The sequence below is a fragment of the Tachypleus tridentatus genome, chromosome 3 (assembly GCF_004210375.1).
Source record: "Tachypleus tridentatus isolate NWPU-2018 chromosome 3, ASM421037v1, whole genome shotgun sequence".
Lineage (NCBI taxonomy): Eukaryota > Metazoa > Arthropoda > Merostomata > Xiphosura > Limulidae > Tachypleus > Tachypleus tridentatus.
This window is the reverse complement of record NC_134827.1, coordinates 42,724,619-42,846,514: the sequence shown is the minus strand read 5'-3', so window position 1 is coordinate 42,846,514 and position 121,896 is coordinate 42,724,619. Positions and strand designations below refer to the sequence as shown.

General features: G+C 33.6%; 3 protein-coding genes across 11 annotated transcripts; 2 read left to right on the top strand and 1 right to left on the bottom strand.

Moving 5' to 3' along the window:
• Window positions 1–211: 211 nt before the first annotated feature.
• On the bottom strand, window positions 212–2,830 carry Rint1 (RAD50 interactor 1). The gene is given in 3 exon segments (XM_076493904.1): window positions 212–703; window positions 705–1,251; window positions 1,253–2,830. Coding segments are annotated over 3 exon segments (2,256 nt in total). The 5' UTR covers window positions 2,680–2,830; the 3' UTR covers window positions 212–421.
• A 415-nt stretch (window positions 2,831–3,245) lies between these two features.
• On the top strand, window positions 3,246–61,035 carry Stam (signal transducing adaptor molecule). Of its 4 annotated transcripts, none has more exons than XM_076493906.1 (14): window positions 3,246–3,418; window positions 18,003–18,163; window positions 26,275–26,370; window positions 33,619–33,701; window positions 39,428–39,494; window positions 40,619–40,697; window positions 45,174–45,375; window positions 46,599–46,696; window positions 49,264–49,355; window positions 50,524–50,611; window positions 53,292–53,494; window positions 54,695–54,812; window positions 54,966–55,098; window positions 59,791–61,035. In XM_076493906.1, exons 1-14 carry the CDS (start codon window positions 3,376–3,378, stop codon window positions 59,942–59,944), a joined length of 1,617 nt encoding a protein of 538 aa, XP_076350021.1. In that variant the 5' UTR covers window positions 3,246–3,375; the 3' UTR covers window positions 59,945–61,035. The 4 variants fall into 4 exon arrangements, with proteins under 4 accessions (XP_076350021.1, XP_076350020.1, XP_076350023.1 ...); XM_076493905.1 differs by having other exon boundaries at window positions 39,428–39,500; XM_076493908.1 differs by lacking the exon at window positions 18,003–18,163 and having other exon boundaries at window positions 3,248–3,418.
• Window positions 61,036–79,431: 18,396 nt separating this feature from the next.
• Hmgcl (hydroxymethylglutaryl-CoA lyase) lies at window positions 79,432–115,839 on the top strand. Of its 6 annotated transcripts, none has more exons than XR_013026154.1 (10): window positions 79,432–79,589; window positions 92,320–92,391; window positions 99,638–99,745; window positions 100,178–100,273; window positions 102,914–102,972; window positions 104,540–104,629; window positions 109,753–109,816; window positions 112,808–113,024; window positions 114,430–114,555; window positions 115,634–115,839. XR_013026154.1 is itself a non-coding variant. In XM_076493898.1 (10 exons), exons 1-10 carry the CDS (start codon window positions 79,500–79,502, stop codon window positions 115,733–115,735), a joined length of 996 nt encoding a protein of 331 aa, XP_076350013.1. In that variant the 5' UTR covers window positions 79,433–79,499; the 3' UTR covers window positions 115,736–115,839. The 6 variants fall into 6 exon arrangements, 5 of the variants coding, with proteins under 5 accessions (XP_076350016.1, XP_076350015.1, XP_076350013.1 ...); XM_076493898.1 differs by having other exon boundaries at window positions 79,433–79,589; window positions 112,808–112,996; XM_076493899.1 differs by lacking the exon at window positions 79,432–79,589 and adding an exon at window positions 87,927–88,177 and having other exon boundaries at window positions 112,808–112,996.
• Window positions 115,840–121,896: the final 6,057 nt, after the last annotated feature.

The following is a 121,896-nucleotide window of genomic DNA, read 5'->3' as shown; positions in this document are numbered from 1 at the left end:
CATTTAATTCTAATACCAATATCAAATTAATAAGTTCAGTTATGTTTGATTTATTATTGAGTTATTTAACTTCAGAATCAAAACCACTGTTTAGTCTTCACATAGGGAACCCAAGCACTGGCAATTGTCTTACTGATTTTAACATGAACATTTTGATGACTTTACTGTGACAGTTTAAGCCTAAAAGCTAATGTCTGAGAGACTTCCCTGAAATCTGCTGAAAAACTGAAATCCTAAATTGAACATTAAACTACTTAAAACAAAAGAACCTATTCTATACTCAGATTTCTTTTGAGATAAACTGTATGTAGAAAATCCAAAATTGTATTTTCTTGTGCTTTAAAAACAAACACTTGGTTTGAAGTTTATAAAATTAAATACTTCTATGTATTTCAAGCTACATAAAGTTTTGCACAATGTTTTAGGCATTAGCAAGGTCTGATCTAAGAAGAAGAATTTTTAAGGCTTGGTTAAGTGATAACGAAAAGATTCCTTGTTCTTCCAAGGCAGCTGTGACATCAACCAGTTCACTTTGTATCGGGTTAAGTGTGTCCAATAACAAGAGAGCTGAAGCACGTGGTAAGGTGAGAAGTTTGCAGGCTTCTTTCACTTCCTTGAAGTAATTTTCTGGTTTCTGAGTAAATCGTCCAAATATTGGAAAGAGGTTTCTAGTCATGTCCCACTTGAGCTGTTCACCACCCCCCTTCACTAAAATAATTTTGAAGAATAACTTCTTCATAGAGGTAAATATTAAGTCCCTTACAAACTCTCTGCCACACAGTTTTAAACAGTGGTTGTGCTAAGCTTTCTTGGAGCACTTGAATATGAGACTTCAATACACTTAACATAGAATAAGCTGTTGGAGACACAGAATACTCTGCCCCATGGGGAAGCAATGGCATTGAGAACCATTTGTCTTTCCTATAAGGCCTACTTTTTGCTTTGACATCCAATAACACCCATTCTATAACCTTTGTTACAAGGTCTTCTTGCATTTGTTGTAAGAGCAGTACAATATAATCAAAGACGGAGTAATGGAGAAATCTCTCATACTGTGTGTCCTCTGAATTCCAATTCATTTTTTTTCCTGGAGGTTCTGAGAAAGATGAATCTTTGAGAGCACTACTCCATTTACCCTGATGCTCTTCTTGGACCTTGTGATATAACAGTTGTATGAAAAAAGGAAGGTTACTCCATTCCTTAAGAACTACAATTAAGTAGTGAACAGTATTTAGGATTGGGCAAAAAACTGGAATCCAATGGATCCTGAGCTTGAGAACGTAGCTGTAATAATCGCATTCTGAAGTCATCAAGTAACTCAAGTTGAAGATCTAGAAACTGAAGTTGGTTATGTATATCTCTCAAGTTTTGATAACGTTCTGTCATCGCTGAAAGCAATGTCATAAAGGCTTCAGCACATTCTGGTGTCTTCATTTCGTCTAGTTCAATGTCCTGAACACAAACTTGCCAAGCTGTGTGAGAATTTAATAATTCATCTACTTTAGTCGTAGCATAATGTCGTTCTAAATTAATCCATCGATTAAAACATTTCTCACTCAACAAAACTGAGAGTATACTTGGATAACTTTGTGGATATCCCCTACTTAGGATTTCTTTTTCAAACAATAACACCTCATCAATTGTGTGTGTGAACAAAAGATCATCAAAGAGTAATTCTGAGATATCATCTTCAAGTTTCTTGGCAGCTAACTCCACCAAGGCACGCATAACTTCCATTTTAGCTTGTATGGACTGAAAACCAGACTTATTCAGAATTGCTTGAACAAAGTGGTCCATAAATTTTCCATGGTCATGTATCCATGATAACACTTGTGTAAGATACCACTCTGGTTTATCTAAACGATTGGTTTGTCGATTACTCATAAAATGAAATGCAAACCTCTTTCACAAAGGTTGTATCATCAACTCTAGAGGTAATATCAGTGATACAGAGATTTTATTGACCCTCTTTTCATTAGTTTGTCTGAGAATCTCTTCTGGTAATTGTATTTGGATTAATGATAAAAACAATGATTCAAATCGTTGAAGTGTTTCTACAGATGGAGCCGTGAAAGTGGAGGTTGAAGAAATTGGCCACTGGAGAACTTGCAAAGTCTTTTCAAATTCTTTTCCAAATCTTTCTCTAAGGAGATTATACCAGTGAATAATGGTTTCTTGCACAAAATCCAGTAAAGTTTTACAAGATGAAGTTTGAAGTTGGCACCAAATATTTATTAACCAGGAAAGATGAGGTACAGCTTGTTTGTCTTCTCCCTGCTCAACTGCTTCTTGTACTTGTTCATTCTTTCCCTCTATCTGAGAAATCCACAGTAAATAATTTTCAGCAGCTGTCAATTCTTGAAATTCTAAAATGTAAACTTTGAAAGACTCTTGAAGATCAGAAACTTTGTGTAGATGTCTGGTAGCTTCATGTTTGATGTTTTGAAAAGATGTAATTACATTTCTGCTCCTTTCTACTGCTTTATATCCTTCTTCAAGTCTTTTGAGAAATACAGAACTTCCAATACTGCTGACATCACTAGGTTTTACATAAAGTTTGTTTTCAAGTTCTCTTTGATTAGCTAATAACTCTTTATGTAGATTCCTGGCCTTAGCTATGGATGATACATCTTTACCAAATTCTTCATTGAGCCATTCTACAACCTTCTGCGATGCCATTCTACTTGTAAGATATAACTTGATGCTCGATTTTTCGTTATTTTCCTCTTGGTTAATGTCGATCTAGACCTGTCTGTAACCTCATTTCAAAACTGAAGTTGAAAGGCAGTGACTTACACTGACCACAGTACTTCTAACTACGATTATCGGTATACTATTATCGTCTTTCAGTACACATACCATGTACTACCATTACTAAGTAGTATTACTGATATTAAGACTGCAAACATGTTTTTAACATTAGCTTGAATATTTTAATTATGAGACACACGTATGGTAAAAATGTCGACACAAGTAGATATAATTGATAATTCTTGTAATTATAACAATAAATCCATGTAAGCTACTTAAAATATGCTTCCTAAATCACAACAAAATATTCAAATTACAAACTACCCCTTTTTCTTTCGCTTTTAGTGCTCAAGCAGCAGAACTTTAGACTACCGACATGTTATGGTAAGGATTCTATTAACCTTGATTATAGTGTTGACACGTGACAAGATTTGAGCAGAACGAGATTATTAAACAAACTGAGCAGCTAAGAGGGCGCATGTACAAATCGGATATTACCTAACTATAGGGCAAAATCTTGGTTTCCGCTTGTAAAATTCTGTGGTCAATGCTAGAAAGAAGATCTTGATAAAATTATTTTTAATAAAATAAAACTTAGTTTTGTGAAAGTAATTCATAATCATAATGCCTTTTTTAAGCAGTAAAACTCCGTTTGATTCAGATGTTGGTAAGTTTGTTAATTATGTATCAGAATATACTGATATTATGTTTAAATTTCGTTTGTATAGTAATAATACTGATACGTGCGAACTACGTAGTAGTACTAATTACTTTATTAGTAGGAGGTTCGACGATTATTAAATAAAGAAAATAAAAATATTAATACCTAATTGGATTACAGTCACAAATTAGTAGATTTACACTGCAAGTTCAATTATGTGGTTATTCAATTACAAACAATTAAATTTTAGCTTCAAATCATTAATTATTGTTGTAAATGCAAATTAGTAAAATTTAAGTATAAATTTAACGTGTTTGATTAATATTCGAAGTTTGAACTTATCAGTTTTTAGCAGCTGTAGCATAATTGTTATAATGCTGATTTCATGTGGTTTATAAATATATAAAGGAATCTTATTCAGTGAATAAAGGTAATATAGTTATGATAAGCCCAGTTTGTTTTGCTCTTTTATTTCAAATTATGTTGGTCATCTATCTCATGTAAATAATGATATTAAGCATGAATACCAAAATATGAAAATCCATAAAGTAACAGAATGTCTATCTATTTATTCTTGTTCTACAGCTTATATTATGAAATAAGTTTCTGAGTAGTTGTTAAAAGTAATTTAAAATAGGTCTGTAAATGACTTGTTGAAGCAGCACTGAAGCTAGGCCATACATATCTGATGTATAGCAGTGAACACAGCTAGACTTGTATTTTCAATTGCATTTTAAGGATAACACTTTATAATAATGAGTAATAAAAATTATTTTGGTGAAGTATTCAGTAAAATATTTTATGAAAGTTATGTTACATAATAGATATAAGAGGGACATGTTGATGCTTCTTTTACGTTTTTATTCACTAAGTGTTAAATGAACAACTACAACCAACCCATATCATTTTAATATTTGTTAAGCCTTCAGTTAAATTTCTTTAAATTTGTTGCATCTGTTATAGCTCAAGACAACCCATTCCAGAGACTATAGTCTTGTTAAGAAAATAGAACTGTTTTATGCTCCCTAATCCTTCCATTTTCATCGCTAAGTATAAAAAAAAAGATATATTGAAACTATTAATTCCATTAAGAATCATTAACTTCTGAGGATGCAGATTCTTTTTACCTTCTTTCAAGAGATAATAGTTTCAGAAACTGCTATGTGACACTAATACCGTAATAGCACCCATATGTATTTTATAAAGTTCCTTGAACATTAATCAACTTTCTAGCACACATCTATTGTTCAAAGGCCAACAAATATATTAGCAAGTGGCTCACATATCTAATTCTTAAATTCATTAAAACATATGGAGAAATGTTGTCCAGAAACTTTTTCATTTCTTAAACTTTCATATTTTTCTTTAGCAAGCTCAGAAGTCATGTGGTTAGGCTAATGTATGGAACTAGCCTCCACATCAAACACTTATTTCAGTATAAAGATGAAACACCTACACTTCTATGTTCATTGCTCTAAGTACACATATAGTGACTGCAAGGTTACAGAGGTTGAAACAAAATGGCAGTTGAAAACTAGTCTGTGAATATTTTAGAGCATCAACTAGAACTGGCTATCTGTTACTTAAGCCAGGTCTTTTATCCATGTGTTAAAACCACAGGGCACAATATTTCATGTAACAATTTCTCTGCCATTGTTATAAGAATTTCAGACTTTGAACTCAAAGACTGTCTTTTTCTTATTGACTTACAAAACTCTTTAACATCTAAATTTATTCTTAAATTTATATGTTTAAAACTAAGCTGTTTCTTAAGAATAGTTATAATTATTTCATGCAATTTGTAATTCTAACATTCATAATAAAAATGGCTGGTATGGGTAGATAAAGGTGAATCTGACGATGACCGAAGAAGGTCGAAACGTTGTTCGCTTTTCTACACAGAGCTTTCTCTACCCATACCAGCCATTTTTAAATATATATTTTTCTCTACAAGTGAGTTTTCTCATCATCACAGATTAATATATTCTTTAATCTGGTTTTATTTCTCTTTTGTTTAATGAATATCTGATTAAGTTAATGATTGATCATTCAGTGCATTAGTTAATAAATACCTTTGTATTACTATTTTTAGACTATGCCGAAGATGGAATAAGTGTATCCGAGATGTTTGAACCTTTTAAATAAAATTGTTTTTAATTTTGTCAACTGCCTTCATCTTTGTTATTCGACTTCATTAGAAAAATAAACATTAGAATTTAGTAATACAGACATCCCATAATAAGTCATCAGAAATGACCCATTCTTTATCATTCCTCAAAGGTTCTACTCCATCTATAACATTTTACATACCTTTAAAGAAATTTCAAAGGTCCTATTCACATTCTAACATTTTACTTACCTTTAAAGAAATCTTTACTGTCAATAATATCAACATTTTCAGCCAGTATTTTTTTTGTTTAAACTTTTTGATTTTCTAATCATAATATTCTGTTTTACAAATCTCTTGATTTGATGTAATCCTCCAAGACTTCTATTAGAGAAATCAGTTAAAGCTTCTTAAAGTTAGGCTGCTTTTCTCAACCTCGAGGTGGATTCCTGTACGTGGTGAGGAGATATTCCAGAGAAGGTTCTGTACTTTAAGTTTACTTCCTCTGGGTTCTGAACATCTACTGACATGTTTGTCATGCATGGCGATCTGTGAAAGGGAGGTAGAGCATCCTGGTGGTTGAGAGGTCCAACCCTAACGCACCACTTTGGTTTTGAATTCCTGTAGACAGGTGGCTCACCCAGGGTTAATCGACTGTTCCACTTGGGCTAGGGTTAACTAAGTACCAGTGTGAGATGTTCGCATTAGGTGATGTGGGTATTGTGTCTGATGCTGGTGTTTGGGCAAAGTTTGGGCACAGCTGGTGTTGCTGTGGTGTCCTTGTTTGGCATGCAGTAGGTCCCTTCATAGGACTCTGTGTTGGGTGAAAACAGTGGGCACTGAAATGTATTGTGGTGGTAATCCATTGATGGATTTATCTGTGAGAAATTGATTGTTCTATAGGTCAACCACTTTATTTTGAAGCTGCCCCACTTTCTCACAAACAATCCAACCTGTTTGTTTTGACAAAGATTTTGATAGCCTTTTTCCATCACTGTGTATTTCTATACCTAATATTGTTTTTAGATGTGATTTCTCAGGTGTTTGATGTCTCATCCCTTTTCCTTTGTTTCATGATAGTTCATCTCTAATATAGTTTTCCCACCTTCCTCAAATATTAGGGTTCATATTGATAATTTTGCTTCCCAATTGGTTGATGGTGCAAGTGTGGAATGAGCTGTGGAATACCAGCATGTGGACTGTCCATTTTTAGCCCCTCAGTTTTTGAGGTCTATTTTGCCACCTTGTAGGGCACTCCCTGATATTCCAGGGCATTTAACACTTATGCCCTTTCTGTGGTATTGTCTACTGTAAACATCCTTTCATAGTTCTAAATTGAAATCTTGAAGATTGTTTGAGGAACAGTCTCTCTTGGCTGTTTTGTCACTTGCTTCATTAAGGTCTACTGGGTCAAGATGATGCAGCTTTGTCACAGGTTTGTTTTCCTCCCTCTACTTATCTTAAGAATGTATGTGTAATTTTTTTTTATTAGGCATCACATTTTCTACCATATCTTAGACACCTTTGGAAATACTCTGCCACTTTTTTTCTCAGGTAACTCATTTGTTGCAACTGAAATCAAGACAAGCCTTATTCATGTTTGCTGTCCTTATCTTTCTCAGCTTCTGCCTGTTGCCTCTTAGAATGATTCAGTATCTCATTGTTTTATTCAACCTATGTTGTCACAACATCAACAGTACCAGTGACTACCTAAATGATTGAGGTCTTTTGTGTGCTCAATTGGGTGACTTTGTTTGCCTTTGGCAGTATTTTGTTACAGATCAGTGGATTATTCAGGTTCTCTCAGAAGGACTTATCCTACAATTTCTTTTCTTTTCATCTTTGTCACAGATACCCATTTCCTTTCTTCTGTTTTGGATCCTATCACTAACCAGCATCTGTCAAGAGGTGGCTCAAGACCTGTTGACATAATTTGTCCTCAACCCTGTGAATCATATTTCTCCTGGTTTTTATTCCAGGCTGTTTGTTGTTCCCAACCTTGGTCTTCTTCCTCTTTATATGATCTTTAGTATGGAGATTGGAATTGTATTGACGTAGTTTCATTTTTGGCTCATTCCATCTGCCATTCCTCTATGAAGATTTATCTGTGTAAATGGAATATTTTTTTTCCCCATTGGTCTTTGGGCCAGGAGTTTTCTGCTGATTTGCCCACTATTTCTTGTATTGTGGTGAAATTTCTTACTAGGCTTTTTGATCAGAGATTCTCTGTCTCCATGACTTTATCACACATCTATTATTATTCTTGACACCGTACATTCTTACTTCTCCACTTCAGATCTCTCCCTTTTAATCCTTTCATTGTGGATACATCATCCTCTGCAGTGGGTTGCTCTTCTGGAGTGAGATGTTAGTATGGTTCTTCATTTCCTCAGCTTGAACCACTTTCTATGTACTCCTTGTTCCACATTTTCTTTAAGACTTATATTAGCCTGTGGGCATCAGCAGTCTGATTTATTTGCCATGATGTTTAATGCACCTTTTCCCGTCCTACATAAATTCTCGGTTATCCAGATTATTCTTTAGACACTAAAACCTTGACTGCTTGGGAGAGCAATTCTTCCTTTTTGTTGATTTAACTTCTGTTTCCAATCTTTATCCTTGGTCTGGTCTGGGTAGACTTCTATATTCTGTATTTGCCCTTTGTTGTTATATTACCTGCCCACTCTTGTCTACTTATCCCTCGGTAATCATTTTTTGTTTGTGATCTTTTTCCTTCTTTGTCAGTTGGGTTTGGCCTTTGATTTGATTGGTTTATTCCTCTTTTGTCATTTTCCCAAACTGTTCCAGATTTTTTCTAGTTAAATTAATCATCTAATCTTTTCTCTGGCTTCTTATTGCCTACCTTTGGAGGAAGTTCTTCAGTTGGGGATGTGGACCACACCTAATTCATTTGTCTCTCCTTATTTGCATAGAATCATTGTTTCTTAATGTTTGGGATATTGTCTTCTACCAGTTTCCACTCTTCAGAATTCTCTGCAACTATGAGTGTGGGTAATTTCTTTTTTTACATTTTCAGTGGCCTTATTTCCCTTTTAATTATAATTTTTATTGCTTGGACTACCTAACAAGGTATTCTTCAGCTTTTAAAAACTGCAGTATTCAGCCATGTTGATGCACCTAATATGTTCAAAGGTCATGCAGTTCAAACAGTTGAGATCACTTAAGTGTTATCCTCATTATAAAATTGCTTTATAAATATGCTCGTCCCAGATGGTACCACCCTTGGACTATGTGGGTAAAGCAGATGGGGATAACTGCCCATATTTGACTTATCTTTTACTGAGTAAATTGATATAGTCTGCTTTTAATAAGAGGGTTTCATGGTCATCCATTGGACCTCTCTTAGGTGTTGACATTCCTCCAGACTCTCTTCACCCTCTTATAATAGAGTTTGAGAGTTCTTACCACTTTCCAAGTAATAGAGATGGTGGACTGTGGAGGCATCCTCCTGAATGGTTTAATGACAAAATATCTGTACCTGTAACACCTGTGTTGTGGGTCATGGTGGAAGTATTTGGGGTTGTTCTGTTTTTGTTCCTTTAGGTTTTCCATCAGTGTATTGTTATTCTGAAGACATTATTGTACCTTGGTTGGTTTCAGTCAGTTTCAATGTTGAGAGTTTGTTTGTTTTTTGTTTTTTGAATTTTGCACAAAGCTACTCGAGGGCTATCTGTGCTAGCAGTGTAAGACTAGAGGGAAGGCAGCTAGTCATCACCACCCACCGCCAACTTTTGGGCTACTCTTTTACCAACGAATAGTGGGATTGACAGTCACATTATAATGCCCCCACGGCTGGGAGGGCGAGCATGTTTGGCGGCGCGGCATAAACCAGCGACCCTCAGATTACAGTGCATATATTAGCGCTAGGCCACGCCGGGCCCGCAATGTTGAGAGAGTCTTTCTGTTGGGGAGACATCTTTTTCAATTCTGGATATCGGCCCTTCAGTGGCTCAGCAGTATGTCTGCGGACTTACAATGCTAAAAATCGGGTTTTGATACCTGTGGTGGGCAGAGCATAGATAGCCCATTGTGTAGCTTTGTGCTTAATTAAGAACAACAACAATCTGAATATAGGATTCCTGGGCTAATTTTCCGTTCTTAACATATGCCCTATTCTGGAGTCTGGTGGTTTTGAGATCCCCACTGCTTTTTTAATGTGATTGTCATCCTACCCTTACAAGTCCAGTATTTAGGTACTACTATACGTAATAACATTTGTAAGTGCTAGTTATGAGTGTTAGAACTTTTGAAATGTGTATTTTTTGTAACCATTTTTTTGACAGTTTTGCAGTTTCTCACTTTTTGTAGGATTTAAAAGTACTTATTACATTCAATACACAAAATTTTGCTAAGGCTTTTAATTACAATCATTATTGTTTGAATGAATTTTCTGTCAAACATATGAGATTTGTGTTACTTTAGAATATGATTGGTTAAGAGATAATTATATTGTTTAGTTGAGTTTGAAATGTAAAAATGATTGTGTTTAAAATGCTTTTGTAATTACCAAACTAAACCTAAATTACATTATGAAGCATGGTGCAAAGATATAAATGAATAATTATAGAGATTTTCAACACAAGTAAGCATCAAATGCAATGTCACTGAATCGGTGAAAAAAAATTAATTTGTTGGGTGAAAATTCGGGTTTATTTTGTTGGATGGAATAATGGAGGGAAACTATGCCTAAGCACATAGACTAATGTATTATATTTATACCTATATTTCTTGTAGTCACAGAAGTAGGAGGTAAAGGGTTAAAGGGTTGTTGCCCCTCAAATTTGGGTTCCAAAAGTTGAACAAAAATCACCCAAAATATTTGGGTAAAAGCTCTATACATATCTATAACTCTTCTATTTACAAATCAGTGATGAAAACCCACTTGAGATTTACATACTTGTACAACGAAACATAAACCAAATCAATACAAAGAACGACAGAGACAAAAAGATCTGCCACGAGAAAAACTAGAAAAACTAAGATGCAAACAACAGAAAAGACACCAACATGACAAACCATTGACTGACCTCATAATTAACAGATCAGACCGACAATATAACACAGACGAGATACATCTACTTAACAAAGGACTCAACTTCACAATAGCACCTAGGTACATTCCAACCATAGAAATTAAAACATGTTAAGAAGATCTAGCCAGGAGACTTGTGATACTTTCTACAGAAAACAACCAACAGAAGGAAGACAATTTTATTGACATCCAACAGCCAAACTTTCCAGGTAAAATTAAAAATTTATATTTTCCAGAAACACCTAAAAACAACAACATAAACAATTTTCTCACAAAACCATCAACATAATTTCACAAAACAGAAACCAAGAAACAATCTTACAAAAAGAGACATTAATTCCATTAAAAACCTAAAACAAGACAAAAACATAAAAATTCTAAAAGGAGATATAGGAAACGCTATAGTTATAATGAACACGAATGAATACATCCAAAAAATGAAGAACATCCTATCAGACACGAACAAATTTAAACCAATACACACACAACAAAGACACACAAAACACAACTGAACAAATTACTACTAAAAATGAAAAAAGCCAACATAGTTTCACAAACACTTTATTCCTACCTACGTAAAACCAACTCACGCACACCACAAACATACGGCATCCCCAAACCTCATAAAACAGATTGTCCATTACGACCAATAATGTCCACATATGAATCGTTTTATTACAATCTTGGTAAATACATAGCATGGGCATTCTTCAAATATGTAACATCAGCCAGCTTATTCATCAAAGACTCTTTTAATTTCAAGTCTAATCTAAATCAACTTAATCAAAAAACCTTAATGGCCAGTTTTGATGTTATATCCCTCTTTACAGAAGTTACAACCACTGAAGCCTGCGAGCTAGCCTTAGAACTCTATATCCAAGGCCCTAACCCAACTATAGCCATTCCCAGCAACCAATTAGCAACCCTCATAGAATTCACCACGATAAAGACAAACTTCATGTTCAACAACCACAACTATATTCAAACAAATGGCCTAAGCATGGGCAACCCAGTATCACCAGTTCTAGCCAATATTTTTATGACACAAGTTGAAACACAAGCAATTAACACAGCATTACATCCACCACCATACTGGTACAGATATATAGATGACATGGTTGCAGTATTCAGATCTACAGAACACATACTTAATTTTTTTCAATCACATTAACTCTATACATCTCAACATTAACTTTACATGTAAACAGGAAGAAAGCAATCAAATATTATTTCTTAACCTCAAAATTACAAGAACCCACACAATTCAAAACAGAAATCCACTGAAAAATCACCCATACTGGACTATACATTCCTTGGGACTCAGCACATGAAACAAAACAAAAACTCAACACACTAAGAAACCAAATAAACACAGCCATAAAACTATGCTCACCAGATAAAATTAACGATGAATTAGACAAAATAAAACAATACTTCATTAACATCAATAAGTTTCCTCCACAAACTGTAGAAAACATTATACGCACACACCTAGACAGAAAGCAAAATCAAATAACAAAAGTAAATATATCTCATGAATCAAAAAATCATGAAACCATATACTGCTGCATACCATATATTCCCAACATCAGCAGAAAAATAACCAACATTTGGAAAAAACTAGTAACAAAATATGACATTCCAGTTGATACCAAATTTATTCAAAAACCAGGCACAAAACTGAGGTCTATACTATGTAAAAACTACACTGACAAACACCACACCAACATTATTTATAAAATACAATGTGATAACTGCCACGACTTCTATGTTGGAGAAACAGGTAGAAAAATGGAAACCAGATTCAAAAAACATAAAAAGTCACTTTCACTCGTTTTCGAACACTGCAAGTCAAATAAACACAACATAATCATAGAAAACACTCAAATACTAAATAAAGAAACAAACATAAACAAATGCAAAATTAAAGAAGCCTTACTTATACAACAACTTAAACCCAAAATAAACCAATATAAAGGAACGCCTTTATACCTATATTAATATAATAAAATAAATAAAATTATATATTCAAACATCTAACACTGCCCTCTACATTCCGACACTCAGTTACACAACCCCTTCCAAACATGTGGTCAGCTTCCGGTTAGTTACCTCTTTCTTTTTTTGTGAACCTGATGATGATTGAAGAAGGTTGAAACGTTGTTTGCTCTTCTATGTAAAACATTTTCTCAACCCAAATGAGCCGTTTTTGCATATATATTTCTTCTATTTACAAATCAGTTATGCCTTTTCAGAAAATATATATCAACACGACATTTTAACCCTTTAATGACATGTGTTTCTGCATTGAAGTCATTGGAATCATTTTTCTCAAGAAACTTTAAACCTTGCAGTACATGATTTTACCTACTGCAGTGTAGACAGAGAAGAAGATATATGTCAATTTTATGATGGAAAATAACACTTAATGTTCTGAAATACAGTGTGTTACAACTGTTGTCAACAAAGTCTATTTGAACAGACTTCCCAAAATGATTCCAGCATGCCAAAAGTGGCTGGTATTCTGGCCATGATTTCCATGACATCATGTCCATGCCATTCAGTGGCTTAAGGCAACTGTATACATAATTATAGAATAACATGGGTCAAGGATGACTAAATAGCATCATAATAATAAATACTAAAAGTGCTTTCACAAACTAAATGAGTAAAGTTTAAATGGACTGTGTATCTTTGGAAGCCAAAAGGGTAGGGAGAAAATCTTCTTCTAGAACATTCTAGTACAAATTTTAACATTGGTCTTTTTTTTAAATAAAGTGATATTTTATACATTCTCCTAATATTCTTTATTAACTGTAGAACTAGAATTATAGTGATTGTTGTACAGTAAAACATTTTTACCTGAAAATACATTTTTTTCCATCTTCAAGTGCATTTGTAATTTTACTTTTAGTCACTGGTCCTGGAGCTAGAGCACCTGCACCTTACTGAGGTTGTTTCACTCTTCTAATTTGAATTGATGGAGACATCCTTGTATTTTCAGGCACAACTTGCTTGTACTCCTTCCATCAAAATCAAGCCCTTATACCTATGGTTATCATATGTTGTATTCTCATAACAAAATGAATGATACTTCTGAAAGATGCTTATCTTTCTTACACTACCCCAATGAAAGTTTCTCTTCTCTGCCCATCTAAGCTTTGTTTCTCTTCAGTGTTGAAAGATTTTAATTATACTTGTGCTTTAGATTATTCTATTTTTTTGTGTTTTTTAGCCCTGTTTTCATGAGTTTGGAGTTTTTTTGCTATTTTACAAAATAAAACTGTAATTTTGAAGTAATAGTTTTTCAGTGTAATTTAAGTAATATTTGGTGTTATACATATTCTACAAAAATTATTCTGAGACATTTCGGTGTTAATTCACATGAAACAGAAAATTTACACAAAGGTGGAGTTGTATAAGGTCTGAGCTTGTTAAAGTTAAGGTTAGATTGTGGTGAATTGGACTCAATTATTCCAGCACCTTTCTTTGTGCAGACAGCTAATCATGAGCCTTGGACTTGGATGGACATCATACCTCCGACATCATTTATGCAATTAGTACATCTAGTTAGTAGTGTCTTAACATTTCTCCATTTTTTGTTGAGGAGACAGTCATTCCACTGTTTACCTGATTCTTCCACCTTCACCAGAGATTTCTAATCAATTAAAAGAGGGTGCTACCATGCTTTATTCTCCATGTTTATCAGATCAGCATGTCTTACTTTTCCACTACTGTGGGAGAACTCATATTTCAGTTCTCAGAGGTTAGATCTTTTTTTTTCTGTTGGGAGTTCTAGGCCTGCTGGCACTGTTTGTCTTAACCTAAGTTAGGTTTCCCAGATTCAGCTATCCTGCACAACTGTTGTCTGAGGCATATCACTGGTCTCTTACTTAATTTTCAGAAGATCCTTAGTCATATATTGACTTAACTTTGAGGTTATTACCTTCTGCTCTCTCTTTGGTCATTTGGCAAGTTTGTTACTGGGAGCTTTTGGGGTAAGATGTTTTGCTTGAGGTAGTTTGATTGCCTTCTTTGGCTCTTAAAGGTCTCTGAGAAGCTTTTTTCAGACAGTTGACTTTTGCAGGTATTCTAGTTTCCATGGAATCCAGATTGGATATGGACAATCTCTTCTCTTTTGACACTGGTCTCTTGCCTTTCCCAGTTTTCTATTGGACACCTTTCATTTCCTGTTTCTGTGTATTACCAAAGAAGATGGAAGATTGATGAATTTTCATTTACCTTTCTCATTTCACTTATTTCCTCCATTCTCCTCAATTTATAGTGGAGTCATTTAGTGGACGAGTTTTTAGTGAGAAATAGGTACAGTGAGTCTCAAGCAGGTTGTAGCGGTGCAAAGAGACAGAAAAGAGAAAACCCCAGAAGGAGAGTTACCTGACGTTTTTATGGAAGTTGACTCCCCTTCCAAACAATAATAACCCTCCTACTCTCCACGTTCCTCACCACCTTTCACTTACGCCATCAGCTCTCCTCAGAACATATAAAGTGCAGTTACATTTTCATTTATTGTTTTTTATTGTGTTGAAAGTTTTTGTGGTTGACTTTATGCATGCAAGTATTATTATACAGGTATAAATAAGCAATATTTTTACTTAAAATGCTTCATAACGGGTAATTGTTGGAGGTCTGTAACGGATTAATTTAATTTACAATATTTCTTATGGGAAAAATTGATTCGGTTTTGAACAGCCTTCTGGAACGGTTAAGTTGAGAACGAGGTACCACTATACTTAACTTGGGTATCAAATAACAGTCAACATGCTGCAGTATATATTTGTTTAAGTGTAACTTCCAATGTTTGTAGTGTATAAATTGTCTACGAGTTTCTAGAAACGTTAATTTCTAACAGTTGTACTGACTGTTCACTGTGACATTTTGCACTTGATCTACAGCTGACAGTTTTATTGTCATTGATATTCTGATTGTGGATTCTTCACACTGTTATCTCTGTTTTGTGCTTGAGTGACAAGTTTTCCAATTTTGCACAGTATATCTTTTGTTTTACAGTCAGATAATTTTCGTCTAATCTTCTCTCAAAGAGCTTTCATACTTGCCAATCAACAGATGGCTAGTATTTTCATGCTTTTTTCTGCCACTTCACAAATCTTTACACTGTTTTATTCAAAACTGAGGGAGCTGGGTTTCTCACCACAACCAAAAACTTTATCTTGCATACATTACCTTGTCCATTTAGGGGTGTTTTTCAATTCCCATCTCACTTTGGCTCATTGTGTTTTCAGGTTAAGGAATCAATCATTTTTTTAATACAGTTGTCATCTTCTCCACCAGCATCTGTGGTTTTATCTCTTTTGAGGCATGTTGGCATCCTTGGAATTACTCTTTCATTTAGGATGGGCCTCTGTGTTCCTGTCACTGGTTGTTACAGGACCAATGGAACATTTATATGGGTGTGCTGGACTGTCAGGTGATCCTTTTGACATCCAGTTTGCTTGATTGTGGCTGGTAGTTGGACAATGACAACACAGCAGTTGATGTTGCTCTTCTGTCCCCAAATATATTTTTTCATGGATGTTTCTCTCCAGGGTTTGGGTGCTTGTATAGGAAATACAGACTTCATGAGCCTTTCAACAGATGAGGAGTTTTTCTCTACATTAATCTTTTAAGAACTTCAAGCTGTTTGATGAGCCATGTTGCAAGGAAACATGGTAAAGCCTCACTTTGATAGTTGCACTGTGATCTTCTACATTTCCTAGCAAGGGAACAATCATTTCAGGTTTCTCTGTTTAGAGATATCAAATCTCTTTTGGACTCACTGTCATCAGATTGTTCTTCTTGTTTGTATCTATTCAACTATCTTATTCCAACAGAATTCTTCACACAGTGTGGAGGCTTCTTCTATCAGTTTTATGTTTGAGCTGCTCTCATCTCAGGATATCTTACATTGGTGCTTTTGCCACACACTAGAATACTCTACTCCCATCTTTCTGGTCTCTTGCACCTCACCCTTTTAGCATATATGTTCTTAGCCAGGATTGGATGGGTCTTCATCCTTATATGTTCTCTCCAAAGTTCTTGTACGCATTTGTTCTTCATCCTGTTAAACTTTTTTTGATAGTGCCACAATGGCTGGATCATCCTTGGTTTCTACTACTTTAGTATCATCAGGAGTGCCAACCTATTCTACTTTCTGTATGGCTATATCTCTTACATCAGCAATGACCAAACACTTTTATTCAGTAGTCACCATTTTCTAACTTCATACCTAGCTTTTATGTGGTCTATTGCATGAATTCAGAGATTAATCTCTCAGGTGTGGTATCTTTATTAACACTGTCCATTTTGACATATTTTGTTGGACATTTATCAGACATGGCTTTAATTCTTCTCACCCTACTGTGTTTCTTAATTTCTGACTTTGTTATATGACAAAGGTTTGGTGCCTTTGCACATTTCTCTGTATAAGGCAACTCTCTCACCTGATTTTTTGATTTTCTGGGGGACATAAAGTTAAGGAGGTAAGTCACTATTGTCCTATACCAAACAGGTATTTCCAGTGTTATTTACCTCCTTTCACATTCTCTCACTCTTCCTTCCCATTAAATGGCCTGTTCTGGGTTTGCTAATTGGACCACATCAGAAAGTGAATAGAAAGTAATAATAGAGAGTTTATATACAAATCTCGTATGAGATGTACGTGAAGATAATCACAAGATTTAACCTGCTTTAGGTAATACAGTGGGTCACAAGATTTAACCTGCTTTAGGTAATACAGTGGGTCACAAGATTTAACCTGCTTTAGGTAATACAGTGGGTCACAAGATTTAACCTGCTTTAGGTAATACAGTGGGTCACAAGATTTAACCTGCTTTAGGTAATACAGTGGGTCACAAGATTTAACCTGCTTTAGGTAATACAGTGGGTCACAAGATTTAACCTGCTTTAGGTAATACAGTGGGTCACAAGATTTAACCTGCTTTAGGTAATACAGTGGGTCACAAGATTTAACCTGCTTTAGGTAATACAGTGGGTCACAAGATTTAACCTGCTTTAGGTGATACAGTGGGTCACAAGATTTAACCTGCTTTAGGTAATACAGTGGGTCACAAGATTTAATCTGCTTTAGGTAATACAGTGGGTCACAAGATTTAACCTACTTCAGGTAATACAGTGAGGTATAAAGGCTGGAGCAAGCAATGTAAAATTCATAACATAGTTCAGATGGGCAGAGAAGAGAAACTTTTATCGAAATAAAACTGTTGTGTGAAAGGAAGTAAGTATTATCAGAAATACATTTGAAGTATAGGAAAATGTAAACTTTTAGTACAACCCAGGATTTATGCTTGTAAATGTTTTTGAAATTCTGTCTTACTAAACATGGACTTGGGACTTGGTATTGCTTTAATAATTGTTTGAAATCAGCTGATCTCATCAGAAATCTTCTTCTGTAGAAAAAGTGACCAGTGAGATGAACACTTCTGAAGATTGGGGACTGATCATGGATATTTGTGACAAAGTTGGCAATACAGCAAGTGGACCAAAAGATTGTCTACTGTCCATTGTTAGAAGACTTAACAGCCCAATTCCTCATGTAGCTATGCAGGCTCTGACGGTTTGTATATAGTCTCTGGTTGCACCAGTAAAATTAAGTTGCATGATATGCAATATGCATATGATATGTATGATATGTCTGTTGGGATTAGAGGTTCAGCAGTTGTGTTATGTTAAAATTGTTTTCAACAGTTCATTTAGCAATAACTAAAGTTTATGTCTGTATTTTCAAACATTGTCATAATTTGTAGCCTTCTTGTAGTCTGATTATACTATGTAACAAAATTTTTACTTTTTCTTATACTTGGGCAGAAAGTGTTATTTCCCAATTTGCTTAAGCCTAAAGTAAATGGAAAAGACCTATTTTTCTCTTCAAACTTTGCTTTTGTGACCTGGGTAATGAAATTTTCAAATTTAACCATATTCCAGAACATTCCAGGTAAATTCAGTGCTGATGATCTGATAGAGAATTTTCTAGAATGTTGTAGAACTTGCGAGAATTTTCAAGAACCTTTTAAAATTTTCTAGAACTTTCCATATTAATATATATATATACAGGGGCTCACCACTCACCATTTCAGTTTAGTTCTAGCTGCCTAAGATGAAAACAGATCTATCTGATTTTATCAGAGATGGCATCAAGAAGCTGCAAGCATTCTCCAGATGCATTCTGCTATGTATGTGGCCAATTTATCGAGACAAGAGTGAAAAAGTGCTCTATGATAGCTTCTGCTAAAATGTGTGAAGCCTACAAGGTATATTTTGGCTTGCCTGTTAGGGATCAATACAATCCCTGGGCACCTCATTTTACCTGCGAGCACTGTAAAACAAACTCTAGAAGGTAAGATGGACAATTTTTGCTTGCTTGAATAGTAAGATTTTATATTATACAAACTTTAGACTTTTTAAATTTTAATTCTTTTAATTTTTTTTTTCCATTTCCAATAGTACAGAAAAATGCCACATATAAAATATTTTGTGTGAACCTCTTACACATTAGTTGTGGATGAAATAAATTTATTCTTCATAATAACAATTTTATTTTGCTCTTTTGCAGGATGGTACAAAGGGGAAAAGATGGACTCTGCTTATGCCACAATGTATCCGGTCTGTATGAGGCAATTGGAACTGTCTGTAACCCAAAAGAGTGGCAATTCTTCATTGATGTCTCATCCTGAAGCCTCAAAGCTCTACTGCTCCATAATGGGAATAAGTGTCCATCTCTTCCCCTGGCTCATTTGGTGCATCTCAAAGAGGAATACAACAACGTCAAGACCTTGCAAGAAGCCTTGAAGTATGATGAGTATGACTGGGAGGTTATTGGAGACTTCAAAATGGTGGCATTCCTGATGGGTCTCCAAGGAGGCTTTACCTTTCCCTATTATCTTTGCCTTTGGGACAGTAGGGACACTGCAGTGCACTACAACAGGAAGCACTGACCACAATGGACGAAGTTCTCTGTGGGGAGGCATGATGTCAAGTGTGAACCATTAGTGGACCTCCAGAAGGTGTTGTTCCTACCATTGCACATAAATTTGGGTCTTATGAAACAATTTGTCACAGCTCTTGATAAGGAGTCTGTAACCTTCAAGTACCTTTGAGACTTCTTCCCTAAACTGTCTGAGGCAAATGTCAAAGCTGGTGTCTTTGTTGGACCACAAATAAAGAAGATCCTGGAGTGCACAGAATTCCCCAAGAAGCTCAATTAGAAGAAAAAAATGTTTGGGGCAGCTTTTAGCAGTGGTTTGGAGCTTCTTGAACATTCATAAGGCTGAAAATTATGTGGAACTGATTGAGGCTTTGGTGAAGAACAACTGCAAATAGGCTGCAGGATATCCCTGAAAGTCCATATCCTTGATGTTCATCTTGATAAATTCAAGGAGAACATGAGAACATACTCAGAGGAGCAAGGCAAGTGCTTCCATCAAGATACACTGGACTTTGAATGCCGCTACCAAGGAGCATATAACGAAAACATGATGGGAGACTATATTTGGAGTCTGATATGTAAAGTGATTTACATTACAGTTGCAAATCTGGAAAAACTACTCACTTCTAAACATTTTTGTTCATTTTGTATAACTTTAGTATAAACACATGTAAATCTTGATTCATGTGTTGTTTTATTCAGACCTTATGTAAATGAAAATGTGCATAAGGTCTGAAAATAAAAGTGTGCAAATTTGCCCATTTTTACATAGCAAATAGGTAAGTTTTTTAATTTCATTATCCATGTCACAAAAGCAATGTTTGAAGGGAATAATGGTCATTTTCTGTACTTTTATAACATAAGCAATTAAGAAATAACACATACTATCAAGGAACAAAATTTATGTTACATAGTGTTATGAGTTAGTAATGTTTAGAGACTAAATACTGACTTGTTTTTATCTTAAGTTTTGTCTGTTAATATTGTGTTTTCTGTGTTGATAGAGACAGATTAAAACCTGGGTCTTCTTGGTTAAAACCACTTAGCTGATGTCCCCCCTTTATAACTTAAATAAACTGAATACTTCTAAGAGGTGTATGTCAAGGTTTCGTTGACTTCTGTGCTAGTTTGACTGTGTGTTATCAGTTAAATGAGTGTAGAAGACTTTCTTTTTCTAATATCATTCCAACTTATGGCATGATCTTCACTTATGTAGTTGGCTTTTACAGACTTACTGGTATAACCCAGTTTCAGTGGATAACAAAACATTTGCTGCTGGATAAAATACAAGAAATCAAGATGGAGCTAGTTTAAAGAATGTAGTCAGAATCTCTTAGATTTTGAGTTATTTTAATATTTCCATATGTTATCATCACTGCTTGATATACCATGCAGTCAACTCAGTACAATATGTTTATGAAATTAAGTTTAACTGAACAGTTTAATGAGTAAAGAACACATAATTTTGATAACTTTTAACACTGTTTGGTATTGGTGAAAATTCCAAATATATTGTTCACATATGCTATTTGTTATTTGTAGAAAATTGTAAAATTTTCCCTCCTCCTTTGCTTAGTTTGGGATTTGTGAAACTTTTATGTGCTCAATTTGCTGGAACATTTGAGAAGTCTCTCAACCAAGCAACAAAAGAGAGAAAGTGGGATGACTCTCTTACTTGCCTCTCACTTACTCATTTGGTCACTTTACCTTACTCTATGCACAACCAAAACAAAGTCCAATTTTTTCCTTGCTTTCATACCCATGGTTTAATGAAATTCTGCAAAACTTTGCTTTTATAAGTTTTTTAGAAAACATTTGAAATGCTAGCTGCCCCCAGTTCCAGTAAAATCAGAAAGTACAAATTTCACCCAAATAGTTTTCTGCTACATTTGTTAAAAAAGTATTACTGTTTTACAGTGGGAGATCATTACACACAAGGTAAAGGTAGCTTACTACTACTCTTTTGGGGTGTAAAATTTGGGACCAAAAAATATTGGGCTAAACATGTGAATTGTACAGTTTGTACAGTTAGCTTCAGACAGGTACTATATAAAAAAAGAGCAGATGTGCCATTTGCAGTTTTCATCATATAGCTTGAACTCGGAGATCATCCATTTGACTGTTAATTGTGTTTGATTAATGTTTCTGGATGTGCAAGTAAAATTAAATAATACATTAAATATCCAGATATTGTTCTACAAGAAAGCAGTACCTTGTATGGATGGTCTTCCAGTGCAACATCCACCAGCGAATTGGGAAACAGAAGAATTATCCTGCAAATAAGACAATGAATCAACCTCATCAAATAATTCTATTCCTGTGGTACATCAACATAAAACCATCTTATCTGATGACACAAAGAAAGCTAACTGATTTGATTTGTGACATCTCTTTATCAAAGTAACATGAGGAACTTGTTGGTTTTTATTTACAAGAATGGAACTTATTAACTGCAGGAATAAAAGGTTAAATTTACTGAAGTTACCTTCACAGTTTTGCTTCTCATTATATCAAGCAATATACTTTGTGTTTACAAATGTTGAGTAATAGAAGAATTAGATACTCAATATTCTGTACAAATGATGATGAACTAATACAAGAATTAGATAATGAATATTCTGTAGAAGTGTTGATGAACTAATGGAAGCATTGCATGCTGAATATTCTGTACAAATGTTGATAAACTAATAGAATTACATGCTGAATATTTTGTACAAATGTTGATGAACTAATAGAAAAATTAGATACTGAATATTCTGTAGAAATGTTGATGAACTAATGGAAGAATTGCATGCTGAATATTCTAGACAGAAGTTGATGAACTAATAGAAAAATTAGATACTAAATTTTCTGTATGTACAAATGTTAGTGAATTAATAGAAGAATTAGATATTGAATTTTCTCTACAAATGGTGATGGACTGATAGAAGAATTAGATACTGATTATTCTGTACAAATATTGATGAATTAATAGAATAATTAAATACTACATATTCTGTACTAATGTTCATGAACTAATAAATTAATTAGATATTGAATATTCTGTAGAAATGTTGATGAACTAATGGAAGAATTGCATGCTGAATATTCTAGACAGAAGTTGATGAACTAATAGAAAAATTAGATACTGAATATTCTGGACAAATGTTGATGAACTAATAGAATAATTAGATACTGAATATTCTGTAGAAATGTTGATGACATAAAAGAATTAGATATTGAATATTCTTTACAAATGTTGATAAACTAATAGAAGAATTACATGCTGAATATTCTAGACAAATGTTGATGAACTAATAGAATAATTAGATACTGAATATTCTGGACAAATGTTGATGAACTAATAGAATAATTAGATTCTGAATATTCTGGACAAATGTTGATGAACTAATAGAATAATTAGAAACTGAATATTTTGTACAAATGTTGAGGAACTAATTGAAGAATTATATACTGAATATCATCCTCAAGAATGGATAATTTTTTCAACTCATCTAAAGTGATTTGAAATCTGTATTTTTCACAAGGGAACACTAAGCCATTGAGCAGTCATATGAACTACACATATACTATATCAGAATGTGACAAATCTTGTATGTCAGGGCATCATGGGAACTAAATATTTTCTTTGTGGTGACTCATATTGTTACTTATTTGTGTGTATGCAGAGTTGTGATGTGCACTGTGACTTATTCAAGGTGAAAGGGCTAATCATGTGGTACTTTCACATTGCTTTATTTTCATACAATTTATTATCATTGATGAAATCTCTTAGAACTTGGTTGTGTACACTGTATATTGTTTAGTTTCTTATGGAACAAAGTTCAAAGCAAAGTACTTCAGCTTATCTTGAATATTGGGTTATTTGTGACACATACTTGATACCTGGGATATCATACGTGATAGAAATATACGGGACGCAAGAGTACAGGTTAACTAGAACTCTGATGTGATATATTTGTGTACAATCTCTCTTTATCCTGTCAGTCATCTACATTCAACTTTTTACAGACAAACTTTTGATGGCAATATATAGATATTACCAGTATATTTTAACTTGCACTTTGTTATATAGAAGAATTCACAATGAACAGGCACTAACAGTTCATCCAACTTGCACCATGTTTCACAGAACTTCTGATGAACAGACAACAGCAGTACATCTAACTTACACGATGTTTTACAGAACTTCTGATGAATGGACAATAGCAGTACATCTACCTTATACCATGTTTTATAGAACTTTTGATGAATAGACAATACCAGTACATCTAACTTGCACGATGTTTTATATCATCTGATGACAGTATGTTGGACTACCAGTACAACTAACTTGGTGTTTCACAGATCAGTTTCATATACACTGTTGGCTAAAATCTTAAGGGTAAAATCAATGAATACAAAGAAAACATATGCATTTTGCATTGTTAGACTCAACCACTCATTTGAGTAGAGCTTTGAAAGATGAAAATAAGAGAAGGGAAAATAAAAATAAAAATCTTTTTTTGCATTTAATTGGGAAAATGTGAACACTATGAAATTAGCCTAAATACCAGCTGGTCAAAAGTTTAAGACCACACCAAAAAGAAGCCCTAAACAGGGTAGGAAATGCCAAACAAGAGGTCTCGGTAGTGAGTTGCATGGCCATCATTGCAAATAACTTCATACATTTGCTTTGGCATGGTTGATATAAGCGTTTGCAGAAGGCTGGATGGAATGTTATTCCAAGTGGTGAAGATGCCTTCACGAAGACCATGCACTGTTTGGAATTGACATCCATTTCTATAGACTTTCCTTGCCATCCACCCCCAAACATTTTAAATGGGATTCAGTTCGGGCGAACACGCTAGATGTAAAAAAGAATCACGTTATTTGCTATGAAAAAGTTCTTTGTCCTGCAGGCATTGTGGATTGCAGCATTGCTCTGCTGAAAGATCCAGCCATTTCCACACACACAAGGGCCTTCAGTCAATAAGGGTGCTCTCTCCAATATGCCATTGTAGCCAGCTGCTGTTTGACACCCCTGTATAACCTGAAGCTTCATTGTTCCAGGGAAGGAGAAAGCACCCCAGATCATGATAGAACCTCTTCCACTGTGTCATGTAGAAAATGTCTCCAGTGGGATATCCTGTTCGTGCCAGTAATGATGGAAGCCATGTGGACCATCCAGGTTAAATTTTTTCTCATCAAAGAACAAAACCTTCTTCCACTTTTTTATGTCTCATGTTTGGTGCTTCTCAGCGAAGTTTAACCGAGCTGTTTCATGGTGTGGAAGGAAGCGTAGCCTTTGAAGATGTTTATGGTTTTCAAACTCTTTCTCTCGTAGATGCCGTCTTATTGTTCTTGAGCTGCATTCTGAGTCCGTAAGGGCCTTAACCTGGTTCAGCGATTGGCTGGTGTCTTGCTGGACATCCCGTTGAATCCTCTTGCTCAACACTGATGAAATTTTCTTGGGCTGACCTCTTGAAATTCTCAGGGTTTTTTAAGAAATTTGCAACAGCAGTTTTACTACGCCCAATCTCACCAGCGATAGCATGTTGAGAAAGACCTTGCTTTTGCAGCTCGACAATTCTGCCACGTTCAAACTCTGTCAACTTTTTAGCCTATACCATGTTTTTACCAATGTAACACAGGAGATGTCAGTGGGAGATGTTGACAACGCTAATGCTTGAACACAAATGAGTAAATTTAGTTACGTGTTTACCGATTAACGCTTTGTTTCAGTATGTTTTTAAAATTTTTGACCAGCTAGTATTTAGGCTAATTTCATAGTGTTCACATTTTCACTATTAAATGCTACAAAAAGTTATTTTTATTTTCCCTTTTCTTATTTTCATCTTTTGAAGCTATACTCAAATAAGTGGTTGAGTCTAAGAACTCAAATGCATATTTTTTCTTTATGTTCATTGGCCTTAAGATTATGGCCAGCAGTGTATATCCCCCATATTACCAATACATCTAGTCCATTTTAAGTACATTAATAACTATTAACTTTGTATGAATGTTAAATTTGATTTTAAACCACTTTTTCTACAGATTGGTTAATGTATTATATAAATTTTACCTTTGTAAAGTTTCTAGTAAATGTGTGTCTTAAAAGATTGGTTCAGTAGCACTTTTTTAACATTAAACTGTTGTGTCATCATACACACTATCTTTTATGTTTATTTCACATGTACAGTAAACTTTCTCTGCCAATATTTGTCATCATGGGAAAATCAGTGTTTTTTTCTGTTTTTATTTTTGATATAAAAATCTGTTTTCTTGTAGTATTGTGTATTATAACAAGTGAAAATGATTTATTTTAGCTCTTTTCTTCAACAGAATATGAGTTTTACTGAAGAAAAGATTGTGAAACTCACATTTTTGTGAAGAAAATATTAAATAGATAAATCAGTAACTACCTAAGATATTATGCATAATTAATTATGGTAGTATGTCACAAGTTATCCAAACACCCAAAGTATTTAGATTATTAGTGAAAGACTGCATATCTGAAACAAAGAAAACATAAATTGTATTATATTTTCTTCTAATGTTTTTAGTTGGGATTTTTATATCATAGCAAAAGACATTAGCAGAGAAAAAATTAGTGTATCTTTCATATGTTATGATAAATAATACTACAAGAGACATTTTAATTTTTTATGTTATAAAATAACTAATTAATTTATTAGTTTCTGTTATGTTTTGTTCAGATATAAGCAAATGAAGACATTATATAAATGTTCATTTTTCCATAGCTGCTTGATGCTTGTGTAAACAATTGTGGAAAACAGTTTCATCTTGAAGTATGTTCTAGAGACTTTGAATCAGAAGTCAGAAAGTTACTTGGTAAAGTAAGTGTTATTATTTAAACAATCTTGAATATATCTTGAGTTAATTTTAATATAACATTTTGGGACAACGTGGAACCTATTGTTCCATCTTGGTTGGTCTGTCCTCTAAACTATGTTAAAATAATTCCTAAAATAATAATAATAAATCTTAAAGCCAGCCTTAATCTGTCATGTACTTATCAAGTTTTTCTTAAACTCACATAAATTTACTGCATCCATAACATTTAAAGGCAACTCATTCCAAAGGCCACCACCCTGTTAGAAAAATAAAAGTGTCTTAGCTGAATATAGCTCACATGCTGTGAAAAGTTGTATTTGTAGCTTGTAGTCCTACTATTAAATATAAAAAAAGTTGATGCATCAACATTGTCGATTCTTGTTTCAATCTTAATCACCTCAAGCAGACATCATCTAAGTTTTCTTTTTCAAGAATGGTACCTTAAAAAAGAAAATAATTTGAGAGATTCCAGTCTTTCCTCTTATAACAACCCCTCTTTTCTAGGCATCATTCTTACAGCCCTTCTCCAAAACCTTCCAATAATTCAATGTCTCTCCTGAGGTAAAGAGCCTAAGACTGGATACAATTTTCTAAATATGAGTTAATTATAACCTCTTTAGACTTGTATTCAGTATATTTGTAGACAAAACCTATAATCCTATTTGGCTTACCACAAGCAACAACACATTGCCTGGATGGTTTTAGAGACTGATCAACTATTACACCAAGATTTCTTTCATTCGTAACACTGTTAAGGCTATTCCTATCCAAATTATGATTCAAACTATGCACATTCATTATCTTACATTTATTATAATTAAAACCTATCTGCCATTTATTTGCCCAACTTTAATAAATGATCTACATTTTTTGTAAACCAGTAGTATCCTCTTCACATCCAGCAACACCCAAGACATTGATGTCATAGCAAACTTGAGTAACTTATTGACCATTCCTTAATCTCTGTCATTCATGCAAATCAAAATAGCAAAGTTTCTATGACTGAGCTCTTCTGACATCAATACAGTTTTCACTGAACTCCATTTATAACAACATTCTGCTTTCTTCCATCCAATTTGATAACTTGTCCAAACCGATAGAGACAATTTTTTTACAAGCCTTTTATGTAGTTCTTTGTCAAATGCTTTCTGAATTTCAAATCTATGCCCTTACCTTTGTAAAGCAAGATTTTTCTTTAGTGAAACAATGTTGACTATCCAGTAACTTTGTTGAATCAATCTACACAGAATCTTTTATCAGACTTTTTAGAACTTTTCCCATAACTGATGCAAGACTAATGGGTCTATAATTATTAGGACAATTTCTATTTCCTCCCTTGTAAAAAGGAGTTACATTAGTCAGCTTCCAATCCTGCTTACTATTCAAGAACTAACAAAATATAGTAGTAAGTAATCTTTAACCTTTTAATCAAAATTCTTGGGGAAGTATTATCTGACCCATGTGTTTATTATTTTTTAAACTTCTGAGTTTTTCTTAACTAGCACAGAATTCATGCAGTCATTTTGTTTGATCTTGTTTCCATTTATTAACTGTTCAAGATGTGGAATAGTAGTTCAACTTTCATTAATAAAAATTGAAAGAAAAGCAAAATTTCATAATCTAGCCATTTAATAATACTTAGTTATGAGCATTTCTTTATTGTCCCTCAGATGTCTTATGCCCATTCTGATATTTTGTTTACCCTTAATGTACTTAAAGAAATCCTCATTGTTAAGTTTTATATTTTCAGCCAACCTTATCTCATATATCCTTTTTAATGTCCGAATTTCCTGTTTTATATTTCCAGGCAACCTTATCTCATACGTCCTTTTTAATGTCCTAATTTCCTGTTTTATATTTTCAGCCAACCTTATCTCATACATCCTTTTTACTGCCCTAATTTCCTGTTTTATCAACTTTCCTGATGTTCTATAATATTCTAAGGAACCTGTTATACCAGTCAATTTAAATTTATGATGTTTTTCTTTAATATTATCTCTTAAACTCCTTTGAAATTTGTAATCATATCACTATTCCCGTATGCAGAGAAACATTGAACCTAATCCAGCAATGATCACATTCTCAAATTACCACTATCTTCATATTTGAGGTTAACAATAAATATAAAATGTAATACCTTATTTTTATTTTTTTATGTATTTTTCTTGTGTATTTTGAAGAGTCAGTCACCTTCCCATAACTGTTTACAGACAGTGATGGTGTTATAGATGTGAGACATTGCAGATTTGAGCACTCACATCTCGCTCTCCTAATTTCTATTTATATTATTTTAACTTCTGTTACTATTTCTTTATTTTACTCCTTTATGTGAGACTGGCAAATGGAGGTTAAGATGATAGACAGTGTATTCCCACTGCCATGACAGTCCCACTTTCACAGTCACCTACAAAACCTAGGGTACATTTTATGTCCTACATTATAGCCTGAGATCCTTTCAATTAATGTAGCATTCTTTATTTTTAGTTTCATCTTGTGTTTGGTTGTAACAGCCTGTGTGTGTATGTGTGTGTGTGTAAGTTAAAAGAACTTACTTAACTGATTTGAGGACTGGCTACGTGTTTCTCAATAAGTTGCATCAGGTAGGTAACAAAGAGCAGACATCAGTTAGCAGATATAACAAAGGTGGTTCATGTCAGTCTTTAATTACTAATGCCAGTAGTGTAAATGTTTGTAAAAAAAACATTTTGTCCAATGAATAAAATACTAGCAAAACTTCCTTGAACTCCTTAAATATTTACTTGTCTCCTCACTGTTCTACAATATACATGAAAATATTGAATATAACTTTTAAAAGTTTCTTTTATTAAACAATGAACAGCAGTCAAACAGAATTAATACACTCATCCGTCGTGTATTAGACAGTTGGAAACTAAAGAATGGAGACAATTTCATACTAAGGTAGGCTTAAAAATATGTATTCATAGAGCACAAAAAATCATCATCTTACCAGAAGATCTTCTTTAGAAGACAGCAAAAATAATTATTAGTAATAATTATGAAAACAAGTATATAAAATACAATTCAGTCCAAACATACTTGTCAAAAATAAAGAAGACAGAAGGAAATCCACCAGATACACTTAATTACTGTTTCCCATGGTCTTCCCCAGTTAACACACTATAGAAAATTAAAGCTCAAAATTATTATAGAATTCCATAAACACGTAACAAATTCACAATTTCAAAGCAACAATTATCTGATACACAGAAATATATAACTAGGCTTACTAACCAAAATCAAAATATTTATTCCTGTAAGGAACCATATAAGGAGGCTTTAATCTTCACTTAGTCTAATTTGCCTCCTAAATAAAGTGAAAGTTAGTAACTTGCTTAGATACTTCAGTCTGTACAAAGAGGGAACAAAAACATATAATTTTTTCACTAATTAACTGAAAACACGTGGCACCCTATATCTATATACATTAACTGAAAACACGTGGTACCCTATATCTACATACATTAGTTAAATTTAATTACATTTAAATGAAGTTAAAAAGTAAACAAACAAAATCATGAAGAAGGACTGCATTATAAACAGCAAATCTCAACCTCTGATTATTTATATTATAACCATACATTTTTAAGCCAAACCAAAACTGCTACATTTTTTTTTTTAAGTATCTTAGGGTACAACCAACAATGTGGGTTTATAAAATGTATCCTAGTTTTCGGAGGTGACTGGGGATACACTGTCTATCAGTCTTGACTTCCAGTTCACAAGTCTCACATAAGAAGATTAGATATTTGGACAACAAGATGTTGGTACTCAATCCAACAATGTCCCACATCTATATCACCCTTCACTGCCTGCAGATAGTTGTGGGAAGGTGACTGCTCTTTAAAGTTAAAATAAGAATAAGAAAAAGATAAACATAAAAAGTAAATAAATAAATAAAGGTACCAGCAATTGGGGTTAAGTAAGATAAAATTCACCTCTTGAAGTTAACATTCCTGCCACCCTTATGGTAGAGGCATTAATTAACACAACATCAGTAAAGACGTAGTTTACTGTGACTGTTGTGCTTTTATGTGCAGCTTAAGGTGTACACCCACATAAAGTAGTGACAAGATCTTAATGACCTTATTTTTAACTAGAAATAATAACTTTTACTAACATTTCTCTGTATTTCCAAAAATATTTAAAAAAAAATTCAACATGTTTTGTTTAATTTTAATGCATTTTTTTGTTATACATGTATGTGTGTGTGTGTATTTTTATGGGGATTATTTAATATTGTTAGCTTAGTGTATATCAGGTGATTTCTTAAGTAATGTCCGATTTTAGGTTCAGAAAAAGGAAAGGATTTCAAATGCTTTTAATATTATTTAATCAATAATGTGTGTTCCATTATTATTAATTATTTCCTGCCAATGATTTACAGGGTTCTGAATGCCATTTCTATCAAATTCTTGGGATTTGGGGGAAAAGAATATGAGTCATTCCATGTCAAATCATCCAAGGGGCTGCAGGTGACCCCCACAGAATGCCTTGAAAAAATTCACATGCTCATCTACCCATATAATGAAAAATTACCAAAGATTAGATCAATATCTCTAATAGTTTGTAATTTACAGCACTGTAAAATGTAATTAATTTTTTTTTATTTCTGGTGAATTCATTTTCGGGCAACTTTGGCTGCTTAAAGCTGCAAGAGTAATGGTGGTAGAAAGCTGAAATTTGCTACACTGACTGAATTAATCTCACAGAATTCAAAAATGGTCTCAAACCAAGTTTATCTCTCTTAGAATTTTTATAGTGAGGCTGTAAAATCACCCGAAAACCCAAAATTGTAAAAAACATTGGTTTATTTAATAAGCCATAGCTCTAAGACTTTATATGATTCAAAGCTGAATTTTGTTTTCAAATTTCCTATAACATATCAGTTGATAAATCAGCAATTGTTGTAATTAAAAGACTGTTAGATCTCCTGTAAAAATATTTAGCTGCATGCAACTTTTTATGATTTAGCTAAAAATAGCCCTACTTCAGGCCACAGTTTGACCATGTCACCAGTTATTCAGCCTTTTCAGATTTTTACCATATATTCCTGCATCTCTGAATATGATCTACAAAAACATCAGGATGATGTTCAACCTACTTTTTGAGTTATAATTTTTTAAAGTATCCTCTGACCATACGTTTTTTATTTACAAAAAAATTCAGTTCAGGTGTGTTACTGTGTGCAAATATTTCCATACCATTTTGAAAAATGCCTGTCAGAATTTTATGAATCCCACAGAAATATTCTAACCAGTCTTTTACAATGTTAAACACTGAAGTTGTAATAAACAAGAAAGAACCAATTCATTTCTGAACAAGTTTGTTGGCATAACTAGTTAGATCACATGGCAATTCAAATATATCGTGTATGCATTACGGTTATGTGTAGATGTGGCTGAGTTTAAGATTCGTAATATAATAAATACAAAGATAAATCATACACAAAAAGCACAGTGCTACAAGAATTTTAAAAATCTTGCAAATCTATGCTTCCATTTTGAGGTGATTTCAGGTGATTTTACAGCCTCACTATAAAAATCCTAAGAGAAATAAACTTGGTTTGAGACCATTTTTGAATTCTGTGAGATTAATTCAGTCAGTGTAGCAAATTTTACCCTTCTACCAAAAATAAAAAAACATGAACTTAAATTGTACAGGGCTGTAGATCAGAAACTATTAGAGATATTGATCTAAAATTTTGCAGTTTTTCATTATATGGGTGGATGAGCACATGTGAATTTTTTCAAGGCATTCTGAAGGGGTCACCTGGAAAAATGTCCAAAACCTGGGTGATTTGACATGGAATGACCCATATATAGATGGTAGTTTTGACATCTTCATGTGTTCCAAGTTCTTTTCCATCAAGATAGTTCTGCAAACTTCGGAGTAGGTGATAATTAGATGGAGCAAGAGAATAAGGAGGATGTAGAAGTTTTTCTCAGTCTAGCTCTTTAGTCTTTACAGATGTGATCCTTGCTGTATGGGGTCATGCATTATCCTGGTGTAACACAACACCTTTATGAGTGACCAAAGCAGGCCTCTTTTCTTTCAGTGCAACATTCAAGCACTGTAACTGTTGACAACAGAGTTTGATGTAATCATTACATTGAGTGGCAGCAACTTAAAGTAGATCATACCAACAATATCCCACCAAATGCTTAAGAAGACTTTCCTAGGGTAGAATTTCATTTTGGGTTGAGCTTTAGTCAGTTTACTTGCACTGTGGTATTGTCTGCGGTGCTTAATATTTTTATAATATGTCCATTTTTAGCTCCAGTCACTAACCTGTCCAAAAAAGATGAGTTACGTTCACAACAGTGTAGAGAAGTGCATATGTCCATTCTTGCTCTAAAGTTGGCTTCTGTCAAATCATGGGGGACCCATTTTCCAAGATTTGAAACCCTCCCAAGCTGTGTCAGATGATGATAACCTGTTGAATGGGTAGAATTAATCTTCTGTGCTAGTTCTTCAACTGTTACAGCACAATCTCCATCAAGTACAACCAGCAGCAAGTCATCATTAAACTTAACAGGACTATCTGAACGTGGCACATCACTTAAGTTGTAATCATCTGATCTGAACTTCTGAAACAACTTTTGACATTTGTTTTCATTGAGAGACTCCACACAATAAACACCTTCATTGTTTCATGTGGTTTTTGTTGTGCTACTGCTTTTGTAAACTCTTAAAGTATTATATATCTAATGTGCTCCTCAGACACATCCATCTTCATAAGGGTTTATTAAATTAATGATCTGAAAAAGTCATTGGGTTAGTTTCCTTTATTTGTCTGAACATTTTTATACACATTCTACTACATATTTCAGTCATTAAAGCCACTCATTCAAATGTATGTTTTATAATATTACATACCTGGACAAATATGTATAATTATATTAATTACTCTGTTAAATTTGTCTGCTCAGTTATACAAATAGTTGGTTTTGCTCTGATATTAATGATGAGTAAATAACTATTACTAATTAACATAACACTAGACATTCATAACTATGGATGTTTTTATATATTTGAATTTTGAAACTCACTCTAAATTGTAGTTGTGATATGCTATTAACCTTTGGAGTATGAGTGTATTTCTAAACCTTTAAGTTGTAGACTCATGAAACTGTTTGTAACAAACTGCTCTGAGATAGCTAATGTTTTACAAAGTTATTTTTAGTTATATATAGTTCCACTGTGATACTTCTGTTTATTGTCTGATTCAGGCACATCCTAAAGTTGTAGAAAAATTGAAGCAGTTGATCAAAAAGTGGGCAGAAGAAGAATTTAAGAGTGATCCCCAGTTGAGGTAACAACTTACAACTGATGTTATCAACTGAAATTACATCTTTTGTGTTAATCAATTTCCATTCTTTTAGCTGAAATTTATGTTACATAATGTTTTATTTTGTATGAAATTTATGTTACATAATGTTTTATTTTGTATGAAATTTATGTTACATAATGTTTTATTTTGTATGAATTTTATGTTACATAATGTTTTATTTTGTATGAATTTTATGTTACATAATGTTTTATTTTGTATGAATTTTATGTTACATAATGTTTTATTTTGTATGAATTTTGTTACATAATGTTTTATTTTGTATGAAATTTTTGTTACATAATGTTTTATTTTGTATGAAATTTATGTTACATAATGTTTTATTTTGTATAATGTAATCTAATGATTCTGTGGGAAGTTTTTAAATTCTTCTATAGTTTTAAATTGATAGTTTTCCACCTTACATGCTTTGTAAATATTTATATAATTAATTAAAATAAGACAGTATACTGCTAATGTGAAAGTATTAAAGTCAGTCACATTCATTTTTAGTGGGTCATTTTCTAGATAGAAATCAAGATAATTATATGGTATATCAATATGTGAAATTACTACTGGACATGTAGCACAAGGTTGGAAAACAGTGTTATATCCATTGAGTTAATTATCTGTTATATCATTCTTAACTATGACACTGTTTTATAACAAATGATAACCTATAGTAACATTGGTACTGTTGTGTAGATTTGATGACCTCTTGTAACATTGGTACTGTTGTGTAGATTTAATAACCTGTAGTAACATTGGCACTGTTGTGTATATGGAACCTCACTTAGTAACATTGGTACTATTGTGTAGATCTGATAACCTCTAGTAACATTGGCACTGTTGTGTATATGGAACCTCACTTAGTAACATTGGTAATGTTGTGTAAATGTGATAACCTCTAGTAACATTGGTACTGTTGTGTAGATGTGATAACCTCTAGTAACATTGGTACTGTTGTGTAGATGTGATAACCTCTAGTAACATTGGTACTGTTGTGTAGATGGGATAACCTCTAGTAACATTGGTACTGTTGTGTAGATGTGATAACCTCTAGTAACATTGACACTGTTGTGTATATGGAACCTCACTTAGTAACATTGGTACTATTGTGTAGATCTGATAACCTCTAGTAACATTGGCACTGTTGTGTATATGGAACCTCACTTAGTAACATTGGTACTATTGTGTAAATGTGATAACCTCTAGTAACATTGGTACTGTTGTGTAGATGTGATAACCTCTAGTAACATTGGTACTGTTGTGTAGATGTGATAACCTCTAGTAACATTGGTACTGTTGTGTAGATGGGATAACCTCTAGTAACATTGGTACTGTTGTGTAGATGTGATAACCTCTAGTAACATTGACACTGTTGTGTATATGGAACCTCACTTAGTAACATTGGTACTATTGTGTAGATCTGATAACCTCTAGTAACATTGGCACTGTTGTGTATATGGAACCTCACTTAGTAACATTGGTACTATTGTGTAAATGTGATAACCTCTAGTAACATTGGTACTGTTGTGTAGATGTGATAACCTCTAGTAACATTGGTACTGTTGTGTAGATGTGATAACCTCTAGTAACATTGGTACTGTTGTGTAGATGTGATAACCTCTAGTAACATTGGTACTGTTGTGTAGATGTGATAACCTCTAGTAACATTGGCACTGTTGTGTAGATGGGATAACCTCTAGTAACATTGGCACTGTTGTGTAGATGGGATAACCTCTAGTAACATTGGCACTGTTGTGTAGATGGGATAACCTCTAGTAACATTGGCACTGTTGTGTAGATGGGATAACCTCTAGTAACATTGGCACTGTTGTGTAGATGGGATAACCTCTAGTAACATTGGTACTGTTGTGTAGATGTGATAACCTCTAGTAACATTGACACTGTTGTGTATATGGAACCTCACTTAGTAACATTGGTACTATTGTGTAGATCTGATAACCTCTAGTAACATTGGCACTGTTGTGTATATGGAACCTCACTTAGTAACATTGGTACTATTGTGTAAATGTGATAACCTCTAGTAACATTGGTACTGTTGTGTAGATGTGATAACCTCTAGTAACATTGGTACTGTTGTGTAGATGTGATAACCTCTAGTAACATTGGTACTGTTGTGTAGATGGGATAACCTCTAGTAACATTGGTACTGTTGTGTAGATGTGATAACCTCTAGTAACATTGACACTGTTGTGTATATGGAACCTCACTTAGTAACATTGGTACTATTGTGTAGATCTGATAACCTCTAGTAACATTGGCACTGTTGTGTATATGGAACCTCACTTAGTAACATTGGTACTATTGTGTAAATGTGATAACCTCTAGTAACATTGGTACTGTTGTGTAGATGTGATAACCTCTAGTAACATTGGTACTGTTGTGTAGATGTGATAACCTCTAGTAACATTGGTACTGTTGTGTAGATGTGATAACCTCTAGTAACATTGGTACTGTTGTGTAGATGTGATAACCTCTAGTAACATTGGCACTGTTGTGTAGATGGGATAACCTCTAGTAACATTGGCACTGTTGTGTAGATGGGATAACCTCTAGTAACATTGGCACTGTTGTGTAGATGGGATAACCTCTAGTAACATTGGCACTGTTGTGTAGATGGGATAACCTCTAGTAACATTGGCACTGTTGTGTAGATGGGATAACCTCTAGTAACATTGGCACTGTTGTGTAGATGGGATAACCTCTAGTAACATTGGCACTGTTGTGTATATGGAACCTCACTTAGTAACATTGGTAATGTTGTGTAAATGTGATAACCTCTAGTAACATTGGTAATGTTGTGTAAATGTGATAACCTCTAGTAACATTGGTAATGTTGTGTAGGTGTGATAACCTCTGGTAACATTGGTACTGCTGTGTATATGGGATAACCTCTAGTAACATTGGCACTGTTGTGTATATGGAACCTCACTTAGTAACATTGGTAATGTTGTGTAAATGTGATAACCTCTAGTAACATTGGTAATGTTGTGTAAATGTGATAACCTCTAGTAACATTGGTAATGTTGTGTAGATGTGATAACCTCTAGTAACATTGGTACTGCTGTGTATATGGGATAACCTCTAATAACATTGCTACGGTTGTGTAGATGTGATAACCTCTAGTAACATTGGTACTGTTGTGTAGATGTGATAACCTCTAGTAACATTGGTACTGTTGTGTAGATGTGATAACCTCTAGTAACATTGGCACTGTTGTGTAGATGTGAGAACCTCTAGTAACATTGGCACTGTTGTGTAGATGTGATAACCTCTAGTAACATTGGTACTGTTGTGTAGATGTGATAACCTCTAGTAACATTGGCACTGTTGTGTAGATGTGATAACCTCTAGTAACATTGGTACTGTTGTGTAGATTTGATAACCTCTAGTAACATTGGTACTGTTGTGTAGATGTGATAACCTCTATTGACATTGGTACTGTTATGCAGATGTGATAACCTCTTGTAACATTGGTAAGATTATGTAGATGTGATAACATGTAGTAACATTGGTACTGTTGTGCAGATGGGATAACTTCCAGTAACATTGGTTACTAACATTATACTACACGGGTGTTTTCTTATGTATGATTGGTGAAGGGTAGTCACATGTTCTGGAATAGCATGAAAGTGAAGTTCTTTAGAAGATCAGTGCATTCGTGATAACAAGAAAACCCACTTGTAGAGAAAAATATTTATGTAAAAATGGACGGTATAGGATGAGAAAATTCTGTGTATAGGAGCGAACAACATTTCGACCTTTTTTGTTCATCGCCAGGTTCACAAAAACAGAAAGAAGTAACAGACCAATAGCTGGCCACATGTTTGATGGGGGTTGTGTAATTGAGTGTGAGAATGTAGAGGGCATGCTTAGATGTATGATTATATATATTAATATAGGTATAAAGGTGTTCCTTTGTATTGGTTTATTTTGGGCTTGAGTTGTTGTATAAGTAAGGCTTCAACGAGATAGTTTTATAACTATATATCCAAGACCCTAACCCATCAGTAGACACTCCCAGCAACCAATTAGCAACCCTTATAGAATTCACTACAATGAAGACAAACTTCATGTTCAACAACCACAACTATATACAAACAAATGGCCTAAGCATGGGCAACCCAGTATCACCAGTTCTAGCCAATATTTTTATGACACAAGTTGAAACACAAGCAATTAACACAGCATTACATCCACCACTGTACTGGTACAGATATGTAGATGACACGATTGAGGGATTCACATCTACAGAACACACATAATTTTTTCAATCATATTAACTCTATATATCCCAACATCAACTTCACATGTGAACAGGAAGAAAGCAATCAAATATAATTTCTTAACCTCAAAATTACAAGAACTGATACAAAATATATAACAGAAGTCTACTGAAAAATCACCCATATTGGACTATACATTCCTTGGGACTCAGCACATGAAACAAAACAAAAATGCAACATACCAAGAAACCAAATAAATATAGCCATAAAACTATGCTCACCAGATAAAATTAATGACTCAAAAACCAGGCACAAAACTAAGGTCTATGATGTGGAAAAACGACACTGACAAACATCGCCCCAATAGTATTTATAAAATACCATGTGATAACTGCCACAACTTCTATGTTGGAGAAACAAGTAGAAAAATGGAAACCAGATTCAAAGAACACAAAAAGTCATCTTCACACGTTTTCGAACACTGCAAGTCAAATAAACACAACATAACTATAGAAAACATCCAAATACTATATAGAAAAACAAATGCAAAATTAAAGAAGCCTTACTTACACAACAACTCAAGCCCAAAATAAATCAATACAAAGGAACATCTTTATACCTATATTAATAAATATAATCAAACATCTAAGCACGCCCTCTACATTCCCACACTCAATTCTCACAACCCCCTTCAAACATGTGGTCGGCTATCGGTCAGTTACCTCTTTCTTTTTTTGTGAGCCTAATGATGACCAAAGAAGGTCAAAACGTTCGCTCCTCTACACAGAATTTTCTCAACTTATACCATCCATTTTTACATATATATATTGACCAGTGCATTGTTAGTAAAAACATTTTTAGCAATGCTTTGAGGTGAAAAGTGAGGTATCTATCAGAAATGCATTTTAGTGTAAGAAAATGTTAACATTTATACATGTACGTAGAACATTAGTGATGGGGAATAGTTTGCTACTCAGTTTTTGTGTTATAACACAATGTTTGTACACATAAGTAGAACATCTGTGATGGGGGTTACTTTTCACTGCAACAAAGCAGACCAGATTCAGTCCAGTAAAGTAACAAAGTTACTGCCCAAGTGACCCATCAGTTTAAGAAATTAGCATTGAGGTTTTTGTAAGTAGATGTTTCATACAAGTGTTTTCACATTCTTGTTTTCTTTCACCTTGTTAAACACCCTATCTGTTTACAGATTGGGTATTTTTATTGTGATGATGGAAAACACTGTTATTTTGTTAAGTTCTATACTTTTCTGTAGTATAACTATTTAATACAAGAAATGTTGGGAGAGTTGTTATGCTAAATAGTTTACTGTCTTATAGTACCCACATTTTACTTGAAATACACGAATAGTTTTAACTCTGATTTATTACAGGTTTTAAACAACCAGTTTCTGTTTTACAAACTGTAGTTGTAAGATGAATCATTATTTGTTTCCAGTTTAATTCCTTCTTTGTACAACAAGTTAAAGACTGAAGGAATGGAATTTACAGAATCCTCTGATACAGTAAGTGTATGTGTATTATATATGTTTTATCTGATACAGTAAATGTAGTGTATTATATTTATGTTTTATCTGATACAGTAAGTGTATGTGTATTATATTTGTGTTTTATCTGATACAGTAAGTGTACCTTATTATATTTGTTTTATCTGATACAGTAAGTGTATGTGTATTATATTTGTGTTTTATCTGATACAGTAAATGTACCTGTATTATATTTGTTTTATCTGATACAGTAAGTGTAAGTGTATTATATTTATGTTTCCTCTGATACAGTAAGTGTACATGTATTATATTTATGTTTCCTCTGATAGAGTAAGTGTACGTGTATTATATTTATGTTTTATACGATACAGTAAGTGTATGTGTATTATATTTGTTTTATCTGTGTAAATTTTCAAAACTTGAATGAAAGTTATTTTGAATCTGAGAACCTGTATATATTTTACCGTTGGAAAACTAATGTATGTAAGTGCATACTGAGTATTTCTGATGATATAATAGCTACAGTGGTTGTGTGGGCCCAGGAGCTAATAATTGTTGTGGGCCCTACATCCCATGTAATTTTACACAGAAGAAAATTATCAATGGGTCCCCATTAAGTCCATGGGCTCTGGGGCTGAGTCCCATCTAGCCCCTACCTAAATACACCACTGAATAGCTAAAAAGTATAAAGGCTAAACTGTTGATAAGTTACTGTTATATTATGTGCTATTATTTTGTTTGTGTGTAACATAGGCTTGTCTGCATAAGATCTATGAGAGCTTAAATGTGGATGAATTATTATTTATGTAATAGAACAATTAATACGCTTATATATTGTGTTAATATTTTTGTATGTTTTTTTTTCGTATCTTTTTAACACTATGAGATAAAAGTTTAAATTTTAATGGTCTTGAGAAAATAGTATTTTCTGTTACAAGTTCTTTGTAGTAAGGTAGTAAATTTATGATTTTCTGAGTGGTTCTGAATGGCGTTTGTAGTATGTGAAAATGGTTTCAGCTTATCGATTTCAGAAGACAAATCATATATTGTGATGGATGTTCTTCATGAGAAAACTTTACTGAATGATGTGGCAACAATAAAAACCAAGTAATTTAAAACTTGACTGTAAACTTATTTTTAAGCCTAAGAAGACAGCTCCAACATACTCCAAAGATCCCAATGTTGTAAGCAGTCAGCAGGAAGAAGATGACATTGCAAAAGGTAGAAATAATATATTTTTATGAATTATTTTAGGTTAAAGATTTTGTAAATGAAGATGACAAATTGCAACATTATTTATAAGTTATTTAGTGTTTTTTGTTTGTTTTTTTTCATTTGGGGAGGAATCAATATTTCCTACAAATCTGGTATACATACAGAAGGAACTTGATGCATCCAAATGTATTTTGGTAAACTTACAATGTTATTTGTTTTTCATAGGACTCAGAAGTACATATGAGAAGCTTAAGTTTCTAAGGTTATTTTGGAATATTTCAGCCATCAACATCATGTTAGATATTACATAAAAAATAAAATTCTTACTCTGTGTAAACACTTTTTAAAGAATTGGTATTGTAGCATTTTCGGATGTGCATTCAATATGTTTCACAAAGAAAAAATTCTACAACTCTAATTTCTATTCAGTTTGGAGGAGTCTTGTCTGTTATTTATTTATCCAATCTGATCTTACTTGGAGCTGTTTAGACTTTTAAGACTCACAAGCTCTGATGGGGGTACTCAGAAACTTTAGTTTCTTTTGAGCCCCATGTGTGAGATGAGATTAAGTAGTGAAGTTGATTTGAAGCTTGAAGGTTAGACATTTGAAAGATGAAGCACTGGTCTAATGTGCCAGGAAATGCTGTGTAGCTATCCTCAGGAAAGTCATAGCTTGGTGAGTTGGCTCGACAGTATATGATATGATTTAAGCAGGAAGGTGGAGGCTGCAGTGAGTCTTGTCATTAACAGGACTTAAGGAAAGAGCTATAGAAAAGTAAGGTTGAAAAAAGTAAAATAATAAAATATAGAAAAAATATATAAAAAATATAAATGAAGATGGAAGAAAACAGAAATTTGTTAACAATAACATGAAATAAAAACAATACAAAATGGGATCCTTTCAGGGCCACAGTGCAAGGAATTTATAGATCCAATGGTAACATTTTTGATGTGGGGGAAACTGGAGTGCCCAGAGAAAACCACTTTTACTGGGCAGGCATCAAATATTCTACCTGCTCAATGCCCAAAGCTGTAACTATGCATTTATCAAATTTTTAAATATTTATGCTTATCCTAAAGTATAGGGTAGTATTTGCTAAGAATTATCACTCCTTGGGAAATCTAAAGAATCCATGCTTTGTTTCTTCTTCATTTTTCTGTTCTGTGTTTTTATGCCTACAGCACTTCTTTGTCATATCAATGCCTCTGAGCTTTGAAAATAGCTAGAGACAACAGCTGAAAATGATAGAATATATTATAAATGTATTATCAAGACTGCTGTTACTGGTATTAAAACTTCAATTAAAGTAAAGTACAGAACATCGTTTCTACCTTCTTAAGTCATCTTCACATTAACAAAGAATGTGTTATACTTCAGAAAAGTTAAACAAAGTGGTCTAGCCAAGATTTCTTGATAATTCAGGACCTTAGATTTCTTGTATGGGTGAAAAGAGGAATCTGTTCCTAAGATTACAACATTTATGAACAATCTAGAGTTCTAGTAAGGGTAAACAGAAAATATTAATGGTAAGTTTATAACACATAGGAACAACCTAGAGTCCCAGTGGAATCAAACAAAGGATACTGTTGTTAAGTTTAGAACATCTATGAACAATTTATGATTCTAGTAAGGTTAAACAAAAGATCTTAATGGTAAGTTTACAACATCTATGAACAATCTAGAGTCCAAATAGGATCATAAAAAGGATACTGATGGTAAGTTTACAACACTTAGAAACATAAAAAGTATTACAATAATGGTAAACAAGGGATCTTAATAGTAAGTTTACAACATTTATGAACAATTTAGATTTCCAGTAAGGGTAAACTAAAGATCTTAATGGTAAGTTTACAACATTTTTGAACAATTTAGATTTCCAGTAAGGGTAAACTAAAGATCTTAATGGTAAGTTAACAACACTTAGAAACAAAAAAAGTATTACAATAATGGTAAACAAAGGATCTTAATGGTAAGTTCACAACATGTAGAAACAACAAAATGTTGCAATAATGGTAAACTAAGAATGCTGTTGGTAAGTTATAGCATAGTGTTACAATAGAGGTAAACATAGGATACTAACACTAAGTTTACACAACACTTTGCAGCAAAACATAGATCTGAGAATTTCTGTTTAATAAACTTCATATGACAGTTTTTCATGACTAAAGGGATATAATGCTTTATTTGAATGAAGATCTTGTTTTTCTACTTGTTAGGCTTATTTGTTATTGATAACATGCTTTAGGATTTATAAATTATAGTGTGTGAAAACTGGAAAAACAGTTTCCTCTAGGTTTTTCTTTTTTTCTGTTTGATAAAGGTTTTTGAAGCATGAGTTTTATTTTATAATTTGACAGTTTTATAGAAATTTTAACTCAAAAATATTTTAGAATTGATTTTGTCATGTTTTGACATTGTTTGCAGTTCAAATTTTCAACACTTTGTCTGGAAATAAAACAACCCCACTTGTCATTTTTTCTGTCCATCCTAATTTTATTAATGCTGAGAAACCTATCACCTTTTAAGAATATCCATTTCTTGGTTTTAAAGTGTTTCCCTGATTTCTCACAGACCTTGGGTTCATTTTGTGTGTGTGTGAAGTGGTTTTATTGATATATTTAATATATGTGGTCTCAGTACAGGGTATATTAAGTCTATGGTTCAATGATTTAGTAATGAAACACTTTTGAAAGTAGCTATATAGAAAGTTTGAATATGATTGAATAAAGCAAAATATAGACTGCCATGTAACAATAGAAAAATGAATATAGGTGTAAGAGCTTGTTTGTGAATTGGAAAAGTACATCAGATCACTTGAGATAAAGTAGGCTTATACTATTTAGAGATGGAGTGAATTGGTAACAAAGAATACTTTATTAATAACAATTTAACATAGTAACAAATTTCTAATGTTTGGAGAAGGTATTTTTCACCATCAGATAAATGTGTACCTTAACAGGGATATGTAGAGATTATAATATAAAAAGTTACATTTCCTAAGCTGTAACAAAGGTATCTTTCTGATGTTTTGCTCTTTGTTTATATTTTTCTGTTTTTACTTTTCACACTATGGTTTTATTGAGTTTGTAATATATTCATAAAATAAAATCATTATTAACTTAGATAAGTTTAGTTGAATGTACTGTAGTTGACTACAAAGTATCTTCATGACTCATATCTTTGAATATTTGTTGATTCTACTTAAACAATTTGTATAAAGAAATTTGTTGACTTGCTGCATAATTATTTCTAATTATAGTTGTGATAGGTTATAAATGAACAACATTATTATCCTTATCAGTAAGGCTGTAGTGGATTTTCATGCAGTAATGAAAAAAAAAAGACATACAGAAAATAGGCTTACACCCCTATTTGTAGATGAAATCCAGCCAACAGTCCTTCTTTACAAGTTTGTGTATATCACTGTCATAAAAACTACCCTGACTTTCTGGCTTCAGTAAAACATGCAACCTGTATAATATTGATGTTGAACCAGTTGTCATACTGTTTTATCATAACATGAATTACCCAGTTTTACTAGCAGGTGGTGATAATGTCACTCCTGAAAACAGAATACTGCTTGAGGTACAAGTTTTAGCATGCACTATTTGTATAGCATGACATGATTGAGATGTGCATGCTGCTTAGCACAAATAAACACACCAAAGACAAACAGTAAAATAATAATGAACGTAAAAGACCATTTGATTGTCAAATGTTATTGTCACATTTTTTTGTTTTTTGATTGGTCACTGTATGTCACTGAGTAACAATAAGGTATTTTTTCATTAATTAATCATCTATTGATTTGATTGATTGTTTGGTATATCATAAATATAATGGTGACTGCATGGTGGGTATATAATCAACTTTTCACAAGAACAAAATGTACAGGTTATCTTCAGAAAATGTATGGCGAGATAATTTTAAGCAAACAGTGTTTTCAACAAAATGCAAAATGATGATGTTCATAAGTCTGTGATATTAAGGCAACAGTAATTTGAGAATTACTCAAGAAAAGAACATGAAAATAGGAAGAATAAAACATGTCTGAGTAAAGTAGCAGTTGGAAAAGCTGCAAAGTTGTATTTGATTTTACCAAATGTGTGTATGTACTTATTATTTGAATGTAGTCTATCAATAATATGTACTTATTATGTGAATGTAGTCTATCAATAGATCTTTTGATTAATTCATTACCAAATGTTACTAATTGCACAGTTGTGATTTTCTTGAATTATAAACCTGTTTATTAAGCCTCATGGAAATGATTATGTATGCAATGAAGCAGTTTTTAATACAATTATGAGTCATGTCCAGTTGCCAAAAAAGCTGCATTTGTGAAGGAAGAGTTTTGACTTAGTGCTTGGAAAAAAGAAAACCCGATATTCTGAAGTGTTTGTTTTTAGTTTTAGTGGCTCACTATGTAATAATTCTTATTTAAAAATGATGACTCAAAGATTTTGTATTCTGGATTTTAGCCATCGAATTATCACTGAAAGAATCCTCACCCAAGACTTCTAGCCTGTATCCTACTGCAAGACCTCCATCTCCTACACCCGTATCACGATTCTTGCCTCGGAAAGAACCTCGAAAGGTTCGTGCACTGTATGACTTTGAAGCAGCTGAAGATAATGAGCTAACCTTCAAGACAGGAGAGATCATTCTGGTTTTGGATGACAGGTAAATTTTGATGAGCATTGGAAAGTATGAAGGAAGAATTATCATTCTTTAGATGCCACTCGATATCTTTATCAGTAGCTGTTTACTGATATACAAAATTGAATTTTATTGCTTAAAAACAGTAATAAAATAAGGAAGCTATTCTTTGAGACTCATTATTTGTGATTAAATGTAACTCGGACAATAAGTTGCATATTTACATTCCAGGATTTATTTCTTAAAAATGCTTTTGAATATAGTACTATCAACAGCATTTAACTATGATAAAAAATAACAGTCAGAAAACTACTTCAAAATGTAAAAAAAACCAAAAGAATAGAATAAATATTTACAATTGAAATCATAAAGTTTTTTGACAAATACATCACAGTTTTACCTTATTTTGATACAGTCATTCAGTTCAGTAGCTAGAGTGTTCTATGGGGAATCAGTTACTTTATTACTTGGTTGATTTCATTATTACATTTGTGCAACAATTAAACAAAGAGTTAATATAAAGTTGAGGAAGAACTTTCATCTTCAGATAACTTTACCAAGGAATCTGGAACTTATTTCATAAACTCTTCTGAAAACATTACTTAACCTAAATTCCAGTTACATTGCTTTAATGCCTTCCTATATGTGAAACTTCCCTTGAAATCATTATTATAAAATAACTAAAGTTTTTCAATATATTAGGAAAATGTACATTTTCTACGTTTTTGATGATACTTGGTTCAGTGTTAATAATTAATCTATGGTGATTTAGACTGAAAGCGAACTGGATCCTCTATTTTTAAACTTTTATTCTTTCAGTGATTATTAAATGATTTAAATATATTTTTTATTTTTTTTACCACATATTTGACCTACCTTTAACCATTTCACCTCTGTTATCCTTTAGGTGATGTAAGCTTTCATGTCAATCTATATTACTGAAAATATTCAGTACCTTTAAAATCATTTGTAAACTTCAGGTTGTATAATGTATATTTTCATATTAAGTTATATTACTGAAAATATTCAATACCCTAAATATATATTAGAACTTCAAGTATTCTAATGTGTTTTTCATGTTGCGCAGTACTGCAGGAAGTGTTCTAATTGCTTGATAATTTTCTTGTGCTATGGCCATTTTTCCTGCCAATTCTTAATTCATTTATCACATATTTAAAGTACTTTGTATTTTATTTCATTTTTTAAGAATTGTCAATGAGCTTTAGATAAACGTTTAATCTAAACAGTGATGTCAACTGGTGGAAAGGCTCAACCCACCTGGGAGAAGGGCTGTTTCCAGCTAATTTTGTAACAGCAGATCTCACAGCAGAACCAGAACCTCTTTGTAAGTTAAGCTATCTTAACATCCAGCATCGATTTCTAACTGCCTTAAAGTTGTATCAAGAACATGTTTTAATATGGCAGCAAAACCACTTTATTGCAATTTAATAACAGTGTTTATTTGTTTAATTTAATGACTGTGTTTTTTTGTTTAATTTAATGACTGTGTTTGTTTGTTTAATTTAATGACTGTGTTTGTTTGTTTAATTTAATGACTGTGTTTGTTTGTTTAATTTAATGACAGTGTTTATTTGTTTAATTTAATGACAGTGTTTATTTGTTTAAATTAATGACAATGTTTGTTTGTTTAATTTAATGACAGTGTTTGTTTGTTTCATTTAATGACAGTGTTTATTTGTTTAATTTAATAACGATGTTTATTTGTTTAATTTAATGACAATGTTTATTTGTTTAATTTAATGACAATGTTTATTTGTTTAATTTAATGACAGTGTTTGTTTATTTGTTTAATTTAATGACTGTGTTTGTTTGTTTAATTTAATGACTGTGTTTGTTTGTTTAATTTAATGACTGTGTTTGTTTGTTTAATTTAATGACTGTGTTTGTTTGTTTAATTTAATGACAGTTTTTATTTGTTTAGTTTAATGACAATGTTTGTTTAATTTAGTGACAGTGCTCATTTGTTTCTTCTCTACTTATAAACAGCTGATCTGTTTATATCTGTTGTTTTTTTTTCTACACCATTATGAGTACTGTTTAAATTGCAAAAATTGTATTGGTTGAAATCTAAAGATTCAATTTATTTAACTTATACTTAGAAGGTATAGACCATTGTATTCACATACTTCAGATATAGGCTGTAATATCCTATCATATTTAAGGTGTAGATTACAATATTCCATAGTATTCTATTGTATTTGAAGTATATATTATGATATTGCATCATATTTCAGATGTAGATCGTTATATTCTGTTTTATTTCAGGTGCAGGCAATATTAAATTTCATTTCCATTATAGTCCATAGTATTATAGTGTATTTCACATCATATGCTATTGTATTTTAGGTGTATGTAACAACACTACATAATGTTTCATGTATATTATATTATTTTGCCAGTTTGCCCTTGAAGAAGAAAGACCCATTTTTCAAAAATATTCAGGTTATAGGATGTTTATTCATTTTTATACTTTATTATATATCAGGTATTGGACATTCCACTGAACAACATACAGTATTCAGGTGACAAGGAATAATACATACTTTTCTTTTATCAAAAAATACACAAAATTAAGTACTTTCTTGCTCTAACAAATATAGGATATGTATTGTGGTTCCATAAGCTAAAAGTTTTACCACTGAGTTATAGCAAAAGATTTATTTAATGCATTGACCAAATATTGACACAGTGTAGTTGTTATGGAATTCTCAGAATTTGTATGTAAAAGTAAAAATAATAGTTAGCCTAATAACAACTAGAAGGGGCATTTTTATGGAAAGTTGGGGAAGCCATCACTTCTTAAAGTGAGATATGTTCAATTTGAAATGCTGTTCTCAAGCTGTGTTTTGTAATTTAATGTCTCAGTTTGAATTTTAAACATAATTATAAGCAACTTAATTTTTAATCAAACTGAAACTTTCTGTTTTATACTTTACAGTAAACTCTGACAAACACATTCAACTCTCATTTGTTCTGAGAAACATAAAAGTTAATTAAGATTGTGTGTTCAGTTTTTGAACATTTAGATTTACTTGTGATACATTGACCACCTCATATGAAACATTTGTAAGTCTTAGTACAACAGAGGCTGGACTTGCATCTCAGGTTATTCATCTTTTGTTGTACTTCCGAGTGATTATTTCTAAACATCTTTAAGATATTGGTTTCAGTGATGGTGAAAGATTGTCATTTTATTCTTTTAACTTCTGATCAAAGTAAGCTACCTGTGTTGATCAGAATTAAAAATATATACCTGAACCAATAGTGCTTAGTAAAGATAAAATTATAATTAATCAAAAAGTGGAAATAGATGTGTTAAATACTCTTACCAAGTATAGAATATCACACCATAATATAAATTATACTTGGCTTGACCAGCTTGGTAGATTAAGGCTTGTCTTAAATTGATAAACTGAGCTAACAGTGTGAAAGAAATAATCTTTATAATAATAGTAAAAGTTACTTATATAATAGCCTGTATTATTAATATAAATAAGGTTAAGGGTTTGGTATACCTAACTTAAAGTTGTTGCTGGAAAGTAAATAATGTTCTCTGTTTTTAAAATATGTTATGACTTAAAGAACTAAAGACTCTGAGAACAGCATCTTCTTTTCTATTGTTTCAGAAAGTGTATCAGTACAATTGTATCACAGCTTCACAATATGATACTCATGTAACTGTACAACTATACAGTCATGCTTTTTGTATTTGACAGATCTCTTACTGTCAACACTCACTACTGTTTGTACAGTACTTGCTTCAATATTAAACTTCTTAGATGCATGTAAATTACCAGTTGATTAATATATATAAAACTAAATTTTAATTTGATTTTTTTTATTTCTGAAAGACAGTGTTAACTAATTACAAGTGAATTTGTTTATCTAAAGACAAAGTTCCAGAAAAGAAATCAGTTCAGTTTAATGAAGAAGTGAAAGTGAAGACTGTTGAAACTGAACCTCAAGAGGTTGAGATTGATGAGGTAAGAATATTAGTTGAACATACTCTCAAAATGTGGAAGTCAATGAGGTAAGAATATTAGTTCAACAGATCCTCAAAAGGTGGAAGTTAATGAGGTAAAAACATCAGTTGAACAGACCGTCAAAATGTGGAAGTTAATGAGGAAAGAATATTAGTTGAACAGACTCTCAAAATGTGGAAGTTAATGAGGTAAGAATGTTAGTTGAACAGACCCTTAAAATGTGGAAGTTAATGAGGTAAGAATATTAGTTCAACATACTCTCAAAATGTGGAAGTTAATGAGGTAAAAATATCAGTTGAACAGACCCTCAAAATTTGGAAGTTAATGAGGTAAGAATATTAGTTGAACAGACCATCAAAAAGTGGAAGTTAATGAGGTTAATATCAGTTGAACTGATTATTTGTAACAGATGAAATTAAGAATTAAGAAAGACAATGGCTGCAGAAGAAGCGGTCAGAAAGATTGTACATACTGTGATGAATGTGAAGGTAGCCCTGCTCTGTGTATTAGATTGTACATACTGTGATGAACATGAAGGTAGCTATGTGTGCTGTGCATTACTTGTTTCAAGAAAAGGTCATATAACTTCAAATTATACTTATAATATTGACTGTCACTTTGTGCTGTTTTCTTACTATTCATAATATTTATATTCATGGTGAACTGATTTACTTGTTTTCTAACAGTATGTTGGAAAAGTTGCATAACAATTTGCTCTACAAAATTCATTTTTATGATTTTTTTACATTCACTATGTCAAAATAAGAATTTTCTTGCAAAATTCATTATTTTTTGTTGTATCTATATTTGTCTAAATAAAGTTATTTGCTTAGTCTATTTTATATACTATATACAACTATCAGGTTAATAACACTTAAGAAAAAACAGGTGGACTTAGAAATGAAATGTTATCCTGATGTTCTGCTCATATATATATGTAGTCATTGTGTCACAGCCAATGAGTGGCCCTTTAAAAATAAAATAGAGCATGACTCACCAGTGGGTTGTGTGGGTTTTACTGGAAGACTATTGCAACCCACTGGTGGATCATGCAGGAGACAACATGTTAAAATTATTTTTGCATCTAGATAAAAGATCAAAAATGTTATAGTGAACCCTAAGTGTTAACAGTAGAGAACTGAAAGTGAAATATATGGTTTACTTATAGGAAAAAATTGATAGACTGTTGCACTTATTGCATGAAGCAGATCCCACAGGAGAGAGAGCTGACTCTGACGAACTTTTGGCTTTAGAAGGTAAATTACTTTTTCCAGTGACATGTAAGTAAGAAAATATATATTTATTCAAAAATATGAGCATGGTTTTAGTTTTGTTTAAAGATCAGTGATAAATGGTGAGGAGGGGATTCAATATTCAGTCAAGTTATGCTGGATCTCTTTCATGCTGTATGTATTTATGTGTTATAATAATTCAAAATATTCTGCAATTATTAGTGCTATTTTAAAATTAAATCTGAGGAAAAACAAAATGTTCTTAAGTCTGAAAATTTCCTTATTAATGTGATGTATGTGAAAGTTAATTTAATACATTACAAAAAAGATGATGATCGTATGAACATTTGCCTTGTAGATTAATGTAATTTGTAATGATTAGGTTCATCATTAGGACCCTTACTGTTGATGTATTTGGATCACCATTTACATACCATTGCTGTTAATACTGTCAAGATAGCCCTGGATTACCATTTAGATACCCTTACTGTCAAAATATTTTAATAAAATAACTTTTAAGTCACCATTCAGGTACTCTTACTGTTGACAGTGTTTTAATAGTTAGATAACTTTAAGTCACTGTTTAGGTACCATTACTGTTGACAGTGTTTTAAAGTTAGATAACTTTAAGTCACAGTTTAGTTACCCTTACTGTAAAAATCATCACTGATAAGATAAATCACATTTATTATAGTCTTCAACTTTATTTGTGAAGAAAGCTATCAAAACCATCCTGCTGCAACCCCTTGTCACAACCTCTCTTTAATAATTCTGTAATAGTTCTCTCTCATGTTTATTGATATATTACCTATAACCAATAGAAAGTCAAAGTCTTCCTCTATCAAATGACGTGTTGTCTAGTGTTATTTTGTTCAATGGTTACATTTCAACTTCACTCAGATTATGAATAGTTTTCCCATGAGAAAGTTAATGGGATGAATTTGTAATGACTGTTGGAGATTTAGAAAGCAGAAGGTTTTAGAGAGGTAATTTTTCTACTTTTTGATGGTATTAGTCTATGTTGTTTAGAGCATTATTTAATTAAATAATATTTATTCATAGTAATACTATTAGAAATTAGGGTTAACTCTCTTTGACAACTGAGAGCAAGAAAACAGAAGAATTGATAGCTATTTTATTCCCTGTTTATTCTATATGTATAATTATGAAAACAAATAAAATGTAAATATAAGGATATTTGTAAATAAAATATAAATGATTAATAAGGTATGTATACAAGCTGATTTTACTAGTTGTAGTAGCTCATGGCTGATGTAATTTAATAGTGTAACATGAGCTGCAAGTGATTTACAGCTTATGAGCACATGGACAGTAGTTAGTTAACATTAAAATGGCAATACACTAAAATGTGGAAGAAGTTAATTTACAGGTATGAACATTGTGTTCATCTATGTAATTTAATTTACAGGTATGAACATCGTGTTCATCAATGTGATTTAATTTACAGGTATGAACATCGTGTTCATCAATGTGATTTAATTTACAGGTATGAACATCGTGTTCATCAATGTGATTTAATTTACAGGTATGAACATCGTGTTCATCTATGTGATTTAATTTACAGGTAGGAACATCGTGTTCATCTATGTGATTTAATTTACAGGTACGAACATCGTGTTCATCTATGGGATTTAATTTACAGGTACGAACATCGTGTTCATCTATGTGATTTAATTTACAGGTACGAACATCGTGTTCATCTATGTGATTTAATTTACAGGTACGAACATCGTGTTCATCTATGTGATTTAATTTACAGGTATGAACATCGTGTTCATCTGTGTGATTTAATTTTGTTTTTCTGGCATAGTGAAATGAATTTGAATGCTGCTTAGTATAAATATGTGGAATTCAATACAACCTAAGATATGAAGAGTTCCTCCTCGTAACCTCAAGATATAGATTTAGTTTTACTTAGAATCATGTATATGAAATATAGTCTCATTTGTACTCAAAGATATCTGATTGATTTTACTTAGACTCTTATATGAAGTATAGTCTTATTTGTACTCAGAATTATGTGATTAGAACCTACTTACATTCATGTATATGAGATATAGTCTTACTTGTATTCTGATAAATATGATTAGATCCAACTTACACTCTGAGATGTTAGTCTTACTCAGACCAACCTAGGTATACAAGAAATAACCTAACTCATTACCTACTGATATAAGACACACCTTACTCAGAATAGGTGTAAGACACAACCTTACTCAGACCTGTAGATATAAGACAATTTTATTCAAACCAGTAGATATAAGACAACTTTATTCAGTCCTATAAATATGACACATCCTTAATGAGACCAAGGGTTATAAGCTACAACCTTACTCAAACCTAGGAATGTAAGACACATCCTAACACAAAGCTCAGTGATGTACCTAGTGATGTATGACACAACCTTACTTTTACCTATACATATAAAACACAGCCTCACTCTTACCTTGGGGGATATAAGCTACATCCTCAGATAGACTCAAGTATACCAGATAGATCTGCATTTGATTTCAGTAGAATATGATCTTATGTAGACTGAGATGTAAGGTTTTATCTTTTATTGAAGTACATAAGATAATCTTGTTCAGAAATATCAGTTATTTTGTCATTTCAAGAAATCTGAAATTCATTCCATAAGCCTTATTTTTTTGCTTTCTTTACAGTTTGTTTTATGTTATTACAGAACAGTGCACTGCTATGGGTCCACTAATTGACAAGGAAGTTGATAGGATTGACCACCACCATGCATCTTTAGCAGCAGTCAGTAAACAGCTGATGGAAGCCCTTGGCATGTACCATGATTTGATGAGGGACTTTGTTTCACCAACCCCCTATGGAACCTATCCACCACCTAACTCCCACATTCCTATGTCTCCACCTCCCCAGGTCATTGTTCTTACTTTCTGAGTGTTGTATACAATAAGTAGAATTCATTAAGTTTGGTGTGCAATTAAATAGACTGACTGAGATTGTAGTTTTGTATAAAAAACAATTAATATCACAGTGTTACTGTCAACATTGAAGTCTCTATTTTGAAAATTTTAATTTGAAAATAATTAAAATAATTCACATCTTGAATAGGGCTTAAGTTGGCATGGAGTTTGGCATGCATTGTTCTAGCCCTCTGTCAGATGACCCAATTGGTTACAATAACTCTGAAGGTGCTTAGGACATTATTAGAAAATGTGGCATAGTTTTAGTAACCATTGTAAATCTGCTGAGTACAAATAAGCAGGTGTTTTATTGAAATGCTCCTACTAGAGACTTGTCTGTGTATTCACAAAACTGAGTCAAAATGAAAAGTACAAATATTTATTTTATATCTTTATTACCTGCTGAACACTTACCAGTGGTAAAACCAAATAACAGAATATGGAATCCTGTGAAGGATAATTGTTTTTTCTGTTCATAATAATTAATATAGTTGCAAGATTAGTGTGGGCTTTCTTTAGAATACTTTATGATATTAAAGATGCATTCTATTCTAGCTTGTTAATATCTATGTTACAAACAGAGGTTACTCCTTTGCAATGATAGAGTGAATGTCTTCCACTTTTGGAGAAGTGGGGGTCCTTACTACTCAGGATCCTGGATGTGTTTTCTCAGATGCTGGTAGGAGAGGTAGGAACCTACTTACAATACTGGTTCAGATTTGACGTTTGGGTTGAGCTTAGCCCTCCTTTTACCAATATTGGTTCAGTACATTGTTCATGGTCCTTCTTCACCTTGTAACTCGAAACACAGTGTATAAAGTGTAGATTTACAAATAACATAAATTTATTTTTCTCTAAATGGGAGAACCACTCTTTACAATGTGTTTTTATGCTGTGATTGTGCATTCGGCTTTTACCATATCAGACAATTATGTTAAACCTTTGTAGAGTAACATTGACATAAAGTATCTTTATGCTGTAATACTAGTACTATACAGATACTATAAAACAGTTTTTCATAATATATAATCGTTTGGCAGAAGCTTTGAAAAATAATTCTTAATTTTAAGTACATTTGGTTACTGTAAATTTGAATAATGTCTGTATTTTTATTCTTTTTAAGGAATTTATCATACATTTATATTTTTAACAGTCTATGTACAGTGGACCAATGCCACCCAGTACATATATGACACAGCATGTTCAAGGTCCATACTCCTATCCACAAGTAGAGCAACAGCAAGGGTATCCACAACCTCCTACTGCAGCAGGTGAGGTTCTCTTTCCTGAGAGCTGAAATGTATATCAAGAAATTATGATTAACGTGTTTTTAAGTAACACACTTCTTTGTCAAAATATAACATTGGTAATGTTAAAGATGCCCACTTTGTTTAAAATTTTACACACTATAATTCCTTATGTAGGTCTTCAAGGCTCAATGCCACTGTCAAACCACCCTCATGTTCCACCTCCACTACCACAACAGTCCAGCATACCAACATCACCATCAGCTTCTCAAACACCTTATTCTCTACCTACTAATGTACCATATTCAAGGTATGTTTCACTTCAGGTGTCCACTATTTCTGTGTTGTTGATAATTGTATACACATCATGATTAATATTTGAGATTTTGAAAAGACTTATCATGCTTCATGCCAGTAACAAAATCCAGTTATTTAATACTTGTCTTTATTACAGGAACTGTTCATGTGGATTATTTATTCAACAATAGATTTGGTAAAAACATATAAGTTAGTGCAGAAGCATTTGGTATGTATCATGTATTCCTTCATAGACTTGGTAGAATAAGAAAAATATGTAAATTGCTCACATATGTATCCCACCATAGATTTTGTAGAGACATATGTAATATTGCATTCTGTTATCTCATGATCATATTGCCCTCTATGCACAAATATTTACTAATTGAATGCAGATTTGCCTGATCAATATCCTGTTATGCCTTCTTCAGGGGTACCTTAACAAGAGGGTGCAGATTTGACACCCTGTTTTCTCTCCCATTCTATGCAACACAGTCATGTGTCCACTATGTTTCAGTGTATGAGCCCATTTGTCTTCCTGCTTTCATGGAATATCCTTTATTTTTATGGATATTGGGGTTCATGCCAATAGATTTGCAGTCCAGTATGTTTTGTGATTGGTATGCATTGACTCCCATATCACTGAAGCTCATGCTTTGGTTTACCATCAGTCTGTGTTTTCTTTTTTGGACTCACAGTGGTTGGACCCTCTTTTGAATCTTTGTCTCTCAATACTTTGGTCATGTTTTTCTAACCTCAGTTCTCCCATATCTACCTCACATTATCATCTTCCCTTCATTCTCTGTCAACATTCTCATGTGTCAGTTTCAGTGGAGACTTTTGCACAGAGGTTTTTGATTTTGGCGTGATTGTCTTGTACCCTTTCCTTCCAAACATGATTTCTCTGTTGTTAGGATCTTTTGGATCAGGATGCCTTTTTGTTCTGTGTCTGTTTACCCCAAGCCTCCTTACAGGACTTACATATGGCTCTCTTTTTAAAACAAGATATCTTTGGGGGATCTTTTTGACTGATTAGAATTCAGAGTTGAGACTGCCCATTTGCACAACTCCCTTTTTTCATTTGCCTCAGCTTCCTCCTGAGCTGGTTCCCATGTCTTGTCCACATCCTTCTTCTCTTTTCCTGCTGCTCTTTGGGTCTTTGTAGTCAACTGCCAGTTTTTTAGTAATGTTTTCAGTGTCCCTGACAGTCCAGTGACAATTTGATAGATACAGATCATGTGAGGACACATTTTTGTGTTTTACAATGTATGCGAATATTGAACCACAGACTGTTGGATTCTACAGTTCTTCCTTCCATTCCTTGTCCCCTCATCCTGTTTCCTTTCCCCTTCTTGGAATTCCATCTTGCAACACATCAATTTCACGTGTGATGGTACATCTTGCTCAGTAGTGGTGTGATCTCAAAAGGGTTTTTTATATTTTTTATTGACATACCTCACACACTTTCTTTGAAAACTTTCTGTTACAGACTATTTTTTACAATGTATTTTACTCCTGGTCTTTATGCCTTCAAGTGGTTACTAAAATCTTGTTTTTAAACAATAGTTAACTTCATGTTACAGACAATTTTTTACTATGTATTTTACTTCTGGTCATCATGCCTTCAAGTGGTTACTAAAATGTTGTTTTTAAACAATAGTTAACTTCATGTTACAGACAATTTTTTACTGTGTATTTTACTCCTGGTCTTCATGCCTTCAAGTGGTTACTAAAATGTTGTTTTTAAACAATAGTTAACTTCATGTTACAGACAATATTTACTGTGTATTTTACTCCTGGTCATCATGCCTTCAAGTGGTTACTAAAATCTTGTTTTCAAACAATAGTTAACTTCATGTTACAGACAATTTTTTTATTGTGTATTTTACTCCTGGTCATCATGCCTTCAAGTGGTTACTAAAATGTTGTTTTTAAACAATAGTTAACTTCATGTTACAGACAATATTTACTGTGTATTTTACTCCTGGTCATCATGCCTTCAAGTGGTTACTAAAATCTTGTTTTCAAACAATAGTTAACTTCATGTTACAGACAATTTTTTACTGTGTATTTTACTCCTGGTCTTTATGCCTTCAAGTGGTTACTAAAATGTTGTTTTTAAACAATAGTTAACTTCATGTTACAGACAATATTTACTGTGTATTTTACTTCTGGTCATCATGCCTTGAAGTGGTTACTAAAATCTTGTTTTTAAACAATAGTTAACTTCATGTTACAGACAATATTTACTGTGTATTTTACTCCTGGTCATCATGCCTTCAAGTGGTTACTAAAATCTTGTTTTCAAACAATAGTTAACTTCATGTTACAGACAATTTTTTACTGTGTATTTTACTCCTGGTCTTTATGCCTTCAAGTGGTTACTAAAATCTTGTTTTTAAACAATAGTTAACTTCATGTTACAGACAATATTTACTGTGTATTTTACTCCTGGTCAGCATGCCTTCAGTGGTAACTAAAATGTTGTTTTTAAACAATAGTTAACTTCATGTTACAGACAATATTTACTGTGAATTTTACTCCTGGTCATCATGCCTTCAAGTGGTTACTAAAATCTTGTTTCTAAACAATAGTTAACTTCATGTTACAGACAATTTTTTACTGTGTATTTTACTCCTGGTCTTCATGCCTTCAGTGGTTACTAAAATCTTGTTTTTAAACAATAGTTAACTTCATGTTACAGACAATATTTACTGTGTATTTTACTATCATGCCTTGAATGGTTACTAAAATCTTGTTTTTAAACAATAGTTAACTTCATGTTACAGACAATATTCACTGTGTATTTTACTCCTGGTCTTCATGCCTTCAGTGGTTACTAAAATCTTGTTTTTAAACAATAGTTAACTTCATGTTACAGACAATATTTACTGTGTATTTTACTTTTGGTCATCATGCCTTCAAGAGGTTACTAAAATCTTGTTTTTAAACAATAGTTAACTTCATGTTACAGACAATGTTTTACTGTGTATTTTACTCCTGGTCTTTATGCCTTCAAGTGGATACTAAAATCTTGTTTTTAAACAATAGTTAACTTCATGTCACAGACAATTTTTACCGTGTATTTTACTCCTGGTCAGCATGCCTTCAGTGGTAACTAAAATCTTGTTTTTAAACAATAGTTAATTTCATATTACACACAATTTTTACTGTGTATTTTACTCCTGTTCTTCATGCCTTCAGTGGTTACTAAAATCTTGTTTTTAAACAATAGTTAACTTCATGTTACAGACAATATTTATTGTGTATTTTACTTTTGGTCATCATGGCTTCAAGTGGTTACTAAAATCATGTTTTTAAACAATAGTTAACTTCATGTTATAGACAATTGTTACTGTGTATTTTACTCCTGGTCTTCATGCCTTCAGTGGTTACTAAAATCTTGTTTTTAAACAATAGTTAACTTCATGTTACAGACAATTTTTTATTGTGTATTTTACACTTGGTCATCATGCCTTCAAATGGTTACTAAAATATTGTTTTTAAACAATAGTTAACTTCATGTTACAGACAATTTTTTTACTGTGTATTTTACTCCTAGTCATCATGCCTTCAGTGGTAACTAAAATCTTGTTTTTAAACAATAGTTAACTTCATGTCACAGACAATTTTTACTGTGTATTTTACTCCTGGTTTTCATGCCTTCAAGTGGTTACTAAAATCTTGTTTTTAAACAATAGTTAACTTCATGTTACAGACAATTTTTTTTATTATGTATTTTACTCCTAGTCATCATATATATGCCTTCAGTGGTAACTAAAATCTTGTTTTTAAACAATAGTTAACTTCATGTTACAGACAATTTTTTTTATTATGTATTTTACTCCTAGTCATCATGCCTTCAAGTGGTTACTAAAATCTTGTTTTTAAACAATAGTTAACTTCATGTTACAGACAATTTTTTTTATTATGTATTTTACTCCTAGTCATCATGCCTTCAGTGGTAACTAAAATCTTGTTTTTAAACAATAGTTAACTTCATGTTACAGACAATTTTTTTTATTATGTATTTTACTCCTAGTCATCATGCCTTCAGTGGTAACTGAAATCTTGTTTTTAAACAATAGTTAACTTCATGTCACAGACAATTTTTACTGTGTATTTTACTCCTGGTCATCATGCCTTCAAGTGGTTACTAAAATCTTGTTTTTAAACAATAGTTAACTTCATGTTACAGACAATTTTTTTTATTATGTATTTTACTCCTGGTCTTCATGCCTTCAAGTGGTTACTAAAATCTTGTTTTTAAACAATAGTTAACTTCATGTTACAGACAATTTTTTTTTACTATGTATTTTACTCCTGGTCTTCATGCCTTCAAGTGGTTACTAAAATCTTGTTTTAAACAATAGTTAACTTCATGTTACAGACAATATTTACTGTGTATTTTACTCCTGGTCATCATGCCTTCAAGTGGTAACTAAAATCTTGTTTTTAAACAATAGTTAGCTTCATGTTACAGACAATATTTATTGTGTATTTTACTTTTGGTCATCATGCCTTCAGTGGTAACTAAAATCTTGTTTTTAAACAATAGTTAACTTCATATTACAGGCATTTTTTTACTGTGTATTTTACTCCTGATCATCATGCCTTCAAGTGGTTACTAAAATTTTGTTTTTAAACAATAGTTAACTTCATGTTACAGACTATTTTTTTTACTATATATTTTATTCCTGGTCAGCATGGCTTCAAGTGGGTACTCTTCACCTTCCCAGTTTCAATCAAACGTAATGAATGACAATGGAGGGGAAGTGCAGGGGATGGGTGGAAGAGCTGTTTCATTTTCTCCACACTACTCTGAAGCTATGTCGATAACACAGCAGCCTTTATTGTAAATGAAACTGCCGGAGGATTGACACACCCTAGAAGCAATTGTAAGAGGAGAGTCACACCATCTTGGAAAGCTTGGTAGAAGGGATTGTTCTTGGAGAATGGATTATGATAATTATATTCTTATAAGGACTTTGATATTTGGCTATTTGTTGGTATAGTTTTTTTGAGCATCTTCCTAAAAATTTTTAATTCGTTCAAATGTAAGTTGTCTGAATATTTGTCATATTTTGTATCATACAAATGTATTTTATGTTGTTCAAGGAAATTATTATTAAATATTATTCTTTATGAATTAGTTTATGTATTGAACAAAGTAATATTAATTTTCAGTACTTCAAAAAATTGTTTTTTAAATTTAATATTACCAATTCAGAAATTCTAAAGAACAGTTTGTCTGCAGGTGAATAAGTGGATTAAGAAGGTCACCCCTCTTATGTGACTGTTACGTGAATCAGTGAATGATATTATAATTAATTTTTGGACAAACTAAAATGCATTAGTAGATTACATCAGTTTAGAGGTGATACTGATGGGTATTGAAAGGAACTTTATTTCAATCATCAGTACAATGATAGAAACATTGTACACTTCTTACTTGTCTTAGAATTTCCTTTATTACTATCCAAACTCTAAAAGCTGTTTTGTGAGAGATTGAATGATGAAGTTGAAACCTAATTTAATTTTTAGTCTCATAATGAAAAGATAGCTGTTATTATTCTTAACTTCCATCTGAAAACAAACATTTATAGCAATATTTCAACTACGCTGTACTATGTGGTTCAAATGATGCCTTTTACCTAATACTCAGACCCACTGGAATATATTATAGTTGTGGTTGAGATGTTATTAGTAAATACTTGACAACTGTTATTTTGCATGTTTTGGAATTCATTTGAAAACAATAAAATTATTGAGAAAGATATTATAGTCCATAATTATTGAGTGCTGAACACAAATCTGAAGAACCATTTGTTAAATCTTTTAGAGTGTTTCTTCTGTCTGTAAAATGTTGTGAGTAAACTAATATTTCAGCAGTGCTTTGATGAGTTGTGAAGATCTTAATTTAAATAAAAGCTCCAACCAAATATATTCTAACAGTGTGTATGTTTGTCTTGTATGTGAATTAGTCAACAATGTGAGTAAGAGTACATTTTGTGTTTAAATCAATATGGCTGACACGTGTTCATAAAATATATACATTTTATTTTACTTTTTAAAAAACACAGGCATTTCAAACTTTTTAAACATTTTTATTGAAGTCAAAGATTACTAGTAGAATATGTAGTAAATCTGTAGACTGTATCCAAGAAATGAAACAAACAGCCCCTTATTTTCTTTGTAATTGATTCATGACACAAAGGAGAGATGCCAATTGATTCAGTGAGCTCTTGTTTTGTTAAGATTTATTGATTAAAGTTATCCACTAATTCATACCTCTGTATATACTCTCTCTATTTTAATATAAACATTTCTTACTTTCATTGTATTATGACAGTGTTTATATTTATTGTTATTTATGCTTGATTTGGGACAAAATCCATCTTTGGTATTGCAAGTAATATTTGAATTGACTTACCAGCTTTTTACTGGAAGCTAAGCCTCACAAAATTTGCTCATTCCATATTTTACCATATTGTTACATTTTGTCATGGTTAGTATTGCTATATGATGTGTGTGTTTATATACATATTGTATAAGGGAATTCGGATAATTGTGATCCACATCAAAAAAGATATGAATAACATTTACAAATGAAGCAACTGACAAATCTGTTGAACTTTAATAGACAGATAAAAATATTTTAATAATTGACATGATTTGTTTGGTTTGATTCTACTTTTATCTAATATTAACACTTGTAGCCCCAAGTAATTCACAAATGATGAAAAGCAAAATGTATCTGACATTCTAATGTTTTGTTGTGCACTTAATGTTAGTACTGTTGAGAATATTCACCATCTGTGTTAAGTGTTAAAAGTCAGAAATGTTGATCCAATAACTGTGACTACTAAAGTGGTCACTTGAACAAAGCATGTTTATTGTTTTTATTGTAAAGGTATGTAATGGACTTTCCACACACAGTTCAACACGAGTATTCAAACCCTGGAGTGTATTATTTTTCTTTGAAATATTTTATTAATTTGAACACACACACGTATTTGTTTAATCCTGTTTTGTGAAACTGTATGTTTTCACTATTTAATGTTGGATTTCTTATTTTAAATGTATATTTTCCCGATATTTCATATGTCTTTAGTTCTCTATATAGTACGTTTATTGTAAGCTTCGTAATGTACTAACAGTGTATGAATACGTAACATTCCAAATGATAAAACAGAATTTATTACTAGAGAAAACACTTGAAGAAAAATAATTTCAGTAGAATCTATGTTTGTGTCTTTGTTCAGAACTCTACCACTTCCCAAGCACTGAATGTAAGGGAACTTTATAATCTTAGCATGTCTTTCACTCGCAGCAATTGTAATGTCACAAGAGCCTAGTATTTGTAAACTGGTTATTACATCTTCAAATCATAAATATTAAGTTAGTTTTATGACTGGTTCATTGTCTTGTAAAGTGATTTAGCTAGCATGTGAAATATTTTATCATTATTAATGCATATTTCCTGTGCAAAACAATTCTTATGTAAGTATCAGTTTATGGCTATATGTACTATACCTCCTAGTGAACTTACTAAAATATTGTCATTCAAACATAACTACACATCCAGGTGATTTGGTATTTGGGTGGGTTATTGACTAACTGACAACACTATCTACTTTATAAGTTAAATACAGGATTCTGGTGGTTTATTGACTCTCTTACAGTACCACCTTCCGTCATAAGATAAACACAGGATTCTGGTGGGTTGTTGACTAACTGACAGTACCACCTACCATATAAGTTAAACACAGGAATATGATGGATTATTGACAAATTGACAGTACCACCTACCATATAAGTTAAATACAGGATTCTGGTGGGTTATGGACTAACTGATAGTACCACCTACCATATAAGTTAAACACAGGAATATGATGGGTTACTGACGAACTAATTGTACCACCTCCCCTATAAGTTAAATACAGGATTCTGGTGGGTTATGGACTAACTGATAGTTCCACCTACCATATAAGTTAAATACAGGATTCTGGTGGGTTATGGACTAACTGATAGTTCCACCTACCATATAAGTTAAATACAGGATTCTGGTGGGTTATAGACTAACTGACAGGACCATCTACTATATAAGTTAAATACAGGATTCTGGTGGGTTATGGACTAACTGATAGTACCACCTACCATATAAGTTAAACACAGGAATATGATGGGTTACTGACGAACTAATTGTACCACCTACCCTATAAGTTAAATACAGGATTCTGGTGGGTTATAGACTAACTGACAGGACCATCTACCATACAAGTTAAATACAGGATTCTGGTGGGTTATGGACTAACTGACAGTACTACCTTGATAAGTATTCTTTGGAAAAGCATGAGAAACCTATTTCAAACCCAAGTATTTCGTGATTTTGCTTCCAGTAATTTAATTCCCCTTGTGAGAAATTGATTATGAACATTAAAACTGACATATACATTATGAAGTAACATTAAAAATGATGCATGTTATAAGTTATTACTGGTAAAACATAAATCTAACAAGAAGGTGCAGCTGTTTGTTCATATTTCTTTAAAACTGTTGCCATGATTAAACTGAACTATTTATAATTGTGTCAACCATTCAACTTTTAATGGTATTATATATATATATATATATATATATTTAATTTTCAGTTTCATAATTGTTTTGACATGTTTAAGGTTGGAAAATTATAAAACCTCTATTTCTGATCAGTAAACTTTTGTTCTTGTGTTATGGACTATTATTGTGCATGACAGGCCTGTTATAAATATATATACTTAATAGTTTCAGTAATATTATGTACTTTCAAATGGACTTTTTAATATTTAAAGACAGAATTATAAAGTAATTTAGAAACTCACCTTAATATGTTTTATTTATGTACCAGCTTTTTTGTAAAATTACATTTTACACTTTATATTTAGAATAAGCATTCATATTATTAAGGTAAGTAAAACTAAGTCACATATTGCAAAATAGGTTTCTTATCTCATTTTGTGTTATGCCTTATCATGAGTTTTTAGTGGCATGATCCCTGAATTTATGAAACTGTTCATGAGTTATGAACTGAAGTTTACATGAAAATGTGTGTGTGTGTGTATATAAATACAAGCTAATCAAATAAACAGTTTTGTGTTTATAACACATTATTTAAGATTATTTGGAACTATAGACCACATTGCAAATAAACAACTTTGTAATATATAATGTTACTTAGTATTACTGGGTATTACATACCTGCCCAAATAAACAATATTTTAATATATAATGTTACAGAACATTACTAGGTATTACATACCAGTTTAAATAAACAATATTGTAATGTATAATGTTACTTAAGATTACTGGGTAGTACATACCAGTCCAAATAAACAATATTCTAATGTATAATGTCACTTAAGTTTACTGGGGGGTCATTTCATGTCAGATCATCCAGGGGACCCACATAGAATACCTTGAAAAATTCACATGTGCTCATCTACCCGTATATTGAAAAACTACTAAAGATTAGATCAATATCTCTAATAGTTTCTGATCTATAGCCCTGTAAAATTTAGTTCATGTTTTTTTTTATATTTGGCAAATTCGTTTTTGGGCAACTTTGGCTGCTTAAAGCTGCAAGAGTAATGGTGGTAGAAGGCTGAAATTTGCTACACTGACTGAATTAATCTCTCAAAATTCAAAAATAGCCTTAAACCAAGTTTATCTTTCTTAGGATTTTCATATTGAGGTTGTAAAATCACCTGAAAACCCAAAATTGTAAAAAACATTGGTTTATTTAATAAGCCATAGCTCTAAGACTTAATATGATACAAAGCTGAATTTTTTTCTAATATCCTATAACATATCAGTTGATAAATCAGCAATTGTTGTAATTAAAAGACTGTTAGATCTCCTGTAAAAATATTTAGCTGCATGCAACTTTTTATGATTTAGCTAAAAATAGCCCTACTTCAGGCCACAGTTTGACCATGTCACCAGTTATTCAGCCTTTTCAGATTTTTACCATATATTCTTACATCTCTGAATATGATCTACAAAAACATCAGGATGGTGTTCAACCTACTTTTTGAGTTATAATTTTTAAAGTATCCTCTGACCATACGTTATTAATTTACAAAAAAAAAATTCAGTTCAGGTGTGTTACTGTGTGCAAATATAGAGCTATGGCTTATTACATAAACCAGTGTTTTATATGATTTTGGGTTTTCAGGTGGTTTTACAGCCTCACTATGAAAATCCTAACAGAGATAAACTTGGCTTAAGACCATTTTTGAATTCTGTGAGATTAATTCAGTCAGTGTAGCAAATTTCAGCCTTCTACACCAATACTCTTGCAGCTTTGAGCAGCCAAAGTTGCCCAAAAAATGAATTTGCCAAAAAAAACAACAACTAACTTTTACAGGGCTGTAAATCAGAAACTATTAGAGATATTGATCTAATCTTTGGCAGTTTTTTTTTATATGGGTAGATGAGCACATGTGAATTTTTCAAGGCATTTTGAGGGGGTCACCTGGAAAATTTTCCAAAATCTGGATGATTTGAAATGGAATGATCCTGGGCATTACATGCAAGTCCAAATAAGCAATATTGTAATATATAATGTTACTGAAGTATTCTGGGTATTAAATAATGGTTCAAATATATGATTTCATCATTCAAATTTTTAATTTAAATTACTGTTAACTATATATAGCAGTTTAATTAGCAGTACCTGAATGCCAGATCTAGCTTTTTTTTTAAATTGGGCCCCTTTCAATGTCCAAACACTCACCTATCTTGGTAGTGAAGGGGATAGATTGCATGTCTATGTTTAATGTTAATGCAGAACCTGGATGTACCTTCTTTCTATCTGGCAGTTACTAATGGAGAAAACCAAGGACTCTCTGACCCTAAATCCCCTAATTCTTGAAAGAAATCTGTATCATAGTTTGTTTTCATCTATGTGATGTGTGACTATTTCTATCCAATTAGCTATCTAGTCCCACTAACCCAATGATATATTTAACAAACAAGTCAGGGAACTTCTTCCACTGCTTTCAGTTTAGGTTGTTTACACAGTCTTCAACCAGTGTCCTCAGATGCCACAAATTTACAGGAAAGAAAAAAGTGTATTTCATATTTGGGATCTATAACCACTGATGCATTACATTTCATCTATAGTAAAACACAAAATATTATGTTTATATACATGGAGGTACTGTCACTACCTCAACCACAGACAGCCTGACATTGGATAAGTTTCCACTGGAACATTAGTTTACCTGTTTCCCAGAAAAATATAACTGATATGATTCATAGAACTTCCATTTCAATAATGCCAGAACTGATGTTGGTGATGACTACAGTCAAACTGTGAGTTTCTTCTTCCAGATATGGTTCTCGGTGTGGATTCTGTACATGGTGATAGGATCTTCCAGGGAAGGTTCTGTTCTTTCAGTTTATCTCCTCTGGGATCTGATCATTCACCCATGTGTTTGCCACGTGTAGTGACACGGGAAGGGGAGGAGAGGATTCTGGTGGTTGAGGGGCCCTAACACCCCACTTGGGTCTTGAATTCCTGTAGACGGGCAGCCTTGGGGTGGACTCCTAGGATCAATTGGCTGATTCACTTGAGCTTGTGTCAACCAAGTACCAGTGTTGAATGTTTTGAACAGGTGTTGTGGACATTGTATCTGATGCTGGTGTTTAGGTATAGTGCTCATGAAACCCTAGCTTTGCTGCAGTGTGATTGTTTTGCACTGTGATATATCGTGGAGTCAGTGGGCACTGAAATGTAGTTTCTTTGTATGGATGCTCCTCTTTCCAACAAAATAACTAGAAATGAAAGAATTAAAAGCACATCATTGGAAAACGACCACGCATGGATGACTGTTGTGCAGTCACCATTGCAGTCAGGTTCTACACCTCGATTTCTTATTCTCCATTCCTTATCTGAGAAATCCTTGGAGCAGATGTCTCCATTTTTCATTCAGAAGGAATTAGAGGGACTTGCTGGCTCCCCAAAGTAGGTATTGCCTTACACTCCTAACCCTCTCAGATATTTCCAGTGTCAATGGTTTGGTCATTCAAAAATATCATATCGTGATTCTTTGGTATGTGCTTGTTGTGGTGGTAAGGGCCATGGTGCTTACAAGTGCAACCTAGAACCACACTGTGTTAACTGTAGTGGCCCACACCCCTCTTACTCTATTTCTTGCCCTAAATGGGTAAAAGAGGAAAATTGCAATGCTTAAAGACTTAATAATATCCTACTCCGACGATCGGAAATTATTGCCCCCAACTCTATCTTGGACATGTGCTGCTGCACTGCATTCCACTACTACAGTGGGAGTGCAGACAGATCTTTCCGTGTCTCTAGCAGAGTCGTTTACAAAACACCTTAAGAATCTTTTGCCCTCCATAATTAAAAAAAGTTGAAATATCTGTGTCTACTTTCATCTCTGTCTTTACTGCTTCTTCCAGTAAATGCCCAGTTTCACTTCCTTGAGGTTCAAATGTTTTCTCAGGTCCATCATCTTCTACAGCCTCGAAAAGTAAATTTCAGTCATTGGAATCTTTGTCTACAAGCAGAGACCTGCATACCCGACCCAGGGCAGAAAAAAAAGTGGACTTCAATACTGGTTCTTATACTTCATTTACCTAATCAGTCATTTACTGCTACATATCTTTCTATCTGCTCCCCTTAACTTTTCACTTTCATTTCTTGGAGAATCGACGGTAATACATGGGGCACTGATCATTTTCCTATCATTTTGAGAGAGACTGGCTGTGGTCAATGCCATTCGACCCGTGTTCCTCGATTGAAGTTGGACCAGATTAACTGGCCTTTTTTCACTGCTCTTGGCCTGGCATGGCCAAGTGTGTTAAGGCGTTCGACTCGTAATCCGAGGGTGGCGGGTTCGAATCCCGGTCGCACCGAACATGCACGCCTTTTCAGCCGTGGGAGCGTTATAACGTGACGGTCAATCCCACTATTCGTTAGTAAAAAGAGTAGTCCAAGAGTTGGTGATGGGTAGTGATGATTAGCTACCTTCTGTGTAGTCTTATAATGCTAAATTAGAGATGGCTAGCGCAGATAGCCTTCGAGTAGCTTTGCGCGAAATTCAAAACAAACAAACAATCACCACTCTTTCAGAAATTGATCCTGTCATCGATAGATGACTGTGTGGCAGCAGTGACTTACTGTGTTGTCCAGCCAGCTACTCAGTGTATTCCTGAAGTCTCGACACGTTTCCCACAGTATTCTCATCCTTGTTGGAATCTTACCTGGTATATGACAAGAAAAGTTCAAAAACGGGCTTCAGATACCTTTTGTGATATCCCACACTTTTAAACCACATTGCATTTGAGCAGGCCCATGCACATGCTCGGCAGGACAGATGTCAAAGCCAGAAGGAATCTTGGAGTAAATACACCTCTAGCATTTCTCGTACCACCAGTTTTAAAGTCATATGGGACAAAATTTGAAAGGTTAGTGGCCAGTATACTTCTGCCCCCCTTTCAATCTTGTTCTCTGATGGCCAGGAAGTTGCTGATACCCAGAGCATCGCCAATACTCTCGGCAAAAGCTTTCTTCATGCATCTAGCACTTCTGCTTCATCACCCATCTTCTTAGCCATCAAAACTCGGCAAAACGATCGCCTTTTTCATTTCAGGCTGATTGTCTCTGTGACTATAATCATTCCCTTAGACTGGTGAAACATAAACGTGCTCTTCATCAGTCTGGCAGTACATCAGTTGGACCTGATGATATTCATTTCGAGATGGTGCGTCATCTCTCTCCTGCCTTTCTTGCTGTTCTGATTGTTTTTAATGGGATCTGGCAAGAAAATGTTTTCCCGATGCTTGACACCATGCTATTGTACTGCCTTTTCCTAAACTTGAGAAGGATCCCAAGATTCCTTTGAACTACTATCCAATTTCTTTGACGTGTTGTCTCTGTAAGATTTTAGAGAGGATGGTTAATGCTCGTCTTGTTTGGTTCTTCGAATCAAACAACCTCCTCTCACCCACTCAATGTGGGTTCTTAAGACAGCACTCCACCTCAGACCACTTGATTCAACTTGGAACATCAATCAAGGAAACCTTTCTCAAACGACATCTTATTTATGTATTTTTACCTTGAGAAAGCTCATGATCAATATGGAGTTATGGTATCTTGCGTGTCCTCCACTCGTATGGGTTGCATGGCAATATACCGATTTTTATTAAAATTTTTAATGGATCAGCGATTCTAGGTCAGTGTGGGTTCGACATTTCCCATTCTTTCCCCACAGGATTTTGGAGTATCTCAGGGCTGTGTCTGTAGTGTCACACTTTTCATTATAATGATTAATAGCATCAATGGACAACTACCCATGCAGTTGCAAATGGTATCTTTCTCGATGACTTCCACATCTCGTGTCAGTCGTCAAATGTGAGGTATGTTGAGCAGCAGCTACACACTGTCCTCAATCATTTACTGACGTGGACCACAACAAACGGTTTCAACCTTTATCCCTTCAAAACTGTTTGCATGCACTTTTGCTGTCAATGGGGTATTCACCCTGATCCTGAACTCCGTATTGATGAAGCTGTGCTTCCCGTGGTCCCTGAGGTAAAGTTCTTAAGGCTTACATTTGATCGTAAGCTTACCTTTATTCCACACATCATGCAGCTATGTATCAAGTGTACAAGGGCACTGAACATCCTCTGTGTCCTCTCTTCCACCTCTTGGGGAACAGATTGATGTTCCATGCTAAAAGATTTATAGTGCCTTTATTCAATGAAAACTAGACTATGGGTCTATGACTCTGTCAGGACTTCATTCTTGAAAATGTTGGACCCTGTTTGGCTCTGCACAGGGGCCATTTGCACTTATCCAGTTTAGAGTTTGTATACGGAGTCCCATGAACACCCTCTATACCTTCTTTGTTTGTAACTGTCTTTAATGTATACTTTAAAACTTCGATCTTTACCATACATGGAGTTGTGTTTTCCTTTCTTAGTGGGCCTCACATTTTGATAACAGATGGATTGCCACTGTTCATTTTAGCCTTTGTCTCCAGCTGCAGTTGGATGAATTGGGCCTATCTTTGGATGGCATAACAGTATCCACAGATAAGCTCACCCCACCATGGCTGATTACTATCCCCAAATATAACCTTTCTTTGAATCGTTTGAAGAAGACAGATACTCGTGTTTAGAAGTATTGCCTTCTATTTGCTGAACATCTTTTGAACCATCTTTCCACTCCCATTTATACATATGGTTCGAAATCAGATGACTCTGTGGGCTATGCCATCGTTTGCTGTGATTTGGTTGTTGCACATAGAATCCTCTCTACACTTTCTGTGTTCACTGCCGAATTGTACACCATTTCTTGTGCCCTGGATAACGTAGAATCTATACAGTACACGAACTGTAATATTTATACCGATTCACTTAGCCCTGGAATCGCTTCACGTCAGTTCTCACCCTATTATCGCTGATATTCAAAACCAGCTGGCCCATTTTTCTTTAACATCTACTTCTATCCAGTTCTTCTGGATACCAAGCCATGTTGGTATTTGCGGGAACAAGCTCACTGACACTGCAGCTAAGTCTGGAACTATCACTACTGTGTCTGTTCTGTACATGGACTACGGTCCTGTATTCAAGACTCGGCTCCGTGCCAGTTGGCAGTCGACTTGGACTGAGCAACGTGAAAACAAGCTTTTTTCAAATAAAACCCTCTATCGGACTTTGTGCGTCTTGTTTCCATAAGAATCAGAAAGAGAAAGTTGTTCTAACTAGACTATGCATTGGCTACAGCTTTTTAACTCATCGTTTTCTTTTATCTGGGACTGATGCACCAATGTGCTGTCTGCGTAACACTCAGGTCACAATGAGCCACATTTTATTGTCTTTCCGTCGTTTCGACTCTCAACGACAGCACCATTTTAAACATGTTTTGTCCCAAGATTCACTCTTAACGTTGGACAGTGTTATCGGCGATTGTGACACTGTCCATCTTACAAATATTTTTTTAGTTTTTAAACGCCATTGATCTTTTAAAGACTATTTAGGTTTTTATATCATAAATTACACCTTTTTTGTGATTCCATTTTGAAGTTCAACTAATTCGATATGAAATTAGAAAATGGCTGTAACGTCACATAACTCGAAACCAGGACAGGAAAGGTCAACTTCAGGTGACTAACGCTGATGTTTGAACTACCCGTTAGTCATCCTGGTAAGTTATAATAATTACAATTAAGCTGCAGAAAGTCCTTTACAACTTGTATTATTGTAGTTTTTCTCTTACTGCTGTAGACTAAATGTAAAAATCGGATTTAATGCTATTTATGTTTTTTAAATTTAAAAATTCAACTTTGTATTGTTTTACCTTAATTTCTTTATGAATTTTAATAATTTTACTTTAATTTTTTACCGGATGTTTGGCGCAGATAGACTAGTTGCTTTGCGCCATAAAACGCCAAACCCATCCATCCACTCTAGATATAGGTCAAAAGAGTTTCCATTCTATTCATAACTATTTTATTTCTATTTACCAGAATGGAGTTTTCTAGCTGATCTGAGAGGTGGTTTTGCTTGGAGTACTTTAACCCTTAAATGGCAGCTATCATCAATTGATGCTGGTAGTACAACGTCTTGCAATTTAAGGGTTGAACAGTGCAAGATCTATCACTGTTTTAGCCACTTTGTTAAGAAGGAACTCCATGTTATGTCATTGTATCTTTTCAGGCATCTGCAAAGACTCCTCCAGTTCTGTTGATCATCAAACCATTTAGTGTAGATCATCCATTGTTGATAGAGCCAACCATCGGTTCTATCAGTTTCTCACAGCTGTAGCAGTAGTGGTTACTGCCAACCATCAGTTATCTTGTTCCTGCTGAGCCATCAGTCAAAACTAATATCTTTATACATGTTGCTACTTAGTAAGATATGGGTATTTCATTCAAAAGCAATCCAATGTCCCATATGTAAAGGAAATGTATTGCTTCTCCTTCTAGGATGATGTCTGGACAGAAGCATCATTGGTATATTCTGTAATACGCAGGTCATTGAAGAATCAGAATAGTCTTGTTCATTCATTGGATATCAGAGTTTTTGCATCATAGCACTGGGATGAAGTATAACCACTGCAGCTGCAGGATCCCTCCTCGTATGAAGTGGGTTCAAAGATGCTAGTTTTTACCTCATCAACACAGAAATTGTCTCAAGGGTGAGATCACTCACACCCAAGTAATACCTCGTCGTTTCAGTTGGTAGTCCTTCAACAAATTTGCCTATAAATATATCCTCATGGTTCAGTAAGACCACTTTAGGGTAAAACCTTGCATATGGTGTAAATCATTCACACAAACAGTAAATATTTCTGTGGCTCCCTTCTTCTAAGCCTTGACCAGTGGATTGCTCTGCTTTACGTCAGATTTGATCTCTGGTTTTACTTCACTTAAGTGCTCAATATAGTCTATGGACTGACCGCTTAAACTCAAGATTAGGCACTGTACACCCTGGTGTGAAATCCGGCTTTTCCAGTCAGTTACTTATCTGAAATGCTTCAGGAAATGGTCTAAGTGACAAGCAGCTTTGAATATTCTGGTTGATCTAGTCTACTCTACATTCTCGTAGGGAATCATGATCATGGTCACAATTTCTCCTTCACCACTTTCCAGCTATTATCTGACCAAACTTCCAGACGTCGTGGGCATCATTGTAGGCACTTTCAAATACTCTTTCTTTAGTGGTCAATCCGTTGTTCAAGGTAAGAAAGCAGGAGTTATTAATGAAAGATAATCTGTCAGTTCTGTGCAATTCCAGTCTTCTCCATGTTTCACAGCTGTTTAAAAAGTGTATATCCTCTTTTGAAGATGCCTACTACTGATCCTTGGTTCACTTTTAATGCCTGTCATTTCACCTACTAGTGAAATAATCATCTATCAATAGTTTCTCTCTTATACTTTTTGATGGCTTTCACCAAAGCTGGTTTTACTCTGACTGATACAGACTTCTCCACCCCATCTCAGACTTTTCATATGCCAGATCACCACAATATTCCTCTGACATCCATGTTTCCCTCACACTGATTTCTAGGGGAAGAATGTTAACAACTGTTGCTGGTGTACTAGACTAGCAGTTATGTCACTGGTTCAATAAGTTACGGATCTTCACAACATAGAAAAAAATCCAATGAGAATGGTTTTACTAGAACTGGAAAGTATGTTTTATAACTAATGTTTCTTCTTCGTCATAAAGTGAAAGGCATTACGCAAAATCTGTAATAAGATATCCTTGGGTCATGATATGAAAATTGTCTTCTAATCTGCTTCGTGGTATATTCAAGTAAAACTGAATTAACCTTATAAAAGCAGTGTTACTTCTCTTAAAAACAGGAGGTTAAACACGATATTTGTTATAAAGTAGTACTTAATATCTAAGTGACTAAAGTTTGTTAGAAAGAAATAGAGATTGAACACAACGTATTTACAAATAAACATCGTGTGTGCACTTATTCTTGTGGATACAAGAGTGTTGCTTGTTCTAATCAGGTAACTTCCTTTCAAAATGATCTACTATACTATTTATAAATTCAATACACCTGTGAGCGATCATTGTCACTGAAGTACAAGGGATGTGTTAACTTTAAGGTTCTATCTAAACTAATATTTAAGGATACTACTGTCTACATTCTTGCATAATGCGTAACACTGCAGCTATGCCACCAATAAGAACAGATATGCCCCCTGATACAGTGACAAGAAAAACGGCAATTAGAAACACATCAAATTAAAGACCTTTTTGAACATGTGATCTTTGAAAACCGCACATACTTAAAAATAACTGATAAAATTATAATACTATTCAAGCAAATGAAATCTGGGAACACATAGTATGTTTACATACCACAGGATGATAGAAAGTTGTTCATCTTAGCAATTTATGATATTTAGTTTTACTTTTTGTAGAAGAACATGAATATAGAAACTACTGTTTCATGGATCCTCTGTATTATTATTATACTGTGTTCTGTCAGTGGGTGAATTCTTTTGAATTATTTTGTAAAAATACGGGAAGCCCAATCTATGTAACAATAGTGAATTAATTTGTTTATTCAATAATGTTCACTGCAAGCTATATTCACTATTAGGCCTAACTTCACAAATAATGTTTAAACAGTAGTTTTGAGACTGCTGCGAAACCTAACTCACAAATAAATTTACTTGCGGAATTTTATCACCAGTTTATTATAACAAACATGTTGACTGGTAGTCTGTGTAATTTACTTACTGAACTGTAGACAAAAGGACTCGCTGTCTACCCAACTAACTGATAACTGGGCTTATTAACTCATTTTATATGTAGTACCAGAAGCTTCGAGATGTGTTGCATCAACGGTTATCACATTATATTTTTAGCAAACAAACAGCTAAATTAAAAATATTGAAACATACTACACAACAGTAATTTTGTGGTTTAAGGCGTTCGACTCGTAATCCGAGGGTTGCGGGTTCGAATCCCCGTCGCACCAAACATGCTCGCCCTTTCAGTCGTGGGTGCGTTATTCGTTGGTAAAAGAGTAGCCCAAGAGTGGGTGGTGATGACTAGCTGCCTTCCTTCTAGTCTTACACTGCTAAATTAGGGACGACATTATCGGATAATTTACACAAAATTGTTAGAATGAGTAAATTATCTGAAGTTTCGAATTTTATACTCATAGTCAACACTGCCAACAACTCTTGGGTCCCTTTTATACTCATAGTCAACACTGCCAACAACTCTTGGGTCCCTTTTATACTCATAGTCAACACTGCCAACAACTCTTGGATCCCTTTTATACTCATAGTCAACACTGCCAACAACTCTTGGGTCCCTTCTATACTCATAGTCAACACTGCCAACAACTCTTGGGTCCCTTTTATACTCATAGTCAACACTGCCAACAACTCTTGGATCCCTTTTATACTCATAGTCAACACTGCCAACAACTCTTGGGTCCCTTTTATACTCATAGTCAACACTGCCAACAACTCTTGGGCCCCTTTTATACTCATAGTCAACACTGCCAACAACTCTTGGGTCCCTTTTATACTCATAGTCAACACTGCCAACAACTCTTGGGTCCATTTTTTACCAAGAAGTAGTGGGATCAACTATCACATTATAACGCCACCACAGCTGGAAGAGCGAGCACGTTCGACAATAAAATTTCAAATTGTCAACCTTTGGGATGCGAGTCGAGTGCCCTGTCCACAACCCATTTTTAATTTGTTTTCAGAGTATTTCTTTAAGGTTGTCACATTGTGTTTCTGGATTCTTGCGATTTTTTTTTTATTTCTTGATCACAGAGCGAGAAAGTGAATTGTGAATAAAATTATTTTAGTGAAAACCTATACGACGCCATACCTGCATGTTTTTCACCGTCGAGATTTAAACCCTGAATTTTCATATTGTAAACCCATAAACTTGCTACTGACTCAACGAGGATTTCGAGCTTGGAGATGTGAAAATGGTTTACTAGATAAAGTCTTGCCCATGTAGTAAAAAGCCTGGTGGTAAAGACGCTCCATTCGAAATCTGGGGGTCGTGAGTTTGAATTCCCGTACCATCAAATATGTTTTTCCTTTCAGACGTGTGGGCGTTATAATGGGACAGTCAAACTCACTGTTCGTTGGTAGGAGTATCCCAAAATCTGGCGGTGTGTGGTATTGACTAGTGCCTTCCCTTACTGCTAAATTATCGTACATTCGAATATGTTCATTTAATCCTTTCATCCATTTCTGCAATTAACGTTTTAATTATAGCGAAATAATCATATTACTCATTAAGGTTTTTGTTTTTTAAACTCTTTCTTCAACAAAGAGCCTTCTTTCTAAAATAAATCACCTCACTGTGCTTTTATATCTCAGGTTCTCGAATTTCGAGTTATTGAAAACCTCTTAAAGGTCCACTTACAAATATCTGAACTGTTTACTCCAAATAAGTATGAATTTTTAAGAACCCATACATAAATGCTTTATCACTGACTGTAATAGTGATAAAGTAAGTGGGAGAATTACGTTAATATATTGCTATGGTGTTTTGTATAAAATGCACTTTTCATTTCATGTAGCTTCAGGGCTTACAACACTAAACTCTAGTATTCTTTTTCCCGATGTTAACACTGCAGATAGCACAGTGTAATTTAGTTCTGAAAGCAAAACAACAACAGCAAAAACTTATTTATCGTACTCGAAATCCAGAAGACACACTTATGAAATTCCATGATTACGGGTTTAATATACACTTCATGGCCAAAGTTATGACACTCCTTATTATTAGTGGGTTCGGCTATTTCAGCCACATCCATTGCTAACAGGTGCATAAAATCGATCATACAGCTATACAATCTTCATAGACAAACATTGGCAGTAGAATGGGTTGTACTGAAGAGCTCAGTGACTTTAAACGTGACGCTGTCATAGGATGTCACATTTCCAGCAAGTCAGTTCGTCATATTTCTGCCCTGCTTGAGCTTTCAGAGTCAACTGTATGTGCTGTTATTGTGAAGTGTAAATGTCTAGGAGCAAAAACAGCTAAGCCACGAAGCGGTAGGCCACACCAGCTCACAGAATGGGACCGTCAATGCTGAAGAGCGTAGCGCGGAAGAATCGTCTGTCCACAGCTGCAAAACACTCATTACCGAGTTCCAAACTGCCTCTGAAAGCAACGTCAGTACAAGAACTGTTTGTGTGGAGCTTCATGAAATGGATTTCTACAGCCAAGCAGTTGTACACAAGCCTAAGATCACATGTGCAATGCCAAGCAGTGTAAAGTAACAGTTTGGGTAGGCCCTGTTTTTGTTTCAGCATGACAATACCCCTGTGCGCAAAGCGAAGTCCATAAAGATATGGTTTGCCAAGGTTAGTGTGGAAGAAGTTGACTGGCCTACACAGAGCCCTGACTTCAATCCCATCGAACACCTTTGGGATGTATTGGAACGCCAACTGCGAGGCAAACCTGCTCGTCCGATATTCGATCACACTAATGCTCTTGTGGCTGAATAAGAGCGAATCCCAGCAGCCATGTTCCAAAACCAAGTGAAAAACCTTCCCAGAAGAGCGGAGGCTGTAATGGCAGGAAATGGTGGGGACTAACTCTATAAGCCCATGGTTTTGGAATGAGATGCTCAACAAACACATATGGGTGTGATGATCAGGTGTCCACATACTTTGGGCCATTTAGTGTGTCATCGTTTATAAAGCACAGATTTATTAAGATTGGGAAAAATCCGGAAGGGGTAAACTGATCTAAGTACTGTAGTGCTTAATATGTACGGATTGTCTCAGAGAGAAATGGATGTCTCTTTCAATCTATTATTCTACAATGCTTACAAATAAATGCTAAAGTTGACTAATAGCCTTATTTGAGCACATAATTGTCATTACCGAGAAGTTAACAACTTATGAAAAGTGTTGATAAAGTGGAAAATTGGGAAATAGAAAAAAAGTTAAAGTATTAATCTTTCTTTCTTCTTTTCCTGCGATAGCTAAAAAAGTATGACTTTTTCGTTTAAGTACAACAGAGAAGCATTTTAAGAGCACGTGAGGGGGTGACAAAAACTATCACTAAGCAAGGCAGGGCTTAGTAAAAGCTAAAAATAACGCAATTCTGGTGTAAACGATGTTTTAAAAAGCTGAAGTATAAATTGAAATACGAATTACCAGCCAGCAATAGAGGAACATTAGATAACTGTAACGAGTAGAATACTCTATGCTTTATACACTGTACAATCTGTGTCTTTAACCCCTACGTTATGTTTGAAACAAAGTAGAGAAAAAAATCGTTACAAATGATATTAAATTTTATTACACAAATTATAGAATAATTTAACTTTAAAATAGGGGCGAAAACTTTACAAAACAAGTAATGCAACATATTTTGTAAGTGTATAAAGATAAAGGAATGACAGTGCTTAAAATATAGACATGCCCTTACGCAGACTGTTTGAGAGATAAACATCCAACATATATTGTGCGAAGCATAATCAACCTTCACTGTATACTAATGCTACAGAGGTCTGAAGTCATGAGGCTCCCAGAAACTTTGTAAAAAATAGTACGAGATAAATTCTGGAAGCAATTTGCACGAAGTATAGTTTAAATATTTGTATGACTATTCACATAAAACCCAAAAACATTCAAGCATTAAATACCATGAGCAGTTGTGCTGTGAACATACAAGCATAATTATTTTTACATTACAAAAGTATAGAGTCTTCCTTGCAAACAGCTCCTTAGTGGCACAGCGCTGTGTCTACGAACTCACACCGCTAAAAATCTGGTTTCGATACTCATGATGGGCAAAGCATAGATAGTCCATTGTGTAACTTTGTGCTTAATTCTAAAGAAACTCCTGCGTAGGTTCGTGTGCAGAGATGATATTCCTTTATATTCTTCATATGTTCTTTCTTTACTGTAGGTTCCCTCAACATTAACTCCCATGAAGTCAAGATTATGACCAGTGATGATTACTAACCAATTGTAGTCAATTGTATAGCATAATATCAATGTCTGAGGTCATTCTGTAAGTCCAGTGAAGAAACTGATACGATATTAACAATATATGGCACCACTAAATTATAAAACAACAAGTACTCACTTATCAACTGTTTTCAATAAAATTTTTGAAAAGAAAAAAGTGTGGAAGCAAGAAATAAAATTGTTTGTAAAAGTTGAGAGTGGTGTAGGATGATAATGTCAAAACAGTATAGGAACAAAATAAGGATGAATTCACAAAAGCATAAAGAATCACGACATAAGTAGTCAAATATTTCCAGACGTAACTGCTATCTGTAACTAAATGTTGAATTATTGTCTGTTGCATCAATTCAGGTTTAAGTAATTGTTTGTTTAAAGTTGAGCACAGAGCTAAGCAAGGGGCTACCTGTGCTCTGTCCACCACGGTTATAGAAACCTGGCTTCTAGCGTTGTAAATCAGGAGACATTCAGCTGTGCTACTGGAGGGGCAATTTTAAATAAAATATTTAAACTGAATAGTGGCATGACAATCTTACAGTTCAGTTGGTAATAACCAGTTTGTGAGATTGACTTCTTCCTTACTGGCTAAAACAAATACACTATATATAATTATATTTTTGCAAAGAGTCTTTGAGTTTCTTTGCAAGAAAGTCAAAACAAACCTGTGTATGAAAATATAATTTTTCTAAATAACGAGATAATATTTAACTCTTTTTGTTGGGCGTTATTATTCTATTTTTAGCGCAATGGTACACAATGGGCTAATGCTAACCATGGGGAATCGAACAACCCCAGGTTTTGAAGTTGCAAGTTCGTAAATTTACTTCTGTTCCGCCAGGTGATTTTTAAACGTGATGCACTATGATACCCTTTGTAGGTGAATGTGTGTAGAGCGGTTTGAGGTACGATGGCGTTTGTTTTTGCAAGTACGAAAGGTGTAAATAATGTATTATGGTATATTTATCGAAGTTTATCATCGTTTTTATCAACAAGAGCGGTAAGTGTTATGAGTAATCATCATCCATTATCTTGTAATACTGCATTTTGTTATGTATGAAAACGACAGTAAATAAAACGGTATTGAAAATTATACATTTGTAATAATTTTGAAATTCAGGGACATCTAGTTCCATGTGGTCATTGTTCTATTACTATTACTAGGTTCAGTGTTTCGCAGCATGTGGAGATAAGGAATAATAATATTTTGGTTACAAGTTTCAAAATCAAATTTTGAAGGGATGCGACAGAAACTATTTGTTGTGCATTGGGTAACAGAGTTATTTGGAAACACTGAGCAAGTGTGGAAAATTGTTGAAGAAAAAAAAAGAGGTAGCTACAAGTTAAAAAAAACAGATTGGTACACAAAGAACGAAAATCATCACAAATTTAAATTGACTGGTATTACAGGAGATTTAGAAGATTACAGAAAATTAAGAAAGTTGGTAAACGGGAAATTATGACATCAAAAAGAATGTATGAGATAAGGTTGGCTGAAAATATAAAACTTAACTGAGAATTTCTTTAAGTACATTAAGGATAATGTTAAAATGGAGGTAGGGCTGTTGAGGGATGGTAAAGGATGACAAGTATGAGATGATTAGGGTAATTAAATTTTGCTTTTTCTTTTGTTTTTACCAATTAAGATTTAAGAACTATTCCACATCTTGAAGAGTTAGGAACAACATGATACTAGATGTCTGCATTAATTCTGAACTGTTTAAAAAAAATTGAAAAGTGTAAAAAAAATAAGGCTGCAGGGCCAAATAATACTTCATAAGAGTTTTGAATGAGGTTAAAGGTTGAGTATGTTATCCACTTACGACTATTTGTTTGAAACATATGAAGTTAACACTAGACTAAATAGTTACTCAAATAAAGAAGGTAATAATAGTAAGTTTTAGTTTGAAACATATGAAGTCAACAGACTAAATAGTTACTCAAATAAAGAAGGTAATAATAGTAAGTTTTAGTTTGAAACATATGAAGTCAACAGACTAAATAGTTACTCAAATAAAGAAGGTAATAATAGTAAGTTTTAGTTTGAAACATATGAAGTCAACAGACTAAATAGTTACTCAAATAAAGAAGGTAATAATAGTAAGTTTTAGTTTGAAACATATGAAGTCATCAGACTAAATAGTTACTCAAATAAAGAAGGTAATAATTGTAAGTTTTAGTTTGAAACATATGAAGTCAACAGACTAAATAGTTACTCAAATAAAGAAGGTAATAATTGTAAGTTTTAGTTTGAAACATATGAAGTCATCAGAGTAAATCGTTAATCAAATAAAGAAGGTAATAATTGTAAGTTTCAGTTCAAGATGAGTAATATTAGAAGTGTGCAATAAATTATTAAATGGTTTTTGCTTCTGAGATATTGTATGCAACTAGTTTAATACAGTCTTGGTTAAGTGGAATCATAAATATTGTACTAAAATTTGTACAGTTCTTTATATCTAGTACTGACAGTCATAGAATTAATTATGCAGGTTTTATTATTACAGTCAGAGAATGGTAAAGTGGACATACATATATACATTGGAGAAAACCAAAATTGAAAGAAGAAACATTAAGAATACTCATGGCAAAAATAAAAACTTGTTAAATTGTTGAAAAATGAATGAAAAAGAGTTAGTGTTTCACTTCAGGTAAAGTCATTTACAGAAGAATGATTTTAGAATACTTGAATAGCAGTCCTTTCTAATTAGTTGTTTCTGAGACTGCAAGGTGTATGAAGAAGTTTTGTAAGTAATTGAAATATTAGTGAGATAAGGTGTTGTCTTCATATGATTACAACTGTAGCTGTCTGAGAGAAGGTGTCATTGTCTCAACATGATTTCAACTGTAATTGTCTGAGATTGTATTCTCTTGATATGATTAGAACTGTAGCAGTCTGACGGGTGTCATTGTCTTGACACAATTACAACTGTAACTGTCTGAGAGAAGGTGTTATTCTTTTGATATGATTACAACTGTAGCTGTCTGAGAGAAGGTGCTATTTTCTTGATATGATTAGAACTGTAACTAACTGAGAGAAGGTGCTATTCTCTTGATATGATTAGAACTGTAACTAACTGAGAGATGTCATTCTCTTGATGTGATTAGAACTGTAGCTGTCTTTGTCTCGACATGGTTGGAACTGTAGCTGTCTGAGAGAAGGTGCTATTCTCTTGATATAGTTAGAACTGTAACTAACTGAGAGATGATGTCATTCTCTTGATGTGATTAGAACTGTAGCTGTCTTTGTCTCAACATGGTTGGAACTGTAGCTGTCTGAGAGAAGGTGCTATTCTCTTGATATGGTTAGAACTGTAACTAACTGAGAGATGATGTCATTCTCTTGATGTGATTAGAACTGTAGCTGTCTTTGTCTCGACATGGTTGGAACTGTAGCTGTCTGAGAGAAGGTGCTATTCTCTTGATATGGTTAGAACTGTAACTAACTGAGAGATGATGTCATTCTCTTGATGTGATTAGAACTGTAGCTGTCTTTGTCTCGACATGGTTGGAACTGTAGCTGTCTGAGAGAAGGTGCTATTCTCTTGATATGATTAGAACTGTAACTAACTGAGAGATGTCATTCTCTTGATGTGATTAGAACTGTAGCTGTCTTTGTCTCGACATGGTTGGAACTGTAGCTGTCTGAGAGAAGGTGCTATTCTCTTGATATGATTAGAACTGTAACTAACTGAGAGATGATGTCATTCTCTTGATGTGATTAGAACTATAGCTGTCTTTGTCTCGACATGGTTGGAACTGTAGCTGTCTGAGAGAAGGTGCTATTCTCTTGATATGGTTAGAACTGTAACTAACTGAGAGATGATGTCATTCTCTTGATGTGATTAGAACTGTAGCTGTCTTTGTCTCGACATGGTTGGAACTGTAGCTGTCTGAGAGAATGTTTATACTGTAACTGATCTTCTTTTACATTTAGTTATGAAATAGTTATGTCCATGGTTTTATGAAATCCAATACTAATTTTCCAAAAAACTGCATGTTTAGTGAGGTAAAAAGATTGAGTGTATATATGAATTGAAGAATAATGTTGTTATTGTGTGTTGTGTTTGTTTATGGTATTGGAAAATATGTCCAAAGGCTTTGTAATAATTAAAACTTTGTACATTCCAACCAATGGTCCAGTTCCTAAAGAGATAGTTAAGGGAAATGAAATCATTAGTCAATGATAAATACCATCTCTGAGCAGCAGTAATTTAATTTATATATATAAGAAAAGAAGGCTGTCTTGTGTGTATTTGTCATGAGAACACCCATGTGAATAAGTTGTCTTGTGTGTATTCTCGTTGTCATGAGAACATCCATGTGAATAAGTTGTCTTGTGTGTATTCTCGTTGTCATGAGAACACCCATGTGAATATGCTGTCTTGTGTGTATTCTCGTTGTCATGAGAACACCCATGTGAATACGCTGTCTTGTGTGTATTCCATTTGTCATGAGAACACCCATGTGAATACGCTGTCTTGTGTGTATTCCCGTTGTCATGAGAACACCCATGTGAATACGCTCTCTTGTGTGTATTCCCGTTGTCATGAGAACACCCATGTGAATACGCTGTCTTGTGTGTATTCCATTTGTCATGAGAACACCCATGTGAATACGCTGTCTTATGTGTATTCCATTTGTCATGAGAACACCCATGTGAATATGCTGTCTTATGCATGTATTCTGAATCCATCCATCCAAGTAACTAAATATTAACTGAGTTAAATCTGAGAGAATTCATGAAGTCTGTTTGTACACATTTCACAACTGTAAAGATGTGGCCTAGCAGCAGTTGGTTGTGTAACTGTCCATTGTGATTCATGTTCCTCATGTTTAACTGTTGTGTAATTACTAGTTTGATGTGTTACTTGTATATTATTTATTGTTTTAATAAGTTACAGCAAATTAACATTCATTATTTTTCATTTGCTCAAAAAAATGTTCAGTGGGTAACTTGTTCATATAACTATCAGAAACTACTAGAGGTAGATGTATAACAAACATTTAATACTATCAGGTCCTTAACTGAGGATTCTTGTTTAACTGCAACTAGTTCCAGCTAAATAGTAACATTTCATTGTTAACATGTCCCTTTTTAAGACGTTAAATTAATTTTACTGGATATCTACACCACACTTATGTCATGTTCCAATAAACTTGGTCTATTTACATTCCTGTCAGTGGAACCAGTGCAAGCAACAAGGACAAGTAAACTTACAAGGAACTTTTGATTTGAGTGAAGGAATATGACTGTAAATCTAAAAATAAATTTTAAGGTTTAAAGCTACACGCCAACTTTACTTGGATACACTCTATGATAACTTGAGGATACACTCTATGATAACTTTACTTGAAGATACTCTATGATAACTTTACTTGAAGATACACTCTATGATAACTTTACTTGAAGATACACTCTATGATAACTTTACTTGAAGATACACTCTATGATAACTTTACTTGAAGATACACTCTATGATAACTTTACTTGAAGATACACTCTATGATAACTTTACTTGAAGATACACTCTATGATAACTTTACTTGAAGATACACTCTATGATAACTTTACTTGAAGATACACTCTATGATAACTTTACTTGAAGATACACTCTATGATAACTTTACTTGAAGATACACTCTATGATAACTTTACTTGAAGATACACTCTATGATAACTTTACTTGAAGATACACTCTATGATAACTTGAGGATACACTCTATGATAACTTTACTGGAAGATACACTCTATGATAACTTTACTTGAAGATACACTCTATGATAACTTTACTTGAAGATACACTCTATGATAACTTTACTTGAAGATACACTCTATGATAACTTTACTTGAAGATACACTCTATGATAACTTTACTTGAAGATACACTCTATGATAACTTGAGGATACACTCTATGATAACTTTACTTGAAGATACACTCTATGATAACTTTACTTGAAGATACACTCTATGATAACTTTACTTGAAGATACACTCTATGATAACTTTACTTGAAGATACACTCTATGATAACTTTACTTGAAGATACACTCTATGATAACTTTACTTGAAGATACACTCTATGATAACTTTACTTGAAGATACACTATGATAACTTGAGGATACACTCTATGATAACTTTACTGGAAGATACACTCTATGATAACTTTACTTGAAGATACACTCTATGATAACTTTACTTGAGGATACACTCTATGATGTATATTTCTAATTTTTTTAAAATATGTATTCATAGAATATTTATTAATATTTTATGATAAAGGTATAACTAAAGGATAGTAAAGAAATTCATACAGAGATGGTTTATTAAAACTTTGAATTTTCAAGTAGTTACAATATATTTATGCAATTACATTATGTTGAAATCATTTTGCATAGAAGCAAGAGAAAGTATGACTTTAGGACAGAGGAATGATTATCTGTCATGTTGAACTGTACTGATAAAACATGGGACAGTATGACTTTAGGACAGAGGAATGATTATCTGTCATGTTGAACTGTACTGATAAAACATGGGACAGTATGACTTTAGGACAGAGGAATGATTATCTGTCATGTTGAACTGTACTGATAAAACATGGGACAGTATGACTTTAGGACAGAGGAATGATTATCTGTCATGTTGAACTGTACTGGTATAACATGGGAAAGTATGACTTTAGGACAGAGGAATGATTATCTGTCATGTTGAACTGTACTGGTAAAACATGGGAAAGTATGACTTTAGGACAGAGGAATGATTATCTGTCATGTTGAACTGTACTGATAAAACATGGGACAGTATGACTTTAGGACAGAGGAATGGTTATCTGTCATGTTGAACTGTACTGGTATAACATGGGAAAGTATGACTTTAGGACAGAGGAATGATTATCTGTCATGTTGAACTGTACTGGTAAAACATGGGAAAGTATGACTTTAGGACAGAGGAATGATTATCTGTCATGTTGAACTGTACTGATAAAATATGGGACAGTATGACTAGGACAGAGGAATGATTATCTGTCATGTTGAACTGTACTGGTAAAACAAGGGGAAGTATGACTTTAGGACAGAGGAATGATTATCTGTCATGTTGAACTGTACTGATAAAATATGGGACAGTATGACTTTAGGACAGAAAAATGATTATCTGTCATGTTGAACTGTACTGGTAAAACAAGGGGAAGTATGACTTTAGGACAGAGGAATGATTATCTGTCATGTTGAACTGTACTGATAAAACATGGGACAGTATGACTTTAGGACAGAGGAATGATTAACTGTCATGTTGAACTGTACTGGTAAAACAAGGGAAAGTATGACTTTAGGACAGAGGAATGATTATCTGTCATGTTGAACTGTACTGATAAAACATGGGACAGTATGACTTTAGGACAGAGGAATGATTATCTGTCATGTTGAACTGTACTGATAAAACATGGGACAATATGACTTTAGGACAGAGGAATGATTATCTGTCATGTTGAACTGTACTGGTAAAACAAGGGAAAGTATGACTTTAGGACAGAGGAATGATTATCTGTCATGTTGAACTGTACTGGTAAAACAAGGGAAAGTATGACTTTAGGACAGAGGAATGATTATCTGTCATGTTGAACTGTACTGGTATAACATGGGAAAGTATGACTTTAGGACAGAGGAATGATTATCTGTCATGTTGAACTGTACTGGTAAAACATGGGAAAGTATGACTTTAGGACAGAGGAATGATTGTGTGTTATGTTGAACTGTACTGGTAAAACATGGGACAATATGACTTTAGGACAGAGGAATGATTATCTGTCATGTTGAACTGTACTGATAAAATATGGGACAGTATGACTAGGACAGAGGAATGATTATCTGTCATGTTGAACTGTACTGGTAAAACAAGGGGAAGTATGACTTTAGGACAGAGGAATGATTCTGTCATGTTGAACTGTACTGATAAAACATGGGACAGTATGACTTTAGGACAGAGGAATGATTATCTGTCATGTTGAACTGTACTGGTAAAACAAGGGGAAGTATGACTTTAGGACAGAGGAATGATTATCTGTCATGTTGAACTGTACTGGTAAAACATGGGAAAGTATGACTTTAGGACAGAGGAATGATTCTGTCATGTTGAACTGTACTGGTAAAACAAGGGGAAGTATGACTTTAGGACAGAGGAATGATTATCTGTCATGTTGAACTGTACTGGTAAAACATGGGAAAGTATGACTTTAGGACAGAGGAATGATTATCTGTCATGTTGAACTGTACTGGTAAAACATGGGAAAGTATGACTTTAGGACAGAGGAATGATTGTGTGTTATGTTGAACTGTACTGGTATAACATGGGAAAGTATGACTTTAGGACAGAGGAATGATTCTGTCATGTTGAACTGTACTGGTAAAACATGGGAAAGTATGACTTTAGGACAGAGGAATGATTATTTGTCATGTTGAACTGTACTGGTAAAACATGGGAAAGTATGACTTTAGGACAGAGGAATGATTATCTGTCATGTTGAACTGTACTGGTAAAACATAGGAAAGTATGACTTTAGGACAGAGGAATGATTATCTGTCATGTTGAACTGTACTGGTAAAACATGGGAAAGTATGACTTTAGGACAGAGGAATGATTATCTGTCATGTTGAACTGTACTGGTAAAACTTAGGAAAGTATGACTTTAGGACAGAGGAATGATTATCTGTCATGTTGAACTGTACTGGTAAAACTTAGGAAAGTATGACTTTAGGACAGAGGAATGATTGTGTGTTATGTTGAACTGTATGTGTTAATTTTATATTATACTGTTTTAAGAAACTGTACTGTACATATGTATCTTTTTTATTATTTGTTGGAAGAGACTGATATCCCATCATAATCTTTGCCATCTCTAGTGTTCATGGTTTTTTGTATATTATTTCTTTGAATAAAGTTGGATAAGTAGTAGTATTTTAAGGATGTGAATTTGAATTAAAAACTTTTCCTTATATGTATTGTACTAATAGAAAGTTTAGGTAGAGACACTGGTACTGTGCTAGCAGAAGAAATGGCTCTAAAAGCTGTATTTTTAGATGTAACAGTTCTTTTGTTAGTAGAGAGTTTGGTGAAGTTAACCAATGTTTTGAATGTAAACATTATGTGTAATAGTAATATTCCACCCATGTTTAACTAGGTATGTACTGTGCCATGCACCTCAAGGAAAACTTGACCCATATTTATGTTCCAGTCTAGCAGGTTTCGGTATGGGTAATTATATAATGTTCAAGTTTTCCTGATACATTTGTGCAGTTCACTTTCTTATTTTTTCTTGCACAAGTACATTTAAACAGGTGGTAATATCCTTGGTCTACAAAACACTAACCTGATGTCATTTCTGTAGTTGGTAATACCTTCGTAAACTATAACTTGAAGTCATTTCTTCAGAACATTTCTGCAGTTGGTAATGCCTTAGTAAACTATAACTTGAAGTCATTTCTTCAGAACATTCCTGCAGGTGCTAATGCCTAGAAAACTAACTTTTCAGAAGATTTCAAATTATGTAAAACAAGAATCTTTTAATTATGCAGAATGACTTTAATCAAGGTTTGTCTGTTGTTTAACATCTAATTTAAGGAGATTATCAAACAGTACTTTATCTATAAATCAGGTATCTGGTATTTTAATATCTTTGTGAGTCAAGGGTGTGCTTGACATAATCCATATGCTTCTGTGTTTTCACCCTTTTGTTGTTATAATTAGTGTTGTTTCTTGTTGATACTGCAGTTACTTTAAGTTTTTGAACAAAAGTAAATTAGTTTGTTGGTTTGTCAGTTCTTTTAGCTAACAGTAAAGTTAATTGAATTAGGTATTACTGTTAACTCCTACCATAACCTTGATGGTTTAAATATAGTTGATAATAAATGTCACTTGGTATAGTTTACAACATAACAGTTATCATTCATACAGTTAAAGAAGTAAATAATCCTTAGCCTCTACTATGTCTGTTGTATACCATTTGGATAGATTAGCTCTAGTATTGGACAAAAGGACTTAGCACTGGATATAGCAGATAGTGGTTGAAATAGTTTTAGTAATAATAATATCAATAGTAATTTATACTGGATGTAACTTTGTAAGTCAGTGGGTGTACATTTCAGATTTGTCTTTGGTAGTTAAAGGATGTGTGTGTTAGCTTTTACTTTGTTGGTCAGTGGGTATATGTACCAGATTTATCTGTGGTTGTTAGAGGATGTGTGTGTTAGCTTTTACTTTGTTGGTCAGTGGGTGTACGTATCAGATTTGTCTTTGGTAGTTAGAGGATGTGTGTGTTAGCTATTACTTTGTTGGTCAGTGGGTGTATGTACCAGATTTATCTCTGGTTGTTAGAGGATGTGTGTGTTAGCTTTTACTTTGTTGGTCAGTGGGTGTACGTATCAGATTTATCTGTGGTTGTTAGAGGATATGTGTGTTAGCTTTTACTTTGTTGGTCAGTGGGTGTACGTATCAGATTTATCTGTGGTTGTTAGAGGATGTGTGTGTTAGCTTTTACTTTATTGATCAGTGGGTGTACGTATCAGATTTGTCTTTGGTAGTTAGAGGATGTGTGTGTTAGCTTTTACTTTGTTGGTCAGTGGGTGTATGTACCAGATTTATCTGTGGTAGTTAGAGGATGTGTGTGTTAGCTTTTACTTTGTTGGTCAGTGGGTGTACGTAGCTTTTGTTAGTCAGTGGCTGTGTGCAGCTTTTGTGGGTTAGTGGGTGTATGTTGCTTTCATTGGTGAGCGTATGTAGCTTTTGTTAGTTAGTGGTTGTATAAAGTATTGTTACTACATTAGCTTAGCACTAGTAATATTCTACACTTGGGTAAGTAAAGTTTGAGTGATCTGATTGGTTAGTGAAAATTGCAATAGACCAAACTTTCTAGTTTTTATATGATAGATGTACATAGTATAGCTAAGGTATTGTTATTATGGCTTGATGGTTGAATGATATTTAAACATCACTAAACTATTCATATTCTCAAATCTACTTTTCTTCTGTGAAACTTGGTAATAGTTCTTTTAAATATAATGTATGTTACTTGGAAGTGTGAATATAATTTTTATATTTGAAAAGAAAGCCTCTTTAGTCATTTAAATTCAAGATTTGCGAGTTGTGATTGATGGAAAAGTTTTGTTTCATAATATTATTAATATTGTCTTTCTGATTAAAGTACAACCAGTGTTTTGTGTAAGAATTTGATTTTAAAACCCACTTGTTTCCTTTTTCTTTTTTTCATGGTTGCCAGAAAGTAAAATAAAGGTGGCCCATGACTACCCAGAAGTTTAATAGAAATAAATGGAAGTTATTGTTCCAAGTAATATATGATTAAAATATTAAATTATCTCAATATTCAAGTATGTTTTATATCCTTGTGAATGTAACAAAGTAACATAAATAACTATTAGATTTAGCCAGGACAAATAATATAGTCTAAAACTAATGTTTCACTAATATAGTAGTTAGTACTTTTTGTATATTTTTATCAGAAAAGTCATTTGGGGAAGGATATATGATGTGTTTTTTTAAATTGTCTGCTAATTGTTAATTAATCCATTAAAGTGCACCAGAATGTGTAGCCTGCTTCTTGTACTGGGTTTTATACTGCCAAACTAAATATAAACAGTTTCTTCTCATGAGGTGTGCAGTTACTGACACAGCATGGGATGATTATTGTTTACTTGGTTATGTGTAAGTTGCCTATTACACTGTACATCTGAAACTGTCAGAGTCATGAGAAGTTCCACAAAGTGCAAGAAGTTATTAAATATTACAGAATAAGGATGTTTGGTCAATATAGTCTCCTATACACTGCTGTAGGTTGTGTTGAAATTTAATTATTCACTGCAGTTTTGACACATCTACATTGGATAGAACGTTTACTGATGTTGCATCCATTTTCATTTAGTACAGGCTCAAACCATTCAATTAAGAAAGCAATGCTGTCATAACCATAAAACACAAGTTTATCATTATAATAGGTTCACATATTATGGCTAACTGTGAAGGAGTTAAACATAATATGTGAACCTATTAAGTTAAACATTTTATGACTTGGGTATTTGAGAAGGCCTTTCATTTTATGACTTGGGTATTTGGGAAGGCCCTTCATTTTATGACTTGGGTATTTGGGAAGGCCCTTGATATTATGACTTGGGTATTTGGGAAGGCCCTTGCTTTATTTTAAGTGGCTTTATGTAAGGCATCCTTATCCACTATTTTTAGGTATTAAAAATATCAAAGTTTTTAACTCTCCAGTTCTATATGGTCTATTAAAGCCCTTTTGAATAGGACTCTATCATTTCACATTTTTCCTGATTTACCCTGATAGGTCTTTTTTTCTCAAGACTCTGATGGTCAGGAAAGGGAAAGATCTTTCTCACCAATGCATTGGACAGCCATTTGTTACCTTTTTAACCATTCCAGTTCTGATCAGTTGTTATGTCATGTCCCTTAAGTGTTTTGTGATTTATACTAAATTATTTCAAGATATTGGGAACCGATTATTTGTTTACTGGGATCCTTTTGTTTCCCATGACTTATCTCCCATTATCCTCACAAAAGGTAGCTTTGCAAATTGATTCACATGGCCTGCAATGGATTATCATTACAGAAGAGGAATCTTTGGTATGTCTCATCTTGCCAGATTCGTCATATATCTGTCATTAGCTGCATAGTTGAATTTCCTCTGCAAGACATTTTGCAGGTTTGAATGTGGACTAATCATAATACTCTTGTGTCTGTTTACATACATGACTTGGTAGTTAGTAGGACCCTTCTCTTTGATCAATGTTGGTTTGATATATTGTTCATGGAAGGAGGTAGAGGTCCAATCTCTCTTCATAATTCTGAACATGAAGTGGTCACATCCTAGGCCCTTAATTGAGCACACATTGTGCATCTTCTCCATAGTTCCAGGGGCAAGTGGAATACTCCTTGTTCACTTGGTTTGTGGGTGTGAGGATGAAGTTTTATAATTCCAGACTGGATGAATTTTATTCCATTAGTTGAGTAAGGTATACATCATTTCATCATTCTGAGCTTGTATTGTTTTCCTTTAAAGTTCTTCAGGTGGAGGAGAAAGTTCATTCATTTTGGTGTTGCATACTTTCTTGTCATGATTCTGGTGGTTAGGAATGCATCACTATAGCTACAGGTTTGGAACCAATCAAAAACATATCTATATAATATTTTAGTCCAGTTGTCATAGCCACCACTGTGGGGTATATGTGTATCCCAACACCCTTCATTCCAACCTTAAGTTATGAAAATTCAGCTGTCGAGTTGGGGCTCTCCTTTGGTTATTACATTATCTGAATGAGGTGTTTATATGCAGTACCTAGATAGAGGGTGCATTGAAGTTGGTGCAGAAATTTGCAAATTAGAATTGGATTGGGGTATTTGAATAGGGTACAAAAGACTGAAGCAAACATTTTCAATACTTAGATGGGCAAAGAGTGGAAACCCTGAAGATCAAGAAATAACTATCTTGTCATAAAGGTAAGTATTATTGAAAATACATTTTCATTGTGGAAAATATTAACTTATACACCTGATTGCTAGCTACATTCTTGTATGATTATTGTGATGCATGTTTGTATGTAAGATTTATACTTGTATAAGAAACTAACATTCATGTTTTTGTAAGAAATTCTTTTCTGTAGTATTTTTCAGAAAGTATGAATTTTTCTTTTTTTAATCTAAAGGGTAACAGATTATTTCCTGAACAAATCAAAATTGTCGAGGTTGGTCCCCGAGATGGATTACAGAATGAAAAAGTAGGTATAGTGTAAAGTACAGTTTTATTGAAAGTTTCTGATGATAAAACATCTTATTAGTGTTATTTATTCATGTATAATTCATTAGATTTTTAATATCATGGTTCTTTGTGTATTAGTTCATATCCTTCATACCTTCCACTACTTAGCTATTTTAGAGTACAAGATATAAAAAGAAATGGACAGCTATTAAAACATTGGTAGTAAGTTTTTGTTGATGAGATGTTTATACATGTGTAGGTGAGCATAGCTGTACAATTTTGATTGATGGTTATACATGTGTAGGTGAGCATAGCTGTACCATTTTGATTGATGGTTATACATGTGTAGGTGAGCATAGCTGTACAATTTTGATTCCATGGAAAACTGTTATTTTGTACTATATTTTGTTTCATTGAGCTTTCTGGAAAAGTGGAACATAATTAGTATTCCATATCTTGTCATTTCTTGGCTGTTGAAAGAGATCCCCCAAATAATTCTTGATGGTTGAAACTCAAGAAATGTGGAATAGATATTTAATAGATATTATTACTATTTTACAAAAGTTGAACTTTCATAAGTAAATTCATTAAGTATCTTAGATTATTGTTGATCTATAGAAGTGAGAATACATCTTCAAATGAATCAGATTGGTGATGAATGTTAATTATTTTAAAGTATTCTGAACTTTCTGTTTCTCAGGATTGCTACTATTTTGACTTTACAGATGTGATAACTTTATTTGAAGAAATTTGATTTACTGTCTCTGTTAATTGAATGTACCTACCAGTTTCAGGTTTTAATATGGTACTCGGTGCTTCCTCTATCATCAGGTTTTGCTATAATACATCCAACTCTTCCCTGCATCCGAAGATCTTGATGAAATATTTCTTCTGGCTCAGTGTTTCTTCCATTCCAGAGATTGATGTAATATTTTTACCTCCATTTTCTTCCCTTCTCAAACGTATGGTGTTGTATTTATACTGGTTTATTGTTTTGTCTATTCGAGATCATGATGTAATATTTCTACCTCCATTTTCTTCCCTATCCAAACTTTTAGTGGTGTATTTATACTGGTTTAGTGTTTTGTCCATTCCAGATCTCGATGTAATATTTCTACCTCCATTTTCTTCCCTATCCATACTTATGGTGGTGTATTTTTACTGGTTTAGTGTTTCGTCCATTCCAGATAGTGATGTAATATTTCTACCTCCATTATCTTCCCTTCTCAAACTTATGGTGTTGTATTTATACTGGTTTAGTGTTTCGTCCATTCCAGATCGTGATGTAATATTTCTACCTCCATTTTCTTCCCTATCCAAACTTATGGTGTTGTATTTTTACTGGTTTAGTGTTTCGTCCATTCCAGATAGTGATGTAATATTTCTACCTCCATTTTCTTCCCTTCTCAAACTTATGGTGTTGTATTTATACTGGTTTAGTGTTTCGTCCATTCCAGATTGTGATGTAATATTTCTACCTCCATTTTCTTCCCTTCTCAAACTTATTGTGTTGTATTTAGTGTTTTGTCCATTCCAGATCTTGATGTAATATATCTACCTCCATTTTCTTCCCTTCTCATACTTATGGTGTTGTATTTATACTGGTTTAGTGTTTCGTCCATTCCAGATCGTGATGTAATATTTCTACCTCCATTTTCTTCCCTATCCAAACTTTTGGTGTTGTATTTATTACTGGTTTAGTGTTTCTTCCATTCCAGATCGTGATGTAATATTTCTACCTTTATTTTCTTCCCTTCTCAAACTTATGGTGTTGTATTTTTACTGGTTTAGTGTTTCATCCATTCCAGATCGTGATGTAATATTTCTACCTCCATTTTCTTCCCTTCTCAAACTTATGGTGTTGTATTTATACTGGTTTAGTTTTTCATCCATTTCAGATATTGATGTAATATTTCTACCTCCATTTTCTTCCCCCCTTGGTTCAATTGGCTGGTCCACTTGGGCTAGGGTCAACCAAGTACCAGTGTTGGATGTTCTAAACAGGTGTTATGGACATTGTATCTGATGCTGATGTTTGGGTATAGTGCTCACTGGCATTGCTGCAGTGTCCTTATTTGGTATTGTAGTGCATCACCTCGTAGGACACCAAAATATTCTTTTTTTATTATTATTATGGATCCTCCAAATAAGAACTGAAATAAAATAGTGAAAAAACAGTCTATAGGTAAAGGACCACGACTTGAAGACTCTGAGCAGCAATCTTCAACATCTGTACCATCTGTTGTACCTCAATTTTTAATACTGCATTCTCTTTCAGACAAACCTTTAGGGCAGATGTCTCCCTTTTTTCATACAGAAGGGGCGAGAGGGACTTTCTGGCTGTTTAAAGTTGGTAAAGAAGCTTTGGTCTGGTGACATATTGGAGGAAAGATTCACATCTCAACAAAGTGAACTCCTCTTGCACTCAAAGGCAATTAGGGATATACCTCCTGGTACTTTGACATCATCATGAGGAGTTATTATTGAGAGTGATTTGAAGAACATCCCCAAATCAGAGATTTTCGCTGGTTTCTCCATCCAAGGAGTTTCTACAGTGAGGCATATTTCCATTTGCAAAGATGGAATTAGAATGGTTACCAATGTCCTCATTCTGACATTTACATTACCAAGTCCACTTGCTACCATCAAGGCAGGTTATCTTTATTGCAGGGTGCGACTGTACATTCCAAACCCTCTTGGATGTTTCCAATGTCAGCGTTTCAGTCACTCGAAGATGTCATGTTGTGGTTTATTGAACTGTGTTCTTTGCAGTAGCAAGGACCACGATGCCTGTGAGTGTCAAGTGGACTCTCATTGTGTCAATTGATGTGACTCTCACCCATCCTACTTTCTTTCTTGCCCTAAATGGTTGGAAGAAAAAGAAGAAAATTATTCAAAACATTACTTATTCTGAGGCTCAAAATGCTGTCCATCACCTTGTCTCGGACATGTGCTTTTGCACTTTGTTCCACTACTACAGTGGGAGAGCAGATAGATCTCTCTGTGCTTCCAACAGAATTGTTCTCAAACCAAATGAAAAGTCTTTTGACCTCCATGGTTAAAAACGTTGATGAATCAACTTCAACACCAACTCTGTCCCTAAAATACATTCCAGCAAACCCCAAAATCCACCTTCTTTGGTTCAGGGTACAAGGCATTTTTTCAGGTACATCTTCTTCTCCCAACCCTCTTGCTGGAATCCTCTTCCAACAGCAAAGACCTGCCCAATAGACTCAGGGCAGGATTCATGTAGGTCGGCGGGCCTCCCTCAAATAAAGAGAAAAGACTTGGTTGTAAACAGAAGGGCTCTCCACCCACTTCGTCTACACATAAATAAAAATGGCCACCTTGATACAATGGAACTGTTGAGGTTTACGTTCTAATCTGGATTACATCAAAGCACTGATTGCTTTCTACCATCCTGTATGTCTTTCCTTACAAGAAACATTTCTGAAATATGCCAATACAGTCACCTTTTGGGAGTTTTCTTTGTACAGAAATGACAGGCTGTGTGGATGAGTGCATCGAGTGGTGGCACTGTTGGTTGATCTGCACATGCTCACCAGTTCCAAAATCATATGGGACAAAATTCGAAAGGTCAGTGGACAATATAATTCTGTTCCCCTCTCAATCTTGCTCTCTGATGATCTTGCACTTCTACTTCTTCCTCCACCTTCTCAGCTATCAAGACTCGGGGAGAGTGATCACCTCTTTCCTTTCAAGCTGATTATCTCTATGACTATAATCATCCCTTTACACTGGTGGAACTGAAACTGGCCACTCATCGGTCGGACCTGATGATGTACATTATGTAATGCTATGCCATTTATCTTCTGCTTCTCTTGCTAATCTTCTGATTGCTTTTAGCTGGATTTGTCAGGAGAATGTTTTTCCTGATGCTTGGTGCCAGGCTATTGTCCTACCTATCTCTAAGCCTGGGAAGGATCCCAAGTTTCCTTCAAGCTACTGTCCAATTGCTTTAAAGATCTGTCTCTGTAAGACCTTAGAGAGGATGGTTAATGCTCATCTTGTTTGGTTCCTTGAATCAAACAATGTCCTCTTGCCCACCCAGTGTGAGTTCTGACTACAGCACTCCACTTTAGACCACCTGATTCGACTTGAAACGTCAATCAGAGAATCCTTTCTCAAACAGCAACATTTTGTATCAATATTCTTTGATGCTGAGAAGACTAATGGTACAACAGATATAACATGGTGATATGGCATTTTGCGAGACCTCCATATATATATATGTGGGTTACATGGCCATTTGTCCAATTTTATTAAAACATTTTTAATGGACAGGAGATTCCAAGTTTGTATGGGTTTGGGACTTTCCTCTTCTTTTCTACAGGAACTTGGAGTACCTCAGGCCTGTGTTTTGAGTGTCACACTTTTCAATTTAAAGATTCATGCTATCACTGAACAACTCGCTCTTATTTTCACATCTCATGTCAGTCATCGAACATGAGATATATTGAGAAGTAGCTACAGACTGCCCTAAGTCATTTACTGAAGTGGAACACAACTCTAATTTCTCTCTCTCTAAAACTGTTTGCATGGACTTTTACTGCCAATGGGATATTCACCCTGATCCTGAACTCCATATTGGTGAAGTTGTGATGCCTGTGGTCCCTGGGGCAAAGTTCTTGGGACTTATCTTTGACCTTATGCTGGCTTTTATACCACACATCAAGTAGCTACGGATCAAATGTACAAGAGCACTGAACATCCTCCGTGTCCTCTCTTCCACCACCTGAGGAGCAGATCAATGTTTTATGGTAAAGATGTATTGTGCTCTCATTTGATTGAAACTAGTCTATGGATCACTGGCTCTGCTAGGACTTTGGCTTTAAAGATGCTGGAACCCATTCATCATCAGGGACTTCTCTACTCTGGGGCTTTCTGCACTTCCTGAGTTCAGAGCTTATACATAGAGACTCATGAACGTTCTTGCACCTCTACCGTTTGCAACTGTCTTTACTATATGCTTGAAAACATTGTTCCTTACTGAAGCATCCAACCTGGGGTTGTGTTTTCCTCCCTCAGTGGACCATAGTTTTTCAGAACAGATGATCTGCCATTTCTTATTTTGGCCTTTGTATCCAGGTGCATTTGAATGAATTGGATAACAATGATATATCCACTGGTCATCCCATCCCACCATGGCTCATTGCAGTGACCTATCTTTAAGTCATCTGAGAAAAGCAGACACTCCTGATTGGAAATACTGTCTGTTATTTGCTGAACATATTTAGAACCATCCTTCCATTCTTATTTATACTGATGGTTTGAAATAAGGTGATTGTTTGGGTTCTTCCATGGTTTGGTCGTTGTGCACAATATCCCCTTTACAGCTTCTGTGTTCACTGCTGAACTGTATGCCATTTCTCTTGCCCTGGATAACATAGATGCTAAGAAGTACTCAAACTGCACTATTCATACTGACTCGTAGTTTTCTACTGGCCCTGGAATTGCTTAACATTAGTTCACACCCTGTTCAAAACCGACTAGCCCATTTCTCGTTAACATCTTCTTCTATCTAGTTTTTCTTGATACCGGACCATGTTGGTATTTGCAGGAACGAGCTCACTGACATCGCAGCTAAATCTATCTGCTCTGGCACTGTCACTACTGTGCCTGTTCCATACATAGGCTTATGGTCCTGTATTCTTGGCTAGGCTCTGTGCCAATTACAGTCGACTTGGAGGTAGCAACGTGAAAACAAGCTTTTCCAAATAAAACACTCTATTAGACTTTGGCTGTCTTGCTTCCACAAGGATTGGAAAGAGGAAGTTGTTCTGACTAGACTACGCATTAATCACAGTTCTTTAACTCATTGTGATCTTTTTTCTGAGACTCATGCTCCAGTGTGTTGTCTGTGTAACATTCTGGTCACAATAAGCCACATTTTATTGTCTTTCCGTCATTACGACTCTCAACGACGGCACCATTTTAAACATGTTATGTCCCAAGGTGTCATACTTATTTGTGAGTATTTAACTGATTATTAATTCTTTCACTGTCATACTCATTTGTGAGTATTTAACTAATTTTTAATTCTTTCAGTGTCAAACTCATTTGTGAGTATTAAACTAATTGTTAATTCTTTCAGTGTCATACTCATTTGTGAGTATTTAACTAATTATTCTTTCAGTGTCATACTCATTTTTTGTGAGTATTGATCTAATTGTTAATTCTTTCAGTCTCATACTCATTTGTGAGTATTGAACTAATTGTTAATTCTTTCAGTCTCATACTCATTTGTGAGTATTGAACTAATTGTTAATTCTTTCACTGCCATACTCATTTGTGAGTATTGAACTGATTGTTAATTCTTTTGGTCTCATACTCATTTGTGAGTATTTAACTAATTGTTAATTCTTTCAGTCTCATATTCATTTGTGAGTATTTAACTAATTGTTAATTTTTTCACTGTCATACTCATTTGTGAGTATTTAACTAATTGTTAATTCTTTCAGTGTCATACTCATTTGTGAGTATTTAACTAATTGTTAATTTTTTCACTGTCATACTCATTTGTGAGTATTGAACTGATTGTTAATTCTTTCAATGTTATACTCATTTATGAGTATTGAACTGATTGTTAAATCTTTCAGTGTCATACTCATTTGTGAGTATTGAACTAATTAATTCTTTCAGTGTTATACTCACTTGTGAGTATTTAACTAATTATTAATTCTTTCAGTGTCATACTCACTTGTGAGTATTAAACTAATTATTAGTTCTTTCAGTGTCATAATCACTTGTGAGTATTTAACTAATTATTAGTTCTTTCAGTGTCATAATCACTTGTGAGTATTTAACTAATTATTAGTTCTTTCAGTGTCATACTCACTTGTGAGTATTTAACTAATTATTAGTTCTTTCAGTGTCATACTCACTTGTGAGTATTAAACTAATTGTTAATTTTTTTCAGTGTCATACTCACTTGTGAGTATTAAACTAATTGTTAATTTTTTTCAGTGTCATACTCATTTGTGAGTATTGAACTGATTGTTAATTTTTTCAGTGTCAGTTATTTGTGAGTATTGAACTGATTGTTAATTCTTTCAGTGTCATACTGATTTGTATTAAACTAATTGTTATAAAGCAATTTTAAACTGCTGGTGTCAGCTTCTCTTCATTAAATATATTTTCATGATTGTTATTTCTTATTCTTGTAGCTGTTGATAGTTGTATTATGGAATTGAGTTGTACCTTTTGTGATATTATACTTAAAAGTGTTTTTATTATTTTTCCAGACAGTTGTACCTAGTTTAATTAAAGTAGAATTTATCAACAAACTTTCTTTGTGTGGTCTACAAGTCATTGAAGCAACAAGTTTTGTGTCTCCAAAGTGGGTTCCCCAAGTATGAGATTGTTTTATGTTTAATTATTATTGTAAATTATGTATTATTCATTGCAAGGTTCTTTAAACACAAATGAATTACTTATTAAATATAATTATGGCTGACTTATCTGTGATAACTTAAGTGGGTGACAAGCATGAAAGATTATAAAGCCTTTATTTACAGTAAAAACTTATTTTGAAAGACAGTAAATATAAAGATAAGAGTAACACGTGTATTTTTTAATATTATGAAGTAATTTTGATGGTTTTATGTTCTTTTATGATTTGGAAAATGATATAATTTTCATGACAAGAAAACAGATGTATTTTATTGATTTTGAAGATTGTGAAATCTTTCTTGAAATATTATATTTTTAGCATCTTATGTATGTGATATAAAAGTGGCAATGTCTTTATGTGTTTTATATTTTGTGATTTTCATTATTAATAGATGGGTGATCACAAAGATGTGTACAATGCTATAAACAAGCACACAAATGTATCATATCCTGTCCTTGTACCCAATGTGAAAGGATTAGAAGCAGCTGTAAGTTTTGTTCTGGATATGTTAGATGGAAACCAAGTAAATATGCTTAGAGTTAAAGCAAATTAATGAAAACATCACATAGCCTAGGACTAGTAGGAGGAGATTATAGTGACAGGAATGACGACCTTCATCATTTGATATTGAAACATGTTTTGTAAGTCGTTGTATATGTCAGTACATACAAGACACCAGGGAGATTTAATACTAAGTTATTAGGATTGTAATTATACACTAAACTGGGGAGATTTAATACTATGTTATTATGATTGTAATTATACACTAAACTGTGGGGATTTAATACTTTATTGTTGTGTGTCATTATAAATGGGTAAGAGTTAACACTGAAATTTGTTTAAACATACCACTATGGTAAACATACCACGAGTACACATTTGAGAGACCACATTTTTCATCAGATGTTTTTGTTTCTTTGTGTATTTTTGAGAAATTTGTTGTTTAAGCTCATTTAATGTAGAAGATACTTTTAAAAGACTTTACAAAACATACTCGGGAGGAGCTAAAAAGAATTACAGTTTACCCCATACAAAGTGGAATATATTACTCTGAATAGAAAATCGTCATTTAATAATAAAAAGTATGTTTTATAGTAGACATGTTGTCATGAGATAAAATGACCCATTTATAGAACTTTCTGATTTATTGAGGTTTATTTTAGTTAGTTTTATATATGTAACAAGGACTCTGTAATACATTATTTTTTATTAAAATTTAATTTACTTGTTTATATAATAGAGTGTGTTACTGAGCAAATTTTGTATAGTTGGAGGATATTATGATGTAATGTGTTTGATGAAACTTTGTAGAATAGGTGGCAACTGCCTATTGTGGGGACACAAGTATAGAGGGCAAAGTTTCGAAAGTCTTCTGCCTGTTGTCCTCAGGTCAGTGTGTGTAGGTGTTGTCAGAGTTTTGTAGTGTCCTGATGGATTGTGGAGAGTGTGTGACATCAGGCCAGTGTGTGTAGGTGTTGTCAGAGTTTTGTAGTGTCCTGATGGATTGTGGAGAGAGTGTGACATCAGGCCAGTGTGTGTAGGTGTTGTCAGTGTTTTGTAGTGTCCTGATGGATTGTGGAGAGTGTGTGACATCAGGTTAGTGTGTGTAGGTGTTGTCAGTGTTTTGTAGTGTCCTGATGGATTGTGGAGAGTGTGATATCAGATCAGTGTGTGTAGGGGTTATCAGTGTTTTGTAGTGTCCTGATGGATTGTGGAGAGTGTGATATCAGGTCAGTGTGTGTAAGTGTTGTCAGTGTTTTGTCATGTCCTGATGGATTGTGGAGAGTGTGTGATATCAGGTCAGTGTGTGTAGGTGTTGTCAGTCTTTTGTAGTGTCCTGATGGATTGTGGAGAGTGTGACATCAGGCCAGTGTGTGTAGGTGTTGTCAGAGTTTTGTAGTGTCCTGATGGATTGTGGAGAGAGTGTGACATCAGGCCAGTGTGTGTAGGTGTTGTCAGTGTTTTGTAGTGTCCTGATGGATTGTGGAGAGTGTGTGACATCAGGTTAGTGTGTGTAGGTGTTGTCAGTGTTTTGTAGTGTCCTGATGGATTGTGGAGAGTGTGATATCAGATCAGTGTGTGTAGGGGTTATCAGTGTTTTGTAGTGTCCTGATGGATTGTGGAGAGTGTGATATCAGGTCAGTGTGTGTAAGTGTTGTCAGTGTTTTGTCATGTCCTGATGGATTGTGGAGAGTGTGTGATATCAGGTCAGTGTGTGTAGGTGTTGTCAGTCTTTTGTAGTGTCCTGATGGATTGTGGAGAGTGTGATATCAGGTCAGTGTGTGTAGGTGTTGTCAGTGTTTTGTAGTGTCCTGATGGATTGTGGAGAGTGTGTGATGTTACACCTCCTCCTTCATCAAAAACCTCCTTGAAGAAAACAACTACAGAAAGTCACCACCACTACCACCAATTTTCCACAGCTACAATATTTCAGTGAAAAACTCAAATGCATAGCCAAGAAATTCAACATAGAAGTCTGGTGGAAATCCTACAATACCTTGAGGTCCATTCTGTTAAAAAAACAAACAGCAACCTACCAAAGAGAATCTCAGAAACAGCATATGTGAAATTCTGTGTTCCTGCAACAATAAATACATTGGAGAAATTGGAAGAAAAGTCGCAACAAGAATAAAAGAACATAAAGATATTACAAGACTCATGAAAAACATAAAATTCAGTCATTGCAGAGCACACCACGTCAACTGGACACATAATAAACTGGGAGAAAACTAGAATCATTGACACATACAAATTTTGGAAGACAAGAAAAATCAAAAAATCATTTTACATTAACACTATTAGACCTTCATTAAACAGAAGTTCTAGATTAGTGGTAGGTAACCTGTGGCTGCCATTGGTTGAATCTACAGGAAGTTTCTCCTCTAATCAGAAACAATGATAATCCAACCAATCATAACATGCTCTCCACAATCTACTAGGACACTATAATTACATGAGCACGCACACACACTGACCTGAAGACAAAAGGCAGAAGACTTTCAAAATGTCATTCTCTACACTTGTATCTCTATAACAGGTAGTTGAGATCCATTCTACAAGGTTGCATCTCGAATACTCTGCCTAAACAATCTGTCAAAGATGTAATGTGTGTTTGTTTATTACACAGCTATCTGTGGGGGTGAAAGAAATAGCTATATTCGGAGCTGCATCTGAAACGTTCACCAGGTAGAAATAAGGTTTGATTATAAAATGTAGTTATTAAAGAACAATAAAATAAAGTATAAAACATGCAGACAAACCTGGACCTTTCACTTAACACATGCGGACAAACCTGGACCTTTCACTTAACACATGCAGACAAACCTAGACCTTTCACTTAACACATGCAGACAAACCTGGACCTTTCACTCAACACATGCAGACAAATCTGGACCTTTCACTTACACACATGCAGACAAACCTGGACTTTTCACTCAACACATGCAGACAAACCTGGACCTCTCACTCAACACATGCAGACAAGCCTGGACCTGATATTTTCACTTTGAAATGGAAAATACTTGTACCTGATATTTTTGAAGAAAGTGTTTTTACATTATAGTTGAAAAGATCTTCACAGTTATTTTGTCTCAAGATTAAGAGACATCTTTAACAAGAACTTTAAAAATTTCTTTTATTTGGACTCCTATATTGAATGACATTACCCGTTCATTACTTTGTGGTCTCCAGACTCTCCCAAATGCTTAAACCCCCTTTCAGACATATATCTATTTTGTAATTTTAATGATGAATTGATGAATTTTCTACATGACATTTGATAACAAAATATAATAAATTATGAAGTAAGAATGACACTTCAGTCAGTGTGATTGGAGAGTTGATACATGTTAAAATAAGCATTCTTCATTTTAATAGGAATGTAGATGCTAATTGCAATGTCTTTGAGCACTTCTATATAAACAGTACATGCCACTGTTCATTTTGTTCTGCAGAGTCCTTGTAAACCACCGATCATTTAGAAATGAATAACATTTTATTTAATTTGATTATGTTGTGTATCCGTAGTACAGTAGAGTGTATTACATAACTATTATGCATTGATTTTGTTACACAGTATTCATGTAGAAGTAATACATAGCATGTAAGATCTATTCTATATTGGATTGGTTACACAGTATTCATATAATAGTAATTTATGGTTTTTATAATTCTGTAGTGCTTAAAAAGGAGTGTTGTATGCTAATTTGGTTTAAATACACTTTATTACATTGATAGTGAAACACTATATTATAAAGTTTGTAATGTACTGCACTGTGTTATTAGTGTGGTATTTAGAGCATTCAATTAGTAATCTGTGGAATACAGGCTTGCATCCTGTAACCAAATATGATCACGCTTTTGTCTGTCTTTATATTGTGATGAGATATCCTGAACATGGAAATTTGTCTTTGTTATGAAGAGGTGACCTGAACGTGGAAATCTGTCTTTGTTATAAAGAGATACATTGCAACACTTTTGTCAGGCCAAAATCTCAATAATACTTGAAAAACTGATATAAAGCAAATGTTACTTTGATTACAAATACATAAAACTGTTTAAATTGTAACTGCCTTCTAGTGTGTTATTTATATTTCTCACTGTAGTACGGTGATTTTGTGTCTGGATTTTTTTTCCTTTTGAAGGTGATAATGTTTTGATTATTTATTCATGAGTCTGTTAGGAAGGTAATTATGATGTAATTTAAGAGTTACTATTATTTATTTATCTGTTAAGAGTTTATTGTTGTTTTCAGGAAAAATATCAACTGTTCTATTGAAGAAAGTTTACAGAGGTTTGAAGATGTGATGATGTTGGCCAAGCAGGAGCAGGTTAAAGTCAGAGGGTTAAGACCTTTTCTACTTCTTTTATTTTGTTAAACTGTTATTTTTTTTGTGTTTATTTCAAACATCATGCTTAGTGATATGGTAAACTCTCTTGATCTAGAAGTACTTAAAAAATTAAATACATACAGTTACAGGCACATTTATAATCAGTCTAGTTGGGTCCTGTGTAACAGCTCTGAATTTGTTGTTTTCAATTATTTAAAACATTTTGAGGCATTTGTTGATGATAATCAAGGTACTGACAATAAGTTTGTTTTCACTTCCAATCAATGTAGTTGACTCTCTGAACTCTGAGAATTAGAGAATTCACCCTCTACCAGTGGGTTTGTCTTTATTAATTTTGTTTTATTTTAAAGTTACACAGTAGACTGTGCTTTATTTACTGTGAAATATCAAACCTTAGGCTAAATGTCACCATTTTATTTCTTAAATACTTTATCAAGACATATTTGTTCCCCAGTATTTTACTTAATTTCTTAGGGCACAGAATGTAGCTTTATTAACCCATTAGCTGTGGGTCACAGATCAAAAGCCATGCTCTCTTATTTGTTGACTTTCATGTAGCTTTGTTAACCCTTTAGCTGTGGGTCACAGATCAAAAGCCATGTCCTCTTGTTTGTTGACTTGCATGTAGCTTTGTTAACCCTTTAGCTGTAAGTCACAGATCAAAAGCCATGTCCTCTTGTTTGTTGACTTGCATTCAAAATTTTATTGAACTACTAGTTTGCCATTAAGTTTGGAATCAAACTGTAGATTATAATTTAAACTTTAATATAACATGCGAGTTGAGTTCTTAATTTAAAAGTAAATGCTAAAATTCATAATTTGTTGTTTTATATTTTAAAAAACCTAAGTTTTATAACTTGTTTATAAATAGTAATTATTTATGAATATAATGTACAATAATTGAAATGACTATATTATAAAATATTAGTCCACTAAAACACAACCACAACAGGAAAGACTAAAGGTCAGTTTTATATTACTGTCTTTTTGTGTTATAATATGTAGTCATTCTAGCCTGAAAAAAACTTCATTTACATTTATTTCCAAAGTTTTTATGATGGTTACGAGGTTGGTCAAATGACAGATTACACATAGTTAGAGTAGAGAAAATAACATAAAACAATGTCTTGCTGAAAATAAATGTTTGAAATATATATGTAAAAATGGCTCGTTTGGGTTGAGAAAATTTTTCTTTTTTTTACATAGAGGAGTGAATTTCTCAACCCAAACGAGCCATTTTTACATATATATTTTTCTCTATGAGTGGATTTTCTCGACATCACTGAAACCTTTGAAATGTATTTAAGATGTTTAAGAGATTATGCAAATAATATTTGAGATTTTTGGGGTGAAGAAAAGTTTTTAGTCTTAACATGAAATCACTTTGCATTCAGACTAGTAATGAAATACACTATTTTCACAACCAAATCTTTAGGAAAAATCTGATTTGTGTGTACAAAATACTCATAATCTTTACTAAATTTCTTCCGAAATTTGTGAAGATCCACATGCTATTTCAAAAGTAATAGTGCAAATAATTAACGTGTGCAAATGTGTAGATTAACTCGTATATTATATGAAGCGAGCCCGGTATGGCCATGTGGTTAAGCCACTCAACTTGTAATCACACCAAATGTGCTTGCTCTTTCAGCCATTGGGGTGGTATAATGTGACAGTCAATCCCACTGTTTGTTGGCAAAAGAGTAGTCCATGAGTTGACAGTGGGTGGTGATAACTAGCTGCATTCCCTCTAGTCTTGTACTGCTAAATTAGGGACAGCAAGGGCAGATAGCTCTCGAGTATCTTTGCACGAAATTTAAAAGAAACCAATTATATTAAGCTCGTAGCAAAAGGGTTAATGCATATACGTGGCACTATAATTCTGCATTTCTAATTAATCTGCATTCAGTGTCCAGTGGTATTTCTACTGAGTGAATAATTAATTCAATTTTATGTGTTTTTCGTTAAAAAGTTTCTTATTCATAAATATTACCTCTTTTTATTGTTAACAGAACTTTTACCTCGGACCAACCTGCCATTGAATTTTCCAAGCATACTAGGAGTTTCAAACAAATTCTCACCCTGCATATGTTGTGTATTAAGCAAGTCTTTCATTTAACCATTATTAAACTATAGCTTTCCACCAGTAGTAATCACAGAGTAAAATAGCATATCATCATAGATTTGTTGCTTCCTCAGCATTGTTTGTCTTTAGATATAATTCTTTTCCTAGAAATGACCACAGTTTTTGGGCTTGTTATTTTAGCTTTCAGTGGTATTTGTAGCAAAATTTTTCCTTCCTTGATATTTTCTTATAATGAAAAATATGAAATATTTTCAACATTTCAGTTTAAATCTTTTCAATTACCATCAGTTTGATTTTGTTTTCCATCAGATTTTTTACTTCATGTGACCTATTGTTAATGTTTCTTGTGGAGCCATTTTCAGTTGTTCACATTAAGGTATGGTTTTCTTCATTAGATCAGTGACTTATGCCAATGTGTAGTCAACATTCTAATACACATGAAAAAACAAACTTGTGTCCCTATACTGTAATAAGGAATTTGCAGTTGGGGTTTGTAGACAAGTTTGGAAAATATGAAAAAAATTGTGGATAAATGTGATATTATGTCACACTAAAGCTGGCGTCAGTTGCAGTTATAAGAACACTGCACAACAATTTTTTTGAAAAGTTTTACTTCGTGAAAAGTTTTTGCTGATTGTGACAGGTACCTGGTGGGTATGCACAAATATAGTTTTGGTTTTGCTTCATCATGTAGGAACTCTGAGAAATAGACAGTTAACTGTTTCCTGGCAATAACGTATTGAATTGCATTTATGTTTCTAATATGCTATTAAGTTCAACGTAATTAAGTGTTTTGCTCTTGATTTTCGTTTGTATTCAATGTCTGGTGCATCACGTTGCAGTGTCCAATAGTAGTCAGCAAGCATTGACGGATTCCAGTTGCCCTGATATCGTTTTTCCATTGTAACAATGCCCTGGTGAAACCTTTTACCCTGGTTGTCACTGACAGCATCGAGATTTGTGGGGAAGAAGTTCAAGTGTGAGTGGAGGAAATGAATCTTGAGTGACATGTTGCACTTCATTGTTTTGTATGCTTTTAGAGTTTGTCTACCAGCTGAATGTGGTGCTCTCTAATTGACAAGAAAATTGTCAACAACGTCTTTGAAGGCTTTCCAGGCAATCTTTTTTGACCCAACTGACAGATCTTCCAACTGCTTGTCACTCATAACATGTCTGATCTCAGGGCCAACAAAAATGCCATCTTTGATCTTGGCCTCACTTATTTTTGGGAACATCTGTCTTAAATAATGAAAACCTTCGCCTTCTTTGTTCATTGCTTTCACGAAATTCTTCATAAGTCCCATTTTATGTGAAGAGGAGGCAAAAAAATCTTTGCTAGGTGGTTCATCGCCACATTTTTCTGTACTGGAACTAACTTTTTACAGAGTGGCCAGCTCTGTCTAGAATAATGTGACTTTTTGGCACGACTGTCCCATTTACAGATGAAACAACAGTACTTTGTATAGCCGAGCTGTAGTCCCAGTAACAGAGCAACGACTTTCAGATCTCCACAGATATTCCATTTGTGCTTGCTGTACTGGATGTGCTTCAACAACATTTCCATGTTCTCGTAGGTTTCTTTAATGTGTGCTGCATAGCCAACAGGTAATGAAGGGTGAACGTTGTCATTGTGTAACAGAACAGCATTAAAGCTTAACATTGATAAATCAATAAAGAGACGCTGCTCTTGTGGGTCATGGTCACAACCTAAAGCAGAGAACGATCCTTTGATGTCAACATAGAAACAGAGACTGTCAACTTGTGCAAAGAATTTGGTTATATCATCTTGGCGGCTTTGAAAAACAGAAATTTTCGTACCTGGTGACAGCAAACACCATTCCTCAAACCCAGCAATTCGGCTTTTCCTTTTTACAGACCCAAATCTCTGACCAGATCGTTTAATTCTGACTGTGTTATGAGATGTGGATCCCCTGAGGAGCACAGTTCAAAATCCGGATTAATGTCACTGTCAGTTCCCTGCATTGCAGTTTCTTCATCTGGTTCGTCTAAGGTCCATTCCTCTGGTGGTTTCGGAATTAGAAGACTGTTGTCATGTAGCATGGGTCTTATTGCTGAAGGCAGATTAGGGTATTCAACTGACTTCTTGTTTTTGGCAGAGAAACCAGACACATTAGCCAAACAGAAGTAATAGTCAGTCACATGGTCTTTCTGTTCTTGCCATATCATCGGGACAGCAAACAGCATTGTCTTTCGAGTGCCTCTGAGCCAAGCTCTCAGACAGACAGCACATGTTGCACAACAAATGTGAGGTGCCTATTCCTGGTCTTGATCACCAATCTTGATATGCTTTTTTTACAAGACCAGTCGTTGAGCATCTCTGATTAATAAGCATATACTCACCACAAATATAGTAGAATGTATCTCAATTGTTACGACATTGACGAGACATATTGACCAACACGAATCGTCCTGTAAAAAGTCTGTATCATCTAACTTACTTGTTACAGTGCTACAGAGGCAATGCTATATTCTGAAATAATACGTACACACTATAAGGTCTATATTAATTCAATGAGCAGCATCTGTGTATGCAAGCCAATTTTATAGCCTGCTGAGATGGTATCAAGCTGGCTCTGGCCTGCCCGGGCTGCATATTTCCACAGAACAGCTTCCAACCTGGCCTGATTTCATGCCTGGACATGTCCAGACTGCACAAAACATTATATATATAGGTCTCTCACAGAAATGAAATTTGTTGGACACAAATATCAGAAAAAAACGTGATAAAACTGAAGATTTCGATGAAACGGTACGTGATAGGCAAATATCGATGTGATTTTTTATGATCAGCAGCCAAAAACTATAAGGTACACCCAACAGTGTTCAAGAAGCAAAAACTTTGTTGTGCAGTGGAATTAATGTATTTCAACTGATATAAAGGGCATTTCAACTAGTCATAATTACACTATTTATATGAAGATAACAGTTGTCAGTAACAGTTAATTTTAGTTTTTGCATAACATAATTGTATAAGAAATCTTTTCATTACAATGATTTCTTTTGCTACAGATATGTGTCTTGTGCCCTGGGATGTCCTTATGAAGGAACTGTTAAGCCGCATGTTGTGGCAGAAGTATGTATTCTGTAAATGTGACAATTTCTAGTTTAAGGTTTGAAGGAAAATATCAAATAAGTCACGTATACACAAAGAAAAGAAACATTGATAATATAAATTCTTCAGTTGGAAATAGTAGGTGAATAGGTGGTGAATTTTTAAATTATTAATTTCCACCTTCACAATAAATCTTTTATCCAGCAAAAAAAGTTTACCCCACCCACTAATAACTTTAATGTAGTTGCTCTCTGAGGATTGTGTATTTATGTTTCTAGTACATTGGTCATGTAATCACAACCAACATTTCATTTCCATTATACTAGTAAAATGTGTTACATTATATCTGTGCTTAGCTTCATATACTATACTGTATGTTTATTATAAATTATTATGAATGTTATTATAAAAATTCCATGAAAATGTTCTCCAATTTACTGCTATGTGTTTTTTATAACCCTTATTGATTGTACAACTGTATAACAAACAAATGGTCAAACTGATTTTGTACACATACATGAACAATTATTTTTGTAGTTGTTCTCTTCAGGTTGTGTGACAGTGGAGAAAACTGTTGGTTCTTTGTTGTTGTTGAATTGATAGAGGTTGTTTACAGAACTGGTTTTGTGATTTATTTGTTGGTCTTTCAAACTAGAGAAATATACAAGCATTTATGTGATTTTAGTTTGTTGGAAAATCGTTTGATAACAGTGGTAATAATAACATGTCTGATAATTTACTTTTCAGGAATTTGCAATTCTCCAAACAGTTAAGTTGTTATTAGTGTGTAGCACTACAGAATATTTTGGGTAGTGTATTAAGACATATTCTGTTGTGTAAAGTATTTGGTACATCTTACTGCTCATCAAAACAAAGAATATAAAAATGTGTGTGACATAAACTGTAAAAACAGCGTGTTGTTGAAAAGTTATTTAAGTAGAACTTTGAAAAACAAGGAAACTTGGTTGTAAAACAGCGTTTGGTGGGTCTGTTTAACTCTGTGTAATTAAATATACTGAATCTAGCTAGTGTGAGTGCAAATTGAATTTTGTTAACAGTGAAAATATAGTTTTTGTTTTTCATCTTTGTAACCTGTTAAATGAATCTTGCAATGTTTATTAGTAATGTTTTATATTATCTTTTCCCTAAATATTATCTTTAGCAAAATCTACAATGTTTGATAAAATGCTGGAAATCTAAATTACTCTCTTAAAATAATGACATATTTCAAGGAATGTACTGTTTTATTTTCACAGCCAAAACTGTATTAAGACACATTTAACTGAACTAACTTGGCAAGAATTTTGATTTGATATTAAAGAAATCCCAAAGAATCTTGAAAGATAGCTAGTGGTACTCAGAAACCTTTTTTTCTCTTTGGCCCCACACACTTGTTTAGGATTCTACAGGGGAAGGATGATCGCATAACTTACTTGATATGTACGATACATACCAATGGTTAAACTAATGCTTGATTGCTATATACCATGGAAGGTAACTTGACGTTGAATGTTTGTCACTGATGTACATAGGTAGAGTTCTATCTTTTTGTGTAACTGAATTAGCATTTGGGAAAAGCCATTGACAAGGAGCCCAAAGAAATGGAAGATGAGCGAAAGAGAAGAACTTTATTGAATCTTGAGGTTGGAGTGTCCGTGACAACGAAGCGTGGTTAATCTGTAGCATATGGCACGTGTTTGTGTGTGGTGACATTGGTGTTGAAGGCTGTTGTTGATGACAGTACAAGCAAGAAGACTTGTTCTGCAGTACATCCTGTTTGTGATAAATTAATACTAAAACAGACTTGAGACAGAGGATGTAACGTGTACTAGTTCTCAGGAGTTGTTGAGTACCTGATAAAGATAGCCAAGTTTTATTTAAACATTACACTTCTGGTTAAGCTTACTTCTCAGGACCTGGGATCAAAAAATCCAAACTCACTAGCATCAACGATCCACCAAAATCTCTGACAAGCATCTTTTCATCCTTCTTCCAATCCACTATAAAGGAAGTTATCCCATTTTTCAGAGCTAAGACCCTTCAGAGTCATTTGTTAAAGCTGGATAATCAAACTATTAGTTACAAGCACACATGAATTACAATAAGAAAGGTTTTCCATTTATGCTTTCTTAGTTGATATAATAAATATCAATATTTTTACAAGTTAGATAATTTTATAACTATAAAACAAGAAATCTAGAAGTTACATTTGAATAAAGTACTGTAGTTGTATTTTTTTGGTGGTCTAAAAGATTTAATTTTTATTCCACTTAGAACAAAAATAAGAATATCTTAAAACTGTCGTGGTATAACTAACATGTATTTATTGTTAGCTGATCATCATTAAGGTAAATAGTGAAGTTGAAGCTATGTTTTTCCTGGTGTATAAATTAACTAACCTCCTAAAGAAGAATCTGCTATTTCTAGTGCTTATAAACAATTCATTAACAAATATTAGAGAAAAGTGACATTTTGAGACTGGATGAAATCAAAGGATGTGGCATGTGGATTTGACTTTCATGTTTATTTCTCAGTAAAGCAGAAAGCTTGGAAGCTATGATTTATTGTGTAGCAGTACCTGTAATGCAAGTGTGTAATAAGTATATAATTCAAAAGGTTGTACAGAAGTAGAAAATTGGGTGTTTCAGAGTGAAGCAAGCATTGAATAGTATGAGAAAACAATATGATGTTATGATGAAGTGAAGATACAGAATTTATTTAAATATTTCGTTTTGAAATTAAAAATTTAAATTTACATAATTTTACAATCTAAGTAATAAACTATTTTGCCATGTAAACTTTACTGCCATAAACTGATAGTTATATTTTGAATATAAAACTATATTAAAAGTCATGACATTTGTATTTTGTAGAGATAGGACAAAAAAAAAGTTAATATATGATAAAGTTAGCTGTTTGTACGTCCCTTAGTTACATTACTTGAACTTTATGTTGGCCAAACATTGAATATAAAAATATGGCCAGGTCATCATGAACTCTTTCGTCTGGCAGGTGGCTGCACGTCTCTACAAAATGGGTTGTTATGAGGTTTCTCTTGGTGACACTATTGGAGTTGGAACACCTGGATCCATGAAGATTATGCTAGAAGAAGTTCTGGAACAGCTCCCAACAGAAGCTGTGGCAGTTCACTGCCATGATACTTATGGCCAGGCTCTGGCAAACATTCTTCTTGCTATTGGTGTATGTTGGAACCTCCATTTTCTTTTGTGTAAATAATCTTCAAATATTTTCATGTGTTATATCGATAATTTAGTTAAAAAATTGTCTTGATTTCTTTTAAAGTCCTTAATGTATTGGAAGCTTATTTTACATTTCTGTTGAATGGAATAATTTGTTTAATATGACTAATTGTTTATGAGTTACATAGATATCATGAACTTTAAAGATACATAATACAGACATATTGTTATGTAATGTTCCAACCCCAGAAAAATATAAATAAACTGACAAATCAGTAATCCTGAATTATTATTTCCCAATGTTTGAATTGTAATAACTGACTTATAAAAAAAATCCTACAATAGTTAAGTTTCTTCCCCTATTGTAACAAAATCTCCATAGGGTAACATTCTCTATGAATGATGTAAACTATTTCTTCAAATTTATATCAAGTAAATATTTATATGGTTTTATTCACTTGAATCTAACTTTCTGTAGCGAGTACTAAAACTTACTAGGTTTACCTTTTCATCTATGAAACCTGATATGAAGTTAACAATAACAGATTGTAATGTTAAACTATAGAACATAATTAATTATTACTGTTCATTTCCAGTGTTTCTATATGTGTCATTGTGTGGTTTACTAACAGTGATTTCACTTTCATTATTCTCTGTTGTACTGTGACTTTCCCAGTGTTCTCACTCTTGTATTCTTCTGTTTTACCGTGACTTTCCCAGTGTTCTCACTCTTGTATTCTTCTGTTTTACCGTGACTTTCCCAGTGTTCTCACTCTCGTATTCATCTGTTTTACATTGATTTTCCCAGTGTTCTCTAATATTCATCTTTTTTACCGTGACTTTCCCAGTGTTCTCTTGTATTCGTCTGTTTTACTGTGACTTTCCCAGTGTTTCACTCTTGTATTCGTCTGTTTTACCGTGACTTTCCCAGTGTTCTCACTCTTGTATTCATCTGTTTTACCGTGACTTTCCCAGTGTTCTAACTCTTGTATTCATCTGTTTCACCTGACTTTCCCAGTGTTCTCTCGTATTCGTTTGTTTTACTGTGACTTTCCCAGTGTTCTCACTCTCGTATTTATCTGTTTTACTATTGCCTTCCCTGTGTTTTCACTCTCATATTCATCTGTTTTAGTGAGACATTCTCAGTTTTGTCATTCTCATATTCATCCATTTTACCATTACTTTCTCATTGTTCTCACTTTCGTATTTATCTGTTTAATTTGACATTCTCATATTCAACCATTTTACTGTGACTTTCACAGTGTTTCTCACTCTCATATTCATCTGTTTTACTGTTTCCTTCCCAGTGTACTTACTCACATATTCATCTGTTTCACCATGACTTTCTCAGTGTTCTCCATCTGCTATCCATCAGTTTTACTGTGTCTTTCACAGTTATCTCACCCTTGAATTCATCTTTTTATTGTTATACAGATGGGAGTTAGTGTAATTGATGCGTCAGTTGCAGGACTTGGAGGCTGCCCATATGCTAAAGGAGCTTCTGGCAATGTAGCTACAGAAGATGTTGTTTACATGGTGCATGGGATGGGTATTGAGACGGTATGTACAGTTTTAATGGTCATAGTTGTTTGTTTACATGGTGCATGGGGTGGGCATTAAGACAATATGTACAGTTTTAATGGTCAGTTTTTTGTTGTTCACATGGTGCATGCGATGGGCATTAAGATGATATGTACAGTTTTAATGATCACAGTTGTTTACATGGTGCATGGGATGGGTATTAAGACAATATGTACAGTTTTAATAGTCACAGTTGTTTACATGGATCATGGGATGGGTATTAAGACGACATGTACAGTTTTAATGGTCACAGTTGTTTACATGGATCATGGGATGGGTATTAAGACAATATGTACAGTTTTAATGGTCATAGTTGTTTACATGGTGCATGGGATGGGTATTAAGACGATATGTACAGTTTTAATAGTCACAGTTGTTTACATGGTGCATGGGATGGGTATTAAGACGATATGTACAGTTTTAATGGTCACAGTTGTTGATCTTGTGATTCACCAGTTCTTCATGTTCATATGCTCTTATTCTCTCTGTTGTATTGTCAACTGATACCACATTGTCTGTCATAGATATTTAGTTATTTACAGCTGTTTGCTTCTTTGAGCCACTTGACCTAGATAATTGAATATTTAACTACGAATCCAGTGTTTTATTAATCATGAATCAAACCTGAATAAGACATTCCAATCTTTTTCCAAAGCATATAGTATGTTCACCATAATTGAATCTCTTCATTATGCTTATAAATTGTTGATTTCTTACTTAACTTATTATTATGACCTTTTTGGGTTTTATTTCAAGAGTTGCATTCAAATCTTGATATTTTATAATGAAGACCAAAAGTTGACTTTTAACAGCATGTTATATATAACCTGTGAGCTCAGAATGAGGGACAATAGAACAAATAATCTTTGTGTTATTTTTGTGTGATGATAAAATTCATAATGTATTGAAAAGCTATTTATTATTCCAGTTTTCTTAATAGTGTGAAGATTTTATTTATAGATGTCTTACTTTTCTTATTTAAAGTTGAAAAGTTAATTTTGTGTATTTATCATTTTAAGTTTTTTCTATTAATTTCTTTCTTTCTGTTTTACTCTAGGGAGTGAATTTAACTAAGCTTCTAGAAGCTGGAGAATTTATATGTGCATCTCTCAACAGGCCAAATGGTTCTAAGGTTGCACGTGCAATGAGTAAATTATAGAACTGAAAGATTTAAGTCTGACTGACCATGGATTACTAGAATTTTGTAAATAGTGAAATTTGTAATTTGTGATTTACAATAATAAAAATTTTTTGTTGAATGTTCTACATTTCCTGGGTGCCAAAACACTGAGTGCTCGGTATAAAGTAACTAATCATGACTCAGACTTTATATAAATAAAACCCTATGAATTGAAACATTACTGGTAATTTAAAGTTGTAGCTAATTATGGATTATATTCAGAAAAATATTCAAGTATTGATTGATCTTTAACACAGTAGATGGCAAACTAAAACCATGCTAGATCTGCGAAATACAGACATTTTATTTAAAAAAAGGTATTTATATTTTCTTTGAAATGTCTAAATCTAGAGTAAGAATAATCAGATCATTCTTATGTAACAACGTTAATAAACTAAAACCTTTTGAAATCAAGTGTAAAATAATCAACTCATTCTTGCATAACAACGTTAATAAACTAAAACCTTTGGAATCAAGTGTAAGAATAATCAGGCATTCTTATGTAACAACGTTAATAAAGTGTAAAACCTTTTGGTATCAAGTGTAAGAATAATCAGGCATTTTTTGATATATTGTTTAGGCAGAGTATTCATGATGAAACTTTTTAGAATGCATTGCAACTTATGCAGTGGAGACATAAGTGTAGAGGATGACGTTTTGAAAGTCTTCTGCCCTTTCGTCTTTAAGTCAGCGTGTGTTTACTTACTTAAAACTTGGTAGGCGTTTTGGTTTTAAGAAAGGTTAGTCATCAGGAATTGAAGGATAAGCACTTGGAAGCTTAGTGACTTAGTAGATTTTTGCTGGTCGACTTGGGGTCATTTGGGGTTGATTACAATGAAGGCCAGAGAGTCTGTGGAGAAGAGGAGGAATGAGCTAACTTGAACTGAGGAAAAAAGTAACAAGACTGACGTCACCAGCAGAGATAGACAAAGAGGGTAGAGTAGGGAAACGTATTAACTTAGATTGTGCATGATATGAAGAGAAGGGTAACGAATCACCTTTTGAGGGCATAGGTAAGTCAAGTCAGCGTGTGTTGTCAGTCTTTTATAGTGTTCTGGTGGATTGTGGAGAGTGTGTTATGATTGGAAGAGAGATTTCCTGTAGATTCAACCAGTGGCAGCAACAAGCTACTCACCTCTAATCTGAAATTTCTGTTTAGTTAAGGTTTAATAGTGTTAATATAACATGAGTCTTTGATTTTTCTTAACTTCCAGAATTTGTCTGTGTCGTTGATTCTAGTTTTCTCCCAGTTTATCCTGTGTCCAGTTGACGTGGCATGCCCTGCAATGACTGAATTTTATGTTTTAATGAGTTTTGTACTAACTTTATGTTCTTTTATTCTTTTTGCAAGTTTTCTTCCCATTTCTCTATTATCGTTGAAGGAACACTGAATTTCATAGATGATGTTTTTGAGATTCACCTTAGGTAGGTTGCTGTTTGTGTTTTGACAGAATGTACCTTAAGGTATTGTAGGATTTCCACCAGACTTCTGTGTTGGATGTTTTGGCTATATGTTTGAGTTTTTCACTGAAATGTTGTAGGTATGGTAGGTTAATGGTGGTGGTGACTTTCTGAACTTCTCTTTTTGTTGTGGTCTTCAAGGAGGTTTTTGATGAAGGAGGAAGTGTAACCATTCTGTTTAAAACTCTCTAAAATCTTTTGACGTTCTGCTTCATTCATGTCTTATTGCAAATGTTTTCTGCTCTTTTGTTTAGGCATTGGATTATACCTCATTTTATCAATGTTGGATGATAGGACTGGAAGTGTAGGTATCTGTCCGTTTTCTGTATACAGTTGTGGTTACTTGTTTGCTGATGAGTATTGTCAAGAAACGATAGACTGTTTTGTTCTTCTATTTCCATAGTGATGTGGATTCTTTTCTCTAAGGAACTGAGATGTTCTAAGAAGGCTAGTAAGGTTTCATGACCACGGGGCCAAATAACGAAGGTGTCGTCGACATAACGTTTATAGAAACTTGGTTTTATTGGTGTGGATGAAAGATCTCTTTCTTCAAAGTCTCCATAACAGGCTGTTGTTGTCCATTCTGAAAAGTTTCATCAAGAATAATCAGATCATTCTTATGTAACAATCTTAATAAGCTGTAAAACCTTGTAGAATCAAGTGTAAGAATAATCGGACCATTCTTATGTAACAACGTAAAAAGACGTCATTGCTCATCAAACTATAAAATCCTTGCAGATTACCTGAACTCATCCAAACATATTTTTTAATCAGCAATTCTTAATAAAGTATAAATACCATGTGTATAACACGAACTTAATCAAAACACTTTGTTTCACTGAAACAACATTTAATGAGTTTAAAAAAGGAAAAAAATTAAACGTCAGCTTACATGAAAGGAGACATTATTTGTTAGGTAACATTTAATAAACTTTAAAAATGAAATCTTAGAATACATGTAACTTACATCAAAAATACTGTAAAAATTAAATCTTAGAATACATGTAACTTACACCAAATACATTATTTATTGGGCAGCATTTAATAAACTGTAAAATGAAGTTTTAGAATACATGTAACTTACACAATAGACATTTGTTAGGTAACATTTAATAAGCTTTGAAAATGAAATCTTAGAATACATGTAACTTACACAAAAGACAGTATTTGTTAGGTGACGACATTTAACAAGGTAAAGAAGAAATTTGTGGACCACATGCATTTGGAAAAAAAACATCTCATTTGTTTTAGGTAACTGATTTTGATAAATCTTATGGACCACGAACTTACAAAAATGCCTTGTCTTTTAGCTAATACTGCTTAGTAAAATATACATATAAAAACTGCAGGTCATGTGAACCAATATGTTATTTTTACTTAACTTATAAAAAGACTAGTAGAATGAAGAAGGTAGGTAGTTGCAAGGGTTACAAACATATGTTAACAACTTAATGTAGAATGTCCAATAAAACTTGAAATGAACAAGATGTTCAATAAAGAGTACTACAATTTTTTGTCAGGTCTCTTAGTAGATAGAAACATTGTTTGTGTTATAGACTTTGTCTTAGTATCAGAGTAAGCAATAACCAATACAGGAAGATCGGAAACCATTAGGCAAATAAAGTACCACAGGCATTTACTTAAGCTAGCAAGCAGAATGATAAACCCTTTCTTTTCTTCGTTATAATACAAATAAAAAGACAAATTTATTTTATTCAGGATTGACAACCATGGTGGATGGAGGAAGTCAAAGATGCTCAGAGATACTATGTGAAGGTGGTAGAAACTAATAAAATAACCATCCAGCAAAATGTAAGTGGTAAAGGAAGTAGCAATGGAGAAAAATGTCTTATCTGAAGTATTAACATCGTCTAAATGGGTACACCTTACTGAAAATGTGGGGAATATTCTGGCAATTGTATTACAGGATGAATCAAAAATACATAGGCGACACAGTATCAACATGTAGAATGGAGTTTGAGCCATCATGAAGACTGATCATATTTAACCGTTTTCTTGAATTGACAGGTCAGCGAGACTGTGAGGTTATTATCAATATAAAGAAGGTCAAAGACGTCTTCAGGTAGAATAATGGCAGTGCTCCTGTCTCTGATTGTGTACAGAACTATTGAATCAGGGAACTATATTAAATCAAGTTGAGTGAGATTATGGAGAATTCAATGACAGGATAAAAAGTTCAATACTGGCAGAAGAATGGCCACATTTTTATCTGAAGCCAATAGCTAAACCAGGGAATGATTATACACAGATTACAGTCAAATATTTCATTACAATGAAGAACTCCTTGAAAAGACCATCGCTAGAAATTTTATGTGTAATTTGGCACAGAGAGAAATCCTAGATTGAAAGTGGCAAAGTCAGTAAGCCGTGGAAGAAACATTTAATTACAGAAAGCACGGTAGTGGACCTAGCCGAAAGAGAGCTGCAAAGTAAATTGATGGTATTTTGGATTGGTATAAGAAAGCTAATTCTGTCAGCAATCCTAATGAATCATATGAGCTATAGTGCTCTCTCAACAATTGAACAATGAATTCTGAGATTACAGAACTGGTAATCAGTGGATCCACAATCAAATGATGTGGCAAATGAGAAACCAAAGAATAGACCTTGAATGCCATAGCCACTGCAAATATGGACCAAAGACTGCTGTTTATCCCCTAACAGCATTTCATAATACCATTTGTAAAAAATACTAATAGATACTTTTAAATATTATGTTATATTTATGAGCATCTACTGACATGGGTTTTAGGTAAGACAACATATAAAATAGACATGATATAGAGAAATAACTGAAGCAAATTTTTTTAAAAATGTTTTTATTAGGTTGTCCAGACATAAATGTCGGAATTCTCACGATGACATTTAGAAGCTGAAAGGGCAGATAAACTGGCCAATGATACTTTCACTGGAGGCAATTTGAGGCCAGATTGGGAAGACTTCATAGGAGTACAGAAAGGTTAAAAAAACAGTGATAGAAAGATTTCCGAAATTAGATTATCTAAAAAAAATGGAAGAAAGTTTCGATTTAAGGGAAAGAGCGTTAGACATACAATGAAGATATTGGAGTACAAATCGATGGCTGCTAAAGACGGGTCCTGAGCATCCATTAGAATGTCACAAGTGTAAAGATAACAGTACTTTAACCAAGTAACTTGTAGTTTGATAATTAACCATGGCAAAACGGTTATAATAATTTAATAATGAAGGTGATAGACTACCATCATTAATGAGTGGAATGATGCGAACAAAAATAGTCCTACTATTATGAAACTTTTCCTAAACTGAAGGAAACTTATTCGTGTCTGATGACGTGTGACGTCGAGTAGGAGTATATTATGAACTGTAACTAGAAATAAACGACCTAAAATATAAATATTTGTTATTCGTTTTTCGAGGAACGTTCTGTGTTTCGTTTTACAACTTCACGAGCATCCAACTAAAACTGTAACTGAAGAATTTTGCTGTCAGTTATGGTTAGTGGTTTACTTGAATATTCATTGAGAAGCTGTAAAGAAAACGTTGAATGTAGAATGAAAGAAATATAATAAATGTCGGTGTTTTAGGATTTATAATATCAAAATGTCTTTCAAATGCCACTCTGCACTACAGGAGTTAAATATTGGTAACTGACTCATCCGCAGACAAGGATGCAATTGTTGGATATCTTCAACTTCTAATCATAGATGAACAGCAACGATCCGCATTTGGATATTCACTATTCTTAAATGGTGGAAATAAGCCTTAATAATAATAACAATAAACTCAGTTATTTGTTTTTTTTATTCAAAACGGGGGTAGGTTACTGAAAACACTATTCTGATGTGTTTGTGCTGTAAATGCCAAAATTAGGTAAATTAGTAGATATCCATTTCAGAGATAATCGTTTTCAATAGCGGAAAAGCAGCTCGAAGAATAGCTTTGATTTTAAAGTACAAAACTTTAACTTATAGTTACATCATTTATTGACAGATATGAGGTTTCATTAGAGTTTTGGACACAGGAGTTCAAACCCTTTCGATTGATGTATTTCACCATGTACAAGATTATTTCATAGATTAATTTCCTATAATCATATCAAAAATAAATTACATTTAAAGATTGGCTTGTAAAAACCTTGATGAAAAATAAAATAGAATCATCCACGTTTAGTTAAATATAGTTAACACGCTTGGTATTGGTGGTACAAATATAGCTAACACGCCTGGTATTGCTGGTACAAGTATAGCTAAATATAGGTGCTGGTACAAGTATAGCTAACACGTCTGGTATTGCTGGTACAAATATAGCTAACACGCCTGGTATTGCTGGTACAAGTATAGCTAAATTTCGGAAACGAGAATATAGGTAACTTAATGTAATTCACTGTAATCCTGTTTAAAATAATTTCTGGTACTAAGGCTATTGAGAATTCCCTCTTGTTTTAGGTTTGTATGACCTTGTTGTATAGATCACTAGTTCTAAAGTTTAGTGCTTCTTGCAGTGTTTGCCACCAAAGAATATAAGTATAGGAGTGTCCTGAAGAAGTCCTACACATGAAACGTTTAGTAACAAATAAAACATATCATTCAGGGAATTATGGTCCTTATAATATAAGTAACGTTTTGTTTCTCTATTAAATATACCTTATATAAATCCTAGTCTTTGTGCCATTTAAG

Coding starts and splice junctions, on each gene's coding strand:
- Stam (XM_076493905.1), top strand. CDS start 3,376: ATGCCTTTTTTAAGCAGTAAAACTCCGTTTGATTCAGATGTTG. Junction 18,164..26,274: donor TAGCTATGCAGGCTCTGACG/GTTTGTATATAG, acceptor ATTTTTCCATAG/CTGCTTGATGCTTGTGTAAA. Junction 50,612..53,291: donor CGAACTTTTGGCTTTAGAAG/GTAAATTACTTT, acceptor ATGTTATTACAG/AACAGTGCACTGCTATGGGT.
- Hmgcl (XM_076493898.1), top strand. CDS start 79,500: ATGGCGTTTGTTTTTGCAAGTACGAAAGGTGTAAATAATGTATTATGG. Junction 79,590..92,319: donor CGTTTTTATCAACAAGAGCG/GTAAGTGTTATG, acceptor TTTAATCTAAAG/GGTAACAGATTATTTCCTGA. Junction 109,817..112,807: donor AGCCGCATGTTGTGGCAGAA/GTATGTATTCTG, acceptor TTCGTCTGGCAG/GTGGCTGCACGTCTCTACAA.